Raw genomic sequence first — 119,407 nt, forward strand, 5'->3', positions numbered from 1 at the left:
TCCGTAACATACTTCCCCTGAAGTCCTGGCCTCTGCCTGGCCTCCCCTGTTCCTATGGATTTTCCTTTCTCCAGATTTCATGAGTTATCCAATACCATTTTAATAAATCCCTATGGGCTTAACTGTGCAATTAAATATGTAGTTGGTTTCTGTTGTTATAAACTAAGAACTCTGGCTGATACAGGTGGATATTATCTCATTTCCCCCATGTGGAAATGAAAACTTTAGAGAAGCTAAGTGACCTACAAAATAAGATATAACCCAGGAGTGGCAGGGCTGGGTTTGAATCTAGGCCAACTGGTCTCTCTCATCTGTGCTCTTCCCACTGTGGCACACTTTAATATGCAGAACTGAAATATTTCAAATCAAAGACACTGTTAAGTCTAGAAAGTCATACACAATATTTTAATGGAAGATCAGGAAAAATTACTGTTTTCCAGCAACGTTTTCCAAATTCTGCTTATCAGTATCAACCACCAAAGTGGAAAGCCACTGGAATGCAATATTTCCATCCTCTTCAAAACAAACCTGTTTCCTTTCCCTGCCAGAGTGTGCCAGAAAAAAAAAAAAAAAGTTCCAAGAACGCCAAGAAAAAGTCAAAATACAGTGTCTTTTTTTCTTCTTGCTATAAAGTGGAAACCATCTTTGAATAATTAATTAATTACTATATAATTCAGGGACATAACTCCAAGGAGACTCAGATTCCTCTCTGCCGTTAAACAATTGTGTGAGTTGCACACACTCCAAGTCAACAAGGCCAGCCCTTTCACAAGAACACGGAGTTGGCTCTGTGCCTGTTTTGATTAGAACAACACCCTGCTTCTTCTTCCCAGAGATCTTTGGACTGGTCGTGTCTCGTACAGCGGGCACCCAATAAATGCTTACTGAACAAATACATCTTCGCCATCTGTATGTTAAGAGTTAAAAGCCTTGTAACCTGGAGTTCAGTTTTTAAGTACATGGAGGATCTGAAGAATAGAAATTATTTTCATCTTTTTTTGAAGCTTCTTTCATTCACTTTCATCAATGCCCCAAATTCCATTTCTTTATGTTGTTAGTGCTTAAGAAGATGAACTGGAGGCAAATTAAGCATAACCAAGAGGTCAGACCTTCCTTCTAAAAAGGATTCTAGAAAATCAGAGAATTCCATGCGACAGGGATGAAAAGCTCCACCCAGAAGGGAGGGTGTTTTCAGCCTCTATTGCTTGCTCTCAAAGAATATACACTAATAGAATTAGACATGCTATTTTCTTATTTTGTTGTTGCTCTTCAGTCACTATGTCGTATCCTACTCTTTGTGACCCTGTGAACTGCAGCATGCCAGGCTCCTCAGTCCTTCACTATCTCCCAGAGTTTGTTCAAATTCATGTCCATTGAATCAGTGATGCTATCTAACCATCTCATCCTCTGCCACCCACCCCCTTCTCCTTTCACCTTCAGTCTTTCCCAGCTTCAGGGTCTTTTCCAGTTAGTCAGCTCTTTGCATCAGGTGGCCAAAGTACTGGAGCTTCAGTTTCAGCATCAAAAGAAAGACAATGACCTTTCCCTCTCAGGGTCTGGGATTCCCTTCTACCTATTCTGGGAAATCTTTTAGATCAGATAAACATTTTCATCCCCTCCAGGATCAGTATGCAGTGATTCGGAAAATAAACCTTAGAACTACCTTGTACTACAAACTCCCACTCCTGTTTCTTATCTTTTTAAAATATCTTCACCTGGAGGCAGAGTGTGGGCAGAATAATGCCTTATTCCTCACATGCTCCCCCACCCCATGTCCTCATCCCAGTGCTTGCAACCTATGAATATGTCACTTCACACAGAAAAAGAGACCTTGAAGACGTGATTATGGTTAAGGATCTTAAACTAGGGAAATTACCCTGGATTATCTGTGTGGGCTCCATTCTATCACAGTAGTCCTTAGAAGTGAGAAATTTTCTTGGCTGTGTTAGAGAGAAGAAAGGGAAGAAGGAAAGATCGGAAGGGTAAGGGAGACTCAGCCTACCATTCCTGGCTTTGAATGGAGAGGTCTCTGAACAGCCCTCAGCTGACAGTCAGCAAGGATTCAGGGATCGAAGTCCTACAACAGCAAGGAACTAAATTCTGCCAACTATCCAAATGAGGAAGGAAACAAGTCCCCCTTTAGTGCCTCTAGAAAGGAACGCAGCCTGTGGACACCAAGATTTTAGCCCCGTGAGAACGTGTCAGACTTCTAGAGAACCATAAGATAATGCATCTGTGTTGTTTAAACTGCTAAGTTTGTGGTAATTGGTTACAGCAACAATAGAAAATGAATACAAGACATAAGCCACCACCTGAGATCTAATTATTCTTTGCCTATTCAAGTTCACTTTAGAAACAGGATTCAGGCAAGCCAAGGGAAGTGAGTCGGCTTTTGCTGTTGCTATTATTTGCTTGTTTTCTCATCTGTTTGCCTGACCAGCCCTGCCTCCCTCTGGAGTGAGTGCTAGCGTCTTCTTTCTTGTGTGAAATTCCTCCAGAATGAGTGGGCCACCAGGCTGCGGACTGGTCAGTATCTGAGCTAATAAAGCAGGCAGTTTCTCCTCAGTGAATCACAAAATGTTGCAACTAGTTAGGGGACAATCCTATTTAGTGAAGTAAACAGATGCCTGGTTAAAATGATTTCCTTGGGGGAATACCCGGTGAGCTATCAGACCTGGGACTCTGAAACTAGCCTTTTGGCTTCCAGTTTGGACAGTGGTTTCCATCACACTGGTGGTTCAAAGAATCAGCCCTGGATGTACATAAAATCATGAGGGAGCTTTTAGAAAAAAACAGGGATGCCAGGTCCCCACCCAGGGGATTCTGATTCAATTGGTCAGCAGCAGAGCCTAAATCAGTATTATTTTTTAAAAGCTCTCCTGTTCTAACGTGCTTTACATTGGGCCTCTGAATTTTGGCCCCATCTCAGCACACACTGAATTCTACTTAAAGGTCCAGGTTAATGATAATTAATGTCCAGCATAAGAAAGAGACGAGTACCAGTGTTATTCCTGGTCACATAGGGTCTCTAGATACAAAGCAGAAGCAAAATGCTTAATTGGATTGCCACATGTTCTCTAAAAGAAGTTTGCTTTTTCCCTGCGCTCATTTACCTTGTGAGAGAAGACTTTCTGCCACCTAGAAAGTATGACAGCTGACTCCACTTCCTGCCTGGGATCCCACGCTGTCACTGTTATCTTATTCCTCTCCACGTCTCCCGGAACTAAACTCCCTCCTCAAACCTCAGTCCCAAGTGTTGACAGCCCTCTCCTGGTGCTCACCACCTGGCTGCCTGAACCACCTATGGCCAACAGAGGACCTCCCCACACTGTGCCGGGCCTGCAGCCAGCCCTCGTCCTCCTCCCCAGAAGGTCTGCTACTGAGACTTGGCCCACGCCAAGATCAGGTTGTTGGTGTCCACCAAAGTGGCGGTTGTACACAGAAAAAGATTATTAGCAGATGCTTTGATTTTTTAAGATTAACATTTGGTTTATCCAAGTCAAATTTTAAAGCCCAGTATTTCTAGTATAAATCTTGATATTCTAGTTATTAATCAAGCAAAATTCAACAATCATTTTTAAGATGTGCCTTCACAAATTAATTAAATGCCCTTAAATAGTTTAAAACTGACTTTGCAGATTTAGTATATTTTACTTTTAATTTTTTTTTCTATTAATGAGACCTTCCATTTATTATAGTGACTCTCAAGTCACTATAATATAAAGCCAATTCATCAGATCTTTTGAACCTAATAGAATTATGTCGTAAACTTTTGCACTTTATTGCTTGATTTGAGTTGAGCAAATTCTGTCAAGTCTTCTCGGCAAGGCCATAACTCACACATTTTTAAATAACCTCCTTTGGATTCTACACAGCTCTCCTGGTTTGGGTTGACTCTGTAGTCCTTAGGCTCTGTGCTGCTGACCACCCCCACCACCACCACCACCATAGGCTAACAGCACCCACACCGATGCCTTGTCTTGCCCTCAGTTTTTGACCCTCCTTTAGTGTAAGTTGCTCAGTCATGTCTGACTCTTTGTGACCCCAGGCACTGTAGCCCGCCAGGTTCCTCTGTCCATGGGATTTTCTGGGCAAGAATACTGGAGTGGGTTGCCATTTCCTTCTCTAGTGGATCTTCATAACTAAGGGATTGAATGCAGGTCACCCACATTCCAGGTAGATTCTTCACTGGCTGAGCCACCAGGCTGGTGCTAACACCCCTTCCTAAACCAAGTTCCAGTGCTGGGACCTGCATGTAGCTCTTCTTTCTCTTTCTTTATTGCCCTCTCCCTGTTCTTTACCCACCCATCTCTCATTTCAGATCCCACCTGCCTTCACCACAGTACAGGGTGACTCCTCTCTCTTCCACACATGTGCCACTGTTGCTGATACTGTTCATTTTATTACCTTGTACCTCATATTCAGAGAAGGCAATGGCACCCCACTCCAGTACTCTTGCCTGGAAAATCCCCTGGGCAGAGGAGCCTGGTAGGCTGCAGTCCATGGGGTCGCCAAGAGTTGGACACAACTGAGCGACTTCACATTCACTTTTCACTTTCATGCATTGGAGAAGGAAATGGCAACCCACTCCAGTGTTCTTGCCTGGAGAATCCCAGGGACGGGGGAGCCTGGTGGGCTGCCGTCTCTGGGGTTGCACAGAGTTGGACACGACTGAAGCGACTTAGCAGCAGCAGCAGCAGCAGCACCTCATATTCAGAGAAGGCGATGGCACCCCACTCCAGTACTCTTGCCTGGATAATCCCATGGACAGAGAAACCTCGTAGGCTGCAGTCCATGGGGTCGCTAAGATTTGGATACGACTGAGCGACTTCACTTTCACTTTTCACTGTCATGCATTGGAGAAGGAAATGGCAACCTACTCCAGTGTTCTTGCCTGGAGAATCCCAGGGATGGGGGAGCCTAGTGGGCTTCCGTCTATGGGGTCACACAGAGTTGGACACGACTGAAGCGACTTAGCAGCAGCAGCATCTCATATTATTGCTAGATAATTTTTCCTGCTTTTTTTTCCCCCTGTCTTTTCTTACCTAGATTAGAAATTCTTAGAAGGTAACAACTGTGTTTCAGAGCATTTATATCTCTGCTTCTGGCCTAGCATGGTGCCTTGGGCATGACGACAGCTAAGTAAGACCAAAGGGCATGTGTACATTCTGCTCCTGCCCAATATGCAATGGATGGTCAATGACAATTGAGCAGTATTAATTTAAACGAACCCATGGCACTGGAGACCCATGGCACATTCTTATCAGGGGATAGCATGTCACTCTGCCTCTCAGATTTCTGAATGCTGATTTACTGACCTCAGTTCAGTTCAGTTCAGTCGCTCAGTCGTGTCCGACTCTTCTCGACCCCATGAATGGCAGCATGCCAGGTCTCCCTGTCCATCACCAACTCCCGGAGTTCACTCAGACTCATGTCCATCGAGTCAGTGATGCCATCCAGCTATGCCTGTACTTAGGGTTAAATTCTTTATGCACAGTACCCTGAATATCACAAAAAAGTCAGTGATGCCATCCAGCCATCTCATCCTCTGTCGTCCCCTTCTCCTCTTGCCCCCAATCCCTCCCAGCATCAGAGTCTTTTACAATGAGTCAACTCTTCACATGAGATGGCCAAAGTACTGGAGTTTCAGCTTTAGCATCATTCCTTCCAAAGAAATCCCAGGGCTGATCTCCTTCAGAATGGACTGGTTGGATCTCTTGCCGTCCAAGGGACTCTCAAGAGTCTTCTCCAACACCACAGTTCAAAAGCATCGATTCTTCGGTGCTCAGCCTTCTTCACAGTCCAACTCTCACATCCATACATGACCACAGGAAAAACCATAGCCTTGACTAGACGAACCTTTGTTGGCAAAGTAATGTCTCTGCTTTTGAATATGTTATCTAGGTTGGTCATAACTTTCCTTCCAAGGAGTAAGCGTCTTTTAATTTCATGGCTGCAGTCACCATCTGCAGTGATTACTGACTTCAGCCAGCTAGTAAATTCCAGACGAGCCATATCTGGGACCGATTTTCCATCCTGAAATTACAGTGCCTGTAGTTGTTCAAACACTTCTGTCTGAAAAACCTCCTCCCACGTGCTTTACTCCTACTGAGAAGAAAATGCTGAATAACGTATTTCAGCATGCCTTACTTAGGACAATGAGTATGTGTGGAGAGGCAGGAAACAAGAGAAGCAGCTCACAATTCTGGGTTTAGTCGTGTCAGGACTACATGGGAAAACAGACCACATTTTTTATCAAAACTAAGTTTGCTATTCCTTGATATATGCAGAAGAGCAAAAGAGTATCAATAGTTCCGTCTACCCAGGGGAAGAAAACAGGAGAAAACATTCACACGGCAAACGAACCACGTGTACAACCAAATCCCCAGACCTGAGATGTCTCTGATTTACTGCAGGAAACAGGGGAGTCTTTCGATTCAACTAGTGCTCTGGCTGGCGTGGTTTTAATTGAAAGCAGTTGCCCTCTCCCCACCCAGCCCCAAGAATGACTCATTATCTGCCCCCCAGGCCAAGTGTTTTACAAAATATTCTGCATCACCATGGCAACAGTCAAACATCTGCCTTCACTTGGGTGTGGTTAGACTGAATACTACTGCCTTTTTTTTTTTTTTTGGTATCTGTTTGACTAGTTATAGATTTAAAATAATAATCACAGGAAGAGGCCATTTGGTACAAGAGAGCTGTCACCATAGCAGTGCAAGAAGCAAAAAGAAAAGAAGGAGACCTAAAACAACACAATTAATTTTTTGTTACCAAAAATAAATAGATAATAATTTTTTAACTTTGTTAACAAAACATATGTCTCTCCTGTAACATTAGCCACACATAACACCAAACTACCTGCAGAAGATGGGAAATAGAGATAATGATAGTTACTGAGGTTTTACTATAAGGTGCCCTAATCCTCACAGCATCACTTATTTTTATTCCTGTTTTACAGATACAGAATCTGAGACACTCAGAGATTAAGGTTATACAACAGGTAAGTTACAGAGCAAGGAAGCAAACTCTGAAGTCTGATCTCAAGACCCACCCTCATAACCACTACATCTGATCACCACGGTCACAGGAGAGGAAGATCCTCCCGCGTCATCTGGTTGTGTTATTTGTTGGTTTCTTTTGCCAACTAAAGTCAAATTATATCGAGGCTTTGAAGACTAAAACAGGATGGATTTCTAATTTGTCAGTTAACTGATAAACAAGCAAAAACTGAGGAAGTGGTAGAGACCCAGCTGGTAGGATGGACATGTTCCACTCACAGATGCATGGAGAAAGTTCTGTTTGCTGCCAATCGACCTAAATTCCTCCTTATGCTTGCCAGTGTTACTGTTCCACAACCAAGGATTCCACCCAATTTGGCCAGGCATGGTACAAACCCAGCCCACATCACAAAGGGGCTTCTGCTGGGGACGGATCAGCACAACTCCACTGCCATGACTGGAAACACAACCCGCAGAACCTATCCTACCAACAGAGGGCCATCAGGGACACCCATAAGAACCTAATGCCCTGAAGTAATGTCCTCACTTGCCAGGACACCCCTCTCGCTGCTTGAATTGCTTGAACTCAAGAAAGGGCTACTAGCTTTGGGTCCAGAGCCATTATTTGAGAAGATAAAAAGGGAGGCAATGACCACATTCATTTAATGCTCAGCTAAGAGCATTTAAGTGAAGTGAAGTCACTCAGTCGTGTCCGACTTTTTGCAGGTCGACCCCGTGGACTATAGCCCACCAGGCTCCTCCATCCATGGGATTCTCCAGGCAAGAATACTGAAGTGGGTTGCCATTTCCTTCTCCAGGGGATCTTCCACACCCAGGGATCCAACCCAGGCCTCCCGCATTGCAGGCAGACACTTTAACCTCTGAGCCACCAGGGCAGACCCCAAGAGCATTTAGGTTGAACCTAAATTCAAATGCCAACTGAGGATTAAATGGAGTCACTTTTTTTAGGCATTGAAGTAATTTAAGCATTCTGTCATTGTTGGCTAGCAGTTTTCTTAGACCTAATTCAGGTCATTAAAGGTAACATGAAGTAACTATAGGCTTAATGCTTTATGCTGTGTCATAATGCAAAATGGCTAAGCCACAGAAGCAAGGACACTAACCTATTACTGTGAGACCTGTCCTGGAGAGGTCAGCAACCTGTGATTGCCAAAAATTCATCTCGCCATTACAGTGCACACCCTACAGCAGGACTGTCCGAGCTCATTACCCACCTCTGCAGTTGACTGCCTCTGAGGCTGGGTAAGTTACTTTATTCTCTGTCCTTCAGTTTCATTACTCAAAATAGGGGGATAGTAATAGCTCCTACCTTTTTAGATGGTTCTGAGGATCAAGGACACTAACTCATACCAGGTGCTTCCTGGACACCCTGCCACATGTTTCAATCTTAGATTTAAGAACTTTGTTGTTCAGTTGAGCTTGCTTATTTCCATCTGAGCTCAGTCTGACCCCTGAAATACGCTTTGTTTGGAAGGTCAGTTTGTCTGCTTACTGGGAGTGTGTGTGCATGGACTCAGTCACTCAGTTGTGTCCAACTCTTTGCTATTCTATGGACGGCAGCCTGAGAGGCTTCTCTATCCATAGGATTCTCCAGGCAAGAATACTGGAGTGGGTTGCTATGCCCTCCTCCAGGGGATCTTCCCAACCCAGGGATAGAACCCTCATCTCCTGCGTCTTCTGCACTGGAAGGCGGATTCTTTACCAGTGTGCAACCTGTGAAGGCTATGAACTGGGAGGACACTGTAGAAGAAGTGGTCTTTCAAATTGTATCAATTTGTCTCTCTTTTGCTCATGTTCAGTTTTTTTTTTTTTTCATGTTCAGTTTTTCTAAAGTATTTACAGCCAAAGGGGCCTCCCCAGAATATCGGAGCCCTAACAGGGCAATGTAAGAGCTGCAAGAGATGTGGAGTTGATCCCTGCGTTGGGAAGATTACCTGTAAAAGGAAATGGCAACCCACTCCAGTATTCTTTCTGGGAAAATCCCATGGACAGAGGCTCTTGGCAGGCTACAGTCCGTGGGGTCACAAAGAGTCGGACACAGCTGAGCACACACATACATACATTAACAAGGCAAAGTCAAGCACAGTTTCTTTTTTAAATCCTGTAATTCTGATCACAGTCCCAACCAAGCACCTGGATCAAATTCAAAGGGCAGTGAAGTGGGGCAGGAGCAGAGGGGTCAGACGAACTTCAGAAAAACAAACCATAAAGCTTCTTTGCTGCAAATACACTAATGCAAGGATGGCCAGTTCTAAGGAATGGGAGTCAATCCCCATTGTCTTAACTCACAATACCCTTCAGTGAGAGGGGTGCAAGCTGCCATCAACATTCCCACATTGCTTCAGAATTCCTACAAAGAATGGATCTAATGATAACAGTCTGGGGGACAGTGCGGGAGGGCATGGGTACTTGCTTGCAGTTTCATTTACAATAGCAAATAGATTTGTTTTACTTAGTGGCATATTTACTTATTTACTTGCAGGTACTCATGAGGAGAATGAGGGGCCAATGTCCCCCAAATTGCTCCTTGCTTACTGCCACTTCTCCCGTTTCCCACTCTATGGCAATGTGGCAAATTATTAATACATTAAGAATATGCATCAATTATGCTTTAAGGGTATTTTGAGAATTTCCTATATTCCCACTCTCCCCTTCCCCACCAAGATCAATGAGGCATCCTGTAATATTTCAAAACTAGGTTTTGTCTAGATGTATTCGAATAAAGGAAAAGGCAGGCCATAGAAATGCTATTTGACCAGAGCCATTCTCCTGATTTTAAGAACTTCCTTTTGAATTTTCAGCTAAATACCCCAATATAACAGGCATGTCTCATCCACTAGCTTGTTTCTCAAGAATGCGCCTAAAACTGCTAAAACTAGTAAGATTATGTATTCTCCAGTTCAGTTACAGGAGTTCTTGGATGATGGGACTTTCAGTAACTTTGCTTTATTGGACTTTTGCCTCCCAGCTCCTCTACACAGGAAGGGCTGGACACACAATGACTGTTACTGTTTCTAGGTGTGGGTGCTGGTTAAGATGTTCTGCATACCAGGTATTGGCTAACTCAAATGCCTTGGAGCTGGTAGATGACAAGACAGAGTCCCTGGGGCACACCCCCAACTCAGTCCTGCTTTATTGCTGCTGTGTAGGAAAGGCAGGAGATTTTTAGACATTCCCACATTTTCAGAAGAAGCCAGAAATTCAGAGTGTTGTACAAAATCTCCTGAATTTTAAAGTTGGCAAATTACTAAAATGTTTTTCAAGGACAGCATGGATGACCAAGCAGGTAATTCACAACCTCTAACCATAGAAGACACCCTGGAACATTTGCACCTGACCTTTAAAGGTTTGGTGACCTTGGAGCACTCATGATATTATTTTAGTGTCCCATGTTCTTATTTGCTTGGGTACCTAAAGGCTTGGCTATTATACATCCATTATCTCATTTCATCCCCCACAAAAACACTGATTTAGGGACTAGTACTATTTCCATCCCCAGAGGAGAAAACTTAGTCTCAAAGAGTTTGAGTAACTTACCCAAGGTTCCAAATCAAGTCCACCTTGGGGATTTGTCACGGGGCAGTCATGCCCTCCAGCATGGGGCTCTACTGGCACCTTGGGCCTAAAGTCCTGGAACTCCACTGAGCCCACTCTCAGACTAGGGGTATTACTACATTCAAATCCCATGTGGTAGGATGTTGACCACTCCAAATACAAAATTTATTTAGTTCTCCTTTAGTGAAAGAGTGTTACAGTTTTGCAGTGTTATAGTTTTGCCAATAAATATCTAAAACTAGTCATTCAAATAGCTACTGTCAAGCAATTTCATGCCATGCATTCAAATGTCTGAACTTGCAAACTTTGGCATACAGAGTGCTATGAGAGGCTGCCAAACACAAGAGAGGAATAAGAGGAAAGGTAAAGCATGGAGCACTACTGGATTTTTGTTTTCCCATGACAGTAGTGAGAACTAGAGACTGTAAAGGGGGTGGAAAAATCTGTGTGGAACTTTACAGAGCCAGTTTTCTCTTTTTTTTTTTAATTACTTATAACAGTAAATAGTTACCAAGCAACTGTAACCAAGTTACTACATCCGTGGTGAAAATACAATACACACACACACACACACACGCGCGCGCGCGCACACACACACACACACACACATAATCTTTCCAAGGAATGGCCCCTGATTCATTTTCTCCAACCCTTACTATCATCACTCACAGATCTGCGGTAGCTTTGATATCATCATTCCCTCCAGTGAACCAGAGGGAAAGAAAAAGTGGTGTGACTGTGGTATGTGTGTGTGTGTGAGAGAGAGAGAGAAATGGAGCAAGACAGTTGAAAGGGAGTCAAATATTTTGATCAATCACTCCAGCAGCAGGCTTAGTCACATTAGCTTAGAACCATCTGATAAATTTTAATGGGATCACTATTATTTGGGGGAAGTGATTAAAGACTGAGCAGCCTCTGCCATGAAGCAGTGGAATGCAGTGGTTACTCACAAGGGCTCTAGCACCAGACTGCCAGGTTTGGGTTTCAATTTCTTTACTTACTAGCTAGGTTTTCGTTTCTTTTCTCTCTCTCTCTCTCTCTCTTTTTTTTTTTGCCTTTTGGTCATGCCACAAGGCTTATGGGATCTTAGTTCTCCGACCAGGGATTATACCAGGGCCCTCAGCAGTGAAAGCATGGGGCCCTAACCTCTAGGCCACCAGGGAATTCCCTAGCTACGTTTTCTTTAATGCATTGCCTAAATTTGATAAGTTTTAGTTCCCTATCTATAAATTGGGAGTAATAATAGACTCTACATCATAGGGTTGTTGTGAGGATTAAACAAGTTTAAATAGATTAAAAATTTAGAACAGTGGATGGCACATAATTAGAACTCAACAAATATCAACTTTAATGCTATCATCTCTCCCAGTGAAAAACACTGGTAACTCAAAAATGCTGACCATTGGTGTTTCTCATCAAGGATGATATCACCGCTAGTCTGGGAAATTCACAAGTGAGATGTTCTGTTTTGTTAGGTTTTGGCTCGGTTGTCACAATGATTGGCAAGCACTGCCAACACTCAGTGGATAGAGTTAAGGTTGGGGTTAGATACTAGATGTCCTGCAGTTAATGGGTCAGCACAATGGTGAACTGCCTCACATCCATCCTCCCAGTCTTCATGTAGGTAAAAAAAAAAAAGTTGATTATCTGAACCTGAAGCCTAATTCCATTTTACATATAAATGCAAAATATTTTTCTGCACAGCTTAAATATTACTAAATTTTCCAGGAACACAACTATCATGTAAATCAAGTGAAGTTAAACTTCTTGTAGCTCAAACCCTTCCCTAAGAATAGTTGTTCAGACTCTTCCAAAGAATAATTCACATTTTGCAAAATTAGATGACCAACAACGATTTGAGCCATCAGCATACCTGTGTCAGTCAGTATCTGTAGCTATCAGAATCACGGGGCTTCTGTGTGTACTTGGGAGATTCCAACTCCATCATGATGTCGTCCAAGGGAGCTACATCTGAGCGATTACCTATTGGAACTGATGGTGGTTTTTATTTTTCAATTTTTTTGTTTTTTAGTGTATAAATTACCTCCCTTTTATCTCTCTTCTACATGACTATTTGGATATCAGATTCTTTTTTTAGGTTATGCATATAGATGTTATGCATGCATGCATGCTAAGTCATTTCAGTCGCGTCTGACTCTTTGTGACCCTATGGACTGTAGCCTGCCAGGCTCCTCTGTCCATGGGATTCTCCAGGCAAGAATACTGGCGTGGGTTGCCACGCCCCCCTCCAGGGGAAATTCCTGACCCAGGGACCAAACCCATCTCTCTTGTGTCTCCTGCATTGGTAGGCAAGTTCTTTACCACTAGTGCCACCTGAGAAGCCCCTAGATGTTATATTATCTATGAGTTTTGTTTCAGGAGAGCAAAGGGAGTAAAAGTATTTGTTATAAAAGGGGATGTTGGACCATAAGTGATGGAAGAACCACACTCGCAGAGCCCATGATTTAAAGAAAATTCATTAACTGACAGATTATGTAAATAACAAATTCTTTTAATTAGTTGATAGATGTTGAGTTTGTCAACTATGTTGGTAATTGATGTAGCAGACAGAATAATGCCCCCTACCAAGATGTCCACATCCTAATCCCCAGAATCTATAAATATGTTAGATAACATAACAAAGGAGAATTAAGATTGCAGGTGGAATTAAGGTTTCTAATCAGCTGACTTTAAGCTAGGAATTATTCAAGTGTGCCCAATGTAGTCACAAAAATCCTTAAAAGTGGAAGAGGGAGGCAGAAGAGTGAGAGTCAAGGAAGGTGTGATTATTAAAGAAAGGTACAGACAGATGCAACACTGCTGGCTTTGGAGATGGAAGAAAGGGACCATGAGCCAAGGAATGCAAATAGCCTCTAGAAATTGAAAGGACAAATAAACACATTTTTCCCCTGAAGCCTCTTGAAAGGAACACAGTCCTGTCAACTGAGGAGGCTGACAGTCTACAGTCCAAAGGCTCATGAAGAATCGGAAACAACTGAAACAACTTAGCTCACGGAGCTCGCAGGATCTTAGTTCCCTGCCTAGAGATTGAACCTGGGCCCCCACAGTGAAAGTACTGAGTCCTAACCACTGGACTGTTGGGGAATTCTCCATTTGATTTTAATTCAGTGTCCCTCACCACCCCCCCACCCCCCCCACCTAAAACCAAAACCAAAACCAACAAGCACCTCCTAGCACTTAGTACTTAGCACTTAGTACTCTTCTCTCTTGGTAGTAATTATTTATTTTAGAATATCGATGCTGCCATTGTATTACATTTAACTTACATGTATAAAGACAATTTTTAATACATCTATCTCTTAAAATTGTATTTATTTATTTTTGGCTGCACTGGGGCTTCATGGCTGCAGGGGCTCTCTCTGGTTGCAGTGAGTAGGGGCTACTCTCTACTTGCGGTGTGCGGGTTTCTCACTGGAATGGCTTTCTTGCTACAGAGCGTGGGCTCCAGGGCACATGGGCTTCAGTAGGTGCCGCTCACCTGCTCCAGAGTATGGTTCAGTAGTTGTGGCATAGTTTTAGTTGCCTTTCGGCATGTGGGATCTTTCTGGACCAGGGATCAAACTGGTGTCCCCCGCATTCCAAGGCAGTTTATTAACCACTGGACCACCAGCGAAGCCCAAGACAATTTTATTTTTTTTAATCAATTTATTTTAATTGGAGGATAATTACTTTACAATATTGTGATGATTTTTGCCATACATCGACATGAATCAGCCACAGGTACACATGTGTCCCTCCATCTTGAACCCCCCTCCCCACCCCATCCCTCTGGGTTGTCCCAGAGCACGGACTTTGGGTGCCCTGCTTCATGCAACAAACTTGCACTGCTCATCTATTTTACATATGGTAACATGCATGTTCAATGTCATTCTCTCAAATCATCCCACCCTCGCCTTCTCCCACTGAGTTCAAAAGGCTGTTCTTTACAACTGTGTCTCTTTTGCTGCCCTGTATGAGGGCAAATTTTAAGACAAATCTGAAGTTCTTAAAAAGAAGAGAAAGAGAATTCCCTGAGTGGTTGGAACTTGGTACTTTCACTGCTAGGGCAGGTTCAGTCCATGGCTGGGGAACTAAGATCTTGCAAGTGTGTGGCACAGCCAAAAAAAGAAGAAAAGGGAGAGAGAGAAATAATCTAAAGGTAAGGGGGGAAAGGTAGGAAGAAGAGTAAAATGCAATTACGGTGAACAGGATTAGGAAGAAAGTTGAGAGAGCATGAAAACAAAACAAAAAATATAAAAAGAAGAGGAAGAGAAATGTGGTGGGAAAACAGCAGGGAGCAAAGTGAAATATCTCCTCCTTCCATCTGTAAGGTTCACTGCCTTTTATTTCTGTCCCTCGTCTCCACACACAGAGCAACACTCCTGGTCAGAGCGCCCTTTGGCTTCTTTCTGAATTGTGCTGAGTGTTAAGGTTCAATTGGGCTTCCCTGGTGGCTCACGTGGTAAAGAATCTGCCTGCAGTGCAGGAGACCACAGTTTGATCCCTGGCTCAGGAAGATCCCCTGGAGAAGGTAATGGCAACCCACTTTAGTATTCTTGCCCAGAGAATCCCAGAGGTGCCTGGCAGAACGCAATCCATTGAGTTGAAGAGTCGAACAGGAGTAACTCTAATGCTCAATGGGCCTCTGATGCCCCCTGCAGGTCTGCAAGGCTAACTGCTCACTCTCTTGCTCTCTCTGATTTATCAGATGGTACTTAATCTTTACAGAGAAGGTTAAGTACTTGTATCCTGCAATGTGATAGAAGAACTACAGGCTTCAACAAGTGTATGTTTCCAGGAATGATATTGAGATTATGCCTTGGAATTACCCATGTTTATTAAATGAGAGATTTCGCATATTGTCAAAAAGAACTGAGTTCAAATTCCTGTTCTATAACTTACTAACTGTATGATCCTGGGAAAGTTCATAAATCTCTTGTAGCTATTTCTTCACCTTTAAAATGAAGATATCAAGACATACTTTATCGGTTGCTATGATATAATTAAGTGAGATATTATGAACATAAAGGGCCTCATTCAATATCTAGTACCTGGTAGCTCCCCAATAAGTGGTAGCTTTTATTATCTTATTTTAAAAACAAAAACAAGCTTCCCTGGTGGTTCAGCTGGTAAAGAATCCACCTACAATGAGAGAGACCTGGGTTCCATCCCTGGGTTGGGAAGATCCCCTGGAGAAGGGAATAGCTACCCATTCCAGTATTCTGGCCTGGAGAATTCCATGGACTGTATAGTCCTTAGGGTTGCAAAGAGTTGGACACAATTGAGCGACTTCCACTTTCAAAAAGAAAAATAATATGTTAAGATCTCTATATCCATTGTGATATTAGAAACCAAGGAAATGTAAACAAGAGTCTTACGTTTTTTATTCTTCTTCCCTCTATCCTCCTCTCTCTCTCCCTCTCCCTCCCCTCTCTTTCCCTCTATGCTAGGGGCTTCCCTTGTGGCTGAGACAGTAAAGAATCTGCCTACAATGCTGGAGACCCAGGTTCAATCTCTGGGTTGGGAAATCTCCTGGAGGAGGGAATGGCAACCCACTCCAGTATTCTTGCTTGGAGAATTCCAAAAGAGGAGCCTGGAGGGCTACAGTCCATGGGGTCACAAAGAGTCAGACACGACTGAGCGACTAACACATTCCATAGTAAAGATTGGTTTCTGTGGTTTCTGCTCTGAAGTGAGAAATTCTACAGGTAGAGCCCTTGCTTCCTGCAGTTGTCAGCTCCCCTGTGAGAAAGAACTATCTTCATTGTGACTCGTTTTTCTACGAGGGCCTTTAGAACTCTAAGTACTTTTGTCTTGCAGCCCTAGAAACTTGGCAGACCTACAGACTTTTCACACAATAGATTCCTATGCCTTGGAACCTACTTTCTCTGACCTTAATCCCACTGTGGGGAGGACACAGATACTGCTAATTAGCTACTCTCAATATAGCCACTGGCAAAGTACCCCAAAAGCAACAATTCAGAAATCCATCCCCTCTGCTATTCCATGAGATTTTATGGGGACAAGCACTGTAGTCCAGGTTTCAAGGACAGCTAGCTAGGATAGGCATTTCTGAGGTAGTTTAAACTGCTAAACATACTCCACCATCCTTTAGCATATGTAGTCTTGCCATGGATATAAGCATTGGAGAAAGACAAGAGGAGCATCTTACTCCTCTTTTATTCTTTTAAATTGGAGGATAATTGCTTTACAATGTTGTGTTGGTTTCTGCCATATAACAGGATGAATCAGCCATAGTATAATTATGTTCCTCCCTCCAGAGCTTCCCTTGCACCCCGCACTCCATCCCACCCCTCTAGGTTGTCACAGGGAACTGGGTTGAATTCCTTGTGTTACACCACAACTTCCCAGTAGCCATCTATTTTACATGTGGTAATGCATATGTTTCAATGCTACTCTCTCAATTTGTCCCACCATCTCCTTCCCCCACTGTGTCCACACCGTTTCTCAGGGCGTGCCTCTCTATATCTGCCCTGCAAATAGGTTCATCAGTACTGTTTTTCTAGATCCCATATGTGTTATTATACAGTATTTCTTCTCTTTCTGACTTACTTCACTCTATAACAGGCTCTAGGTTCATCTACCTCACTAGCACTGACTCAAATTCATTCCTTTTTATGGCTAAGTAAGATTCCATTGTATATATGTGCCACAACTTCTTTATCCATTCATCTGTTGATGGACATCTAGGTTGCTTCCATGTCCTAGCTATTGCAAATAACGCTGCAATAAACAGAGGGGTTCATGTGTCTTTTTCAGTTATGGCTTTCTCAAGGTAAATGCCCAGTAGTGACACTGCTGAGTCATACTCTTACCCCTTTTTTACAGAAGAGGACAGAGTCCCCAAGATGTCATTCTATATATTAATATATGTTAGTTCTTATATACCCAATTTGGAAACCAAAAAGATTAAATAATGGAGCAATCTTTCTCTGTGTAAGGCCCAGCAGACTAAATTTTGAAGTTCTTCTAAGCCCCTAATAAGACAGTGGTCATCAGCTAAAGGTACAAACTATTAGGTATTGAGATAAGCATACCTCTTAGCTTATTGAGGAAAATTAGCCTTAAAGTACATTTGGCAATAATGGTGTATAAAATTTTCCTAATTCCTCAAAGGATGTTTCTAATAGCCAAAAATTTTACCTACTGACCAGAAATTCAGAAGATTCAGAATGGAAAAATTAAATAGGGTATAATCTATAAACATATTAATCACTATTTTGTATACTTGACACTAATATAATATTATAAATAAATTATGCTTCAATTTTTTTAAAGTAAATGGAAGAAATAGGTAATTATCTAAATATATTTGTGGCAGGCAAAATAGTAGGTCCTGATCGATGTCTACATCTAGTCCCCAGAACCAATGAATATGTCACCCACATGGCAAAAGAGATTTTGTCAGAAGTGATTCCATTGCTGCTGCTGCTGCTGCTGCTAAGTCACTTCAGTCGTGTCCGACTCTGTGCAGTCCCATAGACAGCAGCCCACCAGGCTCCCCGTCCCTGGGATTCTCCAGGCAAGAACACTGGAGTGGGTTGCCATTTCCTTCTCCAATGCATGAAAGTGAAAAGTGAAAGTGAAGTCGCTCAGTCGTGTCCAACTCTTTGAGACCCCATGGACTGCAGCCTACCAGGCTCCTCCGTCCATGGGATTTTCCAGGCAAGAGTACTGGGGTGGGGTGCCATCGCCTTCTCCGAGTGATTGCATTAAGGATCTTGAAATAAGACTCTGGGTTGTCTGCATGGACTAAAGGTAATCACAACAGTCCTTAGGTGAGAAAGAGGCAAGCAGAACAAGTTAAAGGAGTTGTGAAGACAGACAGGTTGGAATAAGTGAGTGAATAATTTCAGTCTCTCAGTAATGTCTGACTCTTTTCAACCCCATGGACTGCAGCACACCAGGCCTCCCTGTCCTTCACCAACTCCCAGAGCTTACTCAAACTCATGTCCATTGAGTCGGTGATGCCATCCAGCCATCTCATCCTCTGTTGTCCCCTTCTCCTCCTGACTTCAATCTTTCCCAGCATCAGGGTCTTTTCAAATGAGTCAGCTCTTCACATCAGGTGGCCAAAGTATTGGAGTTTCAGCTTCAGCATCAGTCCTTCCAATGAATATTCAGGACTAATTTCCTTTAAGATGAACTGGTTTGATCTCCTTGCAGTCCAAGGGACTCTCAAGAGTCTTCTCTAGCACTACAGTTCAAAAGCATCAATTCTTTGGTGCTCAGCTTTCTTTATTCAACTCTCACATCCTTATATGACCACTGGAAAAACCATAGCTTTGACTAGACAGACATTTGTTGGCAAAGTAATGTCTCTGCTTTTTAATATGCTGTCTAGGTTGGTCATAGCTTTTCTTCCAAGGAGTCAGCGACTTTTAATTTCATGGCGGCAGTCACCATTTGCAGTGACTTTGGAGCCCCCCCAATATTAAGTCTGTCACTGTTTCCTTTATTTACCCATCTATTTGCCATGAAGTGATGGGACCAGATGCCAAGATCTTAGTTTTCTGAATGTTGACTTTTAAGCCAACTTTTGCACTCTCCTCTTTCACTTTCATTAAGAGGCTCTTTAGTTCTTTGCTTTCTGCCATAAGGGTGGTGTCATCTGCATATCAGAGGTTATTGATATTTCTTCCAGAAATCTTGATTCCAGCTTGTGCTTCATCCAGCCCTGCATCTTGCATGATATATTCTGCATATAAGTTAAATAAGCAGGCTGACAGTATACAGCCTTGGTGTACTCCTTTCCCAATTTAGAACAAGTCTGTTGTTCCATACCCAGTTCTAACTTTTGCTTCTTGACCTGCCTACAGATTTCTCAGGAGGTAGGTCAGGTGGTCTGGTATTCCCATCTCTTTAAGATTTTCCACAGTTTGTTGTGATCCGCACAGTCAAAAGCTTTAGCATAGTCAATAAAGCAAAAGTAGATGTTTTTATGGAACTCTCTTGCTTTTTCAATGATCTAGCGAATGTTGGCAATTTGATCTCTGGTTCCTCTGCCTTCTCTAAATCCATCTTGAACATCTGGAAGTTTACACTTCATGTACTGTTGAAGCCTGGCTTGGAGAATTTTGAGTGATATATAATTGCTGGCTGGGTGCTCAAACCAAGGGATGCGGGCACCCTCTAGAGGCTGGAAAAGGCAAGGAAACAGATTCTCCCCCCAAACCTCCTGCCCTGCTTACATCTCTATTTTAGCTCCATGAGACCCATTTCAAAGTTCTGACCTCCAGAACTACAAGATGATTATCGTCATTGTAGGCCACTGTGTTTGTTCGTTTGTTACAGCACCATAGGAAAGTATTTTGGCTCTTAAAGTTAATGTGGAGTTTGGTGAGAAAATATTGATCAAGGTGAAAGTGTTAGTCTTTCAGTTGTGTCCAACTCTTTGTGATCCCATGAACTGTAGTCCTCCAGGCTCCTCTGTCCATGGAATCCTCCAGGCAAGAATACTGGATAGGGTAGCCATTCCCATCTACAGGGGATCCTTCCAACCCAGGGATTGAACCTGAGTCTCCTTCTTTGGAGGAGGATCCTTTACTGTGTGAGCCACCAGGGAAGCCCATATTGATCAAAACTGTCAGCAAATTCTGTGATGTTCTTTTTGTGTGTGCTCAGTGGTACTATAGAGGTTTCTCGGGTAGCTCAGTAGTAAAGAATCCTCCTGCCAATGCAGGAGAATCAGGAGATGCAGGTTCCGTCCCTGCATTGGGAAGATCCCCTGGAGAAGGAAATGGCAACCCATTCCAGTTTCCTTGCCTGGAAAATCCCATGGACCCACTCCAGTTTTCTTGCATGAGAAATCCTGTAGACAGAGGAGCCTGATAGGCTACAGTCCATGAGGTTGCAAGAGTTGGACACTATTTAATGACTAAACCACCACCACCACCATAGAATTCCCTCCATGAGAACTTATGTACAAATCCATGTCTTAAGGTCTCAGTACCAGAAACAGGTAAGCTGTTTCTAAGCAGACGGTTATTTTTTAAAACTCTTTTAGAAATGCATAATATACATCACATTGATTCATTTGTCTAAAACCACAGAACTACAAAGAATGAACCTAAATGTAAATTATGGACTTTTGTTGATGTTAACACTACTGGTTCATCACTTGTAACAAATGTACCACTAATGCAAGATGTTAATAGTAGGAGAAACTGGAGGAGAGGGAGTGTATGGGAACTCTCCGTAGTTTTGGTTCAATTGTTCTGTGAATCTAAAACTTCTCTAAAAACTAAAGGTCTTTTTTTTAAAGTATACATACAATAAAGTATACACATAGGAGATTCTGGGAAGATAGCTGAGCAGCATAGCTTTTCAATCTCCTTGAATCCTCACATAAAAACAGATAAGCAACTAGAAAGCAAAAGTAAACACTATGAATATTTACAATAAAACTTCAGTAATAAATTATCCCCGTGAATCCCCAGATGAAGTCAAGTGGGGACAAATCAATAATCCAGTGCTGCACAGTATCAGCATCAATATAAGAACAAGGAAGAAATGGGTCAGTGTCTGATGCACTCGAGAACAGAACTCCAAAATAGCAACAGGTACAGAAGGCACAGGTGAAATGGAGCGTGTAAGGGACACCCGTAAGGACTGGGAGGGCTGGGGCAGTCTGGCTCCTATGAACTCTAGGAACTCATGTCCCAGGGCTTCCCTCCAGAACAGGACCCCCAGCTGGAGAGAAAATTCAGGGAGTGGAATCAAAATTGAGCAAGGACAAGAGAGACAGAGAGAGGCAAGGTCCTGATCAAAGTCCAGGAGAACAGATATCACAAATCTCAGAAAGCAGGCTTCATATTTTAATATTATACCAAAACACAGAGGAAGCTCTGTGACATTATAAAAGTGTCCCTGCCTTACTCTAAAGTCCAAGAAAAATACATAAAAGTCAGCAACAAAAAAGGATTTAGGTTGAATGCTCATGAAGTTAAGTTAAAAAAAAATACTCAAGGAGCAAAATAACACCCCTGAAACAATAGTGTGTCCAGAAAGACATATCCACAAAACATATCAAAACTGTAACCTATTATTTCAAAATGACCTGCAAGATGTTAAGAAGTGGACCATCAGGTGGAACACTACCAGCATCTTTGTAGAGTCCCAAGTGTGCAGGGTGTGTGTGTGTGTGTGTGTGTGTTGTTAGACTGTCCTTCTTGGTGTGTAGGAACTCTTCATCCTTAAAATCCTTCATCAGATGTGTTTTCGCAAATACCTGCTTCCATTCTGAGGCTTGCCTTTTCATTATTACTACTGGGATCTTTCAGCTAATAAAAATTCTCAACTATAATGAAGTTCAACTTATCAATATATTTCCTTTATGGTTTGTGATTTTTGTATTTTGTCAAGGAATATTGCCTCTATGGTCATGAAGATCTTCTGATTGTCTTCTCAGTGGGGAGTTGGGGTCATTCTGGGTGAGGAGATGGCAACCCACTCCAGTTTTCTTGCATGGAAAATCCCATGGACAGAGGAGCATGGCGGGCTACAGTCTATGGGGTCATAAAGAGTCGGACACAATTGAGTGAGTAAACAACAGTCATGAAGATCTTCCAGGTTGTCTTCTAGAAGTTTTACTGTTGAACTTTTCATGTTTATAACTACAATCCATCTGGAATTGATTTTTGTGCATGAGATATAATAGGGTCAAGGCTCTTTCTTTTTTTTTCCATCAGCTATCTAATGGATCTAGCAGCCTTTGATAAAAAGATCATATTTTCTCTGCCAGACTGCGGGGACACCTTCATTGTAAATCAGGGGCCCACATATGTGTGGGTCTGTGTCTATGCACGCTATTCTGCTGCATGAGTCTTTTTGTCTATCTCAAACCTAATACACCCCAAACTGAATTCCTGATCTTCTTCCCTAAGCCTGTTCCTCTTACTGTCTGCCCCATCTCAGCTGTGGGCAATTCGACACTTCCAGTTGCTCAGGCCAAATTCCTTGGTATCACCGTGACTTCTTTCTTTCTCTTATACTCCACTTGTAATTCATCAGACCCTACTGCCTTTACGTGCAATTACATCTGGAATAACTACCTCTACCACTCCCACCCTGGTCCAAGCCAACATCGCCCTCATCTAGACTACTGCAATAACTTCCTAACTGGCCACCCTGATTATTGCTACCTGATTGGATGTAAGGCATGGGAGAAAAGGAGGAGTCTGCTACCATCCAGGCTTCTGGGTTTGGATGGTGAAAACTGCTTTCCAAAGTGGGAAAGGAAAGAAATTGACTTGGGGGCAGAGGGAAGAAAATCACCCTTTCAGCCTCTTCTCTATCTAACAGAAAAAGTAATACTGTTAAGCTAGCTCATGTAAGTCAGGTGATGTCCCTGCTCTACTCATAACCTTCCAATGGTGCCCCATCTCACTCAGTGTAAAGGCCAAAGTCCTTACAATGACCAACAAAGTTCTTTGTAATTTAGCTTTCTAGCCTTCACTAGCTCTTTCTATATACTTCACTAACCTTGATGTAGCCACATTAGCCTCTTAGACGCCTTGAAAAACTGAGCCTACTCCTGCCTCAGCCTTTGCATTTGTCATCTTTCCAAATACCTAAATGGTTAGCTCCTTCATTTTCATCAAGTCTTTGTTAAAATATCATCTTTTTAGGGAGGTTTTACCCTGACTAGCCTATTTAATTGTAACCCAATCCCCATTCTGGTACTCCCTATCAGCTTTTTCTGCTTTATCTTTTTCCTTAATTCTGATCACCTTCTAATTTTGAACTCAACAAAAGCAATGTTGAGAAAAACCAAGCCAGCATTTTATAATGAGAACCATACAACAGAATCTTCTGAGGAATGCATCATATTAATAACACCCATAAAAGACTTTAAAATATTTTTGTATATCTTTTTCACTGCTTTAAGCCTAGCTTTCAGAAGAGAACCTGATATATAGTAGATGTTTAATAAACACTTTAGTGAGTAGACTCAATACATGAATGAATGATTGAACCAAGCACATCTTAAATATTGCCAACATTTAAAGGTTTAATAAAAGGGGATGAACTTTCAAAGGAGACAGAAGAAACAACCAGAGATGGAAAAAGACCTAAGTGAGTCTAATACCCAGACATAAAGGGAATTTCCTGAGTGATGGAGTATCTTTTGTTATTCATAACAAGCCCTTTTCAACCATACCTGAATTTATACTAATGAGGTTAGTGAAGAGTATTACTCAGGGTAGAGACCCTAAATTATCTTTAGAATTGGGGAACCAACTATGTGATTAGAGTTTGGAACTTTCAGTCCACCCCCTGACCTCTAGGGAGGGAGAGGCATTGGAGGTTGAGTTCAATCACCAGTGACAAATGAGTTCATTGGTTGTGCCTACATGATGAAACCTCAAGTAAAAACTCTGACAAGGTTTGAGGGAGAGTTCAAGTTGGTGAACTTGATGGGCTGGGAGGGCGTGGAAGTTCTGGGCCAACGCTTCTCCACCCTCGCATCTCTACCCCAGACTTGCATTTGGTTGTCTCTGAGTTCTATCCTTTATAATAAAATTGTTATGGAAAGTATATGCTGTCCTGAGTTTTGTGAGTTACTGGATTGTGGCAGGGTGTACAGGGAGAGGGAGCATGAGACTCTCTAAATTTATAATTCAGCCAGGCAGAAGTGGTAGTAAACTGGGCACCCCATTTGCGGCCGGTATCTGAAATGGGAGCAGTCTTGGGAGATTAAGCCCTTAATCCAAGGTGTGTGCTGACTCCAAGCAGTTGGAGTTTTAATTGAATTAAATTATTGAACACCCAGTTGGTATCAGAAAATTGGAGTATTGATCATTATTTGAAAATACGAAACAGCCAGTAGAAGACAGAGTCTGTTTGAACCCAACCTTTGTACTACAGTGTAGTTAAAGAGTAATCAAGTTTGCCCGATCGTGCCACATGAAAAGAAAAAAGTGCAAAGGACAGATGTTCAAAAATTTAGTAAGAAAGTAAATTACTCCAAGGACTTTCCTGGCAGTCCAGTGGTTAAGATACTGTGCTTCCACTGTACACGATGCAGGTTTGAACTCTGGCCAGGGAATTAAGAGCTTGCATGCCACGTGGCACAGCCAAGAAGTTTTAGAAAGAAAGAAAGTAAATGATTGCACAATGAGGAAAATTTCCAGAGACATAGAAATTAAACTTGGATAAGATAATGTTGAGGAAACCAAGAGAAAAGGAAGTTTAAAGGAAAGTAATCAATATTGTTAACTGCTATGAAGAGATTAAATAAGATAAGGCTTGACAAGTATCTACTGAATTTAGTAGCTGTGAATGACAATTCAAAGAGTACCTGGGGCCTGAACTTAATGAGTTGAAAAATGTGTTTGTTTCTCCTCTTGGGAAGTTTGGCTGTGGTAGAAAGAGAAGGGGTAGCCATGGGATAGTGTTATAGGAATGAGGGTTTCTACTATCATTATTGATTGCTCAATATTGGGTGAAAGAGGCTTGAGTAGGTTTAAATAGAAATGGGCCAGAATTCAGTTCAGTTCAGTTCAGTTCAGTCGCTCACTCGTGTCCAACTTTTTGTGACCCCGTGGACTGCGGGACGCCAATCCTCCCTGTCCATCACCAACTCCCAGAGTCCATTCAGTCCACTGAGTCAGTGATGCCATCCAGCCATCTCATCCTCTGTCGTCCCCTTCTCTTCCTGACTTCAATCTTTTGCAGCATCAGGGTCTTTTCAAATGAGTCAGTTCTTCGCATCAGGTGGGCAAAGTATTGGAGTTTCAGCTTCAGCATCACTCCTTCCAGTGAATATTCAGGACTGATTTCCTTTAAGATGGACTGGTTGGATTAGCCAGACGTGGAGAGTGCTTAATGGTAGGTGCCAGGCCCACAGCTCAAGAGTCTGGTCAAAAAATAGGCAGACAAGTTTTTACTTTTATTTTTATAATTTCTGTATTGTTAAATTTTCTTAGCATGTACAGTTGATATTGTCTCTGTATCAAAAAAAAAAAAAAGTGCCAAAAAAAGAAAGATCCTTATTTTTAAAAACAATTCTTCACCCCCTAGCTGCTGCCCTCTCCCTTCCTCAGGGCAAGCTGTCTGAAGAACAGTTTGTTCCTGATTGTACGCATCTATTCACAGGGTTTCCCTGGTGGCTCAGTTGGTAAAGAATCCACCTCCAGTATGAGAGACCTGGGTTCGATTCCTGGGTTGGGAAGATCCCCTGGAGAAGGGAACAGCTACTCACTTGAGTATTCTGGCCTGGAGAATTCCATGGACAGAGGAGCCTGACGGGTTACAGTCCACAAGTTGCAAAGAGTCAGACACAGCTGAGCAACTTTCATGCATATGTATATTCACTTTCTACTCATCCTCCACGCCCTCCAGTCTAGCCTCCAGCCTCACTTCATCTAAATAGCATTTGTTGAGGTCTCTAATATGTTCTGTGTAATTAAATCAATGGGCATTTTCAGGGCTCTCTCAAATTCCTGGCTTTTTTATTTGCTCACTGGACATCTCCACAGGTATGTCTAAAACAGAGCTCACCTTTCTTCTCTCTGCCCCCAAACATTTCTCCTTTCCCCACTTTGAAGAGTACCTTCCACCATCCCCCATCCAAGCTCAGAAACCAAGTGACACCCAGATTCCTCCTCTCTCACATGCCCCAGGCCTCATCCATTACCAAATCCCTTTACTCCTATCCACCCCCACAGAGTCTCAAGTGTATCTTAATTTCAGTGCAATTTTTTAAAAGATTTTTTGACCATTTTTTAAGTCTTTATTCAATTCGTTACCATATCGCTTCTGTTTTATGTTTTGTTTTTTTGGCTGTGAGGCCTCTGGGGCCCCAGATCCCCAACCAACCAAGGATCGAACCCACACCACCAACATTAGAAGGTGAAGTCTCAACCACTGGACTGCTAAGGGAAGTCCCAATTCCAATACAATTTTGATGGTCTCCATCATGATCTTTCTGAAATGTCAATTAAACAATGTCACTGCTCTGCTAGCAGTCCTCCTTGGCTCCTGCTGCCCAGAGTCCCAGAGTAACCCCCTGGCATATTATTAATAGTATGAGTGGTAATGGTCCTTCAGGATCTTGAAGGCTCTGCCTGCTTCTGCAGCCTCATCTCTCTCTACCTCCCTGTCCCAACCCCACAGAAACTGGTAGCAGTTCCTTGAGTGAGTGGCCCAGTGCTGTCCTCCGGCATGGAGGATGACACCTGGACACACTGCAGTTGCAATGTCCTCTCCCGCCTCATTCCTGGGACAACTCCTGCCCCTCGTGACTTAACTCAGACTTCACTTGCTCAGAGATTCAGTAACTCACACAAGGACAGTATGAATGTTAATCTCTTGCAGCTTTGCTTTTCAAGACTCTTAAGGCATTTGAGTTAATATCTAATCCTAAAGGGTTTTATACAACAGGAAAGAAAGTGTGGCCTATAGGAAAGCTACAACTACAGAAGTGGATTTGTTTCTTTAGTAACATGTGGGTGCTTTAAAATTTGTATAGTATTTATAAATGGTACCTTTTATTACTCATGGCATACCAAGGCAAAAATAAACTTTCTTAAATCTTAATTCTGTAAAGAATGCTGTTTATCCAGTTCAATAGACCCAACTCACTACCAGAATCTTTATCTAATACTTAGATCAATCCAGGTGTCTACATAACAAATTTTACAGGAGTCTTTAACTCTGAATTCAATGCAAGTCATGTTGAAAAAGACTGATCCAGCACTCTGTAATGAGAGTGATATAGTAAATCCGTCTTAGGAACGCATTATAACATCCACAAAACCCTACATTTGATGATAGTACTGGAAGATATAATTTTCTCCAGGTGTTCTAACTATAAAACAGAGATAACAATGGTTATTTCACACAATTATTCAGATGATTAAGTAAAGAGAACTCACTGGAGATAAGTTGGGAGCATCAGAATAAGGTGTTTAAATTGACAATTGATGAGAAAAGAAAGAGTGAGTTGAGAGAGAAAAATAAAAAGCCCCAGCCTACTTTCCAAATGTTTCCCATTCATTTGTTCATTCAGCAACTATTTTCTGAGTGCCCAAGATCGGTTAATTACTGAGTTAGGCACTAGGGATGCAGGGATGAGCCAAAGAGACACAGAGAAAGCTTACAGTCATTTGAAGGAGGCATAGAAATATACATTTACCTGTAAACTATAATAAGTACTTTAAAGTTCCAGCTATTATGGGAGAACTTAATGAGGACCACATTCAGATTAAGTAAGGCGTTGTACGTAAAGCATTTAGCACAGTGTCTAACACACAGTAAGCACTTTAGTCAGGGAAAGCCTCACTAAGAAAGCAACAGTTAGGGACCTCCCTGGTGCTCCAGGGGTTGAGGCTTCGGCTTCCAATGCAGGAAGTGAGGGTTCGACCCCTGGTCAGGGAGCCAAGATCCCACATGCCTTGAAGACAAAAAAACCAAAACATAAAACAGAAGCAATACTGTAACAAATTCAATAAAGACTTTAAAAATGGTCCACATCAAAAAAACCTTTAAAAGAAAGAAAGAAAGAGACAACTATTTAGCCAGCAAAGGATTAGTTGGAGTTGGCTAGGTAGTGAACGGGGTGAAAAAGCACCGTCAGCTGAGGAACACATCCAAGAAGGCCCTGAGGCAGGACAGAGCCTGGGATGTTCCCAGAAACGAAAGGAGACCTGGATATTGAGAGGGTAACAGGAAGGAAGGCTAGGAGTCTCCAAATGGAGGAAATAGGCTGCAAGTGTCAGACGATTTTCTCTCTCTTAAGCGGCTGGAGGAAACAAACTACAAGTGTCAGATTTTTTTCCCTTCTCGATACAAAATTAAGAGGAGGTTTCTCTTAAAATTCTGTGTTGCCATGACAACACCTGGTTCCACCTGAACTTAACTTTTCTCAAACCTTGAGCTAACCAATGCGTTTTTCTTACGGAAATGTTTTTCATTAAGCTATGTTAATCAACTATGTATTTACCCTGGACTCTGTCTTCAAGTTGGTTCCGCCTAAGACTCAGAACCAACTTGACAAACCAGTATGTTTTACACATACAGTTGCTTTCCTATGTTAATGAAACCATATATTTGCTTGGAAACCTGCCTTTCTTCACGATTCACGTTAATCGTTTTATGGCCCAGGATGATTCACCTTGTGTCGATGTTATCTCAAAATCCATGCTGTGGGTGAAGGGACCGGTGCCACTCTGAATTTCGAGAAATTTCCTTTCTCTAATTAGCAGACTGCTAGTAGCCAAAGCCTTTGACTGTGTGGATCACAAAAAAACTGTGGAAAATTCTGAAAGAGATGGGAATACCAGATCACCTGACCTACCTTCTGAGAAATCTATATGCAGGTCAAGAAGCAACAGTTAGAACTGGACATGGAACAACAGACTGGTTCCAAATAGGAAAAGGAGTACATCAAGGCTGTATATTGTCACCCTGCTTATTTAACTTATATGCAGAGTACATCATGAGAAACGCTGGGCTGGAAGAAGCACAAGCTGGAATCAAGATTGCCAGGAGAAATATCAATAACCTCAGACATGCAGATGACACCACCCTTATGAAAAAGAACTAAAGAGCCTCTTGATGAAAGTGAAAGAGGAGAGTGAAAAAGTTGGCTTACAGCTCAACATTCAGAAAACGAAGATCATGGCATCCGGTCCCATCACTTCATGGCAAATAGATGGGAAAACAGTGGAAACAGTGGCTGACTTTATTTTGGGGGGCTCCAAAATCACTGCGGATGGTGATTGCGGCCATGAAATTAAAAGACACTTACTCCTTGGAAGAAAAGTTATGACCAACCTAGATAGCGTATTGAAAAGCAGAGATATTACTTTGTCAACAAAGGTCCATCTAGTCAAGGCTATGGTTTTTCCAGTAGTCATGTATGGATGTGAGAGTTGGACTATAAAGAAAGCTGAGGGCCGAAGAATTGATGCTTTTGAACTGTGGTGTTGGAGAAGACTCTTGAGAGTCCCTTGGACTGCAAGGAGATCCAACCAGTCCGTTCTAAAGGAGATCAGCCCTGGGTGTTCATTGGAAGGACTGATGTTGAAGCTGAAACAGCAATACTTTGGTCACCTGATTTGAAGAGCTGACTCATTTGAAAAGACCCTGATGCTGGGAAAGATTGAGGGCAGGAGGAGAAGGGGAGGACAGAGGATGAGATGGTTGGATGGCATCACCGACTCAATGGACATGGGCTTAGGTAAGCTCCGGAAGTTGATGGACAGGGAGGCCTGGCGTGTTGCGGCTTATGGGATCACAAAGAGTCAAACACGACTGAGTAACTGAACTGAGTAGCTATATAACATCCAGCTAAAGACTAGCAGGGGGGCACTCTTTCTGCCCCCTTCTGATGTCTACGTCAGAAGCTTTCTTTCTTTTATACTTTAATAAAACTTTATTACACAATAGCTATGAGTGATCAAGCCTCGTCACTGGCCCCGGATTGAATTTTTCTCTTCCAGAGGCCAAGAATCCTGGTATCTTTCATGGCTCAGCAATAACCTTTCAATAGCTAGAAAACAATAGTTGGGAAATAATAACACTTTCCGGGCTTCCCAGGTGCTCAGAGGTAAAGAATTCGTGGAGACTTGGGTTCAATCCCTGGGTCAGGAAGATACCCTGGATAAGGAAATGGCAACCCACTCCAGTATTCTTGCCTGGGAAATCCCATGGACAGAGGAGCCTGATGGGCTACAGTCCGTGTGGTCGAAAAAGAGTCGGACTTGATTTAGCAACTGAACAAATAATACCACCTTCTACCCAGCCACCCAAGGTAGAAATCTCCCTTTCCCCCATGTGATTAAAATCACTTTAAGAACCACACAACAGGGACTTTCCTGGTAGTTCCAGGTTAAGATTCTACACTCCAAAAGCTGGGGCCCAGGGTTCAATCCCTGGTCAGGGAACTAGATCCCACATGCTGCAACCAAGCATCTACATTGTAAAAGAGCCCTTGTGCTTCAACTAAGACCAGAAGAAACCAAAATAAATAAACAAATATTAAAACACACACACACAATTCTAGATACTGTATCAAAATAGTAACAATGCAAATGGATTGCATCTACCTGAAAATTAGCCTGCAGTCTGTCTCCAACCTCCCCTCTCACAGTCACCCTTCTCCTGCTATGCACTCTCACCCATCTAGCATCTCACTTTGGTGCACTGTCCTGGGAATAACAATTCAAGAATACATTCTTTCTGAGGAAGAGTCCTATAATAGCAAATCAGAGAGAAATTCAGCAAGAAATATTAAACAAGGCAGCATTTTTATTGTCATCAAGGATACATATGGGCTTCTCTTGTGGCTCAGTTGGTAAAGAATCCGCCTGCAATGTGGGAGACCTGGGTTCAATCCCTCAGTCGGGAAAATCCCCTGGAGAAGGGCATGGCAACCCACTCCAGTATTCTTGCCTGAATAATGCCCATGGACAGAAGGAGCCTGGAGGGCTGCAGTCCATGGGGTGGCAAAGAGTCGGACATGACTGAGTGACTAAGCACAGCACACTTAGGCTATGTATAAATGCCAGGTTCAGAATTCAGTTTAAAATTCAAATGTGAAATGGCTATCCATTAAAAGGATACATATTAACAGCATTATTTGAGTTGAAAAATTACAGACTTTTTCTAATAGAAAGATAGATTTCCCTGACTGATTTTCCAATGAGGATTGACTTTACCAATTAGTTCATATGGCAAACATTTTCCAAAACTTAAGTGAGCTTAATCTGCAGCCCTAAGATTTTGACAAAAATATAAAGTACATATTCATTATATAATACACAAAAAATTATAAACCTTACAACTATTTATGAGAAAAAAATCTAATATCACTTTTAAGAGGTATGACAATAAACAACTTTTCAAAATTATTTTAAGGTTATTCTAGCAAAAACAAAAATGTGAAGACAACTGGCTTACAAGATTAACTGAAGAGTATCTGCTAAGTGCATGGGGTATAGTGGTATGGAATAAGAAGTCCAAGGTGATTCCTAGATTTATAACCAGGAAATATAAATTTGAGACTAACCCAAAATTCATGTATGTTCACATAGAGAATGGACAACAATGCAAATAACTGCTGATGAGGGAAATTAACTTTGTCTTGTGTGTTTGCACTTGTCTTGTATATTTGTAGTAATTTGCAATTATTGCCTTGCAAATTTATATTTGTAGTAACAAATGCATTTTAGTGTATCTGATTATACATTTATATATTTTCTCTTTGAATTCTACTTTAAAATAGTTATACATCTTATTGTTTGCCTCATTATATAATAAGTATAATAATAAAAAAAATTCATGTATGTTCATGGTTCATTAAGGTACCTCTTAAATATTTTCCATTATACTTCATTAATTTTTTTTTTCTGGCCACACCATGAGGTTTGTGGGATCTTAGTTCTCCAACCAGGGATCAAACTCTAGGCCCCCAGCAGTGAGAATACTAAGTCCTAACCACTGAACCACCAGGAATTCCCTACTTTATTAAATTTTGCAGGAGATGGTATACATGGTTTAGAGGTGAAAAACTTTCCCCTTCTTCCTTTCTGGCTAACCTAGTAATTAAATTGACATAAAGCAGATTAACAGGAGAGAAACAAATTTCACGCATAAGGGAGCCCCAAAGATATGAAACACAAAAATACTCAAGCAATTGAGGCTTATACACCACCCTCAGCTAAGGAGAAGGGGGAAGGGTCTGGGGTTTCAAAAGGGAGGAAGACAATTCACAGTAAGATGAGAAGAGCAAGTGCATGGTAAGCAACTGCTTGCCATACCATGTAGTTAAGTCTCTCTGATAAAAAGTTATCTTTGGTATTAGCTCTTTTTCTGCCATCAATCTAAATTCTTTTAGGCAGTTAAAGGGAAAGTAAACAGCTCTTTCAGAGTCTGTTGGGCCTTATCAACTCAAAATAATTCACATGTCAAAGTGGTGTATTTTGGAGTCACATATTCTGCTCCTCCTCAATGGTGATATTGGAAATTTTGGAAATCTGTGAAGGTCTTAAAATTTAACTTTCAAGAATATCTAAGGTCCACTATAGCTTACACATTCACATTAATTCTGACTTCTGTTTTATAAAGAGGTCTAAGTTGCAGTTTTTATGTAATATAAAAGTTAACCAGAGAGGGAGAAAAACAGTTTACCAGGAAATAAGGCACCCAGTTTTAAGTTAAAAATTAAAGGACTGGTTTGTGGTCCAAGATGCAGTTTGTTAACTGGATTTACCTTTTTACCTTAAAGAACTCTGACCCTACCTCATTCCCTACAAAAATCACCACCAACCACCACACAAAATATATGAAACAACAATTTTGAAGATACTGGAGATCCGCCAGTGAAGAACAGTGATCCCTGAGAGACTGGAAGCAATAAAGAGAGCTGTGCAATTAACTTCAGAGGGCTCCCAGGCTCCTGCACAGGGGAGGGAACTCAGGGGAAGCTGTTGGAGTCCCTGAGTTGAGGAAGTGCAGCTGAGATTACGGGGAACTCAAGGTGGCTAATGTCTGCGGGACAGAGTGCTAGAGAGGAGAGACCTGTACAGAGAAAGAACTCTGGAGATCTGCGGAGGGTATTCAGAGCATTGTTTGGTGCCTTTGTGTGAAGAAACTATCCCAAAAATGCTGGGAAGAGAACTATTGAGAGAATGAGAGTAAAGAGCATTCAGCACTCACAGAAAGCTGGGAAGACAGCCTGTTCCCAACAGCTGATACTGGGAAACCTCATGATTCACAGGGCATGGGGTAGAGTATTCAACAGTCTTTCTTCAGTAATGGGAAATAATTAGCCCTTGACTAATGGTTCTTAGTGAGGGGAAATTGTGCTCCACTCCCCCAGGGAACAATGTCTATAACATCTCGAGGCGTTTTTGATTTGTAAGGACTAGGGGCAAGGTGCTACTAGCATTTAGTGGAGAGCCAAGGATGCTACTAAATATCTTGCAGTGACCAGGACAGCCCCCCTGACAACAAAGTATTACTTGGTCCAAAATGTCAATAGTGCTGAGGCCGAGAAACCTTGCTGTAGACTCAGCACTGCTCTTGTCCATTCTGCTGCTGCTGCTAAAGTCACTTCAGTCGTGTCCAACTCTGTGCGACCCCATAGCAGCCCACCAGGCTCCCCCGTCCCTGGGATTCTCCAGGCAAGAACACTGGAGTGGGTTGCCATTTCCCTCTCCAATGCATGAAAGTGAAAAGCGAAAGTGAAGTCGCTCAGTCGTGTCCAACTCTTAGCGACCCCATGGACTGCAGCCCACCAAGGTCCTCCGTCCATGGGATTTTCCAGGCAAGAGTACTGGAGTGCGGTGCCATTGCCTTCTCCCTTGTCCTTCCTTAACAAACCTCAAAAGCAAGACTCAAAAGGATCGTACTGTTTCCAAGTAAATTAACTGCATCCCAGAGCAAAGCTCAAGCTTTATAGGAATACAAAAATGAGGTACTTGACAGGGTAAAATTCACAATGTCTGGTATTCAATTCTTCCTCATTTAACAAAGATTACCAGGCATGCAGAGGTACAGGAAAAAAACAGCCAATCAAAACCAGTCAGAACTGACACAGACATAAGAAGTGGCATAAAATGACATTAAAAGTTATTACACCTAAATTCTATAAATTCAATAGGTTAAGCAGAGATATGGAAGATATAAAAAAAAAGATCCAAATCAAATGTTTAGAGATAAAAGTTACAATCTCTTAGATGAAAAATACACTGGATGGGACTTAATAGCAGATTACATATTTCAGAAGAAAAGATTCATTAACTTGAAAGTATAGCAATATAAACTATCAAAAATGAAACAGAGATAAGAGAATTTTTAATGACACTCAAAAAGAAAAATACATCAGTGAACTGTAAGACCATGTTAAATGGCCTAATATCTAAGTACTTGGAGTCCTTAAAAGAAAGAGAATAGAGGAGAGAACTGAAAATATAGCTGAAGCAATAACAGCCAAAAATTTTCCAGATTTGATGAAAACTATTAATCCACAGATCTAAGAATCCCAATGAATCCCCAAATACCAGAAATACTAAAAATACATCAAGGCACATCATAACCAATTTTTTTTTTTAAGACAAGAAGAAAATCTTAGATGCATCCAGAGAAAAAAGACATCTCATATATAGACAAAAATAAGGATGATATCAGATCTCTCACTGGGAATAATGCAAGCAATGCTCAATATTATGTGGCCGTCTGGATGGGAGGGGAGTTTGGGGAAGAATGTATACATGTATATGTATGACTGAGTCCCTTCAATGTCCACCTGAAACTATCAAAACATTGTTAATAAGCTATGTGAGTGCTGCTTGCTCATCATGTCCAACTCTTTGTGACTCCGTGGACTGTAGCCTGCCAGGCTCCTCTGTCCATGGGATTCTCCAAACAAGAATTCTGGAGTGGGTTGCCATTTCCTTCTCCAGGGGATCTTCCCAACCCAGGGACCAAACCCACAACTCCTGAGTCTCCTGCAATGGCAGGCAGATTCTTTATCCAATACAAAATTAAAAGTTTTTTTTTTTTTTTTAAGAAATTATGCAAGTGAGAATATAGTAGAGCAGTGCCTTAAAAATACTAGGGGGAAGAAAACTGTCAGTACAGAATTGTATACTCAGCAAAAATTTTTCAAAAGTAACAGCAAAATAAAGACATATTCAAACACATGAAAGCTGAAAGAATTCATTACCAAAGAACCCACTAGAAGACCCCCACACTACACACATAGATACATAGTTCAAGAATATAAAGGAAGTACTCAAGCTGGATCTTCACAAATGAATGAACAACCCTGGAAATGACAACTACATGGGTAAATGAATAAGATTTTTTCCTTACTATTTAAATTCTTTGAAAGACAAATGGCTGCCTAAACAAAATAGTAGCAATGTAATGTGAGGGTTTTTAATACTTTAAAATGTAGAATGTGTGATAAAAAGAGCATAAATGTCATGAGAGAAGAAACAACACTATTGTAAGGCTCTTACAGTAGGAATGGTCCTGCATCTATCAAAGAAACTGAATGTATAGTTGAAAACCCTCCCACAAAGTAAACTCCATGCCCAGGAGGCTTCACTAGTGAATTATACCCAACATTTTTGAAAAAAAAAAGCCAATTCTACACAAGCTCTTTCAGAAAATTGGAAAGGGTAATACTTTCCAACTCATTCTATAAAGCCAGCATCATTCTAATATCACATCTAGAAAAAGATACTACAAGAAAACAAGGTTAGTTTTACATTCAAAAATCAATCAGGGTAGACTTCCCTGGTGGTCCAGTAGCTAAGAATGCCCCTGCCAATGCAGAGACACAGGTTCCATCCCTGGATCCCTAGTCTGGGAAGATCTCACATGCCATGGGGCAACTAAGCCCCCTTGCCACAACTACTGAAGCCTGTGCACTCTAAGGCCTCCACGCTGCAACTGCTGAAGCCCAAGTGCCAAAAGCCTGTGTTCTGCAACAAGAGAAGCCACTGAGATGAGAAACTCGCACATACCACAACAAAGACCCAACGCAGACAAAAATTAATTAATTCACAATAATAAACAAATTTAGAAAGAAAAAACACACGATCATCTTAATAGATGCAGAAAAAGCATTTGATTAAATCCAACATCCATTCCTAATAAAAACCCCGCACATGAGGAACTTTAGGTAGGATTTCTCCTTATGTTAATAAGCATCTACAACAAACACATAGCTAACATCATCTTTAATGGTTAAAGACTGAATGCTTTCCCCCTAAGATCAGCAACAAGACAAGCATATCTGCTTTCATCACTACTATTCAACATTGTAGTGGAAGTCCTAGACAGTGCAATAAAGAAAAAAAAAAAATAGAGCTGTCCAGATAGTAAAAGATGAAGTAAAACTCAGATAACATGATCATATTTGTAAAAAAAATCTAAGGAATCTATTAAAAACTTACTAGAACTAGTAAATGAATTTAAAGTTTACAGATATAAGATCAATATATTAAAAAGTAAGTGTATTTCTCTATACAAGCAATGAACAATCAGGGATTGAAATTTTAAATGTTCTTAATAGCATCAATATATATAAACTTCCTAAAGATAAATATGAAAAAAGATGTATAAAACCTGCACTACAAATTGCAGCTGAGGGAAATTACAGAAGATTTAAATAAATGAAGAAAAATAACTTGTTCATAAGAAAACTTGTTTAAAGATATAATTTGTTCATAAGAAGACTCAATTTGCTAAGATATCAATTCAAAACCCCAGAGGTTTTTCGTAGATATTGACACAATGATTCTAAAATTTATATGGAAATGCAAAATATCTAGAATAGCCAAAACAACATTGATAAAGAACAAAGTTGAAAATAATTTCAAGACTAGTCACAACACTTCAGGAATCAAGACGGTATGATGCTAGTGTTAAGAAAGATAACTAGATCAAAGGTACAGAATAGAGAATCCAGACCAATACACAAAAGTGGATAACCAAAGAATTCCCTGGCAGTCCACTGGTTAGCATTCCATGCGTTTACTGTAGAGGGCAAGGGTATAATCCCTGGTCAGGGAACTAAGATTCCATAAGTCTTCTGGTGTGGAAAAAAAAAAAAAATCAATTTTTTGATCCAGGAGCAAGGACAACTGAATTGAGAAAAGAATGCATTTATTCATATAAAGACTTGTGCTCAGAGCAGTTTTATTTGAAATAGAGAAACACTGGAAACTACCTAAATGGTCATTGACAAGTGAATGGGAAAATTGTGGTACATCCAGACAATGAAATACTAATCAATAAAAAGGAATGAATTATTGATACAAGCAACAACATGGATGAATCTCAAAAAAAAGAGTATATACTATATGATTCTATTTAAAACTTGAGAAAATGCAAACTAAAGTGACAGCAGATCGGTGTTCACTTAGAGGGTAGGAGGAAGAGTTTACAAAGGACATGAGGAGGAAACTTGTGGGTGTGAGATAGGTTCATTATCTTGATTGCAGTGATGGTTCCATAGCTGTATGTGTTCATACATGTTAAGTCTCTTCAGTCATGTCAGACTCTTGTGTGACCCTATGGACCATAGCCTGCCAGGCTCCTCTGTCCATAGGATTCCCTAGGCAAAAATACTGAAGTGGGTTGCCATACTCTCCTCCAAGGGATCTTCCCAACCAGGGATTGAACCCATGTCTCTTATGTCTCCTGCATCAGCAGGTGGGTTCTTTACCACTAGGGCCACCTGGGAAGCCCTCATAGGTGTGTATGTGTATCAAAATTTACCAACTTGTATACTTTAAATACATGGGGTTTATTATATGTCCCCATTTAACCTCAATAAAGCTGTTTACAATATTAAAGGAGAATGGTGAAAATACTATTACGTTTCATACAGTTGGCTTATTTTGTTATAGTTCTATCAAAAACAAGGAAGAAAATTTATTCTTTATATAAGCCACACAAACACCAAAGAAAAACTTTTCCATATCCACAGGCTACCAATTCTATTGCTAGATTGTCACCTTCCCCATCTCCCTCCAAACTCGGCCAGATATTTCGTATGTGTTGTCAACATGAATACCTCGGAAAAATATCTGGTCAAGGCTCTAGGTCACAGTGTGGGTGACTGGGCCAAATACATTGCTGCTATCTGATATATGCAGAAGTTATATTGAGTATAACTGACCTAGGAGAGCTGTTGGTAACTTTACAATCTCAGCAGAGCTGGAGTCTATTTAGGGGTTTTGATGGATTCTAACTACATGTAATATATATATATATATATATATATATATATATACACTTTTAAGTTATCTGTATAAACTATCTTCTTATTTATTAAGAGAAGTCATCTTGATTTATGGATTTGATTTATAATGTGCCACTATCTGCACGCACGACGTGGAAAGACAACAGGATACTTTGGGCTCTTGCTGCCAAATAAGTATCGAAGCAATTTGTGTGAGTTAGTAAAAGAAGTACTACAATTAACAGGACAATTTGGCACCATCCATGCCCTGAGGAAACTGGAGTACTGTATTGGAAAGGAGACAACTTAGGCAGTCTGCTAAAATTACAGAACATCAACAGCCACCCCTTATGCCAAATCATCTTCAGTTTGAGTCATTCTTGCATGCTTTATTTCTCAAATTCCGTCTGTCTCAGAATGGTATACCTTACCCCCAGTTAATATTGTGGATTTAAAATACTGGGCATTCTTTCCTACTGACAAACTGATGGAGAAGTTCACATAATCCTGGAAAACTGTTGTTGTTGTTAAGTCACTCAGTCATGTCCAACTCTTTTGTGACCCCATGGACTGTAGCCCACCTGGCTCCTCTGACCATGGAATTTCCCAGGCAAGAATACTGGAGTGGGTTGCCATTTCCTTCAGGGGATCTTCACAACCCAGGGATTGAACCCTAGTCTCCTGCATTGGCAGGTGGATTCTTTATCACTGAGCCACCTGAGAAGCCCCAATCAAGCAAAATATCTGATTTTTATATAAAGATATTTTAAATAAAAATACTAATTGCTCACCAAAAAAATAGACTGAGGATCTCTGAACTTAGACCCAAACCCAAAGCCAAGTTTGTTTATCTCTGATAAATCTCTCCTGATGATTCCTCCGGTCCCACCTTTACTGTGTGAGTAGTTACAGAGCTGTGTTGGCAGAAAAACTTTGTGTACGGATGTTCTGGGGGTGAGCAATTCTAGTAACCCTTAAGACTTAAAACTAAGACTGTGGTATATTGGTGAATATTTAATAAAGTAAGAAAGGAAAGCCCTCAGTTGCAGTATCTGAACGAATACTCCCAGTCAGTCAGTTTTAAGCTACCACTGTGATGTGACCAAATGCAATGTTTGGAAGGGGTGCCTAGTGTTCCCACCATACAAATGTGACAGAGATAACCTCAAGAGCACATACAACAGCAAAATGTATTAAAAATAATTAGGCAGGTTTTTTACATTCTAAAAGAACTAATCATTTATTACAGAGCTAAACGATTGTTGGTATTTCATTATATTCCTAAAGAAATATTTTTTTAAGTTTCATACACCAGAATTAGAACAGCACTTATAATTGCTTGTGGCTATGAAAAGGCAGTCAACTTCCACTTAAAACTGTAATCAGTGATGAAATATACTTCAAGAACATAAACAGTTTTTAGTATCTAATACTGTCACCAGCGAAGCCCACGGACAATTCCCAGAAAATAAAATCTGGGTAGGAAAATAAAATCTAACCTTTTTCTTTTCCTTTGTGCTTAGTCTAGTTTCAGTTGCTCACAGGGTGCCCGTGTGCAGAGATTTTACACCAGGCCCTTCAGACCAGAGTTCCTAGTGCAAAAAGGCTGTGCCCCCACACCTCAGCTCCAGGAACCACATTCAGAAGCACTGCAAGCAATATTGCAATTCAAGATAGCTATCAGGCCCAGGGCAGGTATGCTGCCCCTCCCCACATTGCCTTCTGAAAGCTTGAGCCGCAAAAGTGGGGGGAGGTGCTTGCCAAGAACCCACCCCCTCCCTGCTGACAAGAACCCTATGAAGCAGCCAGGCCAAAGGCCTATGAGGAAGACCCAAGTACTCTAGAGCTGGAGCTCACATCTCTTCATTTTTTGATTTCCTTTGATTCTGAACCAGACTTGATCTCCTACTGGCTCCAAGATACCAGGCAGAAGAACCTTTATTGGGGACTGACTCAGGGGTGTTGTAACAATACCTTCATTTTTAAAATACAACTTATTAACTGTAATTTTATATAACTTACATTTTAAATAATGGAAGTGTTTAAGAATTGGCTAGCCAAATTCTTACCATTTTAAAGAGTCTGTACAAGCCCCATTTCAACGCATTACTAGCCTGGGGTCATTTTCTTTGTGAGCAGGATACAAGGTAACCTCAAATAACTTCTAACTTAAGTGACTCCTACTAAAAGAGAAGGTCCTGGTGACAAGTAAAACTTGATATATTCTTTTTAATACAACAATGAAGAAATAAGAGGACAGGTACAGTTTAAAAGTATATAGTGTTACAGGGCTTCCCCCTTGGCTTAGCGGGTAAAGAATCCACCTGTAATACAGGGTATACAGGAGACCCAGCAGGATTCCTTGGTCAAGAAGATCCACTGGAGGAGGAAATGGCAACCCACTCCAGTATTCTTGCCTGGAAAATTTCATGGACAGAGGGGCCTGGCAGGCTATAGTCTTCAGGGGTCACAAAGAGTCAGAGATAAGACTGAGTCACTAAGCACAAACCCACCCACGGTGTTAGGTGGTGCACTGGACTTTGAGCTCAGTTATGTCTCCAGAGCTAAGAGATTACTGCATCCTTCAGGTGTTGCTACAATTTCTATTTTTGAAAAAGTCAGACTTAAAGACTTTTATAGTTCTACTCCCTTAAAGATGTGTGTGCAGGGGTGTGTGTGGGGGTGTGTGTGTGTGTGTTTGGGGGGGTGGTCTCCAAGAAAAATATTCTATTCCTACAATCTTCTGTGTGCGTTCCTACCCGCCTGAGGGCTTAAGTCAGCTGCCAGCAGTGCAGTGCTAAGTCTCTTCAGTCGTGTCCAACTCTTTGCGCCCCCATGGACTGTCGCCCACCAGGCTCCTCTGTCCATGGGATTCTTTCTCCAGGTAAGAATACTGGAGTGGGTTGCCTAGCCCTCCTTCATGGAACCTGCGTCTCTTACGTTTCGTGCATTGGCAGGCAGGTTCTTTACCACTAGCGCCACCAGCGGCGGGAAGGAGAACTACTAGGAAACAGCACAGAATTTTCCCCGGTGGCTCAGATGGTAAAGCGTCTGCCTACAATGCGGGAGAGACCCGGGTTCGATTCCTGGGTCAGGAAGATCCTCTGGAAAAGGAAATGGCACCCCACTTCAGTACTCTTGCTGGAAAATCCCATGGACGGAGGAGCATGATAAGGTACAGTCCATGGGGTGGCAAAGAGTCGGACACGACTGAAGTGACTTAGCAGCAGCCGCAGCAGCAGCAAGAGATGGGGAAAAGACCAGCGAATCCTCACCAGCTTAGGTGCCGGGGCTGGGGGGCTGAGCCATAGTCGCGGACCCGCACTTCTGGCTTCCTCGCCCTCCCCAGGCCGCGCGGCCGCTGTTGCCGCTCTCCCCTCGGTCCAGTGGCCTTCACAAGTCTTAAAAGTTTCCCCAGAAAAGGTTCAGGCGCGGGAGGACAACTAAAGGCCTTAACCGACACTGCGCTTGCCTTCAAGCCCCTCCCTCCCACTGCCTCTCCGAGACACGTGTCACCTCCCACCGGCGCGCCAGGCCCCGCCCTCACTGCGCCTCAGTTAAAGAGGAAGAGCAGGCGGGTGGGTAGCTGCGTGTGTGAGTCTGCTTTTACCTCAGCTGGTGCGAGCCAGCTCCCTTACTTCTGGGAGCCATGCTGAGGAGCTGCACCGCAGGACTTCGCTCGATCTGGGCTCTGCGCGGCTGGCCGGAAGGCGCGCCCCGGCTATCGATGGATCTGCAACCCGCGCGGGTGAGTCCAGGTAGCCGGGCAGCGAAAATGGGCAGAAAGGCAGGACTTTTTCGTCAGGAACTAGCCTGTGATAAAGGGGTATGCTGCTGCTACTGGTGCTAAGTCGCTTCAGTCGTGTCCGACTCTGTGTGACCCCATAGACAGCAGCCCACTAGGCTCCTCTATCCCTGGGATTCTCCAGGCAAGAACACTGGAGTGGGTTGCCATATCCTTCTCCAATGCATGAAAAGTGAAAAGTGAAAGTGAAGTCGCTCAGTCGTGCCCAACTCTTAGCGACCTCATGGACTGCAGCCTACCAGGCTCCTCCATCCATGGGATTTTCCAGGCAAGAGTACTGGAGTGGGTTGCCATTGCCTTCTCCGGATAAGGGGTAATGTTCAGCTGTTTATCCCTTTCCTCAGCCAACTGACCTCAGAATGAAAGCTAACATTAGCTCCAAAAGGTATCAGTATTAACAAGGTCACCGGATCCTTCAGTCTTGAGAGTCAATCCATAAGAAACTGGACAGAAGGGTGACACGGTTTTGAGGCAGTGTGCAGGATGCTTGAATCGCATCTGCAAGTCAAAGTATACCACTACTACTAATAAAGAAGGGTTATGACTTAAGCAAGGTCACGTGCTTAAGAAAACACGTGGTAGAGTTGGAATCTGAACCTAAGCAGTCTGGCAAATAACCATTACCTTATACCCTCAGGAGGATCAGTTTCCTCAAGTTTAATACTTGTTACAAGATTTACATGAGATAAGGCAAGTATGTAACAGCAGTGTCTGGCGTTAGTATTAAATATTGTTGTTGTGAAGTCGCTAAGTCCTGTCTGACTCTTGTGACCCCATGGACTGTAGCCCGCCAGGCTCCTCTGGCCATGGGGTTTCCCAGGCAAGAATACTGGAGTGAGTTGCCATTTCCTTCTCCAGATCTTCCTGATCCAGGGATGTCGCCTGCATCTCCTGCATTGGCTTCTTTACCCCTGGGCCACCAGGGATGCCCTAAATAACTCTGGCCTGTTGGAGAACTGTTTCCTCCTCTACGTACCCTTAGTACTCTCACATTGTTTTTGTTGTTCAGTCACTGTCATATCTGACTCTTTGGGACTCCATGGACTGTAGCACAGCAGGCTTCCTTGTCCTTCACAATCTCCTTAGGTTTGCTCAGACTCATGTCCATTGAGTTGATGATGCCATCCAACCATCTTATACTCTGTTGCCCCCTCCTCCTCCTGAATCTTTCCTAGGATCAGGGTCTTTTCCAATGACTTGACTCTTGCATCAGGTGGCCAAAGTATTGGAGCTTCAGCTTCAGCATCAGTCCTTCCAATGACTATTCAGGATTAATTTCCTTTAGTATTGACTGGTTTAATCTCCTTGCTGACCAAGAGACTCTCAATAAATAAATATTGCCTGTTCTTATATCCCTATGTTTTGATTCATTGATATATTCAATTAATATTAATCAAGCACTAACAATATGCCAGACATCAGTTTCTAATGCTGTAAAGATGAATAAGAAACAATGCTTTCAGAGAGCTCAAGTCTAATTTGGGAGAAAGGAATGAAAGTGCAAAATTTTAAAATAAATGTACTAAGGGAAGTACTAAGGGTCCATAGAGGAGGGAACAACTCTGTTTTGAGCATGAACTAAAAGCTGTTGTACCTTGTTTTTATTTTTTTCAACTTAGGCATTTAGGCATTAATATCATAAGTCATTCCCATGTTACAATTTGAAAACACCAATACTAAGAGAACAGAGCACTGGATTCAGATAAATTATCTTTTAGTTATCTTCAAGTTATCTTTAAGCACTTGAAAACTTTAAAAACAGGTGCAGGTAGGGGAGAGGAGACTCAGCAGACTTCCTGAAAGGACAAAGACAAGAACAATATCATTTCACTTTAGTATAGCAATCCAAGATTTCTTTATCTACTAGAGAAAATAAGATTTTCTTTCTTATCATTTTCTACTCAGCAATTAATACAAATATTTGTTGCCTCTCGCCAGCTATATCTAAGGAATATGTAAAAATAATAGTTTATAAGGATACTGACTTAATTCTAGATAATTAAATTAAATTGTACTGCTTAAATTGCCCTCTCTGAAGGAGATCAGTTAGGTGAAAATAATCATTTTAGGCCCTTATAGGACATGCACAAATGGATTCCATTTGTGATAGTTAAAACCATTTTAACATATCTGAAAATGTTAAGAATTTTGAAACAATTGCTATACAGTACTTAGTATTAAGCAGTCTACTTGAATTGAATAATGAAATAATGTTCACTTTGGAAGATTCAAGGTAACTAATAATAATTTACAATAAAATTAGCTTCCCCAATTATTTTAATATTAAAAATAATAGACAATTAACTTAATATTAGTTATTGCAGAGCACATGCTTCTCATTGCAGTGGCTTCTTTTGTTGTGAAGCACAGGCTCCAGTGTGTGTAGGCTTCAGTCATTGCAGCACACAGGCTCAGTAGTTGTGGTTCCCAGGCTCTAGCATGGGCTTAGTAGTTGTGATGCACTGGCTTAGTTGCGTCGCAGCATGTGGGATCTTTCTGGACCAGGGATCAAACCCATGTCCCCTGCATTGACAGGCAGATTCTTATCCACTGTACCACCAGGGAAGTCCAAGGCTGATACTTTTAATAGAAATATTAATTAGTGTTGTAATGGGATTCTAATGGTATTAGCTGTAGGGAATAAGTAATAATTGATGAAATGAGGATGTTTTATTGATACTTATTTCCCCGATTACTTAAATTTTTCACTAGAAGTCTAAAAATTTGGGGTTGGGTATACAGAAGAGCATTAAGTGTGGGCCATTTATAAGAGCAAAGACATCAAAAGAGTATTTTGAAGTTATAGGCTCATTCCCAGGCTTATGCAGAACATGCTTCTCTTTTCAACGTTGGGTTAAAAAATATCTACAAGACTGTGGTTGGGAGCCTCCAAATAGGGCTATTCAGTAGTCATGTTTCCTTCTTCTGGGCCTTTTGCCTTCTGCCAGTTCTTCTCAATTTTCTAGAGACAGGAAATGATACTTCATTCCACTTATCACCATCTGAAGGCATTCAGGATTATCTTGAATAAGTGGTTCAGTTTGTACTGTTTTACTTAAATTCTTTGTTATAAGTGGAAACCTGACTTTGACAAGAAAAAGTGAAAGTCGCTCAGTCGTGTCCGACACTGCAACCCCATGGACTGTACAGTCCATGGAAATCTCCAGGCCAGAATACTGGAGTGGGTAGCCTATCCCTTCTCCAGCAGATCTTCCTGACCCAGGAATCGAACTGGGGTCTCCTGCATTGCAGGCGGATCTTTACCAGCTGAGCTACCAGGGAAGCCCATAACAAGGATGTCAGCCATAAATGGCTGCCGATTAGGTTCACCATATTTTAACCACCAGACTGTGTGCTGTGTGCTTAGTCACTCAGTTGTGTCCGACTATTTGTGCCCCATGGACTGTTACCCGCCAGGCTCCTCTGTCCATGGAATTCTCCAGGCAAGAATACTGGAGTGGGTTGCCATGCCCTTCTCCAGGGGATCTTCCCAACACAGGGATCAAACCCAGGCCTCCAGCATTGCAGGTGGATTCTTTACTGTTTGAGCCACCAGGGAAGCCTGATCCTCTGCTCTCACAGTCAGAGTGTCCTGGTTGAGGAGATGTGTAACTCGCTTGGCATCAAGTTGCAGACATTCATCAGTTTTATACAGTTCAATAAAATGCTGATGAATAAAGTCATCTGCTATTTCTTTCAGTTCGGGACAGTCTAGACACTCTGCTAGCACACTTAAACTGAGACAGTTTGAAGCATCAGCTTGTTCTTCCAAAAAATCAATACACAAACTTCCCTGGGGTCCAGTGGTTAAGAATCTGCCTGCTAATGCAGGGGACATGGGTTTGATCCCTGCTCAGGGATGATTCCACATGCCATGGGGTAATTGAGCCCATGCTCTGGAGTCTGCAGGCTACAAGTTCTGAACCCACATGCCACAGCTATTGAAGCCCAAGCACCCTGGAGCCCATGCTGTGCAACAAGAGAAGCCATCGCAATGAGAAACCCTGCTTACCTCAACTAAAGAGTAGCCCCCACTAGCTGCAACTAGAGAAAGCCCACATGTAGCAACAAAGACCCAGCACAGCCAAGAAAAGAAATCAAATTTTCTTCACAGGTTCAGTCTGGTACTAGTTGGCTGCATCTAACAAAGACTGAACATTGTTGCTATTCACAGAAATTCTCATGGTATAAGCAAATTCCACAAGTTATTTGATAATGTCAGATGCAGCAGCTTTGAGTTCTATTTCAAAGGTCTGTGATTCAAGCATGTGAGTTGTGAGCATAAAGTTTAAAAAAATGACTGGCTGCACCAAGGACAACATGATGAGGTACCTTTCGTTCCTGGACCATAAGAATCACATCACACAATGTTTTCTTTGTATTTATGTAGCTTGTCAACAAGGCTCTGCAGTCAGTTTCTCCCAGCATGATTGCAAGTTGACCCTGGGTATAAATCCCTGGGTAGACTGTAGATTCAACTATAGTTGGGTAGTGAATTTAAATCACTATTTCTGAATGTTATTCATGATACTGATGAAGCCAGCCAATTTGGCAAATTTCTTCTCACTGGGGCCTCTTTACCAAATACTGAGGCTGAGAGAATGCTGCTGCAATGCCCTGCTCCCCAACAGGCAAGCAAGCCAATGTGGTAGGACATGGCCCAACCACCCACTCAAGCTCTCCAGAGACAACAACACAGGCTTTACAGCATTTCCCTTAGAACCAGAGCCCAGCCAACTTACTTTTAAAGAATAAAGAGTGCAGATCCGTTATTAATCCTGTGTCATCACTAACTCAGTGGACATGAACTTGAGCAAACTCCAGGAGATATGGAGGACAGAGGAGCCTGGCATGCTGCAGTCCATGAGGTCATACAGTCAGACGTGACTTAGGGACTGAACCATACCACCATCTTACACACTGGAAAAGCAAAATGTCCTGTGCTAATCTCACAGCAAAGATAGATTCATTTCTTTATATGTTGGTGTCTGGTAGTCTATGTTGGGAATATTTAACAATATTTATGGGCTTCGTAACAGTAGTATTTACAGGCTTTACAAATCATGCCTCTTTTGGTCCAGTAACTTAATCTTAAAAGGAGATACATTAAAAAGTTGTAACTTAAGCCCCACTTGAAACACACATAATCCAACATCTAGCAAGACCTTTCCCCTTTTCAGGGCAACAAAAAGTAGTGATTATCCCTAACATTTATCCCTCATGCACAGAGTCTGTGCTGTGAATTTATAGGTACCTTTGCTTCTAAGTATCACTTAGTTCTCATCTCCTTGAACTGAAACTTTCATTATTTTTTTTCCCACAATATCATAGTGTTCATCTGTGGTCCCAAACTCAACATTCCCCAAACTAAAATTAATGGTTCCATTCCTACTTTCCATCTCCTGACATTCACACAAACATTAACAAAAACCTCCTCTTTCTTTTCCTTCTGTCCACTCCAGTCTTCAAACCACAAGTCAGGAATTATCCAATTCTGACCAACCTAGATAGCATATTCAAAAGCAGAGACATTACTTTGCCAACAAAGGTTCATCTAGTCAAGGCTATGGTTTTTCCTGTGGTCATGTATGGATGTGAGAGTTGGACTGTGAAGAAGGCTGAGCGCCGAAGAATTGATGCTTTTGAACTGTGGTGTTGGAGAAGACTCTTGAGAGTCCCTTGGACTGCAAGGAGATCCAACCAGTCCATTGTGAAGGAGATCAGCCCTGGGATTTCTTTGGAAGGAATGATGCTAAAGCTGAAACTCCAATACTTTGGCCACCTCATGTGAAGAGTTGACTCATTGGGAAAGACTCTGATGCTGGGAGGGATTGGGGGCAGGAGGAGAAGGGGACGACAGAGGATGAGATGGCTGGATGGCATCACTGACTCGATGGACCTGAGTTTGAGTGAACTCCGGGAGTTGGTGATGGACAGGGAGGCCTGGCGTGCTGCGATTCATGGGGTCGCAAAGAGTCAGACACGACTGAGCGACTGATCTGACTGATTTCTACTTTCTCTTCTCCCATGATCAGTCAGTCTCTACAACCCTTGGTCCCAATATCCTAGATATCTCTTAAATCTTTTTCATTCCTTTCTACCTAGTTCAGCTTCTGACCATATTTCTCCTGAATCTCTGCAACAGTCTTTTAACTGGTTTCCTTACCATTGCTTCTCACCTTACAATTTATCCTTTACATCAGAGGGAGCTTTCTAAAACCTCAGTTCATGCTACTGCTTTGCTTAAAACTCCCTAAGGCACTCCATAATGGAAAAAAAGTACTTTGCTACTCAATTGGCTTGTATTCTTCATGATTCTTTACAGACTTCTTTTCTTTAAATAGCTTCATCCTAGGCAATAACACTTACGAAATCAGTGTGATGCACTATTTATGTCCTTTTATAATATTAATTTTAAAATACACGCCTTATTGTTGTATTGTTGTACCTAAAATCGTCTTTCCTATTGACCTTTTGAAACATTAACCTAGAAGATGAAATCTAAGCTTTCGTTAAAGCCAAAGAGCCACTATAGTGTCACCCCTCTTCTGTTGTGCCATCCCCATCTTGCTACTGTTCTTTGTACCTTTCAGCCATAAAAACTGAAATCCTAGCATTTCCCCATATTTCTCTGCCTTTGCTTGGAGCAGCCTGCCTGTTGTTTCTTTAGTGAACTTTTCATCCTTTAGAAACCACCTATATCAGTTCTCATCTTTTTGAAGTTTTACCTAAAAGTCACTTCTTCTGCATCTGTATCTACTTCTGTTGTAGCATTTTTCACACTCAAGGCTACAAGCACTTGAGGACCGGATCTAAGTCTTCTTTCTTTATGTTACCTGTACCTGGCCCAGAACCAGAGCATATAGTAGGACTCAAAAAAGTTTGTTGCAGGACTTCCCTGGCGGTCCAGTGGCTAAGATTCCACACTTCCACTGCAGGGGACGTAGGTTCCATCCCTGGTCGGGGAACTAAGATCCCACATGCCATACAGTGTGGCCCTAAAAAAGGGGGGAAAAAAGCTTGTTACGTTCATCTGAACCCCCTCAGACTTCAAAGTTAAAATCAGACAGGAGAAACTCCTAAACTCATTCTATGAGGCCACCATCACCCTGATACCAAAATCAGACAAAGATGCTACAAAAAAAGAAAATTACAGGCTAATATCACCAATGAACTTTGATACAAAAATTCTAAACAGAATTGAACAACACATTTAAAAGATCATACATCATGGTCAAGTGGGCTTTATTCCAGGGATGCAAGGATTCTTCAGTATATACAAATCAATGTGATATACCATATTAACAGATTGAAAGATAAAAACCATATGATCATCTCAACAGATGCAGAGAAAGCTTTTGATAAAATTGAACACCGATTTATCATAAAAAACTATTCTCCAGAAAGTAGGCATGGAAGGAAAATATTCAACATAATAAAAGCCATATACAACAAACCCAGAGCAAACACTATTCTCAACAGTGAAACCTGAAAACATTTCCTCTAAAATCAGAAACAAGACAAGGGTGCCCACTCTTGCCACTATTATTCAGTGTAGTTTGGGAAGTCCTGGCTGCTTCTCAATCAGAGAAGAAAAAGAAATGAAAGAAATCTAGATTAGAAAAAAAGAAGTAAAACTCTTACTGTTTGCCGATGAAATGAGACTATACATAGAAAGCCATAAGGATGCCACCAGAAAATTACTAGAGCTAATCAATGAATATAGTAATATTGCAGGATGTAAAATTAACACACAGAACTCCCTTGCATTCCTATACACTAACAATGAAAAATCAGAAAGATAAATTAAGGAAACAATCCTATTCACCATTGCAACTAAAAGAATAAAATACCTAGGAAAGTCTACCTAAAGAGACAAAAGACAAAAGACAAAAAGTTTTCAGCATGCAGAAAACTATCAAACAGTGATGAAAAAAAATCAAAGGTGACACAAACAGATGGAGAGATATATCATGTTCTTGGATTGGAAGAGTCAATATTGTGAAAATGACTATGCTACCTGAAGCAATCTATAAATTCAATGCAATTCTATCAAACTACCAATGATATTTTTCACAGAACTAGAACAAATAATTTCACAATTTGTATGGAAACACAAAAGACCCTGAATAGCTAAAGTAATCCTGAGACTGAAGGATGAAACTGGAGGAGTCAACCTTCCTGACTTCAAACTATACAACAAAGCTACAGTCATCAGGACAGTATGGCATTGGAACAAAAACAAATATATGGAACAAACAAAAAACAAACAGTGGAACAAGATAGAAAGCCCAGAGATGAATCCACCCACCTATAGGCACCTTATCTTTGACAAAGGAGGCAAGAATATACAATTGATATTATACATATTTCAATGCCATTCTCCCAAATCATCCCACCCTCGCCCTCTCCCACAGAGTCCAAAAGACTGTTCTATACATCAGTGTCTCTTTTGCTGTCTCGTATACAGGGTTATTGTTACCATCTTTCTAAATTCCATATATATGCATTAGTATACTGTATTGGTGTTTTTCTTTCTGGCTTACTCCACTCTGTATAAATAGGCTCCAGTTTCATCCACCTCATTAGAACTGATTCAAATGTATTCTTTTTAATGGCTGAGTAATGCTTCATTGTGTATATGTACCACAGCTTTCTTATCCATTCATCTGCTGATGGACATCTAGATTGCTTCCATATCCTGGCTATTATAAACAGTGCTGTGATGAACATTGGGGTACACGTGTCTCTTTCAATTCTGGTTTCCTCAGTGTGTATGCCCCAGTCCAGGTTCGATGCAGGATACTGGATGCTTGGGGCTGATGCACTGGGATGACCCAGAGGGATGGTATGGGGAGGGAGGAGGGAGGAGGGTTCAGGATGGGGAACACATACGTACCTGTGACCAATTCATTTTGATATATGGCAAAACCAATACAATATTGTAAAGTTAAATAAAATAAAATAAAAGAAGTCAGTAAACAGAATCAAGTCCAAAAAAAAAAAAAAGAATATACAATTGAGAAAAGACAATATCTTCAATAAGTGGTGCTGGGAAAACTGGACAGGTACATGTAAAACACTGAAATTAAAATACTTCCTAACACCATACACAAAAATAAATTCAAAAGGAATTAAAGACCTATATATAAGACTAGAAACTATAAAACTCTTAGAGGAAAACATAGGCAGAACACTCTGACACAAATCACAGCAAGATCCTCTATGATCCACCTCCTAGAGTAATGGAAATAAAAACAAAAATAAATAAATAGGACCTACTTAAACTTAAAAGCTTTTGCACAGTGAAAGAAACTATTAACAAGGTGAAAAGACAGCCCTCAGAATGGAAGAACACAATGGCAAATGAAACAACTGACAAAGGATTAATCTCTAAAATATATCAACAGCTATTGCAGCTCCATACCAGAAAAACAAACAATCCAATCAAAAAGTGGGCAGAAGACCTGAAGAGATATTTTTCCAAAGAAGACATACAGATGGCTAATAAACACGTGAAAAGATGCTCAACATTGCTCATTATTAAAGAAAGGCAAATCAAAATTACAATGAGGTGTCACCTTTCACCGGTTGGAATGGCCATCAAAAAAATCTACAAACAGTGAATGCTAGAGGGGGTGTAGAGAAAAGGAACCCTCTTGCACTGTTGATGGAATGTGAATTGATACAGACACTATGGAGAACAGTATGGAGGTTCCCTAAAAAAACTAGGAATAAAACTACCATATGACCCAGCAATCAGGCATATACCCTGAAGGAAACCATAACTGAAAAAGACACATGTACCCTAATGTTCACTGCAGCACCATTTACAATATCAGGACATGGAAGCAACCTTGGTGTCCATCAACAGATGAATGGATAAAGAAGCTGTGGTACATGTAACAATGGAATATTACTTAGCTATAAAAAGGAATGTATTTAAGTCAGTTCTAATGAGGTAGATGAACCTAGAGCCTGTTTTACAGAGTGAAGTAAGTCAGAAAGAGAAAAACAAATATGTAATAACACATATAGATGGAATCTAGAAAGATGGTACTGATGAACCTACTTGCAGGGCACCCAAGGAGACACAGACATAAAGAACAAACTTGTGAACACGGTAGAGAAAGGAGAGGATGAGACGAATTGAGAATAACATTGCAACATATACATTATCATATGTAAAATAGATGGTGAGAATTTGCTGTAAGATTCATGGAGCTCAAATCCATGCTCTGTGACAACCTAGAGGGATGGGATGGGGTGGGAGGTGGAAGGGAGGTTCAAGAGAGAGGGAACAGATGTATACCTATGGCTGATCATGTTGATATGTGGCAGAAACCAACACAATATTATAAAGTAATTACCCTCCAATTAAAAATAAATATTTTTAAAAGTCAGGTGGGAGAGCCCAGGATCAAGGAAGTCATTCTAATTCCTAGAAGTCTTCTATTATCTCTATTGCACTGGTCCATAAAAGGATGCTAGAACTGATCAAACCTAGAGTTTCTTATTTTGAAGGAAAACTATAGATGAGGTAAACCCAAATTCACAACTCCAAAGCTTACACATCCTATACTATCTCTCAGTTGACAAGTATTGGTCAATATACACTAATTATGACTAATTGTGTCTGTTATGTTACTTGCAGAATTTACGTACTTTAAAAACTACACAATTGGAACTAAATTCTAAGGAAATAATCCAAAGTAGAGAAAATACCATATTCATAATGTTCCAATGGTCCTTTTCATTTAAAGCAGCAAAAGATTGGAAACAATTTACATGTACAATTTAAATGGTTGAGTAAAATATAGTATATCATTTTAAAGGACTATTTTTCTGCTGTTGAAAATGGTGATAACAGATTAAGGACATGAGGAAGTCAACACTAAAGAATTTTAAGTGATGAGGTAAAAGGAAAAATTATATTTCTTACTGAGATTACAAGTATACTAAGAAAAGTTACAAAAATTTGGAGGAAATATATCAAAATTTTACCATTAGTTATATTAATATGAAGAGATAATACATGGGTTAAAGTTTTTTTTGTTTTTCTTTACTTTCCTTACCAAAATTTTTGAGCTGAAAATGTGAAGGGACAAGGCAATCCAAAACCATAGAAAAAAAAAAAAAACAAAGGTACAAGTATTGGGCTAGGGAGTGGAGTAGTCTCAGTCGTACTCATATTTCCCCTCATGAAGTCAAGACTTTTTTATAGCTAGAAAGTTTTTAGTTCCATAGAGTTCTTAAGACAGGCTCCCTAAATTCTTACCATTTGATCAGGACCCAACCCTGAGGTCAGCAGAAGCCTATTTGCTGGTTATTCCATCACAGTAAGTGTGCCTCCCTGTATGCTGGGTGTAGTCCAAGTGTTGTAGGTACTTTGAATCTGAATGACTTGGTAAGGGTGACTGGAAGTAGAATACTACAGAGGTGATAGCTTCTGCAATCTTAATGTTCTAGGACTTCTGCACAAGTCACAGTAACTGATTTTCCTTTGTGGTGCCTGTGGACATTTGCTTTGTTCAGCTCCTTTGCAGGCGACACTTTGTCCCTCATCCTCCAGGGCCGCTGCACCTTTCCACCTGCTGCGTGGGCACGGGTGTGGTAGCAGTGCTGAATGCTACAGGGAAATGGCACTGGTGGAAGCTGTGGTTATTGTGACACCACAAAGGAGAACTTTTCTCCTCCAACCTCCTCCTCCTCTTTCTTTGTGTTGTCTTTCTGTTCTCTTTCTGAAAGAACATTTAGCTCTTTCACTGACTTTGTTGCATAGTTCAGAAACCTGGGATTAGCTCTGGTATTTTTCCTCTTCCCTCACTCTCCTTTATCCAAATAGTCACCAGTTCTGCTTGATGCACTCATAATTTTTCAGCTGAGTTACTCCAGTAGCTTCCGAACAAGGCCCTCTAATTCCAATTTTGAAATCACTCTCCCTATCTTTCATATTATGACCAAATCTGATCTTGTCACTCCCTCGTTTAAAATCCCACCAAGAGCACTGCAGATGCAATTCAAACCAGTTAACTTAATGTGGAAGCATCCCACAGTCAGGCCCTTGCTCCTCCCCTTGTACTGAAACAATGCCAAACTTCCTTGAGGCCTTGTTTCTTTTATTTGTTATTTACTTGTTTGTTGACTGCACTGGTCTTCAGCAGCACACAGGGCTTCTCCTAGTTCTAGCGCACTGTTGCAGGGCTTCTCATTGCAGTCCACTATCATAGTTGCCCCTCAGCATGTGGGTTCTTAGTTCCCCAACTAGGGATCAAACCCAAGTCCCCTGCATTAGAAGGCAGACTCTTAACCACTGGACACCAGGTAAGTCCTGAGCTCCTAGTTTCATCATCTGTAAAATGGGGATATAATTAGTACATACTTCATATGGTTGTTGTAAGGCCCCTCAAAACTGTTTCATGTCTCCTTGCCTTTGCACACAATATTCCTTTGCCTACAATACTCTTTCTGTCTGGCTGATTTCTGCTTGTCTAATTGAATCTAGTGAAGATTCAAGTCAAAGGACCCCCTCCCTGATTACACAATCTGAGATGAATACCTCTCCCCTGTGCTCTGGCTTGCTGTGTGTTTCCCACTGGTAGCACCTTTTACGTAGAGAAAAGTTGTCTGACCTTCATCTTTCTTTATCACCAGTTTCTGGCTCACTTGTGCTTCATTAAGGTTTGAGAAAAAGAACGGGCTCTGCAGACCTGGGCTTAATACCAACTCTGCAACTAGCTAGTTGGATGACTTTGAGCAAATCATTTATCCTCTCAATCTCCCATTTCTCCTAAGGAGGGAGGACCAGGTGATGCTAGAAATTTGTTTCCACTTCAAAATGACAAGCTTTAGGGAAGAGGAAAAGCAGTAAGATAGTCTTAGAAAATAGAATATGTTATAAAATAGGATGTACCTTCCTTTACTCTCCTTTTTCTCCTTTTAGAGGTTGTTCTCTACTGAGAAAGTCATTCATAAGGACTGGGCTCTCCCCAACCCCAGCTGGAGCAAGGACTTAAAACTCCTTTTTGACCAGTTTATGAAGAAATGTGAAGACGGCTCCTGGGAACGTTTGCCTTCATATAAACGTAGATCTACTCAAGAGAGTGAAGACTTCAAGACCTATTTCCTTGGTAGGAACAGCTACTCTCCCATAATATCAAATATCAAATATAAAACTTAAATATCAAATATAAAATTAAGAACAGATTGAAGCACTAGTTATCACTTGAAAAAGGAAGGAAGAACGTGCAGCGGGGGTTGCTATATTCTCCAGTTTTATAGGCCAGAAATCGCAATAAATTTTGCAGATTGTGGGAGAGCATAAAGTGTATTGCCATTAATAAGACTGCCCCCACCATGGCATCATCATCAGCATTAGCAGGAAGGGGCCCCAGAAAGCCTCCACCCTCCCACATTCTCATCACCTTTCTGTCTTGAGGCTGTCATCACTAACCTTAATTTACTATTTATCCCAATATGTGGCTCTGTCCCCCTAGGAAGCTCAGAACACTCAAGTCACCCCCTCATCTCACAGACTCTAAACTCCCATGGCAGACCACCCCACCTCCAACATACACACATGGCACTTCTTGTCCTGTGTGTGTGTGTTTTAATTAATAGATTTTTTTTTTTAGTAGTAGTTTCAGGTCTATAGTGAAAAGAGTGGAAAGTGCAGAGTTCTCAAATATCCCTTACTTCCCTCTGCCAGGTTCCCATTTATTAATATCTTATGATAGTAAAGTATGTTTGTTATGATGATGAGACTGTATTGGTAACATGAACTTAAGTCCATAGTTTACATCAGGGCTCATTCTTTGTGTAATACTTTATGCAGCTGGACAAATGTATAATGACATGTATCATACTGAATAGTTCCACTGCCTTAATAATTCACTGTGTTCCTTCTGTTCATCTCTCCCTCCTCCCTCCAAACCCTTGGTGACCACTGATCTTTTCACTCTCTCCATAATTTCGCTTCTTCCAAAATACATACAGTATGTAGTCTTTTCAGATTGTTTTCTTTCACTTAATAATATGCATTTTTAAGGTATATTTATTTATTTTTTCCATAGTACTTATCTCCATAAGACAATGCTTTGTGTTTTTTTAACGGTTTATCTCTCACCACTAGAGTGTTTGCTTCATAAGGGCAGAGATTTTTATGTGTTTTATTCCCCACTATATCTCCAGTGCTTAGAATAGTACCCGGTACATAGTAAGTGCCTTATACATACTTGTAGGAAGAAGAGAAATAAGAAGGGAGGGAGGAAACACACACCAGGGAACCTGCTTAAGATGCTGTACTTGGTTTTTTGTTTCTATTTTTTACCTAAAACCTCTGCCCTTCTGGAGTAATGAGAGACAAACCACTAAGTAATGAAAACAAAGTAAGTCAGATGGTAATACACGCTGTGAAAAAAATAGATGCACTTCAATAACAACAAAAGAGAGTCCTCATATAGGAATTGGGAGGAACAATGTACAGCCACCTTTTCTACCCATTGCTTTTTTTTTTTTTTTTAAGGAAATTTATTAGCACATATACCTCATGTATACCTGGGAGATACCCAGGGGAAAGTAGTGAGTAACTCCCCTAGATGGTCTAAGCCACTGGGTTAAATACCATTTCAACTAAAGGCAAAAGAAAAGGGTTAGGGATAGGAGGCAGTATGGGGAGATTACCAGGAAAAGATGTAAGTTGTTGCTTTCTCCCTTGAAAAGAGTCTCTTGTGATACAGAGTTTTCTGTCTCTTACTGATACAGAGATGGATATTTCCTTTATATGTAAATTTCTGAGGTTATTGATATTTCTCCCTTGCAAAAAGTTAACATCAGTTGTTTTGTAATAGAGAACATGCTGGGAGCTTCCCCGGTGGCTCAGTTGGTAAAAAATCTGCCTCCAATTTGGGAGACCTGGGTTTGATCCCTGGGTTGGAAAGATCCCTTGGAGAAGGGAGCATCTACACACTCCAGTACTCTGGCCTGGAGAATATCATGGATTGTATAGTCCAGTTCAGTTCAGTTCAGTCGCTCAGTCGTGTCCAACTCTTTGTGACCTCGTGTGCTGCAGCATGCCAGGCCTCCCTGTCCATCACCAACTCCCGGAGTTTACCCAAACTTATGTCCATTGAGTCGGTGATGCCATCCAGCCATCTCATCCTCTGTCATCTCCTTCTCTTCCTGCCTTCAAGGTACTGGAGTTTCAGCTTCAACATCAGTCCTTCCAATTCAGGACTGATTTCCTTTAGGATGGACTGGTTGGATCTCCTTGCAGTCCAAGGGACTCTCAAGAGTCTTCTCCAACACCACAATTCAAAAACATCAATTCTTCAGCACTCAGCTTTCTTTACAGTCCATCTCTCATATGCATACATGACCACTGGAAAACTCATAGCCTTGACTAGACAGACCTTTGTTGACAAAGTAATGTCTCTGCTTTTTAATAATGCTATCTAGGTTGGTCATAACTTTTCTTCCAAGGAGTAAGCGTCTTTTAATTTCATGGCTGCAATCACCATCTGCAGTGATTTTGGAGCCCCCAAAAATTAAGTCTACCACTGTTTCCACTGTTTCTCCATCTATTTGCTATGAAGTGATGGGACCAGATGCCATGATCTTTGTTTTCTGAATGTTGAGCTTTAAGCCAACTTGTTCACTCTTTTCTTTCACTTTCATTAAGAGACTCTTTAGTTCTTCTTCGCTTTCTGCCATAAGTGTGGTGTCATCTGCATATCTGAGGTTATTGATATTTCTCCTGGCAATCTTGATTCCAGCTTGTGCTTCATCCAGCCCAGTCTTTCTCATGATGTACTCTGCATATAAGTTAAATAACAGGGTGCCAATATACAGCCTTGATGTACTCCTTTTCCTATTTGGAACCAGTCTATTGTTCCATGTCCAGTTCTAACTGTTGCTTCTTGACCTGCATACAGATTTCTCAGGAGGCAGGTCGGGTCTGGTATTCCCATCTCTTTCAGAATTTTCCACAGTTTATTGTGATCCACACAGTCAAAGGCTTTGGCATAGTCAATAAAGCAGAAATAGGTGTTTTTCTGAAACTCTCTTCCTTTCTCAATGATCCAACAGATGTTGGCAATTTGATCTCTGGTTCCTCTGCCTTTTCTAAAACCAGCTTGAACATCTGGAAGTTCAGGGTTCACGTACTGTTGAAGCCTGGCTTGGAGACTTTTGAGCATTACTTTGCTAGCGTGTGAGATAAGTGCAATTGTGCAGTAGTCTGAGCATTCTTTGGCATTGCCTTTCTTTGGGATTAGAATGAAAACTGACCTTTTCCAGTCCTGTGGCCACTGCTGAGTTTTCCAAATTTGCTGGCATATTGAGTGCAGCACTTTCACAGCATCATCTTTTAGGATTTCAAAAAGCTCAGCTGGAATTCCATCACCTCCACTAGCTTTTTTCATAGTGATACTTCCTAAGGCCCACTTTTTTCATTCCAGGATGTCTGGCCCTAGTTCAGTGATCACACTATTGTGATTATCTGGGTCGTGAAGATCTTTTTTGTATGCTGCTGCTGCTGCTGCATCGAGTTAGTCGTGTCCGACTCTGTGCGACCCCATAGATGGCAGCCTTGCCACCTCTTCTTAATATTTCTGCTTCTGTTAGGACAATACCATTTATTTCCTTTATTGTGCTTGTTTTTGCATGAAATGTTCCCTTTGTATCTCTAATTTTCTTGAATAGATCTCTACTCTTTCCCATTCTATTGTTTTCCTCTATTTCTTTGCATTGACCACAGAGGAAGCCTTTCTTATCTCTCCTTGCTATTCTTTGGAACTCTGCATTCAAATGGGTAAACCCTTTTCAAAAGGGTATACCTTTTCTCCTTTGCCTTTTGCTTCCCTTCTTTTCATAGCTATTTGTAAGGCCTCCTCAGACAACCATTTTGGCTTTTTGCATTTCTTTTTCTTGGGGATGGTCTTGATCACTGCCTTATGTACAATGTCATGAACCTCTGTCCATAGTTCTTCAGGCACTCTGTCTATCAGATCTAATCCCTTGAATCTATTTGTCACTTCCACTGTATAATCATAAGGGATTTTATTTAGGTCATACCTGAATGATCTAGTGGTTTTCCCTACTTTCTTCAATTTAAGTCTGAATTTGGCAATGCTGCTGCTGCTGCTGCTAAGTCGCTTCAGTCGTGTCCAACTCTGTGCGACCCCATAGACGGCAGCCCACCAGGCTCCCCTGTCCCTGGGATTCTCCAGGCAAGAACACTAGAGTGGGTTGCCATTTCCTTCTCCAACGCATGAAAGTGAAAAGTGAAAATGAAGTCGCTCAGTCGTGTCCGACTCCCAGCGACCCCATGGACTGCAGCCTACCAGGCTCCTCTGTCCATGGGATTTTCCAGGCAAGAGTACTGGAGTGGGGTGCCATTGCCTTCTCCAAATTTGGCAATAAGGAGCTCATAATCTGAGCCACAGTCAGCTCCTGGTCTTGTTTTTGCTGACTGTATAGAGCTTCTTCATCTTTGGCTACAAAGAATATAATCAGTCTGATTTCAGTATTGACCATCTGGTGATGTCCATGTGTAGAGTCTTCTCTTGTGTTACTGGAAGAAGGTGTTTGCTATGACCAGTGTGTTCTCTTGGCAAAACTCTATTAGCCTTTGCCCTGCTTCATTCTGTACTCCAAGGCCAAATTTGCCTGTTACTCCAGGTGTTTCTTTTCTTTCTACTTTTGCATTCCAGTCCCCTATAATAAAAAGGACATCTTTTTTGGGTGTTAGTTCTAGAAGGTTTTGTAGCTCTTCATAGAACTGTTCAGCTTCAGCTTCTTCAATATTACTGGTCGGGGCATAGACTTGGATTACTGTGATATCGAATGGTTTGCCTTGGAAATGAACAGAGATCATTCTGTCATTTTTGAGATTGCATCCAAGTACTGCATGTTGGACTCTTTTGTTGACCATGATGGCTACTCCATTTCTTCTAAGGGATTCTTGCCCTCAGTAGTAGATGTAATGGTCATCTGAGTTAAAGTCACCCATTCCGGTCCATTTTAGTTTGCTGATTCCTAAAATGTCGATGTTCACTCTTAGCATCTCCTGTTTTACCACTTCCAATTTGCCTTGATTCATGGACCTAACATTCCAGGTTCCTATGCAATATTGCTATTTACAGCATTGGATTCTACTTCCATCACAAGTCACATCCACGACTGGGTGTGGTTTTTGCTTTGGCTCCATCTGTTCTTTCTTTCTGGAGTTATTTCTCCACTGATCTCCAGTAGCATACTGGGTGTGTGTGTGTGTGTGTGTGTGTGTGTGTATATATATATATATATATATATATATATATATATATATATATAAAATGCCTAAAATGTATACATTCTTTATTTTTAGAGTCAGCCTTTTTGGTTTCCTACTTGCAACACCCTTTGTATGTTCATTCAGCAACTATCTGTTGAGGATCTGTGCTCTACAAAGCATATTCCTGAAATAAGCCTGAGTGCACAGATAGGGTTCCTGACTTCATGAAGTTTTTACAGATATTTCTCATTTTACTCATTACCTTTTAATCATGTAAACATATCTTTAGGGAGGCATTTGGGGATTGTGATGTTTTGGGGTTGTTTTCTTTTTTCTTTTGGCCATGCTGTGCAACTTCCTGTATCTTAGTTTCCCAGCCAGGATTAGAACCCATGCCATCTGCGGTGGGAACAGAGAGCCCAAACCACTGGGCCAGGAACTTCCCATGATGCTTGTTTGTCTAAGGACCCCAAGTAGGCCCTTAATGTTGCCTAGCCATCGTATTTCATTTTTTCCCTTGTCTCCTCACTCTCCTGCTCTCCTGGATGACTGTCTCCTACCTTCTTTTTCTCAAGCCTTACTCTTAGCTGCTCTTGTCTCCTGTTTCATAGAAAATCAAAGCAATCAGAAGAGAATTTCCAAACAACCCCTGCTTCCTCCCTGTATCTGTGCCTGATGTTCTGCTTTGTCCTGTGGTGAATGAAGTAACCATACGCTAATGAGAGGTCAAGCTGTCGATGTGTGCACTATACCCCTTTGGCCTACTTAAGGACATCCCTTCTCTGCTACATCTTTCTCATCAGTGTACAGACATGCCACATCTCAGTTTCTTTCTTCCTAGTCTCTCTTAAACCCTCTCCAGGCAGACTGTCACTCACACCACTGCATCAGAACTACTGTCACCGATGACCTTCATGTTGCTAACCAGTGACCTCACTTAGCTTTTGGCACAGCTGACGACTCCTTTCTCCTTGAACGTGGCTTCCAAGACACCACATTCTTCTACTTCACTGCCTCTTGACTTTTAGTTTCTTTTGCCGGTTCCTCCTTGTCCCCAAACTTGGTGTTAGGATGCCCCATGTCTCCAATCTTAGTACTCCTTGCTTCACTATACTCTGTTGGTAATCTCATTCAGTCACATGGCTTTAGAGGCCATCCAAAAGATAACTTCCTCATCTAATGGTTGAAATTTAGTGAGTGCGTTCAAATTTTGCTTCCACAATTTAAAGCTGTGTTGCTTTGGGCAAGTAATTTTACCTTTCCTTGCCTCAGTTTCCTCATGGCATTTGCTGAGTACTTCAGTATTTGCTGAAGGAATGAAACAAAAATAAAACCACCTTTACCAAAAAAAATGGTTATTTATAAGTTTCTTTATAGAACTACCAGTATAGAGAGAAATGAGAATTAACCATTTTACAAATAAGGGGGAAATTTAGCAGTTTGTAGTACTAATTCCATTCTAACTATTGAACACCTCACACAATTAATTGAATATACTTAACCAGTACAGTTTGGCTTCTATGCTAATAGATCTACTGAAATTTCTTCACTTAAACCACTAGCAACCTAATTGTCAAATTTGATGGACATTTTTCAGTCCTTACTGTGCTCGATCTAGCTATTAATTTCATTCTCCTTGAAATGTTTTGTCTGTTGGCTTTCACAAACTTCTCTGAGCAATTTTCCCTTTCTCCTTCTATCCACTCTGTAAATATCAGTGGTTTCCAGGGTTCAGTTCCCACCCACATGTTTCTGCTCATCCTTTCATCCAACCTAACTACCCTCTCTTGCCTGAAACTTGACCCTCTCAGACTAGGGAGGAGTTTGAGGTCCTCTCTTCTACCCACACTTGCTTTCAAATCATTACTTCCTCTGCTTCTTAGAAAACCCTATTCCTTTTGAGGTTTATACCTTCTGACTTTATCACCCTCAACTTCCTCTGTCATCTACCAACCTCTCCCTCATATGTTGAGCATTTCAGCACCTGGTTAACTCTTCCTCTCTACCCAGTTCCATACAGTATTCTCGGCAACCCAGCATCCAGATAATGGCTACTTGGTTTATTTACCTCCTCATAAACTTTCTTTTGCACAGCCCCAGCAACATGCTCCTGTAGACATCTTGAGCCTTTTCGTCTTCAGAAAATGCACAACCTCCAAATTCACACATTTAGACATCCTTTTTCTTTTTTTTTTTTTTAATAAATTTATTGCATCCATCACGGGTGTACATGTGTTCCCCATCCTGAACCCCCCTCCCGCCTTCCTCCCCATACCATCCCTCTGGACCATCCCAGTGCACCATCCCCAAGCTTCCTGTATCCTGCATCGAACCTGGACTGGCGATTCAACCTGGACTAGACATCCTTTTTTTGACTACAACCTTTTTCCTACCAGCTTACTTGTGCAAAGGCCCCAAAGAAAAAATTATTTGGCTTCATTAAGACTCATTGAGTCATCTCATTGAGTCCTCTACTTTCTCACTATCTCCATAGCCCTCTTTTATCTGAACTTCTTTAGCGTACTTGTGCAGGATAACCCCAGCCCTGGATGAATCCAGCCATCTGCCACCACGTATTTGCACAGGCCCTCACATAGCTGGAAAAAATCACCCCTCGACTCCGAAAAGTTTGGTGGTTGTGATTTGATAGTGTTTCAGTGATCTTCTCACTCATCTTTTTTTTTTTTAATAGGCTCTCTTTTTTTTTAATTTTTATTTATTTATTCAGTTTTGGTTATGCTGGGTCTTCGTTGCTGTGTGTGCTTTTCTCTAGTTGAGGTGTGGGTTTTTCTCTAGTTGCAGCAAGCAGGGGCTACTCTGTTGCAGTATGCAGGCTTCTCTTGTTGCAGAGCACGGGCTGTATGGCCCACAGGGTTCACTAGTTGCAGAGTGTGGGCTCGGTAGTTGTGGTTCCTGGGCTCTAGATCACAGGCTCAATAATTGTGGCACACGGGCTTAGTTGCTCCTTGGCATGTGGGGTCTTCCCCAGCAGGGATCAAACCTGTGTGCCCTGCATTGGCAGGTAGATTCTTTTACCAGTGAGCCACCAGGGAAGCCCCTCACTCATCTTTCTTATCGGCCTCCTTTCATCCGGCTGTCAGAGATTCTGAATGCAAATTTGATCGTGTTACTCCTCTGCTACCTTCAGTGTTATCTCATGTATTAAAAGACCAGTTCTTCTCAGATTTTAACATGAATATGAAGCAGCTGGGAATCTTGTTAAACTGTAGGTTCAGCTTCAGTAGGTCAGGAGTAGAGCCCAAGAGCCTGCATTTCTAACAGACTTTCCCACCATCTTTTTTCCCTCATTTTTATAAAGTAACCTCAATGTTTAGTAATCTAGACCAGAAGTTCTGAAATCCTAAGTAAAAAATTAGAAAGACTTGATGCTTATCTTATCCTGAAGTCCCAGAATGTCAGAGTTGGGACAAACGTTAGGGGTCATTTGGATTTATCTACTCACTGTGTGGAGAAAATATGGAGAAAGGAGCAAATTCTAGGCCAAAGCTAAGTCACAAAAAATTTTCCAACTCTCAGGACAAGACTCTTTCTACTGTGCCATGAGACTGATTCTCAATTTTAAGTTTCTTTGGCTCTTCAAATCATTCAATTTCTCAACAACTGCTAGAATGAACATAGTGTGTGCCTATGTGCCAGTTGTTGAGCACATGGAGTCCAAAAGACAGGGTGTCTGCCACCAAAGGCTCAAGGCATAAATAACAGGCATCCTTTCTTGTCCTACCCACTTCTCCCAGATCGTCTCATCTCATATCCTTTTCCAAGTTTGTAAATGTAAATCTTATAGCAATAAAGGAAACAGCATTATACATAGCAAATCATGATGAGCTGTAAAAGAAAGCTGAGAGTTTTGGGAATTAAATCTTAAAATGTATATGAAAGAAAAAATATGCCCTTCCCTCAGAGCAGTAGTTTTTAGTCTTTATTTTGAAGTTACCTACATTTTGACTCACAACTCAGAACACACAACTTGTGCACAGTTGTATAACTGAGAAAACATATCTAAATGAGTACACTAGTACTTATCCAGGATATATGTGAAGCATGAGGATTTTTTTTTAAGTTTCTTTTTAAAGTCTTACAACCCACTAACTTGATTTCATGAACCATAATGGTTCTGACCCTGAGTTTCAGACTCAAGCATCATAATCACATTGAATATTGGGTTGAACTGGCTCAGTTTCTGATTCAGTATGATATCTATCTTCTGCTCAGGTTAAACTCATGTCTGCAAGGAAAATTCCTCTACTATTACATTCCTCACTCTCTTCAAATCCCATTTTAACTGCACTTATTTGAAGAAGGATTTCTGTCTATACTTTATTATATTATTCCATATTCCCTTCACATTTATGTACTGTATTTCCTGATTGCCATGTGTTAGTACTTTGTTTTGATTTCATTTATTTTTTACTGTGTCCCCACTTAGACCAATTCCACAGGAACAAATATCCTATATTCTCTTTCTTTGGAACTCTCCCATCCCCTTCGATTTTGCACCTGGCTGGCATTTTAATCAATCATCTATTGACCTGTGATTCTCACAGGGAACAGATATTTGTCTCTGACATGGTGTTTTTCTCATACCTGTTTCTCATGTGCGCATCCATCTGATTGCCCTGCAGACCCAAAGCTTGTGGAAGAAGAACGATTATCACAGGCCCAGCTCTTCACCAGAGGCTTTGAGGATGGCCTGGGCTTTGAATATGTGATATTCAAGAATAATGATGAGAAAAGGACAGTTTGCTTGTTTCAAGGAGGTCCTTATCTGCAAGGAGTACCTGGGTAAGAATGATAGCCTAGAAATGTGGATCTAAGAAGAGTATCGCCTTGTATCAATGGACTACAATAAAGGCATTCAAGTGGTAATATAGATATATATTTACTGACATGGATATATATATAGAGAGAGAGAGAGAGAGATGCAAATTATTGAATGACAAAAGCATAGGACGTAGTGCAAGCATATAATTTTAGAGAGTATCATTAACATGTTAATAATGGTTTGTCACTAGATGGCCTTATAGCCTTCCCTGAAGGTGGCTCAGCAGTAAAGAATCCACCTGCAATGCAGGAGATGTGGGCTTGATCCCTGAGTCAGGAAGATCCCCTGGAGGAGGGCATGACACCCTACTCTAGTATTCTTGTCTGGAGAATCCCATGGATAGAGGAGCCTGGTGGGCTACAGTCCATGGAGTCACAAAGAGTCGGACACGACTGAGCGACTTAGCACACTTTCATCTAGATGTATGCCCAGAAGTGGGATTGCTGGATCATATGGTAACTCTATTTTTAGTTTTCTAAGGATCCTCCATACTGTTCTCCCTAGTGGTTGTACCAACTTGCATTCCCCCCAACAGTATAGGTAAGTTCCCTTCTCTGACCTAGCAGCAGCAGCAGATGGCCTTATAATCTTTAGTTTCTTTTTCTTCTGTTTGTCTGCATTTCCTAAATTTTTAAACAATGATTTATATAGTTTGATAAAAACATAAATTTCCTAAATTGCATTTCAGCTTTTTGCTTACTTGTGACCTGATTATTATTAGGTTCTAGCTTTGTTACAAATACTACAGTATTATGCTATGAACAAAACAAAGGTGAGAAGAACATGAATATAATTTGATATTTAGTACCTTGCATGTGAACTATTAAATAAGTGGAACTTTCAGAAATAAATTATATGGGATGCTTGGATAATTTTTGTCTCTGAAGAGGCTGTTCTCAAAACTTCTGAATACCTTTCTCATTTCCTCCTGTTGTACCTAGATTGCTTCATGGAGGTGCCATGGCAACAATGATAGATATTGCTCTTGGTTCGTGTACTGGCGGAGCTGTCATGACTGCAAATCTCAACATCAATTTTAAAAGGTAAATTCATGGGTATTCTTTACTTCTTAGTTGGATTCCCCAGCAGCAGACCCTGAGAAAAGGATTTCTGTGCAAGAAAGAACGTACTCCGAGAGGAAACTAGCTAGGGCATGGGAGAAGGACAGGGAAGGAAGTCACCCGAGGTTAGGCTCTCAGTCCTGCAAAGGGTAGCTTCATCCTGAACATGCAAAGAATTCCAGAGTGAAATGTGTACCTCGGGATTGTCCCTACCTCAGGCAAGGGAGCTGGAGTCTTCATATTCTCTCACACATTCGTCATAAGAAAAGAACTACCCTGGGACCATAAATTCCCAAGTACTTCTCGCTCACAGTCTTCCAGTAGAGCAGGCTCTAAGAAAAGTATCCAAAAAGCAAAGGGAAAAAAGGATTGAAAGGAATCTGAGTGAAGCACTAAATACCTCTACATAACAAAACATAAGTTTTATATAACATTACACAAAGAAATAAAAGGGCAGCAAGAAAATTTTGGTATCCATTAAAAACAAAGCTCAGCATGATCTTATCTAATTCTTCAATTATGCAGCTATACCTCTACAGTTAATCAAATATTATGGATATTGGCATAAGCATAGAGAAGGAGACCAATAGGGCAGAACAGAGTTTAAAAACAGAGGTTAGTAGAGAAGAGCTCCAAACAAGGTTCTGAGGGTTATTATTTCACACAGTAGGAAGCATGTAGGTAACAAAACATCTCCATATTATATTCCAGAGAGTTGGATGGCTTCTGTTGGATGGCTTCTGTGGCAGTCATCAGGGAGCCATGCTTCATAGATTATGGGTTTATTCATTTTAAGTAATACTTATCCAGGTATGTCCTACTCAGGGCATCCTATAGAAAAAGACTCTTCCCCCCTATCATGTATCATCAGTTTATTTCAGGGGTCAGCATAACTTTTTCTACAAATCTTTTATGCTTTATGGGCCATACAGTCCCTGCAACTACTCAACTCTGCCAGCATAGCACAAAAGCAACCACAGACAATACATAAATAAATGGATAAAGCTGTGTTCCAATAAAATTTTATTTTTAAAACAAGTAGCTGGCCAATGAGACATACTTTGCCAACTCCTGGTCTAATTACCTGCAGGCCCAGTGAGAAAAAATTAGAGTCACTTGCCCCCTGGGAGCGTTTCTCTTTGCTCCCCACAAGACACACACACACACCAAAAAGTTGGAGGCCAGCTGCTTTAACTTCATCCTCCCCAACTGTCAATAATAGTAACTTCAAAATAAAAATAACTTTAACAAGATAGAAACTTATGTGAAAGAAATCTAGTATGGCAGCTCCAGAGATGCAGGCTCTTTCCAGCTCATCTTTTCACAGTTCAGAATGGCAATAAAACCTGTCATCACATGTCCTGCACAGCAGGATTGAGGAATAAGGATAGAGTTGTCTTCTCTCTTTCAAAAAGACTTCTTGTATGTACTGCACAACACACCCATTTAATCTCATTAGCATTAAAAGAGATTGGGAAAGTGGTTCCTTAACTGCTATTACTGTCACCCCAATTAAATTCAGTGTCATCAACTAACACAACTACAGACATTTTTTAAAATTTTATTTATTTTTTGTCTTGGTTGCTGCACGAGGGCTTTCTCTTGTTGCAGCAAGCAGGGGGCTACTCTTTAGTTGCCATATGCAGGCCTGTCATTGCAATGGCTTCTCTTGTTGCAGAGCATGGGCTCTGGGACACACAGGCTTCAGTAAATTGTGGCTTATGAGCTTAGCTGCCCTAGGGGCATGTGGAATCTCCCCAGACCAGTTATCGAACCCATGTCCTTTGCATTGGCATGTAGATTCTTAACCACTGGACCACCTGAAAGTCTACAACTATAGACATATTAATAAATCCACACATAAATAATACAATATAAATTATTTTAAATACTAAAGCACTAATTAAAAACATAATTGGATTTAACTAAACATCAAGTTAGTTTCTTCTAATTATCAAATTATCTCAGTGATTACAAATCTTATTATTTCATCTACACTTAACCTTGTATTTCCCAGGTGGCACTAGTGGTAAAGAACCTGTCTACCAATGCAGGCGGCATAAAAGACATGGGTTTGATCCCTGGATTGGGAAGAGCCCCTGGAGGAGGGCATGGCAACTCACTCCAGTATTCACACCTAGAGAATCCCATGGACAGAGGAGCCTGGCAGGCTGCAGTCCATAGGCTTGCAAAGAGTTGGACACAACTGAAGTGACTTAGCACACATGCACATTCCCATTTGCACAGAATTTTTTAAGTTTGATGTATTCCCCTTTTTTTTAAATTTTGTTGTCTCTGTCTTTGGTGTCATATCCAAGAAATCATTACTGAACCAACATCATGAAGCTTTTCCCCAATGTTTTCTTCTAGGAGTTTTATAGTTTTAGGTCTTTCATATAGGTCTTCAGTCCTTTTCACATTATTTTTCTTATATGTGGTTTAAGGCAAGAGTCCAACTTCATTCTTCTACTTGTGGATATCCAGTTTTCCCAGCACCATTTTTTTAAGAGACTGTCGTTTCCACATTGAGTTGTTTTGGTCACTTGTAGAAAATCATTTGACCATATATGTGAGGGTTTATTTCTAGGCTTTCTATTCTATTCCATTGATCTATATAGTCTGTCTTTAGCCAGTACCACATTATCTTGATTATTGTAGTTTTGTAATGTTTTGTAATCAAGAAGTGTGAGATTTACAACTTTTTCCTTCTTTTTCAAGATTGTTTTGGCTCTTTGGAGTCCCTTGAGATTCACGTAAACTTTAGGTGGATTTTTCTTTTTCTGCAAAAAAATGTCATTGAGGAGAGAACAAGATGGCAGAGAAGCAGGTGGACATGGAGAACATCTCTCTCACGGATACATCAGGAATACACCTTCAGACACAGAAGTGCATGCAGAACACCAGCTGAGAGCAGATGGAAGTACTTGACCAGCAGAAAAGAATATATAGAACCATGCAAAACTTGGTAGGATAAAGGAACTAGGGGGAAAAACAGGAATGTTAGCGGGACCGGACCTGCCCTCGGCGGGTGGCGGAACTGAGGCAGGGGTCCGATCCCCACACTGGGGCAATTGTCTGAGTCGGAGGAGAAACATTTAAGGCTGAGAGTAAGACAGCTGCTTTGTGGCAGCCTAAATGGAATGAGAATCAGACAGTCCTTGCCACAGCTATACATGCCCCAGACAGGGATGCAGGTCCCCTGGAAGGCGCAGAGGCTGGGAGCTGGAGTTTAGGGGTTGTGGAGCAATCCCAGGGCGAGGGCTGCTGTTGACTGTGGAGAGACGGGTCAAGGGGAGGTGAGGAAGGAGACTGTGGTGGGAAATACCTGTGGAGGAAAACCGGGCGGCCATGGAAGCCAGGCGATACTGCTGAGTCACACGTAGCAGGTGGAGCCTCCACCATAGCCTCTCTGTCCCCATATGCCAGTGTTGGCAGCTGAACAATAGAGAGGCTGGCCCATCAAACACCTGATGCACTGAACTACAGAGTAGGACCCCACCCAGGGTGCTCCTTTAAGTGACTGGTGTGCCAAACTACAGAGTAGGACCCCAGCCAAGGGGGCCCCTCTGTGTGCCTGACACACGGAACAACAGAGAAGGGCCCCAGGCAAGGGAGCAAGCACTCTAAGTGCCTGAATGGGTGGAGCTACAGAGAAAGACTGGCCAAAGAGGCCTTCTGATCACCAGCTCCAAGAGACTCGAAAAAAGACTCTGAGAGTGCCATAACTCCTATGGTGGAGGCAGTTCATGTCCCTGCACACTTGGTGCTGCCAGGGTCCCCACAAGCCAAGCAGCTGTGCCACCTTCATGCTCAACTCTCACTGGGGCAGAGCTGCCACAGACAAAAAAAAGTCTTGCATCTATGCGCACAGGGCTGCTTCGGTCCTGTCCAACTCTGCACTCCTGTGAACTATGGCCTGCCAGGCTTCTCTGTCAGGGGGATTCTCCAACCAAGAATACTGGAGTGTATTGGCCAATACTGGTTGCCATACCCTTCTAGAGCACTATATTTCCTGCTGCCCTAGCCACCAACTCCCCTGAGTACCTGGTGCTGCCAGAACCCCTGTGACCCAAGCAGCTGCACCATCTCCACACCTGGCCCTCACGTGGGCACACCCAAGTCTTCCAGGGCAGCCTCAGGAGCAAACCCCAGTGGACGACCCACATGTAGAGGTGGAAATAAAACCACAGTTGAAACCCAGAGGCAGTGTGGCTACAGAAGAAGACCCAAAACCTTCCCACCAGATGTACAAGCTATAGATTAAATCTACAGAATCAACTAGGCAGACTCTGTGTCTATGAAATATATAAAAGACCACTGAGAGCTCCCACAAAACAAAACGTACTAGCTCTGATAGCTGTGGACATTGGAGGCAAGAACGCACAGGAGTGGGACCAGATTAGAATCTGAGCTGCCCCCACAGCAGATCCAGAGATCAGCACAGTGTTGGAGGGCATCCTAGGGAGGTGAGGTGCACTGTGACTCCCAGAGCGGGAAAGAACTCTGACACCAGTGACTCAAGAAAAACATTTATTATTCTTATGTTTTGACTTGTTCTGTAGATACTTTTGGATTTTTTTTTCTCCTTCTTGTAGTTGTCAATTTTATTGGCATTATGAAATCTAATTAAGCTTCTGAGCTTTTTTTTTTCCTCAGTCACATTTTTTATTGTTGTTTTAAACCTCTGCTTCTATGTTGGGCTTTTGCAGTTCTGGTGAGTTTTCCTTTTTTTTTTTTTCCTCTTTTTTTTAATTTCAATTTTTCATTTTTTAAACCAATTACTATCTTTCTACATATATTCCTTTGTTTCCTTTTCCTACTGTTCTTTTCCCCTTGCAGTTCAGTTCAGTTCAGTCACTCAGTCTTGTCCAGCTCTTTGTGACCCCGTGGACTGCAGCATGCCAGGCCTCACTGTCCATCACCAACTCCCAGAGTTTACTCAAACTCATGTCCATTGAGTCGGTGATGCCATCCAACTATATCATTCTCTGTCATCCTCTTCGCCTCCTGCTTTCAATCTTTCCAGTATCAGGGTCTTTTCAAATGAGTCAGCTCTTCGCATCACATAGCCAAAGTATTGGAGTTTCAGCTTCAACATCAGTCCTTCCAATGAATATTCAGGACTGATTTCCTTTAGGATGGACTGGTTGGATCTCCTTGCAGTCCAAGGGACTCTCAGTAGTCTTTTCTAATACCACAGTTGAAAAGCATCAATTCTTCGGTGCTCAGCTTTCTTTATAGTCCAACTCTCACATCCATACATGACTACTGGAAAAACCATAGGATTGACTAGATTGACCTTTGTTGTCAAAGTAATGTCTCTGCTTTTTAATATGCTGTCTAGGTTGGTCATAACTTTTCTTCCAAGGAGTAAGCATCTTTTAATTTCATGGCTGCAATCACCATCTGCAGTGATTTTGAAACCCAAAAATTAAGTCTCACTGTTTCCATTGTTTCCCCATCTGTTTGCCATGAAGTGAATGGGCCAGATACCATGATCTTAGTTTTCTGAACATTGAGCTTTGAGCCAACTTTTTCACTCTCCTCTTTCATTTTCATCAATTAGTCTCTTTAGTTCTTCTTCACTTTATGTCATAAGGGTGATGTCATCTGCATATCTGAGGTTGTTGATATTTCTCCCAACAATCTGGATTCCAGCTTGTGCTTCATCCAGCCCAGCGTTTCTCATGATGTACTCTGCATATAAGTTAAATAAGCAGGGTGACAATATATAGCCTTGATGTACTCCTTTCCCAATTTGGAACCAGTCTGTTAGTTCCATGTCCAGTTCTAACTGTTGCTTCTTGACCTGCATACAGATTTCTCAAGAGGCAGGTAAGGTGGTCTGGTATTCCCATCTCTTTCAGAATGTTCCATAGTTTGTGGTGATCCACATAGTCAAAGGCTTTGGCATAGTCAATAAAGCACAAGTAAATGTTTTTCTGGAACTCTCTTGCTTTTTTGATAATCCAACGGATGTTGGCAATTTGATCTCTGGTTCCTCTGCCTTTTTGAAATCTAGCTTGAATATCTGGAAGTTCAGGGTCACATACTGTTGAAGCCTGGCATGGAGAGTTTTGAGCATTACTTTACTAGCATGTGAGATGAGTGCAATTGTGCGGTAGTTTGAGCATTCTTTGGCATTGCCTTTCTTTGGGATTGGAATGAAAACTGACCTTTTCCAGTCCTGTGGCCACTGCTGAGTTGTCCAAATTTGCTGACATATTGAGTGCAGCACTTTCACAGCATCATCTTTTAGGATTTCAAAAAGCTCAACTGGAATTCCATCACCTCCACTAGCTTTGTTCATAGTGATGCTTCCTAAGGCCTACTTGACATCTCATTCCAGGATGTCTGGCCCTAGTTGAGTGATCACACCATTGTGATTATCTGGGTCATAAAGATCTTTTTTGTATAATTCTTCTGTGTATTCTTACCACCTCTTCTTGATATCTTCTGCTTCTGTTAGGTCCATACCATTTCTGTCCTTTATTGAGCCCATCTTTGCATGAAATGTTCCTTTGGTATCTCTAATTTTCTTGAAGAGACCTCTAGTCTTTCCCATTCTGTTGTTTTCCTCTATTTCTTTGCACTGATCACTGAGGAAGGCTTTCTTGTCTCTCCTTGCTATTCTTTGGAACTCTGCATTCAGATGGGTATATCTTTCCTTTTCTCCTTTCCTTTTTGCTTCTCTTCTTTTCACAGCTATTTGTAAGGCCTCCTCAGGCAGCCATTTTTCTTTTTTGCATTTCTTTTTCTTGGGAATGGTCTTGATCCCTGTCTTCTGTATAATGTCACGAACCTCCGTCCATAGTTCATCAGGCACTTGATCAGATCTAATCCCTTGAATCTGTCACTTCCACTGTATAATCGTTAAGGGATTTGATTTAGGTCATACCTGAATGGTCTAGTGGTCTTCCCTACTTTCTTCAATTTAAGTCTGAATTTGGCAATAAGGAGTTCATAATCTGAGCCACAGTCAGTTCCCAGTCTTGTTTTTGCTGACTGTATAGAGCTTCTCCATCTTTGGCTGCAAATAATATAATCAATCTGATTTCAGTATTGACCATCTGGTGAAAACAAAACTAACAAATTGACCCAGTGAATAAAGGAAACCAAAAATTATATCTACCAATTAAGAACAAAACTAACTAAAACACAAACTGGAAAACAAAACTAAAGCAAGGTGCCAAATGGGAAATAAAGCAATGAAAATAAAACTAACAAATATGTTGAGAGGAAGGGAAAGAAAGGAAAGAAAGAATATATATGCAATAGTTTTGTTCTTAACTGGTAGATATAATTTTTGGTTTTCTTTGTTCATTGGGTCAATCTACTGACTTTATTTTTGTTGGACTGTTTTTATTTTGCTTATGGGTGTATAAATGCTGGGCTGGAAGAAGCACAAGCTGGAATCAAGATTGCCAGGAAAAATATCAATAACCTCAGATATACAGATGACACCACCCTTATGGCAGAAAGTGAAGAGGAACTAAAAAGCCTCTTGATGAAAGTGAAAGAGGAGAGTGAAAAAGTTGGCTTAAAACTCAACATTCAGAAAACGAAGATCATGGCATCTGGTCCCATCACTTCATGGGAAATAGATGGGGAAACAGTGGAAAGAGTATCAGACTTTATTTTTGGGGGCTCTAAAATCAGGGCAGATGGTGATTGCAGCCATGAAATTAAAAGACGCTTACTCCTTGGAAGGAAAGTTATGACCAACCTAGATAGCATATTCAAAAGCAGAGACATTACTTTGCCAACAAAGGTCCGTCTACTCAAGGCTATGGTTTTTCCAGTGGTCGTGTATGGATGTGAGAGTTGGACTGTGAAGAAGGCTGAGCACCGAAGAATTGATGCTTTTGAACTGTGGTGTTGGAGAAGACTCTTGAGAGTCCCTTGGACTGCAAGGAGGTCCAACCAGTCCATCCTAAAGGAGATTGGTCCTGGATGTTCATTGGAAGGACTGATGCTGAAGCTGAAACTCCAATACTTTGGCCACCTCATGCGAAGAGTTGACTCATTGGAAAAGACCCTGATGCTGGGAGGGATTAGGGGCAGGAGGAGAAGGGGACAAAAGAGGATGAGATGGCTGGATGGCATCACCGACTCGATGGACATGAGTTTGAGTGAACTCCGGGAGTTGGTGATGGACATGGAAGCCTGGCGTGCTGTGATTCATGGGGTCGCAAAGAGTCGGACACGACTGAGTGACTGAACTGAACAGATGGGTATATATGTATATGTGTATATTCAGTCACACTTTTTATTGTTGTTGTAAACCTCTGTCTCTATGTTGGGCTTTTGCAGTTCTGTGGAGTTTTCCTTTTTTTTCTCTCTCTCTTTTATAATTTTAACTTTTTTAAACCTATTATATTTTTTCTATGTTTATTCCTTTGTTTGCCTTTCCTACTATTCTTTTCCCCTTGCAGTTAATCTTTAATGTATATAAATCTTCTTCATCTACCTCTGTTTAACTTTGCATGTCTATTCTTTCTTATTTTTTCTTTCTTTCCTTTCCTCTCAACATATTTGTTAGTTTTGTTTTCATTGCTTTATTCCCTACTTGGCACCTTGCTTTAGTTTTATTTTCCAGTTTGTGCTTTAGTTAGTTTTGTTCTTAACAGGTAAATACAATTTTTTATTTCATTAGTTCTCCGGGTCAGTCTACTGTACTGTATTTTTATGGACTATTTTGACTTTGCTTTTGGGTATATATGTATACTCCATTATTTTAATTATTATTTGCCTAATTTTGTAACTGCCATTTGTCTGGGGTTCATCTTTGCTTTGGAGAAAGTGATGGCACCCCTCTCCAGTACTCTTGCCTGGAAAATCCCATGGACGGAGGAGCCTGGTAGGCTGCCGTCCATGGGGTCGTGAACAGTCGGACACGACTGAGCGACTTCACTTTCACCTTTCACTTTCACGCATTGGAGAAGGAAATGACAGCCCACTCCAGTGTTGTTGCCTGGTGAATCCCAGGGACGGGGGAGCCTGGTAGGCTGCCGTCTATGGGGTCACACAGAGTCGGACACGACTGAAGTGACTTAGCAGCATCTTTGCTTTCTTGTTTTGGGGTATTTGTTTTAATCTTACTTAATGCCATAACAAACCACTTGTGAAATCTTCATTCCTGACCAGAGATCAAACCCTGAGCCTTTAGAATGGGAACATTGACTCCAATACCCTAGACTCCCAGAGAACTAACCCTAGGGAGTATCAAATGGTGAGAACTCACACAAAGGAAACCACTTGAATACAAGACCCAGCATCACGCAACCACCAGTAGCACCCTGTGCAGGATGCCTCATCTAAACAAACAAAACAAAAATATAAGCCCAATCATCAGTAGACAGGATTACCACCTCACTCAGCCTTGGCCATCAGAGGAAAAACAAACAAAAAACTCAGCACAAATCTCACCCTGTACAAAGCTTACACAAACCACTGGGCCAACCTTAGAAAGGCAGAAACCAAAAGGAAGGAGAATTCAGCCTTGAAGCCTGGGAAAAGGAGACCTCAAACACACACACACACAAATAGTGAAAAGGCACAGAAATACTATACAAATGAAGGAAAAAGTAGAAACACAGAAGTCCAAATAAATGAAGAAGAAATAGGCAAACTACCTGAAAAAGAATTCAGAATAATGATAGTAAAGATGTTCAAAAACCTTGAAAACACAATGGAGAAAAATGCCATTGACATTTTAATGGGGATTGCCCTGAATCTGAAAATTGCTTTGGGTAGTAATGACATCTTAAAAATATTGAGTCTTCATTATCAGAGAAATGCAAATCAAAACCACAATGAGGTACCATCTCACACTAGTCAAAATGGCTGCTGTCAAAAAGTCTAGAAACAATAAATGCTGGAGAGGGTGTGGGGAAAAAGGAACCCTCTTACACTGATGGTAGGAATGAAAACTAGTACAGCCACTATGGAGAACAGTGTGGAGATTCCTTAGAAAACTGGAAATAGAACTGCCATACAACCCGGCAATCCCACTGCTGGGCATACACACTGAGGAAACCAGAATTGAAAGAGACATGTGTACCCCAATGTTCATCGCAGCACTGTTTATAATAGCCAGGACATGAAAGCAACCTAGATATCCATTGGCAGACAAATGGATAAGAAAGCTGTGATACATATATATAATGGAATATTACTCAGCTGTTAAAAAGAATGCATTTGAATCAGTTCTAATGAGGTGAATGAGACTGAAGCCTATTATACAGAGCAAAGTAAGTCAGAAAGAAAAACACCAATACAGTATATTAATGCATATATATGGAATTTAGAAAGATGGTAATGATGACCCTATATGCGAGACAGCAAAAGAGACACAGATGTAAAGAACAGACTTTTGGACTCTGTGGGAGGAGGCGAGGGTGGGATGATTTGAGAGAATAGCATTGAAATATGTATATTATCATATGTGAAATAGATCGCCAGTGCAGGTTCCATGCATGAGACAGGGTGCTCAGGGCTGGTGCACTGGGTTGACCCTGAAGGATGGGATGGGGAGGGAGGTGGGAGGGAGGGTCAGGATGGGGAACACATGTACACCCATGGCTGATTCATTGAATGTATGTCAAAACCCACCACAATATTGTAAAGTAATTAGCCTCCAATTAAATAATATATATATAGAGAGAGAGAGACAGAGAGAGAGTCTTCTAACTAATGAACACAAGATGTCTTTCCATTTATTTGTGTCTCTAATTTCTTAGTCTTTTGTCTCCTTGATTAAGGTTATTCTTAAGTATTTTATTCTTATTGATGTTGTTTTTAATGAAAGTGTTTTCTCAGTTTCCTTTTTAGATTGTTCATGGTTCGTATATAAAAATGCAATTGATTTTTTATGTTGATTTTATATCCTGCAACTTTGCTGAATTTGTTCATTAGTTCTAACCGTTTTTCTGTGGAATCTTTGGGAGTTTCTGTAGATAAGACCGTTTCACCTGTGAACAGAGATTATGTACTTCTTCCTTTCTGATTTGTCTGCCTTTCCTTTCTTTTTCTTGCCTAACTACTCGGGCTAGACTTCTAGTACTTTGTCGATAGGAATGGCAAAAGTAGGCATCTTTGCCTTCTTCCAAATCTTAGAGGAAAAGTATCAAGTCTTTAAACCATTGTGTATGGGATTAGCTATAGGCTTTTCATATGTGGCCTTTATGATGTTGAGATAGTTTGTTCTTATTCCTAGTTGTACCTTAGATTTTTAGCCCCTCACCCAGATTGTCACTGTACCTCATTCTCTTGTTTAACCCTGTGTCTCATCAACCAACTCTCTTGTCTCACTTGAGTGAACCAAATTAAAGTTAGAATAAATTTGTCGACTTCTACCCAAAAGCAAAATGTGATTTAGATAGCAGTTATGTTGACTTTAAAGATTAATTTGGGAGAAATTGTCATCCTTACATGTAGTCAATATTTTATATAATTTATGACTAAAAATTAGATCCTAGAAATGGCTTTCCTAACATGATAAATAATATATTTTAAATTAAATTTTTAGTATTTTTCCTTGTTTCACAGTTTTTAAAATATTTTTCTCTGTTTACATAAAGGTGAAGAATACACTACAACCTCAATTGTCAAAAAAAAGTGGGGGGTTTCATCTGGAAACAAGTTCAGCAGAGTATTTATCTGGATTACAGTTTAGTGCAACAAGTGTTTGTGTGTTGAGCACACGCAACCTGCCAGGTCTTATATTTAGTCCTTGTCTCATCCAACAAACTATTCACATAAATCAGTTACTTTGTTATTTATTTGTTATCCACAATTGGAAAATGTACTGAAAATAAGTTTTACCTGAAATCACATGGATAGAGAGAATATAGCCAGGGTTAGAACTCAAGTCCTCTAGGTCTGGTACTTGACACTACAATGTACAACCTCCATTCTCTTCTGAGGATTAAAGATCAGAATAATGCATTAGATTATATAAGTAGTCTAGAAGTTAATATTTATCAGACCCTGTATTTTTGTATGAAGTTGTTAGATTCATAATAATAATAGTAACAGTAAAAAAGCATGCTTAATCAACTGATGGCCCTCTGGGATGCTAGAGACAACCACCTGGGACTAAAATTTAATTGAAGATAATTTATAGTGTCAGTTTCGGGTGTCTTAACCTACCCTTCTGCTTCTAACAAGCAAAACTACTTTCTTTTTATACTGGTTCTGGTCTTCACTGATGTGTGGGCTTTTCTCTAGTTGTGGTGAGCTGGGGCTGCTCTCTAGTTGCAGTGTGCAGTGGCTTCTCCTGTTGCTGAGCACAGGTTCCAGGGCACATGGGCTCAGTAGTTGTGGTTTCCAGGCCCTAACGCACTGGCTCAATAGTTGTGGCACGCAGGCTGAGTTGCTCCACGGCATGGGGATCTTCCCAATACCCAGAATTGAACCCATGTCTCCTATGTTGGCAGGTGGATTCTTTACCACTGAGACACCAGGGAAACTTGCAAAACTGCTTCTTAATCATCCCAAATACTTTTCAGCCCCCTGATCCAAATGTCACACTTGATTTATTTCCTTGTGCTTAGTACATTAAGATAATTAGACAAAGAAGCTAAGTTGAGTTGTGGTGACTAGGCAGCCAAAAGGATTAAGATCTCAACATTTCTATAACCCATCCATGGTATATTGGTTGGGAAGTTCTAGATTAGACTTTTTCATGCAACATAGCAGACCAGAAATTCTGAAGGACATTCCTCGTTGAGAAAAACTAGATCCTGCGCCAAAATGTAAGGAAATAAACCACCGTGAGAATCAGCAGAAACAATAAGCAATGGACTTGGACCCTCAGGGGCTTAAGATAGCATGATAATTAGATATATAGTATAAAATAATTATGTATGAGATGTTTAAAGAAATAAAAGATGAAATCACAAAAAGAGAAAGCAACACAAAGCTGTAAAAATTAACAGGATTGCCACAGAACCTACAACTTACAGAAATGAAAATATTGTATAAAAACAGAAGCATCTCAGCAGATAGATTAAGATCAGATCAGATCAGTTGCTCAGTTGTGTCCGACTCTTTGCGACCCCATGAATCGCAGCACAAGCCAGGCCTCCCTGTCCATCACCAACTCCCGGAGTTCACACAGACTCACGTCCATCGAGTAAGTTATGCCATCCAGCCATCTCATCCTCTGTCCCCTTCTCCTCTTGCCCCCAATCCCTCCCAGCATCAGAGTCTTTTCCAGTGAGTCAACTCTTCGCATGAGGTGGCCAAAGTACTGGAGTTTCAGCTTTAGCATCATTCCTTCCAAAGAAATCCCAGGGCTGATCTCCTTCACAATGGACTGGTTGGATCTCCTTGCAGTCCAAGGGACTCTCAAGAGTCTTCTCCAACACCACAGTTCAAAAGCATCAATTCTTCAGCACTCAGCCTTCTTCACAGTCCAACTCTCACATCCATACACGACCACAGGAAAAACCATAGCCTTGACTAGACGAACCTTTGTTGGCAAAGTAATGTCTCTGCTTTTTAATATGCTGTCTAGGTTGGTCATAACTTTCCTTCCAAGGAGTAAGCATCTTTTAATTTCATGGCTGCAATCACCATCTGCAGTGATTTTGGAGCCCAGAAAAATAAAGTCTGACACTGTTTCCACTGTTTCCCCATCTATTTCCCATGAAGTGATGGGACCAGATGCCATGATCTTCGTTTTCTGAATGTTGAGCTTTAAGCCAACTTTTTCACTCTCCACTTTCACTTTCATCAAGAGGCTTTTGAGTTCCTCTTCACTTTCTGCCATAAGAGTGGTGTCATCTGCATATCTGAGGTTATTGATATTTCTCCCGGCAATCTTGATTCCAGCTTGTGTTTCTTCCAGTCCAGAGTTTCTAATGATGTACTTTGCATATACGTTAAATAAACGGGGTGACAATATACAGCCTTGACGTACTCCTTTTCCTATTTGGAACCAGTCTGTTATTCCATGTCCAGTTCTAACTGTTGCTTCCTGACCTGCATACAGATTTCTCAAGAGGCAGGTCAGGTGGTCTGGTATTCCCATCTCTTTCAGAATTTTCCACAGTTCATTGTGATCCACACAGTCAAAGGCTTTGGCATAGTCAAGAAAGCAGAAATAGATGCTTTTCTGGAACTCTCTTGCTTTTTCGATGATCCAGCGGATGTTGGCAATTTGATCTCTGGTTCCTCTGCCTTTTCTAAAACCAGCTTGAACATCCGGAAGTTCATGGTTCACATATTGCTGAAGCCTGGCTTGGAGAATTTTGAGCATTACTTTACTAGCATGTGAGATGAGTGCAATTGTGCGGTAGTTTGAGCATTCTTTGGCATTGCGTTTCTTTGGGATTGGAATGAAAACTGACCTTTTCCAATCCTGTGGCCACTGCTGAGTTGTCCAAATTTGCTGGCATATTGAGTGTAGCACTTTCACAGCATCATCTTTCAGGATTTGGAATAGCTCAACTGGAATTCCATCACCTCTGCTAGCTTTGTTCGTAGTGATGCTTTCTAAGGCCCACTTGACTTCACATTCCAGGATGTCTGGCTCTAGGTCAGTGATCACACCATTGTGATTATCTGGGTCATGAAGATCTTTTTGTACAGTTCTTCTGTGTATTCTTGCCATCTCTTCTTAATATCTTCTACTTCTGTTAGGTCCATACCATTTCTGTCCTTTATCGAGACCATCTTTGCATGAAATGTTCCTTTGGTATCTCTGATTTTCTTAAAGAGATCCCTAGTCTTTCTCATTCTGTTGTTTTCCTCTATTTCTTTGCATTGATTGCTGAGGAAGGCTTTCTTATCTCTCCTTGCTATTCTTTGGAACTCTGCATTCAGATGTTTATATCTTTCCTTCTCTCCTTTGCTTTTTGCTTCTCTTCTTTTCACAGCTATTTGTAAATTGTAAATGGCCCAGACAGCCATTTTGCTTTTTTGCATTTCTTTACCATGGGGATGGTCTTGATCCCTGTCTCCTGTACAATGTCACGAACCTCATTCCATAGTTCATCAGGCACTCTATCTATCAGATCTAGGCTCTTAAATCTATTTCTCACTTCCACTGTATAATCATAAGGGATTTGATTTAGGTCATACCTGAATGGTCTAGTGGTTTTCCCTACTTTCTTCAATTTAAGTCTGAATTTGGCAATAAGGAGTTCATGGTCTGAGCCACAGTCAGCTCCTGGTCTTGTTTTTGCTGACTGTATAGAGCTTCTCCATCTTTGGCTGCAAAGAATATAATCAATCTGATTTCGGTGTTGACCATCTGGTGATGTCCATGTATAGAGTCTTCTCTTGTGTTGTTGGAAAAGGGTGTTTGTTATGACCAGTGCGTTTTCTTGGCAAAACTCTATTAGTCTTTGCCCTGCTTCATTCCGTATTCCAAGGCCAAATTTGCCTGTTACTCCAGGTGTTTCTTGACTTCCTACTTTTGCATTCCAGTCCCCTATAATGAAAAGGACATCTTTTTTGGGTGTTAGTTCTAAAAGGTCTTGTAGGTCTTCATAGAACCGTTCAACTTCAGCTTCTTCAGCATTACTGGTTGGGGCATAGACTTGTATTACTTAAACACAGCTGAAAGTGAACAGAAATAAAGATCTGAAAAAATCAAAAAGAAAAAGAATTCAATAGAAAAAGAAGTGAAAAACAAGAGAGGTTAAGCTAAGAGGACAAGTGAAAAGTCTTAATGTGCTGTGGTTGGAGTTCCAGAAGACAGCAGAGTGAATGGAAAAGATCTAATATTTGAAGAGATAACGAGTGAGTATATTCTAGAACTAAAGAAAATCATGAGCCATAGATACAGAAAGTACAACTTGATATAAGAAATATAAATAAAAAGAAATCTGTATCTTCAGAAATTACAGAATACTAAAGGCAAAGTGATCTGAAAGCAGTCAGAGATAAAAGACAGGATTCTCATAACAGAGTAGTCTTGCCTCTTAGAAGCAGTGTATGTCTTTTCAGCAATAGTGCATGTGAGAAGATAATAAAATATCTTCAGAGTGCTAAAAGAAACATGTAACTTAGAATCATGCTCTTGGCAAAACTAAACTTGAAAAATGAAGTTTTTTATTTTTACTTAAACAAAAATGGGAAACATTTACAAACAGGACAGTCCTAGGGAACTTCTAAGGAATATACTTAAGAAAGAAGAAAAGTAATACCACCAGACAGGAGGATGAAAGAAAGAATAATGAGCAAATATATCAGTAAATATGTTGATAATGTACATCTCCACAAAATCTATATGTAAGTAGTAATAATGGCTATATTCTGGGGATTTCAAAAAAGAACAGCTAAAATACTGAACGAAAATAGTATGGGGACTTCCTTGATGGTCCAGTGGTTAAGACTTTGAGCTCCCAGTGGAGGGGAACTAAGATCCCACATGCTGTGTCCAATAAATAAATAAAATTTAAAAAGCATTAAAAAAAATAATATGTAGTTTGGGGAGGGGGTAAACATAGGTGAACATAAATAATTTTTGTATTTTTCTGTGGCAAAGTGATTAAAATAATAATGAAAAAATGAGTATATATAGTTAAAGCCTAACCAGTAGAAGAGTCAAAACCAAATAACTATATAAATAAATAGAAATTTTTAATTTTTTGAAATGTAAGAAAGGGAGGGGAAGCATCATTAGAGTCAAATAGAATACCAAAATAAGATGGTAGAAATAGCTCTTAATGAAACACTAAGTACACTAACTATAAATGGACCAAACCATCAGTTCAGAGAATGAAATTATAAAATTGACTTTTACAATACAAAAATCTATAAACTGTTTATATGAGACATATCTAAAACATGACACAGAAAATGGAAGGGAAAATATGCTAGGCAAAAGAAAGTGGAGTAGCCACGGAAAAAAATAAATTATCAAAAATTAATACTGGGGGTAGAGGAGACTACTTCATAATAATGAGATTCAATTCAGTAGTGGATAGAAACAATTCTAATCCAGTATGTATATGATAAAATAATTTTAAAGTTAGTAGATTCTTAGGAATAAATTAATCTGTTTTCATAGTGGGAGATTCCAGCAAGCTGTTCTCAATTATTAATCAAGCAGACAAAAAAAAGAAAAAAATTTGAACACCTCAAGATAACAAGTATGATTTATTAGACATATGTTGAACCCTATATTCAGTAATTAGAGAAAAATATACTTTCTGCTTAGACATTCTTGGAAAATTTACAAAAACCAATCAGGATTAGTCCATAGATCAAACCTCAATATATTGTAAAGAATCAAGATATTATAGGCCAAGTTCTCTGTACATTAAGCTAGAAGTCAAAAATACGGACTTTTTTTTTTAATGTAGTAAATTAGTTGGGATAGCACTAGGTACATTTATAACGCTTAACATTTTACCTGATTAAATCAATAGACTTTTTGTTTGCATTGTCTTATGTGTGAAAGTTAGTAAAGGACCCACCCCTGAAATGATTCAAAGACCTGGATCCTTCCTGGGTGTGGCTGCTCTATCCTCTTAGGGCCTCAATGACTTCTTTATTCAATTATTCAGGCTTTCTAACCCTTTTCTTTTTTTTGTCAACTTCAAAAACTTTTTTTTTTGCAACTTTTTCCATTTCATCTGAGTCTTTAAATTTATTAACATGAAGTTATTAATAGTGTTCTCAATTTTTCTTACCTCAGTTAAGTACTTAGTCATGTCCTTTTTGGTCCCAATTCAGTCAGTTGAGTCCAGTCACTCAGTCATGTCTGACTCTTTGCTACCCCATGTACTGCAGCACACCAGGCCTCCCTGTCCATCACCAACTCCCGGAGCTTACTCAAACTCATATCCATCGAGTTGGTGGTGCCATCCAACCATCTCATCCGCTGTCGTCCCCTTCTCCTCCTGCCTTCAATCTTTCCCAGCATCAGGATCTTTTCCCATGAATTGATTCTTTCCATCAGGTGGCCAAAGTATTGGACCTTCAGCTTCAGCATCAGTCCTTCCAATGAATATTCAGGACTGATTTCTTTTAGGATGGACTGGTTGGATCTCCTTGCAGTCCAAGGGACTCTCAAGAGTCTTCTCCAACACCACAGTTCAGAAGCATCAGTTCTTCAGCACTCAGCTTTCTTTATAGTCACATCCATATATGACTCCTGGAAAAACCATAGCTTTGACTAGATGGACCTTTGTTCAAAGTAATGTCTCTGCTTTTTAATATGCTGTCTAGGTTGGTCATATCTTTTGTTCCAAGGAGCAAGCGTCTTTTAATTTCATGGCTGCTGTCACCATCTGTAGTGATTTTGGAGCCCAAAAAAATAAAGTCTGTCACTGTTTCCATTGTTTCCCCATCTATTTCCCATGAAGTGATGGGACCAGATGCCACGATCTTAGTTCTCTGAATGTTGAGCTGTAAGCCAACTTTTTCACTCTCCTCTTTCACTTTCATCAAGAGGCACTTTACTTCTTTTTTGCTTTCTGCCATAAGGGTGGTGTCATCTGCATATCTGAGGTTTTTGATATTTCTCACAGCTATCTTGATTTCAGCTTGTGCTTCATCCAGCCCAACGTTTCTGATGATGTACTCTGCATGTAAGTTAAATAAGCAGGGTGATAATATACAGCCTTGATGTACTCCTTTCCCAATTTGGAACCAGTCTGTTGTTCCATGTTCAGTTCTAACTGTTGCTTCTTGACCTGCATACAGATTTCTCAGGAGGCATCAGGTGGTCTGGCATTCCCATCTCTTTAAGAATTTTCCACAGTTTGTTGTGATCCACACAGTCAAAGGCTTTGGCTTAGTCAATAAAGCAGTAGATGTTTTTCTGCTTTATTTATTTATGCTTTCTCTGTTTTCTTGATCTGTTTGTCAGACTCACCATTTAACTTTTTAAGCCTCTTTGTTGTATATGTATGTTTTCTCTTTTATTTTTAAAATTTGCTTGTGTCTCTATTATCTTTCTTTTTGCTTCTAACACACATCTAAGTAAGTTGTCTAATAAAACTGGATAAGTAAAATTATATGAAGCCTGTTTTTTATGCCAATCAAGCTTATCTGTGCCTAAATATTAGTTGCACTAAGAAAATTATCTTCTATAAACAGTTATATTATTTTGTATTTCTCCTTTCTTTACTCTCTCTTATTAAACAAGGAACTTTTCATTCTAAGCGACAGACCTCTTAATTCACAATAGTGCAAGGAAAAAAGGAACGTATTGGCTTGCATGGTGGAGAAGACAGATATGTCTGGGTGCAGACATTCAGTGATGCCATTGAATCTGTGCCTGTGTCTCAACCACACTTTCCTTTAGACCTTCTCCATCCTTGGGTAGCCTTTCCCAATTTAGTGCCACAGCTAACAGGCAGGCTTGTATCTTGCAAGCCTAGCAACTCAAGCAGAAAGAAAACCCAGCCCCAAGGGCTCCAGCACAAGTTCAAAGATTGAGAGTCTCAGCTCATGCTCATATGCACAACCAATCACTGTTGGGGGGGGTGGGAGTCAGGGGGTGTGGGGGATAAAAGTCAGCTGTCAACCCTAGTCAACATACATGGGTTAAAAATGGTGCTGATTCCCCAAAGAAAAGGGAATGTTGGTGTGTGGATGAGTGGTGAGAGGTAGAACAGATGGATAAATGAAAGGAGTGATGTTAGTAGGAAAGGAAGATGCTGAGCAGGCAAGAACACCTAATGTCCCCTAGGTCTTAGTAAATACTGGATTGGCAAAGCTCAGTTTTTTCATCAAGAAGTTCAGGAAAAGCTAATGGGAGCAAAAACTGGACAGAAGGGTAATCAGAATGTTCATTTCCTTTCCTCGTGGAGTAGTTCCTTAATCCACATGATGGTACTACAGGAACACAAAACACATCTCCCTGCTCTACTTTGTGTTTCTACCAACTAAAATTTTACCTTTAAAGGGTTAACATTTTTCACTACAGCACTTTCTCTAAGATTCCCAGAGTTGACTATAGACGCATATAGCCATATATCCAGTAGACACATATAGCTATATAAATTTAAATATAAATTAATTGAAACTAAAAGACGCTTACTCCTTGGAAGGAAAGTTATGACCAACCTAGAGAGTGTATTGAAAAGCGGAGACATTACTTTGTCAACAAAAGTCTATCTAGTCAAGGCTATGTTTTTCCAGTGGTCATGTATGGATGTGAGAGTTGGACCAAAAAGAAAACTGAGCACCAAAGAATTGGTGCTTTTGAACTGTGGTGTTGGAGAAGACTCTTGAGAGTCCCTTGGACTGCAAGGAGATCCTACCAGTCCATCCTAAAGGAAGTCGGTCCTGAATATTCATTGGAAGGACTGATGCTGAAGCTGAAACTCCAATACTTTGGCTACCTGATGTGAAGAGTTGACTCATTTGAAAAGACCCTGATACTGGGAAAGATTGAGGGCAGGAGGAGAAGGGGATGACAGAGGATGAGATGGTTGAATGGTATCACCAACTCAATGGACATGGGTTTGGGTGGATTCTGGGAGTTGGTGATGGACAGGGAGGCCTGGCGTGCTGCAGTTCACAGGGTCACAAAGAGTCGGACACGACTGAGTGACTGAACTGAACCAAACTGAATAGAAACTAAACTAAAGATTTAGTTTCTCATTCACAATAGCCATATTTTGAATGCTCAGTAGCCATCTCTGGCAACCATGTTGGACAGCTCAGCTGTGGCCCATCGTTTCTGTCATCACTTAACAGTTCTGTTGGACAGCTCTGACTTAGCACATTAAGCTAATACCAGCAATTTGTTATTCAGTGTCTTTCTAGTGACAGTTACTCTAAAGTGGATGGGTGAGAAATTTTGATTATGACAGAGAAAACGAGAGACGCTGACTAGGATTTCAGCTCCCTTCAGATGGGACAGTCCCTGCCATCACAGAGCTGGAATCCCTGGTGATCTCTTTGCATGTACCCCACAACAGCAGGCTGGGACTGGATGCCCAGGAGCCACCTGAGCGCAGTGTGCTTGGGAGCAAGGGAGTGTGAGCGTCTGGTGATGTCAGCCCCACTTTAGGAGCAGTTTATCTAAGTCAGTCAGTACCCACTGATACCCACGTGTCATAAATTTCCACCCCTGTCATGCACTTCATCATCTCTCAGTGTTACATAAATCTGATAAAAACAGATGTTTTTTCCTTTTTTGTTCTGCAGACCTGTCCCTCTTTGTTCTGTTGTTGTGATAAATAGCCAACTTGATAAACTTGAGGGGAGGAAATTGTTTCTTTCCTGTAATGTTCGAAGTGTTGATGAGAAGACACTATACTCAGAGGCAACAGGTAAGAAGCTGCCACTTGCTATTTTAGGTTTGGTTTCAGCTGTTTGGGGTTTTTTTTGTTTGGGGAGGGGTGGGGTTGATTTGGTTTTTTAACCCATGCATGCCCAGAAATTCTTAATTCCCTGTCATGCAGAGAACAAGCTATTCTTACTCACTGTTTTCCAGTATCTCTCAAAATTATAGTCATGTGCCTTTTGACCCATTTTCAGGATTTTATTCCAAAGGTGTACTGACATGTGTTCAGCATTACAATGTGTGTAAGGTTGCTCTGTTGTTTAGTTGCTGAGTCTCATCTGACTCAATTGGGACCCCATGGACCCCCTGCCAGGCTCCTCTGTCCATGGGATTCTCCAGGCAAGAATACTGGAAAAGGTTGCCGTTTCCTTCTCCAGGGGATCTTCCCGATCCAGGGATTGAACTCACATCTCCTGCTTGGCAGACATATCCTTTACCACTGAGCCACCTGGGAAGCCCCTAAGGTTGCTCTAGAGTTCTAGTATTGGTGCCACTCATTCAGTGTTATTTGACCTAGCCAAAGATTGGCCAAACATAGATATCCATCAATAGGAGACTAGGTAAAGAGACTACAGCTCATCCATATACTATATTGTGTGTGCCATAAAAATTATTGTGGAAGAAAATGGCAACCAACTCCAGCATTCTTGCCTGGGAAATCCCATGGACAGAGAAACCTGGCAGGCTACAGTCCCTGGGATTACAAAGAGTCAGACACAACTGAGCAATTAAACAACAAATAAGAATAAGGGAACTCTTTGGGTATGATATGGAGCTATATGTCATTACTATACACTGAACGAAAAATACAAGATACAGGACAGTGACTGTATTTATGCTATCATTACTGCAGAAAAAATGATAGGTTCTTCCCATTCTCTTCCCTTTTTCTTCTTCCTTCCATTTCACCCCTTCCTTTCTTCTTAAATATTTCTAAAGCTATTAGGGAGAGTCGGGGTGGGGCGTGGTAGGCCCGGGGGTGAGGGCAGGGCCATGGGGAGGGATGGCTACATCAGCCCGCCGCTGTCTAGGAGCCTGAGTGGAGTAAAGGATGTCGGCACAGGGCAGTGGCCCAGCACAGGATGTCAGAGTCCAAGTAGGGAAAGGGAAGAGTTCACATGGGGAGCAGCATGGGTGTCGGGGCCCACAGGGGAAGGGTGGCATCTGCACAGGCTGGGAACCAGAGTTCCAGATATGGAAAAAGTGCAAGTGAGAATGAACCCTATGGTCCTGGATTGGAGTTGGAGATATTGGACATGGATATTTTCTGTCTTTTGCTCTTGCAAATACTGTTGTAATCAGTAACTTTGTATATTGTCAGCTCTCACAGGGCCTTTGCAAGTGATGGGTCCTGGAAGCCTCATCTTCAATAGCTTCAGATTTAGGAAAGTTAATTTAGATATCCAATACTTTTTGTTTGTTTTTTTCTTCTTATTTTAATGGAGCTCAGATTCACATGTTTGGGTTAGTCAGAATCCTTGATGTAGAATATATACACTCAGTATTTACATGAAAGGTAATCTTTTACTTACTCGTTCACTAATGTGTTTATTTTTTCTAATTTAACAAACATCTTGAAATTTTCAATCAAACAAGAACAGAATCTTAATAATATTATATCCCTACCTAATTACTTTTCTCCATCTCATCCTTCTGTTTTTCCTTCGGAAGTAACTCACTGCCTTCAGAAGTGATCTCAAATTTTGTGGTTTTCATTCCTTTATACGTTATTTTTTTAAGTTTTATTAAGAATATATGTGTGCCTAAGTAATATATTGTTTAGGTGTTTGTTTTTGAACTTTGTAGAAAAGAGATTGTACTGTATGTGCTTTTCTGGGATTTGATTTTTTTTTTTCCCCACTTAGCTTCATATAACAAGTTCACACATGTTGTTGGTTCTGTAGCTTGTTCGTTTACTACAGTATAATATTGCATTGTGTGACTATACTGCAATGAATTTATCTCCTCTTCTAATGGTGGAAGTCTGACTATTATGAATGGGGCTACTATGAACATTCTTATTCATGTCTTCTGCTGGTATATATGGGCAAGAGCTTGGCCTATGCTTAGGAGTGAAATTTCTGGGTTGTGGGGTGTAAGAATGTTCAGCCTTACAGAGGAATGCCAGATTATTTTCTCAAGCTGTAACAAATTACATTCCCACCAGCAATAGATGAGATTCTCTTGATTCCCTATTTTTTCCAGCAATTGATAAAATCAAACTTCTTGATTTTTGCCAAATGGTTGTAAAATGATATATCAGTATGATCTTAAGTTGCATTTTCCTGATATATTTATTAATCATGTTTGTCTCCCATTCTGCAAAATTCCTATTTGTTCAGCCTCTTTTATTGTTTTTTTCTTACTTTTTAAATTGGTTTATAGAAATTCTTTATCTATATTTTTATTAAACTAATCTTTTTGTTGACTATATAAGCCGCATATATCTCCTAGAATATGTAAGTTGCCTTTTATTTGCTATGTTATCTTTTTATGAACAGAAGTTTTTGATGTAAATATATTCACATTTATTAAATTTTTTCCTTTACAGTTAATGCTTTTGTGTCTTGTTTAAGAAATGCGTTTTTCCCTTAAGTGTCAGCTTTTGCAGCAATGATGGATAAAAGAAGCAGGAGGAAGATCATGAATAATTTGAATCCACAGTTAATTTAAACCCCATCCCAGGCTGTGGTTTGTGCTTCCTGTCTCATTAAATCTTTCAGTATCATAAAGGTACCAGATGGCTCAGTTGTAATTTTACTTCCTTTCACCTTCTTGACTATCTCTAATGGAAGTGGTAAAGAACCATGAAATGACCAAGAGGTAGACGACTTGGTTACCCAGGAGTTGCTAATACAGTATTGTGATAGTCAAAAATTGATTCTTAATTTAGCTGAAAAATGAGAGTATGCAGATATCCTGAGAGTACCAATATGAATCAAAGTGCTTTTCTTTGTGTGTATTTATATATTTCTACTTAGAGAAGTTTCATCAGGTCAAAGTCAGTTGACTTATAATCATCTCCTTCTATTTTGTTTAGGTTTATTTATAAAGCTGGATCCTGAAAAAAGGTCAACATAAAAGAGCTTCTGGTGAATTCCATAGCAGTCTGCATAAGGCTGCCCCTCCTCCAGAAGAAGCAGTGGTCTCCAGTCCTGCTCTTGTCATCCACTGTTAAATCCCCATCAGGCAAAACCTGCTAACACAGACCTTCCTAAATAAGTCTTTTGAATTCAATTCCAGGAGCTCCATTTCCATCTTCCAAACTTTTTTAACACAGAGACACTCTCTGTGACAGTATCAGCAATTCTTTCTGTCTCCTTAGGATGAGTGTCTGGTTCTCCTAAAATCTGAATGGGCTCCTTAAGGTTGCTCAGGTGTGATGTCTGATCCATTGCAGACTAGAGGAAAAATTCATACTGAAACTTTTACCACAAACTTGGAAATGCCAGAAAACTGAAGAAAGGAATGAATATGTGGGTACATGAGTGTGTGTGTGTGTGGTGTGTATGCATTATAAATTACAAAACTAGCTTTGTTGTATCTAAACAAATCTTCTAGGCTACAGTAGGAAACAACCAGTTTCTATAGAATCAGACCCTTCACCTCTGTTGTCTTGAAGTCTAGGGATTAAACTACTTTACCATTTTAACATAGACTGTTATTATCTCTTACCAGTAGCATGGTTTATCATCACTGGAAGCAGCCTGTATTCATTTCCTAAGTGTCTTAATCCATTTGGACTTCTATAACAAAATACCACAGGCCAGGTAGCTTGTAAAAAACAATAATTTATTGTTCACAGTTAAAATGAGTTAAAATGGAAAGTCCAAAGATCAGGATGCCAGTGTGTTCACCTTCTGATGTGGGCCCACTTACTAGTTCATATCTCGTACCTTCTCATTGTGTCCTTACATGGTGGAAGGAGCTAGAGATCTCTCTGGATCTTTTTATAAGGACACTATTCACATTCTTGAAGGCTTCACCTTAAGCACATCCCAAAAGCCCTGCCTACTGATACCATCATATTGGGCATTAGGACTTCAACATATGAATTGGGCCAGCCCAGGGTGGGGTGACCCAAACATTCAGACCATAACATTAAGGCTGCCATCATGAAGTACCACATACTAGGTGGCTTAGAACAACAGAAATTCATTGTCTCATGGGTCTGAAGACTTTAAATCCAAAATCAAGGTATCAGCAAGGCTGTGCTCCCTCTGAAGGTCTAGGGAAGGGACTATTCCATGCTGTCTCCTAGCTTCTGGTTGCCTAATGCGTTCTTTGGCTTGTAGATGCATCACCCCACCTTCAAATGGCATTCTCATGTGTGTCTTTGTATCATTTTCCCTCTGTCCATGTTTCCCCATTTTATAAGGATACCAGTCATATTGGTAGGGTCCACCTTAACAACCTAGTTTTAATTTGATTACCTCTATAATTGATTACCCAAGATGGGAGGGTCATGGTGGAGAGGTCTGACAGAATATGGTCCAGTGGAGAAAGGGATGGCAAACCACTTCAGTATTCTTGCCTTGAGAACCCCATGAACAGTATGAAAAGGCAAAATGATAGGATACTGAAAGAGGAACTCCCCAGGTTGGTAGGTACCCAATATGCTACTGGAGATCAGTGGAGAAATAACTCCAGAAAGAAGGAAGGGATGGAGCCAAAGCAAAAACAATACCCAGCTGTGGATGTGACTGGTGATAGATGCAAGGTCTGATGCTGTAAAGAGCAATATTGCATAGGAACCTGGAATGTTAGGTCCATGAATCAAGGCAAATTGAAAGTGGTCAAACAGGAGATGGCAAGAGTGAATGTCGCACATTCTAGGAATCAGCAAACTAAAATGGATGGGAATGGGTGAATTTAACTCAGATGGCCATTATATCTACTACTGTGGGCAGGAATCCCTTAGAAGAAATGGAGTAGCCATCATGGTCAACAAAAGAGTCTGAAATGCAGTACTTGGATGCAATCTGAAAAATGACAGAATGATCTCTGTTCGTTTCCAAGGCAAATCATTCAATGTCACAGTAATCCAAGTCTACGCCCCAACCAGTAATGCTGAAGAAGCTGAAGTTGAATGGTTCTATGAAGACCTACAAGACCTTTTAGAACTAACACCCAAAAAAGATGTCCTTTTCATTATAGGGGACTGGAATACAAAAGTAGGAAGTCAAGAAACACATGGAGTAACAGGGAAATTTGGCCTTGGAATACGGAATGAAGCAGGGCAAAGGCTAATAGAGTTTTGCCAAGAGAACACACTGGTCATAGCAAACACCCTCTTCCAACAACACAAGAGAAGACTCTACACATGGACATCACCAGATGGTCAACACCGAAATCAGATTGATTATATTCTTTACAGCCAAAGATGGAGAAGCTCTATACAGTCAGCAAAAACAAGACTAGGAGCTGACTGTGGCTCAGATCATGAACTCCTTATTACCAAATTCAGACTTAAATTGAAGAAAGTGGGGGAAATCACTAGATCATTCAGGTATGACCTAAATCAAATCCCTTATGATTATACAGTGGAAGTGAGAAATAGATTTAAGGGACTGGATCTATAGAGTGCCTGATGAACTATGGACAGAGGTTCGTAACATTGTACAGAGGAGACAGGGATCAAGACCATCCCCATGGAAAAGAAATGTAAAAAAGCAAAATGGCTGTCTGGGGAGCCAGACAAATAGCTGTGAAAAGAAGAGAAGTGAAAAGCAAAGGAGAAAAGGAAAGATATAAGCATCTGAATGCAGAGTTCCAAAGAATAGCAAGGAGAGATAAGAAAGCCTTCCTCAGCAATCAATGCAAAGAAATAGAGGAAAACAACAGAATGGGAAAGACTAGAGATCTCTTCAAGAAAATTAGAGATACCAAGGGAACATTTTATGCAAAGATGGGCTCAAAAAGGACAGAAATGATATAGACCTAACAGAAGCAGAAAATATTAAGAAGAGGTGGCAAGAATACACAAAAGAACTGTACAAAAAAGATCTTCATGATCAAGATAATCATAATGGTGTGATCACTCACCTAGAGCCAGACATCCTGGAATGTGAAGTCAAGTGGGCCTTAGAAAACATCACTATGAACAAAGCTAGTGGAGGTGATGGAATTCCAGTTGAGCTATTTCAAATCCTGAAAGATGATACTATGAAAGTGATGCACTCAATATGCCAGCAAATTTGGAAAACTCAGCAGTGGCCACAGGACTGGAAAAGGTCAGTTTTCATTCCAATCCCAAAAAAAGGCAATGCCAAAGAATGCTCAAACTACCGCACAATTGCACTCATCTCACATGCTAGTAAAGTAATGCTCAAAATTCTCCAAGCCAGGCTTCAGCAATACGTGAACCGTGAACTTCCTGATGTTCAAGCTGGTTTTAGAAAAGGCAGAGGAACCAGAGACCAAATTGCCAATATCCGCTGGATCATCAAAAATGCAAGAGAGTTCCAGAAAAGCATCTATTTCTGCTTTATTGACTATGCCAAAGCCTTTGACTATGTGGATCACAATAAACTGTGGACAATTCTGAAAGAGATGGGAATACCAGACCACCTGACCTGCCTCTTGAGAAACCTATATGCAGGTCAGGAAGCAACAGTTAGAACTGGACATGGAACAACAGACTGGTTCCAAATAGGAAAAGGAGTACGTCAAGGCTGTATATTGTCACCCTGCTTATTTAACTTCTATGCAGAGTACATCATGAGAAATGCTGGGCTGGATGAAGCACAAGCTGGAATCAAGATTGCTGGGGGAAATATCAATAATCTCAGATATGCAGATGACACCACCCTTATGGCAGAAAGTGAAGAGGAACTCAAAAGCCTCTTGATGAAAGTGAAAGAGGAGAGTGAAAAAGTTGGCTTAAAGCTCAACATTCAGAAAACGAAGCTCATGGCATCTGGTCCCATCACTTCATGGGAAATAGATGGGGAACAGTGGAAACAGTGTCAGACTTTATTTTTGGGGGCTCCAAAATCACTGCAGATGGTAACTGCAGCCATGAAATTAAAAGATGCTTACTCCTTGGAAGAAAAGTTATGACTAACCTAGACAGCATATTCAAAAGCAAAGACATTACTTTGTCAACAAAAGTCCATGTAGTCAAGGCTATGGTTTTTCCAGTAGTCATGTATAGATGTGAGAGTTGGACTGTGAAGAAGGCTGAGCGCCGAAGAATTGATGCTTTTGAACTGTGGTGTTGGAGAAGACTCTTAAGAGTCCCTTAGACTGCAAGGAGATACAACCAGTCCATTCTAAAGGAGATCAGTCCTGGGTGTCCTTTGGAAGGAATGATGCTAAAGCTGAAACTCCAATACTTTGGCCACTTCATGCGGAGAGTTGACTCATTGGAAAAGACTCTGATGCTGGGAGGGATTGGGGGCAGGAGAAGGGGACCACAGAGGATAAGATGGCTGGATGGCATCACTGACTCAAAGGACGTGAGTTTGAGTGAACTCCGGGAGTTGGTGATGGACAGGGAAGCCTGGTGTGCTGCAATTCATGGGGTTGCAAAGAGTCAGGCAGGACTGAGCGACTGAACTGAACTGAAAGTGAAAGTGAAGTCGTGTCCAACTCTTTGCGACCCCATGGACTGTAGCCTAGCAGGCTCCCCCATCCATGGGATTCTCCAGGCAAGAGTACTTGTGTGGGTTGCCATTTCTTTCTCCAGGGGAATCTTCCCGACCCAGGGATCAAACCCGGTCTCTCTCATTCCAGGCAGACGCTTTAACCGCTGAGCCACCAGGGAAGCCCTGAACCTCTATAAAGACCATATTTCCAAATAAGGTCACATTATAAGATATTCTGAGGGTTAGGACTTTGCCATACCTTTTTAGGGGCAGGGGACACAATTAAAACCATAACAGAACTTTAGACAAGAATAAAAGTAAATTGAGAAACCAATATCGTAGAAAATATATTCTCTTCCAGTAGATTGAGTTGAATCTATTGCAGGCAATGGATTCTTTGGGCTTCAGGTTCTTGCTTGTTTTCTCCTTATTGAAAGTTTAGGCTGAACTGAGATCACCATTTCGAAGGTCAAACTGGTTTAGTATTGACAATTTCCTATGGCTCAACCTAATAAATTAGAAATATCTTTGTGGGGGCTTCCCCAGTGGCTTCCCTGGTGGCTCAGTCATGAAGAATCTGCCTGCCAATGCAGGAGATATGGGTTTGATCCCACATTCCTCAGAGTAGTTAAGGCCATGTGCCACAACCATTGAGCCTGTGCTCTAGAGCCCAGGAGCTGCAATTATTGAGTCAACACACTGCAACTACTGAAGCCCACATACTCTAGAGCCCATGTTCCACAAGAGAAGCCAGCACATTGAAATGAAAAGTGGCTCCTGCCCACCACAACTAGAGAAAGTCCTCACACCAATGAAGACCCAGCATAACCAAAAATAAATAATACAATTTTTGAAAAAAGAAATATCCTTGTGGTACCCTAGCCAGTCATCCTTCCACAGGCACAAGATCAGCTGGACTCCTCTACTTCCAGGGCCAACTGATCCTGGGATGGCCAAGTCTCCTGTCCTAGAAGCTCTGTCTGTAGGGCCCACCTGAAGTTCCCAAACTCCAAGAAAAGCCCCAGTAGATGACTCACTGCAGAGGCGAGGCTGGTAGTTTCATCTCCCTGGAAACTCAGAGCTTGCGAAAGTGTCAGGGAAGTGCCTGGGCTTGCAGCTCTGCAGTTTACATGTCTGGCAACAACCACCCTTTCTTCCCAGTCTTCCTTGCATCTAATCCTAGGACTACAGAGACAGTGGGCTTTTATGACAGCTCTGTCTCACAGCTTGCTTTCAAGGACACTAGGCATGTTAAAAATGTGAAGCTGAAAAAACAAGCCAGCACTGCCATCTATTCTCTCACTTAATTAGTACAATTTAGACAGTGAAAGTACTTAATCATTTGGTCAGACTTACAAAGCTTTGGTAAAGAACCCGCCTACCAATGCAGAAAACATAAGAAATGAGAGTTGGATCCCTGGGTCAGGAAGATCCCCTGGAGGAGGGCATGGCAATCCACTCCAGTGTTCTTGCCTGGAGAATCCCGTATACAGAGGAGCCTGGCAGGCTACGGTCCATAGGGTCGCTAGAGTCAGACACAACTGAAGTAACTTAGCATGCACACACGAAACTGCTACAACACACCAGACCTTCATCCAAGGGAAAAGAAGCTAACAGGAAGAATGCCAAATGACTGGTTTCTCTTCTTTCTGTCAAATATGCCCATACCTCCGCTTCTAGCCATTGTGCAGTTTTAGTTCCGACACTGCTTTGTCTACGTCCAAGGTACGTGGAAGCATATGGGTGAAACTACACCAAATAACTAAGGGAAAAGCTCAGTAGCTGTTAACACAGGGTTTCTCCCATAGCTAGTGAGGGCAAAATGGGTTCCCTGTTTTGCAACAGACTGTTCCTAGGCTTGACCAAGCCCTGGCATTCTTGCCCTTATCAGATTTTTACTTTGATAAATACATAAGATTAGCAAAAGGTGGCTAAACAGGAAGGAGGTAAGAGCCCAATTGTTGCAACCTTCACTCTATTACTAGCTTGCTGTGTAATGCATGCAGTTGTTCCTCACTGCCCATTTCCCCTCTACACTGGATGGAAAATAACATTTTGAATGAAGATTAGGAATAGATGCTGGTCAGTGTTAAAATATCCTTGAACTATCAGTGCAAACATAACAATGCAGTGAGTTTTTGCTCTTAACCCCATGCTTCTAAATGTCTAAGAAGCGCAATAAGAAGATAGTCACGTACAGAAATACATTATTGGAGAAATAAAATATAACGGAAAATAAAGGTAACTTTTTTCCTCTAATTGGAAAGTGAATGGAAACAAAGGGAAGTCAAGAAAAACTTACTCTTTATTAAGCAACTTCCTGTCTCCTGTGTTGCCCACCCCATTACCTTCTCAGGACCCTGACATTCCCTCTACCCTAGGGAGCTGTAAAGTCAAACTAGTGTTCTACTAGTAACCAGCCATCATGGAGCCCTAGCAAAACATATTTTTCAGTGCCAACTATAATGGTAGGAACAAGATAATCTCTTTCAAATTTATATCATTGAAAATAAACCATGGACTTTTCTTCTCAGGAAGGGTTCAAATGTCTTCTGATAGTATTCTTGGTCTTGCACTTCTATGGTCAACACAGAATTGCAGAATTAGCTCATTCTTCTTAAGTGAAGATTTAAAATTAAGTGGACTGCAGACAAAGGTGCCACAAGAAAAAAGAAAAACACCACAAGATTAATGTCCTTTTTGAATATGGTTACACACATTCTCAACAAGACAGAAGTAAACTGGATTTCAACAGCACATGTAAAAGATTATATACACCACGACCACAGGGGTTATCCCAGAAACACAACAAGAGTTCAACACAAGAAAATCAGTAATAGAACAAAGGCATAAAACTACATGATCGTCTCAATAGATGCAGAAAAGTCATTTGAAAAAATTCAATATCTTTTCATGACAAATATACCAAAAAACAGAAATAGAAAATAACTTCATTAACATAGTAAAAGGCACCTATGAAAAATCCACAGCTAGTATCATACTGAATAGTGAAAGACTGAAAGCTTTCCCCTTTAACTCAGAACCAAACAAAAAAGGATTCCTACTTTTACTACTGCTGCTGCTGCTGCTAAGTCGCTTCAGTCGTGTCTGACTCTGTTCAACCCCATAGACGGCAGCCCACCAGGCTCCCCTGTCCCTGGGATTCTCCAGGCAAGAACACTGGAGTGGGTTGCCATTTCCTTCTCCAATGCATGAAAGTGAAAAGTGAAAGGGAAGTCACTCAGTTGTGTCCAACTCTTAGCAACCCCATGGACTGCAGCCTACCAGGCTCCTCCATCCATGGGATTTTCCAGGCAAGAGTACTGGAGTGGGGTGCCATTGCCTTCTCCATTACTACTGCTATTCTACATAAAACCAAAGTCCTACACAATAATTGAACAAGAAAAATAAAAGGCATCCAAATTGGAAAGGAAGAAGTAAAGCTATTTTTAGATGATATGGGTTTATACATAGACAATGCCAAAGAATCTACCAAAAAACAAGCTATAGCTAATAAATGAATTCAGCAAAGATACAGCATACAAGACTTCATATAAATTTTAAACTTTTGTGCATCAAAGGACATTATCAAGAAAGTGGAAAGGCAACCCATAGAATGGGAGAAAATATTTACAAATTATGTATCTGATAAGTGTTTAGGGCCCAGAATATATAGAGAATTCTTAAAACTCAACTCCAAAGGCCCACAATTTAAAAATCAGCAAAGCACTTGAATTAACATTTCTCCAAAGAAGGAATACAAATTGCCAACAAACACAGAAAGATGTTCAACATAATTGGTCATGGCTGCTGCTGCTAAGTCACTTCAGTTGTGTCCAACTCTGTGCGACCCCATAGACAGCAGCCCTAGGGAGTTTCATATCAAAACCGCACTTCATACTCACTAAGATGACTATAATTTTGTAATGGGAAATGTGTCAACCAGAATGTGAAGAAATGGGAACCCTCCTACATTGTTGGTCAGAATATAAAAGGGTGCTGCTATTATGGAAGTTTGGTGGTTCCTCAAAAACTCCTAAAGGAAAACATAGGCTAAACACTCTCCAGCATAAATCACAGCAGGATCCTCTATGACTCACCTCCCAGAATATTGGAAATAAAAGCAAAAATAAACATGTGGGACCTAATTAAAATTAAAAGCTTCTGCACAACAAAGGAAACTATAAGCAAGGTGAAAAGACAGCCTTCAGGATGGGAGAAAATAATAGCAAATGAAGCAACTGACAAAGGATTAATCTCAAAAATATACAAGGAACTCCTGCAGCTCACTTCCAGAAAAATAAACAACCCAATCAAAAAAGGGCCAAAGAACTAAACAGACATTTCTCCAAAGAAGACATACAGATGGCTAACAAACACATGAAAAGATGCTCAACATCACTCATTATCAAGGAAATGCAAATCAAAACCACAATGAGTTACCATTTCATGCCAGTAAAAATGGCTGCTATCCAAAAGTCTGCAAGCAATAAATGCTGGAGAGGGTGTGGAGAAAAGGGAACCCTCTTACACTGTTGGTGGGAATGCAAACTGGTACAGCCACTATGGAGAACAATGGAGATTCCTTAAAAAACTGGAAATAGAACTGCCATACAACCCAGCAATCCCACTGCTGTGCATACACACTGAGGAAACCAGAATTGAAAGAGACATGTGTACCCCAATGTTCATCGCAGCACTGTTTATAATAGTCGGGACATGGAAGCAACCTAGATGTCCATCAGCAGACGAATGGATAAGAAAGCTGTGGTACATATACACAATGGAGTATTACTCAGCCATAAAAAAAGAATACATTTGAATCAGTTCTAACGAGGTGGATGAAAATGGAGCCTATTATACAGAGTGAAGTAAGCCAGAAAGAAAAACACCAATACAGTATACTAACGCATATATATGGAATTTAAAAAGATGGTAACAATAACCCTGTGTGCGAGACAGCAAAAGAGACATAGATGTATAGAACAGTCTTTTGGACTCTGTGGGAGAGGGCAAGGGTGGGATGATTTGGGAGAATGGCATTGAAACATGTGTAATATCATATGTGAAATGAATCACCAGTCCAGGTTCGATGCATGATACAGGAAGCTTGGGGCTGGTGCACTGGGATGACCCAGAGGGATGGTATGGGGAGGGAGGTGAGAGGGGGGTTCAGGATGGGGAACACATGTACACCTGTGGTGGATTCATGTCGATGTATGGCAAAACCAATACAATATTTTAAAGTAATTAGCCTCCAATTAAAATAAATAAATTTATATTTTAAAAAATATTAAGCACAGAATGACCCAGCAATTCATTCTCAGGTGTATGTTCAAGAAAAATAGAAACATGTCCACACAAACTTATACACAAAAGTTTATAGCCACATTATTCATAATAGCCAAAAGGTGGGGGAAAAAACCCAAATGGAAAATAACAAATGTTGGCAAGCACATGGAGAAATTCTAACCCTCATATGATGCTAGTGGGAAAATAAAATAATGCAGCCACTATGGAAAACAGTTTGGCAGTTCATCAAAAAGCTAAACATAAAAATTACCATATGACACAGCATTTCCAAAGGAATTGAAAAGACACTCTCCAGCCATCAGAGAAGAAAAAGAAATAAAAGAAATCCTGATTGGAAAAGAAGTAAAACTCTCACTTTTTGCAGAAGACATGATTCCTTACACAGAAACCTCTAAAGATGCCACCAGAAAATTATTAGTGCTAATCAATGAATTCAAGTTGCAGGACATAAAATTAATACACAGAAATTCCTTGTATTTTTATACACTAACAATGACAATTCCTATCTCTTTCAGAATTTTTCACAGTTTATTGTGATCCACACAGTCAAAGGCTTTGGCATAGTCAAGAAAGCAGAAATAGATGTTTTTCTGGAACTCTCTTGCTTTTTCAATGATCCAGCACATGTTGGCAATTTGATCTCTGCACTTTCTAAAACCAGTTTGAACATCTGGAAGTTCACAGTTCATGTATTGCTGAAGCCTGGCTTAGAGAATTTTGAGCATTACTTTACTAGCCTGTGAGATGAGTGCAATTGTGTGGTAGTTTGAGCATTCTTTGGCATTGCCTTTCTTTGGGATTGGAATGAAAACTGACCTTTTCCAGTCCTGTGGCCACTGCTGAGTTTTCCAAATTTGCTGGCATATTGAGTGCAGCACTTTCACAGCATCATCTTTCAGGATTTGAAATAGCTCAACTGGAATTGCATCACCTCCACTAGCTTTGTTCATAGTGATGCTTCCTAAGGCCCACTTGACTTCACATTCCAGGATGTCTGGCTCTAGGTGAGTGTGATCATGGGGTCGAAAAGTCAGACACGACTGAGCGACTGAACTGAACTGAACAATGAAAAATCGGAAAGAGAAATTAAGGAAACAATCTCATTCGCCATTGCAACAAAAAGAATAAAATATTTAGAATAAACTTCTGAAGAGACAAAATTTCAGTGAGAGTTGTACTGTGAAAAAAGCTGAGTGCCGAAGAATAGATGCTTTTGAACTGTGGTGTTTGAGAAGACTCTTGAGAGTCCCTTGGACTGCAAGGAGATCCAACCAATCCATCCTAAAGGAGACCAGTCCTGGGTGTTCATTGGAAGGATGGATGCTGAGGCTGAAAGTCCAATACTTTGGCCACCTCATGAGAAGAGTTGACTCATTGGAAAAGACCCTGATTGTCAGGAGCCACGTTAGGCATTACTGACAAAAATGGAGGCACGGCCCCAACCCCCTCCTCATCCTGCAGACACGGTCCTGGGATGAAGGAGTTAGGTCTTGTGATTCTGACTTGTTTTCTCCTTTCTTCAGTTGAGTTGGTTGGAAAGAATGTTAAGGTGCTTATTGTTCTTGAGAGGAGCATGAGAAGGCACAAAGCCTTCTGCAGTTGTGCCCAGAGAATAATCCGTAAAGTTAACCATTGACATTTGTTCAAGGATCTTTACAAAGAATGTTCCAGAATGAGCAAGTAGCCCGCAGCTTGAGGCCATGGGAAGGATTGTTATCTGAAGGATTGTTTTTGAGGGAAATGTTTATGGCAAAAGAAATTTGCTGAATTTAGGGTTTAGGAATAATTAAGAATGGTTAGAAGCTAAAAATTTAAGGAATGTTGTAGTGTTAGCATATTTTACATAGCTTGTAGGGATTAGGAATTTTAGACATATTAATAGCTAGAAGCCTTTTTAGGAGATAGTGAGCTTAAGATAGGGGCAAACAGGATTTAGAAAGATAAGAAATAAACTGAGAAAAAAAAAAGAAATAAACTGAGGAATGTGGCATGAGTTACAATGTAATCACAAGTTAAGTATAGGACACATAAAAGGAAGTAGATAATAGATAGTACACCCGATTCTGAGAGAATCAATGAAGCAGGAACTCTGTTTGAAGGGCAACAATGATCTCTGGAGACAATAAATCTGGGTGAGGGGGAACTGAAAATGTCAAACCTCTGACCTAATGCTTTTGTCAAAATATAAAAGAGAACCTGAAGCTTGAAATAAACATGCAGTCCTGCACTTTGAGTCAGAGGCTGCATCATTCTCCGCCGACACTGCTCATCCCTTCAGGCTGATTCCCTGGCTGCTGGAGCTGGACTCCGGCACCTGATGCTGGGAGGGATTGGGGGCAGGAGGAGAAGGGGGCTGCAGAGGATGAGATGGCTGGATGGCATCACCGACTTGATGCACATGAGTTTGGGTGAACTCCAGGAGTAGGTGATGGACAGGGAGGCCTGGCATGCTGCAATTCATGGGGTCGTAAAGAGTTGGACACGACTGAGTGACTGAACTGAACTGATATATGGAATCTAGAAAGACTGTACTGATAAATCCATCTACAAGGCAGCAGTGGAGATGCAGACATTGAGAAGAGACTTTTGGACACAGTGGGAGAAAGAGAAGGTGGGATATTTGAGAGAGTATCATTAAAACATATACATTACCATATGTAAAGTAGATAGCCAGTGGGAAAATACAGAATGACACAGGGAATCCAAAGCCTGTGACAACCTAGAGGAGTGGGATAGGGAGGGAGGTGAGATGGAGGTTCAAGAAGGAAGGGACATACATTTATCTATGGCTGATTCATGTTGATGTATGGCAGAAACCATCACAATATTGTAAAGTAATTATCTTCCAAAGAAAGAAATCCCAGGGCTGATCTCAGGAGGAGAAGGGGACGACAGAGGATGAGATGGCTGGATGGCATCACTGACTCGATGGACGTGAGTCTGAGTGAACTCTGGGAGTTGGTGATGGACAGGGAGGCCTGGCTTGTGCTGGGATTCATGGGGTCGCAAAGAGTCGGACACGACTGAGCGACTGAACTGAACTGAATTATCTTCCAATTTAAAATAAAAGACTGAAAAAAAATAAAATTTAATTTTAAAAAAGAGAGACTCTAACAGGACTTATTGTTAATTGCAATGTTTTTTAATTTTATTAATATTATTATTATTTTCAGTCTGGAGCTGCAGTGTGCAGGCTTCTCTCCAGCTGTGGCCCGTGGGCTCACTACTTGTGGCACATGGGCTTGGTTGCCCCACAGCATGTGGGATCTTAGTTCCCTGACCAGGAATCTAACCCAAATCCCCCACACTGGAAGGCAGATTCTTAACCACTGGACCTCCAGGGAAGTCCTCCACTGCAGTATTTTTCAAACTGCCAAAAGGAAGAAAACCAAGTGCCCATCAGCAGATAAATGGGTAAACATAATCCATAAAACATAATATTATTCAGGCATAAAAAGAAGGAAATTCTGACACATGCTACAACATGAATGAATCTCGAAAATACGCCAGACACTAGAGGACAAATATTATATGATTCCACTTGTATGAGTTATCTAGAGTAGGCAAATTCATAGAGACAGAAAACAGATTAGAGTTTAAAAGAGGGCTGGAGAGAGTGAGGAATAGGGAGTTACTGTTTAATAGGTACAGACTTTCTGTTTGAGACAATTAAAACATTTTGGAAATAGTGGTGATAGTTACACAATATTGTGGATGTAATTAATGCCATGAGTTGTACACTTGAAAGTGATTAAAAAGGCTAGTTTATGTTATATATATATATAATACATATACCACAACATTTAAAATTTAATATAACATATAGAAAGCATTGAATTATACTTTCCTGTGTGAATTGTATGTTAAATAAATGTTATATCAATAAAGCTGTTTTAAAAAAGAGATAATATTAACAATGCAAGCACATGTCCCCCTCACTATCCCAAAGTATAGCATTCCTATGAAGCCTTTCATAAGCTGAAATAAGGTAAAGGGAAGAAACAGTTTCCTAAGGACACGTCTTGCTGGTAAGTTGAGACAAAGCACAGATGCTCACAGACACGATTCAAAGGTGTGGCGGCTTGATGCTAAGGTGCTGAAGACGCTGAAATTCCCTGGGAAGGAGTTGATGGTGCCACTCGGGGTGTCTCGGGGTACCTGCCGCCTCTAAAAGGCTCACTGCAAAACAAATGAGGAATGCTATTTTTGCTTTTCGACTTTTTTCATAAAAGCAAAAGTCCTCTTCAGATTTCTTTCAGTTAGTGAAAACAGAAACAGGTACTTTTATAAAATCAAAGTTGAGTAAAGCAAATTTTTCAAAAGCAAACAAAACAGCAGAGCCATCCCTCATTACCAGGAGTCCTTTGTCAGTCACATTACAAGACTGAAACAATGACTGATGTATTTGGTTTCGTTGATCTCATTTAAAATACTATTACATTAAGCTGTTTATAGTAAAAGCAAAAATATGATTTGTATTGACACCAAATAAATTATTTTAATTGTTTAAAAATTAAGTGGGCTGGAAAATGTATCAATTTTGTGTTTGTGCTGTGTTTATTTTGCAAATCTTCTTTAACTTATTGCTCAGAGGAAATCAAAATTGCCGAAGCAAGAGGCTGAAGTTTTCGTTTCCTTCTACTCCTTCTCAGCAGGTTCTTCCTAGGCTACAGTCATTCTCAATAGCAGAACATTTTCAAACTCATTGAACTTATCTTTGACCCTCAAAAGCCTTTCAGTACAATGATCTGAATCTTACCAAATTGCCTAATAATCAGACAAAGTGATAAGAAACCAGAAAGTTTTCCCACTCATTTCTTAATCTCAAAATCTTAATAAAACTACCTAACCTTTTTCCCTGAAGGAAAAGTATTGTGAAATAGATACAAACTGTTCTTTTTTTTTTTTTTTCCTATAACACCTTTACGCAACACTATTTGGTCTGTTATGTAAACAGGACGGAGGTTAGCAAATTTTATCCAAAAGAACCAGAGGGTAAATATTTAGGCTCCTTGGTCATACAATCTGTCACAGACATCGTAGTTCCAAAGCACTTACTGATAATAAAAGTAGCCTCCCTTATCCATAGGGGATATTTTCAAAGACCCCCGATAGATTCCTGAAGCCTCAGATAGTGCTGAACCCTATATATACTACGTTTCCTCCTCTACATATATACTGCTGATAAAGTTGGGGCTTCCCTGGTAGATGAGCTGGTAAAGAATCCACCTGCAACACAGGAAACCCAGTTCGATTCCTGGGTCAGGAAGATTGCCTACATAGGCTATCCGTTCCAGTATTCTTGCCTGGAGAATTTCATGGACAGAGGAGCCTGGCAGGCTACAGTCCCCCAGGTCGCAGAGTTGGACATGACTGAGCAACCTTCACTCACTTCATTATGATAAAGCTTAATTTATAAATTAGGCACAGTAAGAGAACAATAATAACTAACAATAAAATAGAACAACTATAACAATATACTGCAATAGTTATGTGAATGTGATAGCCCTCTCTCACAATAGCTTATTGTACAAACTTAATGCCTTTTCCTTCTTAAAAAGCACGTCCCTTGCACTCTGGCCATAACTTTCACAGTCTGAGGTGCAACAGCAAACTAGCACAAAGTTCTTTGTCCTTTTTCACAACTTCATGACAGAAGATGAAGTTCTTCATGGATAGAAGATTCATCCTTACCATCCTTCTTAGCAACCTCAGCATAGGATTTTTTTTTCTTTGCTTTTTCAGTTGAGAACTTTCACCTTTTCACTTAAAGGAGACACTGTCTCTTTGGGAATTCTCTTGGACATATTTGAATTGCCAGTATCACTACTCTTGTGCTCTGGATGCTCAGTCATGCCCAACTACTTGCGACCACGTGGACTATATACAGCCCACCAGCCTCCTCTGTCCATGGGATTCCCTTGTGTTCAAGACTTCATGCCCCTTATCATAATCCTGCTCTATGTGGCTCTCATACTCAAAAACTTGAGGAATCAGAAAATCTCTCCTAACATTCTAAATGATTCCCTTTTAACTTCTCCCAACTCTGAGAGGGGAACCAAGCTTTCCCCACTTCTGAAAGTTCCTGTACTCCTCCAGATTCTTCTGATCAAACTAAGAACTCCAGCTCCCCAGAGGAACAATCCCTGCAGGGACAACATTTTATCAGCCACTCTGCCCCTGTTACCAGGGTCAATTTGAGCACTGCTGCTACTGCTGCTAAGTTGCTTCAGTCGTGTCCAACCCTGTGCGACCCCATAGACAGCAGCCCACCAGGCTCCCCCATCCATGGGATTCTCCAGGCAAGAACACTGGAGTGGGTTGCCATTTCCCTTTCCAATGCAAGAGAGTGAAAAGCGAAAGTGAAGTCGTTCAGTCGTGTCCGAGTCTTGGCCACCCCATGGACTGTAGCCCACCAGGCTCCTCCGTCCATGGGATTTGAGCACTATTTAGTCTATATTTTAGCTATGAAACTATGACTACAGAAAGGAAATATGATTTATTTTTACAGGATGACCACAATATTCTTTAGATTCCAGAGAAAACTGGTTAAAATAAAACTTTGCCTTGAAATTGCAAAACTGGTCCTCTTTGCACGTGCAATCAGAAAAAGCTACTTTTGATACTGTTCTTGTTTTGTTCTGGCATTGGCCACACAGCGTGTGGGACCGTTGTTTCCTGACCAGGGACTGAACCTGTGCCCTCTGCACTGGAAGTGTGAAGTCTTAACCACTGGACCACCTGTGAGGTCCCAGACGAAGCTAGCTTTTGACATACTTTTTCAGAATTCTGACGCTGAAAGTACAAAAATATGCCTAGGAAAAAAGCTTGAAGTTAACTCTTACATGTCCTTGAGATACAAACATAGCCCACTTTGCCTGAGATTTCAGCCTTTGGTTGTTTGGTGAAACCTCAAGTCAAGGAGGCGGTGGGGGGTAGGGGAGAGAGGAAAAGAGACATTTTAAATTTCAACTAGAAATCTATGATATCTCTCTCTGTCTGTATTTATGTGTGTCTTAGTATGTGTCTTTGCCTTTGAATAATATTACTGAGGTTAATTTGTAAATAAGCTCTATTCAATTGGCTTCAAAGAAAAGTAAGCACTCACAAATCAAGCAATTCTAAATACAATAGAGAAACTGAAGATGCTTGGACTTGTTAGACACATGCTTTGTATTACACTGAGAAAAGAAATTGTGCCTTGGGAAAATGCATGTTTATTGAGGTTATGGAATATGAAAAATATTCTATATTCTATAGAATATGAAAAATAGAATATCAAAAATTGCCAATATGACAAATAGTTCATAATTGCTTTTATATTGGTTTTCACTAGAAATTAAGGTTTTTTTTAAGGGTTAAAAATTATAATATGTAATCAAAGCCACTGAAGTGACAAGGGAAGCATTTCAGAGTGTAAAGCAGGTAAGATATAAGTGTAAAGCAGGTGAGAGATGATATAAAGACTGGAGATACCTTGTTGAAGGAAATGAGAATAATTTTGTTCTAGAGCCAACTGTATATGGATGGGAAAAAAATAGGACAAGTTAATATAGATCCAGAAAGTGATAAAGGGTTTGTACAAAAGGAGCATTGGGAAAAGAATTTTGTATGTGGTCAGGACTTTCTAAGATTATTCAGGACTAGATTGAATTTAATTAGGTAAATAAATTTTGTAATTAATAGTACCAGACTTAAACTTGGCTTTCTGTCTGTTAAGAGAACAAAGTGTTCTTGGGATGCTGCTTTTGATAGCAGGCTGCATGAATTTCTTTGCCTTTAAGTAATTTATGCTTGCTTTAAATTTTTTTGTTATTTTGGTTATCTGGTAAATAAAAAAAGACTGTCTCCTGATATGTACAGGAATCTTAAAATATTTTTGAAAACCTCTAAAAAAAGGTTCTCTCTAAAAGAGAGAAATCCACCTAGACAAAATCTGATGGCAGGCCTTTGACATGGCTTTATTGCCTTTAGAAATTTAGTCTGAAACTCCTTCTGAGGAATTATACCAGAATCAGCATAGAAGAGCCTATGCAGTCAATAGACCAAACTTATTTTAAAAACAAAGTAGCCTTGGCTGTGTTTGGTTAAAAAAAAAAAAAAGTGGGATAATTTTAGGAAAAAAAATGTTTCACTGAATATTAAATTCTAGTTTAATATTCATATTAATTAAAGTCTGTGTTAGTAAGACTCACTTCTTGATAGTTCCTTGCTGTTATGTTATACTGTTACAAGATTTAATTAAATTATTAAAGGAACATTCCAAGTTTGTTTCTAAAGCCTAACTTTTGGGGTAAGATCAGATACTCCATGATCTACAACCAGGAGATTAACACTGGGGTGTGATCATTTAAATGGAAAGGAACATTCAAGACTATACCAAGGATAACTAATCTAGTAACACTAGAAAATTGGGACAAACGCATTATGGACAATGCCAGTGTACACAATTTCCCTTAAAGATAAGGACTAGCATGAAACAGGCTAAGCCAGACAAACGGGATATACTAGGCTGCGCCTAATGAAAGATCTTAAAGTCATACTTATGACCTCACTAATACTGCTGGCTATATTATTTCTTTTTTTGGCCTGTTTTACACAATTATTATTTCTTACATTACCAAATATGTGACTGAGCCTCTAATAAAATGATGGTCTATAGTTCCACACAAAATCAATGATTGTAATAGTATAACCATAGATACAGGAAGAAGCAACAAGAGGGAATATTTTCTTGGACCTTAAGAGACTAATAAGACAGGTGGTCCAGAGATTTCTGGGTACTGCTAACAAGTCCTAGTCCAATAATAGCATATCGAGTGGCCCCTTGGCAAAATCTTCATCACACGTGGGAATGAGCATTCCTAGCACCATGGGGTAAAATGAACATAAAGTGCATCACCCAAACCACAGTCAAATTTATGGCCATGACAGAACCCTGCTGACTGAAAACTAGCACTTGCCATCTGCTTCTGCAAAGGTTAAATCAGGAATGGCTGCAGTTGCTAACCTTCAACATCCCCCGGACGGAATTCAGAGTAGAGATCAGGAATGAGACACTCTGTACTCTGCAAAACACTGACAGAGCAAGCCTTCAGATAGATAGTTTTAGGTAAGGATTTTTATGAGCCCAAATTCTTGCATCTTCTCATACCCAGAGAAATACTAAAATTATTAACAGTGACAACTGCTTTGGTTTATGTATTAATACCACATCAAAGGTTAAAACCTACTTGGATGAAACTAAACAATTGGCTATGAGTCTCTTCAAAGTGCAGGGTCTAGATTGGGATTCAGGCTTCTGGACTATTGTTCAGATACAGCCATAGATGTCGGTTGTTTTTTGTCTGCCCATCATCCCTTCCTCCCTTGGCTTCTGGTAAAGGAACTGTGTGACTTAGCAGACAGTCCTTCTGGGTTACATGTGACTCTACGGGGGAGGGGACCAATCACACCTCTGGCACTGGGGCAGGCACTTGACCAGCCTCAGTCACCTGTATGTACACTGTATAGACATGTTTATGAGTGTGCATGCATGTGTGAGTGTGCATGTGGGGGGGGCCATGCCTCGTATGTTTGGGTGTATGCATGTTCCTCTGTGTGTATGTGTTGGCATGCCTCTGCAGGCACTAAAGAGCCAGGTAACTCTGGTATGTAGTTCCCAGAGACGGGGGTGGGGAACAAAGCACAGGGATTCATGGTGTCTGGGAGCCAGGCCAACCTAGCCTAGCAGAGGGTGCTGTGAAGGAAGCAAGTCTTTCTCTGCACCGAAGAACTCTACACCAAAACCGTTACAACACTGTTCTTTGCTGACGGGGCCACCCAGGCACAGTGGTCATGCCGAGTGTCCACTGCCCAGTACCCACCTGTGGATAAGAGAGGAGGCCACATCTCAAGCTGCCAACGAAGGGCCAGGAACTATCGCAGCAGGAAGGAAGGGACCTCCCAATGGGCTCTTTGTCTTAATGGACAGAACCTAGGGCAGAACTGCCTAGACCACCTGACTTCAAAGATGGAATCCATGGTCAGGCCAGTTTAATATGAAACGTAATCTTTTTACAGCATTCAAAGAATGGAGTGCAAGTGTTTCCCCTCAGCCCCCCAGAAGTATGAAGATAGAACCAGATCAGCCCCCAGGAAAGGAAGAACCAGTTTTTTTAGATGCTAACAATTCTGGCAGAGAACTCCGAGAAAAGAGGGAAGAATTCAGACAAAGAAGACAAAGAATTCAGAAGACCTGCCAACTAGGTCTGAGGACTAACTAGGAATAGGGGAGGTGGAGAAGGTGGCTATGGTGGAGAGGGTGGATAAGGGATAGTGGGTGGCAGGGGAAATTGCCCAACAAACGTGAGGCCTCCTTGTTTGGGAAGCACCAAGGTTGGGGGCGGAGGTGGGAGAGTCTTGGCAGAGGCTTCCCTGTGAGGGACAGTGTTCAAGACCTCCTCTGGGAGCCACTCAGGAACCAAAGCACCCCTGCCCCCAAGGCACGTCAGTAGTTCGTCCTGGGGGCTGAAAAGGACTTGCCCTCATGGCACTCACCCCACCCTCACTCCTTCATGACTGAGCAGCTGGAACAATACCCACCAGGGCCAAAGGACATGATTCCATAACCATATGATCATTCTGTGTGGACACACTCCAACCTAAGGATGCCCGTGGCCCTGAGGGCAGGAGTCCTGGGCACCTAGCAGCTGTTGGTTACACCACCATCGCCTATATTCTGAGGGCCCATGAACTTGGCCCCTGAGTCAGTTCAACAGTTAGTGAAACCCTGTTTCAGAGTTTTCAGGGGAGAAAGGGCTCAGGTATCCCGGGAATGGGTGTTAGACATTTAACATACTTTTTAAGAGGAATGTGATCTTACTTTGTGCCCAAAGCTGGGAAAGCAGATGTGACTGTCCATTGGTTTTGAAAGAACCACCGCTCAAGAAACTTTCTGGGTTTGGGAAAGAGGGTATCCCAGGTGCTGGCCTGGCCATGCCTCTGAGCCCACCCTGAGCATGAGCACACCATGCACACACACACTTTCAGGATTTGTCACTTTCTGAGCTTAGCAGTCCTGCCTCTCTCTGCCTTTTCGCATTTCACAGTCCCAGCTGAGCAGCAAGGGGGAGCACTCACATTTCTGGGAGGACCTTAGGTTCCCCTCCACTGGCCTATACTCTTCGGGACCCCCTCCTTCAGCCCAGGGACCACACCAGGCAGCAGCGCTTGGAGCCAGGGCCTGCCGATCAGCTCACCTGGACACCAGGTCCCCTGCCACAGCCCTGCCTTACCGGTGTTATTCTTCTACCAGGAGGACATCCCACCAGCCCACCGCCCTGGTTCCCTCTGGACAGAGGACTTAGCAACCACTGCTTTTACCTCCACCCAGGGCCCCAGGCTTGGGAAAACAGGCTTTTCTCCTGTCTCGGCCAGTCTGAAGCTGACCTTCCCTGCAACACTTTGCACCCAGAGCAAAAAACAAGAACCTTAGAAACTGGATAAAGCAAAATCCTGAAGCAGCATAGAGCCAAATGACTCATCAGTTTCAACATATGACAGTTATTTTCCTCTCCAAAGGGCCCACCGTGGGCACCCAGAGTATAAAATGAATCTCAGGAAGGCCCCTCTGAGAGGAAGCCAGGTAAAGATAACTGATCTAGTAATACTCAGAGAGAAGAAAGCTGGAATAGACAAACAAGAAACTTCTGGAAGACCGAAGTAAGAAAGGCTCAGGAGTGAGCTTAGAATCAGATGGCATAATCAGCAGCCTGCAGGCCAAGTCCAATCAGAGATGTCAAGTCTGGCTCATGCAAATTTTTTTAAGATTTATTTATTTTTAATTGAAGGATAATTTGCTTTACAATATTGTGTTGGTTTCTGCTATACATCAGTATGAATCAGCCATAGGTGTACATATGTCCCCTCCCTCTTGAGCCTCCCTCCCACCTCCCACCCCATCCCACCCCTATAGATTGTCACAGTGGCTCCCGAAAAATTTTTATACATTAGTTGCAATATTATAAGGTTTAATATAATAAAAGTCTGGATTTGCAGAATTCCCTGGTGGCACAGCGGGCAAGAATTCGCCTGCCAGTGCCGGGGATATGGGTTCGATCCCTGGCCTGGGAAGATTCCTCGTGCTGCAGAGCAGCTAAGCCCATGTGGCACAACTACTGAGCCCACGTTCTAGAGCCCGAGAGCCACGACGACTGAATCTGTGTGCTGCGACTACTGAAGCCCACACACCTACAGCCTGTGCTCGGCAGCAAGAGAAGCCGCCGCAAGGAGAAGTCTGTGCACCACAGCGAAGAGTAGCCCCCACTGGCTGCAAACAGAGAAAGCCTGAGCAAAGCAACGAAGACCCAGGGCAGCCAAAAAATTAGTTTTCTAAAAACTACTTAACAGGTCTGGATCTGTGCTGGCTTTTTGGGAAAATGGCAACTGGGCCTGGGTTCTATTATGGCAACCTTTGAATGGAACATGGCCAGGGCAGCCCCCTCTAGGGTTCCTTGAGTTTGCCCATCACTTTTTGCTGTGCACAATGGTTCCTGCCCAGCCTGCCCCCCTGAGGCTTAACTCATGAGAAGGTCAAGAAACCAACATCTCTGAAGGCAGGGCCAGTCTGGGAAGGAGTCTGGAAATTAACCATGAACTTGATAGGGAGAGGTGCAGCCTTCCAGGAGGTGCCCTGTGTGAGCCTACAAGGCCAAATCTTCAGGAGGGATTTGAGTTTGCACTGGACGATATAGCAGTGGCATCTAGGAAGGCTATTAGGGAAGTTCTTTCCTCATCTAGAAAGGCTAACAGGGGGTTATCTCAGACAGAACCCTTCCAAAGTGCTGGGAATCCCCCATCCTGGCAGGGAGCCGCCAGCCCTGCTGGCTATCAGGAGAGGTCCACAGCCTGTCCCGAATGATCTGAGAAGGCTTCCAGTGCCCCTCAAGATGAGGAAGACTTTGTAAGATTTCTAGAAATGTTATAATTTTCCTCTTAAATATCTTGAAACAACACAAAAATCTTTAACAAACAAACAAATAAAAAAAAACATGTCCTGTGAACTTGCTTGCCAGGCAGCAAGGAAGGAAGGCAGGCTGGGGAAATGAAGTACTATTGCCTCTTGGTCTTTTGAGGGAAGGGAACTGGAAAAGAGGCGAGTGGTTGCAGGTTTACATTTGGGAGGACCCAGGGCCAAGAAGGGATCTGATGAACCTACCTGTGTTGCTTCACCCCAAGCCAAAGAAATTTCTGGTTCAGTGGTGTGCTGGAGCCAGTGCTTACCAGCTTCCAAGAACTGATTGAGCATACCTTTTCCCAACTTCATAGTCAGGGTCAGTGGCCTCATACTGGTAGCTTGCGATCAGCCACCATAGGAATATTTACACATGACATGGCCCCAGAAGCATAGCCTGGGCCTGGCCTGACCTGACACGTGGTACACAGGAGAACCAACTGTGGTACGCCAGTAAGCGGAAAGGGATCAACAACTCCTAGCAGAGAGTGTGTGAAAGTGTTAGTTGCTCAGTCATGTCTGACTCTTAGCAACCCATGGACTGTAGCCCACCAGGCTCCTCTGTCCATGGGATGCTCCAGGCAAGAACACTGGAGTAGGTAGCCATTCCCTCTCCATGGGATCTTTCCTACCCAGGGATTGAACCTGGGTCTCCTGCATTGCAGGCAGATTCTTTACCATCTGAGCCACCAGGGGAGCCCCCTAGCAGGGAGTTCAGTTCAGTCACTCAGTTGTGTCTGACTCTTTGAGACCCCATAGACTGCAGCACACCAGGCTTCCCTATCCATCACTAACTCCCAGAGCCTGCTCAAATTCATGTCCATCGAGTTGGTGACGCCATCCAACCATCTCATCCTCTGTCGTCCCCTTCTCCTCCCACCTTCAATCTTTCCCAGCATCAGGGTCTTTTCAAATGAGTCAGCTCTTCACATCAGGTGGCCAAAGTATTGGAGCTTCAGCTTCAGCATCAGTCGTTCCAATGAATATTCAGGACTGATTTCCTTTAGGATGGACTGGTTAGATCTCCTTGCAGTCCAAGGGACTCTCAAGAGTCTTCTCCAACACCACAGTTCAAAAGCATCAATTCTTTGGCCCTCAGCTTTCTTTATGGTTCAACTCTTATATCTATACATGATTACTGGAAAAACCATAGCCTTGACTAGATGGACCTTTGCTGGCAAAGTAATGTCTCTGCTTTTTAATATGCTATCTAGGTTCATCATAGCTTTTGTTCCAAGGAGCAGGCGTCTTTTAATTTCATGCCTGCAGTCACCATCTGCAGTGATTTTGGAGCCCAAGAAAATAAAGTCTGTCATGGTTTCCATTGTTTCCCCATCTATTTTCCATGAAGTGATGGGACCGGATGCCATGATCTTAGTTTTTTGAATGTTGAGGTTTAAGCCAGCTTTTTTACTCTACTTTTTCACTTTCATCAAGATGCTCTTCAGTTCCTTTTTGCTTACTGCCATAACGGTGGTGTCATCTGCATATCTGAGGTTACTGATATTGTGAGATGAATGCAATTGTGTGGTAGTTTGAACATTTTTTGACAATGCCTTTCTTTGGGATTGGAGGGAAAACTGACCTTTTCCAGGCCTGTGGCCACTGCTGAGTTTTCCAAATGGGAGGGGAACTCTAATTGGTAGTATTTGCTGGTTTATTTATACAACAGAAGCTGCTGCTAAGCTGCTGCTAAGTCGCTTCAGTCATGTCCGTCTCTGTGTGACCCCATCGACGGCAGCCCACCAGGCTCCCCGTCCCTGGGATTCTCCAGGCAAGAATACTGGAGTGGGTCACCATTCCCTTCTCCAATGCATGAAAGTGAAAAGTGAAAGTGAAGTCGCTCAGTCGTGTCTGACTCTTAGTGACCCCACAGACTGCAGCCCACCAGGCTCCTCCGTCCGTGGGATTTTCCAGGCAAGAGTACTGGAGAGGGGTGCCATTGCCTTCTCCACAACAGAAGCTAGCAAATGCTAATTATAGTTTTCCTCCCTGCTATGCTGTTCTTAGTCACTCAGTCGTGTCCAACTCTTTGCAACCCCATTGACTGTAGCCTGCTAGGCTCCTCTGTCCATGGGATTCTCCAGGCAAGAATACTGGAGTGGGTTGCCATTCCCTTCTCCAGGGGATCTTCACAACCCAGGGATCAAACCCAGGTCTCCCACATTGCAGGCAGATTCTTTACTGGCTGAGCCACCAGGGAAGCCCAAGAATACTGGAGTGGGTAGCCATTCCTTCTCCAGAGGAACTTCGAAACCCAGGGATCAAACTGGGGTCTCCTGTATTGCAGGCAGATTTTTTATCAGCTGAGCTACCCAGCAAGCCCCTCTCCTCCCTGCTGCTGCTGCTGCTAAGTCACTTCAGTTGTGTCCGACTCTGTGCGACCCCATAGACGGAAGCCCACCAGGCCCCCCTGTCCCTGGGATTCTCCAGGCAAGAACACTGGAGTGGATTGCCATTTCCTTCTCCAATGCATGAAAGTGAAAAGTGAAAGTGAAGACGCTCAGTCATATCCGACTTTTATCGACCCCATGGACTACAGCCTACCAGGCTCCTCCGTCCATGGGATTTTCCAGGCAAAAGTACTGGAGTGGGGTGCCATTGCCTTCTCCGCTCCTCCCTGCTAAGAGGTGTTAATCCCTTACCACTTACTAGCACACCACAGCTGGTTCTTCTGTGCAAAGGTCAGGCCTCCTCTATGCTTCTGGGGACATGTCATATCTCAGTCAGAAAAGCCTCCAAACTCAACATTCCCCTACAGGATCCCAAACAGGAAATGCAAGAGGCAGACAGCAAGCTAAATAAGAATCCAACAGGAGTTCTGAATTATGCTGAACCTTCACTGACTTCCCTCTGTTTTCTAATTGCTTATCCTGAGACTCCAGGTCTGGAGAAAAGCGTTTTCTCTGCACTGAATGTTCTTTGTTCTCTGAGCTGAGTTCACACAGAAGGGCTGTAGCCAGCCCCACGTTCAAGGCACTAACCAAGCACCTTTCCACCTCGCTGGATAGCTGACTTCCCAGCCCACGTGTGGGAAGTGCTCTGTGTAGCAGAAAGAATCCACAAGATGTATGAAATAGTGGGAAAGGAGTTCAAAGAGAGGAGAAGAATGCTTTCTCCACAATCTTAATTTTTCTCTTCCTAGATGGCCTTGGACAACAACATCCTCCATCCTACATGAGCCATCAGAATTCAACACCTCATGTACAATTTTGCCATCACCATAGATATTCTCCTCAGATATCTTTCTTTCTAGTTACTCTCCATCTGTCATACCCTTGATCTCATTATATCTTCTCTTAAATATCACAGCCATTGCCAGATCTTCATTTTTTAAAAAAATTTTCTCTCTCCTCCCTCTCAGCTGGGAAATGAAGGCTAAGCATCTCAACCACTGTCCTTCAAATTCCCTGTATTCCCCTGGACCACACTGTCTAGATGAACCTTGGAAATGATCAATTCACAGAAAATAAAACTTACACAAGAAAGAAAATGGAACTATAGCATATGGCAAAGCTGAGAAGAAAATTTACATAATCATAGTGATGTCAGGTTTTGAAAGTTAATTTAATCAAAAGCTGCAGAACAACTAAAGTAGGAGGGTGCTTATAGGAAGAATTTCCTGTGTTTTCCCTTTGCTCACACACACACACTCCCCTTGCTCTCACACACACACTCTAATGTCCGATGTGTGGGGTTTTCCTCCTCACCAAGCAATTCTCTATGACACCAGATGGATGCTCCATAATTTAAATCTGACACTAACCAAAGTTAGCACAGACCCCACGGGTTAAAGGCTTAGTCCCACAAGACTGTGCCCCACCTCAAATGCCGGTCACCACGTTACTCACAACTTCTGTCCGACTTGGCTACAAATCAGATCTTCCCATGACCACTCCTCTCCTTAGATTTGATCATTGGCTAGAACAGTTTATCAAATTCAGAAACAGTTTTACATTTATTGGCTTATGATTTATTAAAGGGTATTATGAAAGATATAGATGAACAGATGAAGAGATATGTAGAGCGAGATTTGGAAGGATCCTGCAAAGAGTCAGACACAGCTGAGCAACTGAACTGAACTGATCATAGAAGTTGGAGTGTGCCTACCTGCAAGCTCTCCAAACCCTACACTTCTGGGGTTTTTATGGAGGCTTCTCAACTGGTAAAGAATCCACCTGCAATGAGGGAGACCTGGGTTCGATCCCTGGGTTGGGAAGATCCCATGGAGAAGGGAATAGCTACCCACTCCAGTATTCTGGCCTGGAGAATTCCATGGGCTGTATAGTCTATGGGGCCACAAAGAGTCAGATGCGACTAAGCAACTTTCACTTTCATCACATAAGGATGATGAATCATAAACTCAGTCTCCAACCTACTCCCCTTCCTGAAAGATGGGAGGTGAGACTGAAAATTCCAAGCTTCTAACCAAGGCTTCATCTTTCCAGTAACCAGCCCCCATCCTGAGGCTCTCTGGAGCCCACTCAGAGTCACCTCATCAAAACAAAAGATTCTCCTATCACCCAGGAAATTTCAAGGGATTTAGGAGCTCTGTGTCAGGAACCAGACAGTGAACCCAGGCAATGAAACAAGGATTTCCTTTCCTAGATTCAGCTACTGATTCTTCTTGGGACGACAGCCCCTGCCTTCTTCTCCCAGGGCAACATTCCTGGGATCAGCTCCCAGCATCCAACACTGCCCCCGCAACTCCCATGAATCCTTCTCCTCCCTGCTCCCTTTTCCTCTGCCTCCTCTTCAGTCTGTCTATGTTTTGTTTTTTTTTTTTTTTTAAGTATTTATTTGGTTCCTCCAGGTCTTAGTTGCAGCATGTGGGATCTGGTTCCCTGACAAGGGATTGAACCCAGTCCCCCTGCATCGGGAGCATGGAGTCCTAGCCATGGGACACCAGGGAAGTCCCCCATCTACCCTTTCTAAGATTCTTCTTTTCTCTCCTGTCTCCTGCTCAAGTCTCATATTCCAAATCAAGTATTGCACATACTTGCAAAGCTGCTGGCAGCTTTGATGGAACTTTGTTGGCAAAGTAATGTCCCTGCTTTTCAATATGCTGTCTAGGTTGGTCGTTTTTCCAGTAGTCATGTATGGATGTGAGAGTTGGACCATAAAGAAAGCCAAGTGCTGAAGAATTGATGTTTTTGAACTGTGGTTTTGGAGAAGACTCATGAGAGTCCCTTGGACTGCAGGGAGATCAAACCAGGCAATCCTGAAGGAAATCGACGTGAATATTCATTGGAAGGACTGATGCTGAAGCTGAAATTCCAATATTTTGACCACCTGATGCAAAGAACTGACTCATTGGAAAAGACCCAGATGCGGAGAAAGATTGAAGGTGGGAGGAGAAGGGGACGACAGAGGATAAAATGGTTGGATGGAATCATTGACTCAATGAACATGAGTTTGAATAAGCTCTGGGAATTGGTGATGGACAGGGAAGCTTGGCGTGCTGCAGTCCATGGGGGTCTCAAAGAGTCAGACACGACTGAGCAACTGAACTGAACTGAACTGAACATAGAGGCTGGCAGACGGAATGAAGGAATGTTCAGGATCGCCGAGGCCTGGAGCAAGGCAAAGGGCACACAGGAATGAAGATGCCCTATTGCCAGATCTTTCCACTTATCTGGAGGTCTGAGGCCTTCTGCTCTCTATGAAACTCCTTGTTTTTAAATATTGGCAACTGGTTCAAATACTTATGATTAGACCCAGAGACTGGATCAATCAAAAAACTGAGTTCCCCCAGTCCTTGAAGAAGTTTCATTCCAAACCTTGACAAGAGTAAGGAAAATACTTATATTCTAGTCTTCTAGGGCAGCTAACTACAGAAGGTGGGATAAAATCTTTAAATTTCCATGTTTATTCTGGTGAATTAAATTCTGGGACTTTTAGTTGAAAATTGGCAGTTTTAATTCAGTAGAAAAAATACCACCACCGAAAAGAGTTCGCA

General features: G+C 41.3%; 1 protein-coding gene and 1 long non-coding RNA gene across 2 annotated transcripts; one reads left to right on the plus strand and one right to left on the minus strand.

Moving 5' to 3' along the window:
* Positions 1 to 23,590: 23,590 nt before the first annotated feature.
* Positions 23,591 to 41,810, minus strand: LOC133241228 (uncharacterized). Its single transcript, XR_009734559.1, has 2 exons — positions 41,583 to 41,810; positions 23,591 to 25,458 (listed from the first exon to the last, which is right to left on the minus strand). It is a non-coding gene; the product is annotated as an uncharacterized LOC133241228 (long non-coding RNA).
* A 48-nt stretch (positions 41,811 to 41,858) lies between these two features.
* THEM4 (thioesterase superfamily member 4) lies at positions 41,859 to 91,204 on the plus strand. Its single transcript, XM_061406459.1, has 6 exons — positions 41,859 to 42,055; positions 55,056 to 55,242; positions 65,030 to 65,189; positions 66,171 to 66,272; positions 87,414 to 87,538; positions 90,593 to 91,204. The coding sequence occupies exons 1-6, from the start codon at positions 41,957 to 41,959 to the stop codon at positions 90,631 to 90,633; spliced, it is 714 nt and encodes a 237-aa protein (XP_061262443.1). The 5' UTR covers positions 41,859 to 41,956; the 3' UTR covers positions 90,634 to 91,204.
* The last annotated feature ends 28,203 nt before the right edge of the window (positions 91,205 to 119,407 follow it).

The sequence above is a fragment of the Bos javanicus genome, chromosome 3 (genome assembly GCF_032452875.1).
Source record: "Bos javanicus breed banteng chromosome 3, ARS-OSU_banteng_1.0, whole genome shotgun sequence".
Lineage (NCBI taxonomy): Eukaryota > Metazoa > Chordata > Mammalia > Artiodactyla > Bovidae > Bos > Bos javanicus.

Bases quoted from the DNA above. Each gene is read 5' to 3' on its own strand.
- THEM4 (XM_061406459.1), top strand. From the start codon at position 41,957: ATGCTGAGGAGCTGCACCGCAGGACTTCGCTCGATCTGGGCTCTGCGC. The intron at 42,056-55,055 runs GTGAGTCCAGGT...TTCTCCTTTTAG, and splicing joins TGGATCTGCAACCCGCGCGG to AGGTTGTTCTCTACTGAGAA. The intron at 55,243-65,029 runs GTAGGAACAGCT...ATTGCCCTGCAG, and splicing joins CTTCAAGACCTATTTCCTTG to ACCCAAAGCTTGTGGAAGAA.